We start from the raw sequence: 144179 nt of genomic DNA, 5'->3' as shown, positions 1-144179 counted from the left end.
AGAAGATCCTGTTTTAGAAGAAATTTTAATTTCAAATCGGAAAAAGCCTCCTCCTTATCAACCAGCTTGTTCATGGTCTTCCCCAATGATTCCTCCAGGAATTACCCCAAGTGCACCACCTAGAGAAGTTAGAAATGAAGCATCTCCTAGATTATGTCCGAATAATGCAAATACTCCTGAAAGAGTAGGAACCAGAACTAATTCTAGCATATCTGGTGAAAATAGAAACTATCCTGAAACTGTAGTTCACAGAGATGAAATCCAAAGAAAGGTATTAAGTACAGAAGGTTTTGGGAAAATGCCAAATTCTTCAGAATATTTACGAGCAAAAGAACAATTAATACAACAGTTAACTAAAAGTATGGAAGCAGTAACAGTCCCAGTAACGATTGGTCCTGTTCAACCAGTGTTTCATCAAAGAGAAATTGGACATTCAGCTTTAACTATTCCATTAAATGCAGAAATTCAGAAACTGGCTGAAAAATTTTATTCAGATTTGTCAGAAATTCATCGAGATAGATCAATGATGATGCCTGATTTAACTTTTAATCAAAGTCCAATGTGTAGAACACCAACCGGTGCAGAATCTGATGCTGAGTCACCTGAAAAGAGCATAAATAAAATAGATTTAACGCATACCCCAAAGACTCCAGAAAATAAATCACTTGATGTTGCAAAATTAAAAGCAGATTTGGAGGAATTAATTATTGGCACTATTGGACCTGACAATTTAAAGCATTATCAGGATGAAGAATTGTTGTTTATTTGTAAAAGCGTACAATGGAAAACGAAAACAAAGTATGATCAATTAGAAGAATTAGCTACTGAATTAGAAATTAATTTGAGCAGACAGAAACATTTGGGTAAGCATTACAGAATAGAATTTTCTGAGAAGGACATTGAAAACATGAATTCAAATGGAAGAATGGTACATATAAAAGATTTAATTGTATATTTAAAAAGATTAGGAGATTTAAGTAAATGGAGAGTAAAATGGACCAAGAAAAAGAAAGAAGAAAGGAGAGAAAGAGGTGAAGTGGCAAATCAGTTCCCACAGAGAGAAATAGCAGGAGGTGGATATGTACATGTTCCTTGAGCAAGACAGGACATATTATTATTCACTAATGATTTTTCTCGGCTGAGAGAAAAGCCTGAAAAATGGTATCGTCAGGTGGACAGATTCATTAAGGTCTCAAAAACTCTGTGGATTGATCTTGATGGCTTCTTTGACATTGTCGTCCCATCAGATCTTTGGACAGAATGTAAAGTTTCTGTAAGTTGGCCAAAAGTAGAACCTGCACGACATAAAGTAACTGGTGCTCCATCATCAGAAGTTATGGAATTCGATGATAAAGTAATTTATTGTTTGAAAAACAAGATTCCCCCAAAAGAAGTTGATTGGGTTAAAATAGATAGAACAAATCAAGAGCCGAAAGAATCAGTTCATTCATTTTATGAAAGGTTACTGTTGGTTTTTAAACAGTACAGTGGCTATGAAAATTTAGTGAAAAGGACATGAGCTACTTCATTTACAGGTGTGTTTATGGTTTAAGACCTGAAATTGGTGAAATGATTAGAAATGGAATTGTAGGATGGCAATCTCTTTCAGTTGATGATATTTTGATAAAGGCAAAATACTGTAGTGATGAGATAGATGCCAGACAGCAGAAGCTAAAAGAAAAAGCCATGTGGGCACAAGTAAAAGTAGCAGAACAACAAATTGCAAATTCGGAAAATAAAAATGTTAATCAAAATCAGAACCAAGGTAAATTTAAAGGTAATTATAATAAACCCAAATTTAATGTGAATAGTGAAGAACTTAAGCAGAAGTTACCATGTTTTAATTGTGGCGAAATTGGACACTGGAAGCGTGAATGTAAAAATCCACCCAGAAATTTAAAAAATGCATCAATAAATCCACAGATGCAAAATGACATAAATCTGCAGCAACAGCTACAGCAACAGCTACAGCTACAGCAACAGCGACAGGTAGTGAATCATCAAAGTCAGATTCCACAACCACCTCTTCCAAACTGTGTGAATGTACAGAGATACAATTCTGAGACGGGATTCTGTGGTGGTGGTGATCAGGTAAACAGATCGCAAAGAGTGAATGTGCAGAATGTTTCTCAACAATACTTGTTGAACGATAATGGACGGAGTGATTCAGATGATTACTTATGACGGTGCCTGAGAGAGGGAGAAGAGTGTGTGCTTGGAGCCACTCTTGAGGTAGATCAGTCGGGTCCATTTGTAAATGTTAAAGTGAATGATGTAGAAATCACTTTTCTTGTGGATACTGGTGCTACCCGTTCTACTGTTAGATCAGTGGAAATAGAAAACCTTCCTCTCTCGGGTAAACAAATTCAAGTAGTTGGAGTAGCTAATCAACAAATTAAAACAGATTTAACAGAACCTGTCAAAATTGAAATTGGGAAATTTAAAGACAAACATAGATTTGTGGTTTGTAACAGCAGTCCTGTAAACTTGTTAGGAAGGAACATCCTTTGTAAAATGAATTGCAAAATATATTGCTCACCGGAGGGTATTGAGCTTAAAACATTAGAAGAAGATGGGCTTCACAAATTAACAATGTTAATGGTTGTAGCAGAGAAAAATAAATTATTTCCTGTATTTGATAAAGAAAATCTTCCAGAAGAATGAAAAGAGACAGTCAATGCTAAAATTTGGGATATGACAGGAAGTGAAATGGGTTTGATGAAAAATGTTGATCCAGTCAAAATTACGGTAAAACAAGGAGTGGATTTTCCAAACATTCCACAGCATAAAATGAAAGCAGAAACTATTGAAGGTGTCATACCTGTAATTGAAAAATTCATAAAACAAGGTGTTCTAAAAGAAATTGAGAGTAGCCCATGTAATTCACCTATTATGGGTATCAAAGAGCCAAATGGAACTTACAGGATCGTTCAAGACCTGATAAAAGTTAATCTGAAAGTTGTTCCATGTTGCCCAGTTGTTCCAAACCCTGCAGTAATTCTTTATCAGATTCCGCATAATGCAGAATGGTACACAGTCATTGATCTCTGCAATGTGTTCTTTACTGTTCCATTGCATCCAGATAGCCTGCAAATTTTTGCGTTTAGGTTCCAGGATCGCATCCTAGCATGGTGTCGTATCCCTCAAGGGTATACAGAGAGTCCATCTATATTTAATCAGTTATTAAAGAAATCTTTGGAAAATTTAGATTTGCTGGAAAGTCAACATTGGTTCAATACATTGATGACTTGTTAGTCGCTGGAAAAACACGAGATAACTGTGTAACAGCTACCATTACTCTTTTGAATCATTTGGCAGATGAAGGACATAAGGTGTCTCCTGCAAAATTACAGTTTTGTAAACAAGAAGTGAAATACCTTGGTCATAGAATTGCAAAGGGAATCAGGCAAGTGACAATTGAAAGAATTAGAATGAATCAGGGAATGCAACCTCCAAAAACACAGAGACAGTTCAGAATGTTTCTAGGAATGGTTGGTTATTGTTGTCAATGGATTAGTGGATTTTCAGTAATTGCAAAACCACTTCAGAGACTGACAAAAGCAGATATAAAAGATTCAATTATTCTAACAAAAACTGAGTTAGAAGCTTTTGAAAAGCTAAAAAGAAGCTTGTGTGAAGCTCCAGCTTTAGGTATGCCAGACTACGAAAAGGAATTTGAACTGTATTGCAGTGAAAGGGAAGGTTGTGCATTGTCAGTTCTTATTCGGAGACACGGAAAACTGAGAAAGCCAATTGCATATTTCTCAGCAGTTCTTGATCCTGTTGCAAAAGCATTACCTGGCTGCTTAAAAGCAGTGGCAGCAACAAGTGTGAGCCTTGAACAGAGTGAAGGAATTAAAATGGGATTTCCTGTAAAGGTATATGTACCCCATTCAGTTGAAATTCTCCTTACCAGAAGCAAAACACAGCATTTGACGAGTAACAGATTGACGAAATATGAAAAGACTATTTTGGGATCAGATAATGTCTCTATAGCAAGGTGTGTAAATTTAAATCCTTCCACATTGTTGCCTGATGGTACTGTGACAGAAATCAGAAATGAGAATGATATTGACCATGAATGTCTGGATGTTTTAGAATATTGTACAAAACCCAGGCAGGACATTAAAGATGTTCCTTTGCCAGAATCTGATTTTGTTTACTTTGTTGATGGATCATGCTTGAGAACAAATGAAGGTATTCTGAGAGCAGCATATTCTGTATGCACGGTTGCAGATGTGGTTGAAGCCTCATGTCTCGAAGGAATTAGTTCAGCTCAAGTAGCAGAATTGATTGCTTTGATTCGAGCATGTGAGAGAGCAAAAGATTTGAGAATTATCATAGTGACTGATAGCCAGTATGGGTATGGTGTGGTTCATGATTACGGTCAACTGTGGTCTCAAAGAGGTTATTTAACTTCTGCGGGATCACCAATAAGAAATGCAAAATTGATCAAAAGATTGATTGATGGCATTCAATTACCAGAGAAAATCGCTGTCGTGAAATGTATAGGGCACAAAAGAGGAAATGATTATATAACCAAAGATAATGCCTACGCAGATGAGATTGCAAAACACTGCGCAATAAACAATTATTCAATCAATCGGGAAAAGGATAATGAACATGTTTTGAGTTCACTCATGCTAACATCTGTAGTTGAAACATGGCAAGGAGTTAAAGATTTACAAGATGAGGCAAGTGATGAGGAAAAAGACTCTTGGTTAAAAGCAGGTTGCAGACAGCGTGAGGAAGATGAAATCTGGGTCTACAAAGATGATAGACCAGTTTTAACAAATAGCATGATTGCTGACATGGCTCGAATGTATCATGGTCCAGGTCATATAGGAAGGGATTCGATGATAAGATTATTCAGACAGACGTGGTACAACCCAAAATTCAGAATAATAGCAGAATCTTTTTGTCAGAGATGCTTAGTGTGTCAGCAAATGAACCCAAACAGAAACACAGTTGTGAGCATGGGAACCATAGGACGGGAGGGTGGTCCTTTTACAAGGTTACAGATGGATTTGATTGATATGCCAACCCACAACAAGCTGAGGTATGTTCTTGTGATAGTCTGTTTATTTTCAAGATGGGTGGAAGCATTCCCAACACGTCACAATGATTCAGTTACTGTTGCAAAATTGCTTTTAAGAGAGACCATACCTAGGTACGGATTTCCAGTAACTATTGAAACTGATCGTGGTACTCATTTTGAAAACAGACTATTACAAATGATTTGTGAAGCATTACATATAGAACAGAAGCTGCATTGTGCCTAAAGACCAGAAGCATCAGGTGTTGTTGAGCAAATAAATGGAAAAATCAAGAATAGAATTTCTAAAAATGTGTTGAGCTACAGGAGTTAAGTGGACTGATGCACTTCCACTTGTTTTGATGTCTTTGAGAAGTACTCCTGATAAAAAGACAGGTCTAAGCCCCAATGATATTGTCATGGGTAGGGTCATGAGGCAAGCATTTGTTCCTGTTGGAAAGCTTATGAGCATTAATGATAGTGTCATTATGGAATACTGTAAAAATCTTTCTGATGTAGTGACTTCTGTGTTTCCACCAGGTGGGAACTGATGTAATTGCAAGAGACAAAGAAAAAGCTCATGATCTGTTACCAGGAGACTGGATGAGGACAAAAATACATCGGAGAAGAAATTGTCTAGTACCCACGTGGCAAAAAGCGAGACAGGTGATTCTTGTCACAACAAATGCAGTAAAGTGCAGAGGATTGAAAAGGTGGATATATGCCAGTCACACTATTCGTGTGCCTACACCTGAAAATCCTGACGAAGGTGACACTACAACTGATTCAGATTCAGAAGAAGAACCTGAGAAAAATCCAGATCATGAAGATCGACAAGAAGGTCGACATCTGGAAAATTCAACTGCGAATGAGGCATTGAATGAAGATACTGAAGAAATTGTGATATTAGACTCAGATGAAGATAAAAATATGCTAGAAATAGAAGCAGAAGAGTCTGATCAAGTGAAAATTAAAAATCAGGAGAGTATTGAAAAGCAGATTGGAAGCTCTGAAGGCAGGAACAAAATTACTGAAACTGGGAAGTTATTCCAGAAGAGGAAGACTAAGTTCCGAGTACCAGCTATAAAGATGATGTTCCAAACAGAGTGAAGCTGCAGAATAAAGAAGATCCTAGATTTAGAATTGAAGTTTCTGATTCGGAAACAGAGGATAGTGATGAAGAATCTGAAATAAGAAATTTTAGAAAAAGAACTTGGAAAGCAGAGTGTAATCAATCTGAGCCAAAGAAGAAATTACCAAGAAAAGATGATAATTGGCCTAATGGGAATGAAAACTTAAAATTTAAATTGGTGAACAGATCAAAAGAGCAGATTAATGAAATATCAAGTCGAAAAGGAGAAACAGATAAGAAAATTCAAGCAGGAAAGAAAATAGAAGTAATGACTAGTAAACCAAAAAGAGTTGTAAAGCCAAATCAAAAATACAAGTCCCCTGAGTGGACTTACATCATAATTCCACCAGTTGTGGAAGTGAATAGTAGTAGTCAAGAAGATTTGGATGATACTAGTGGAAATGATTACATTTTGAGGATTCATTTTGGCATAAGGCTGAAGAAATTGTGTTAGGTGACACAAGGTCGAAGAAATTGTCTTAGCTGAAAATACATTAATTTAAGACGCAAGGTCGAAGAAAAGTTGTTAGAAAGAAGGGTTTCCTTTTAAAAAAAAAAAAAAAAGAAAAGTAGGGGGTAACAATTTGTGTGTTAGAATTCTTGTTAGTAATCTTTCTTAAATTTTTGATTTTAGTTTTTCTTGAAAGGCTCTGTAGTTAAAAATGCCTTATACAAATACTAATTCAAGATGTTCTATTCTTAAGAGATGCTGTAAAATGTCTTCAATTTGTGTAGTTTTAATAATCCTGGTCTGGTTAATTTTAGCTGTCATTTTCCCTTTTGGAATTGACAAAGAAGTGTATAAAGCTAATATGTCAAGCAAAGCTGTGGCTAAGCAAGATAATCATGATTCAGCAGGCAAAACTAACATAGTTATTGATCACAAGCCAGAGATCCACCAAGATAGATCTGTTGGTGATTTTTCTAGTAATACTTTTTCAAGATTACTTTCTGAATATGTTAGGGTTATGGATGTTAAGGATTGTTATATTTGTGTGAAACTACCTGCTTCTGTTTCTGAGGGGGTGACGTATAATATGCTTCCCCTTACGTATGGCATCACATGTAGTGTAATAGCTAGTCTGTTTTATCAAACTGGTTGTTTAGAATATTATTATTCAAATTTTGATGAGATTTTTGCAAATCTAAAAGTTGACAAAAGCTTGAACAAACATAAACAAGCGAAACAGATGAGGGAATTTTTCATTGTGACAGATGAATTAACTTATGAGTATGCTTTTAGAAATAATTTAACCTGTAAATTGAGAACTGAGGAAAAGACTTTCTTGAATTTAGTTGAAGAGAGAAGAGCTATTTATGAAAGGAACGAGATGCTGAAACAAACCAAATCTAAGTTTTGGCAAGTTGAGGATGAAAAGCTTAATGGTAGATTATCAGAAAATGTTGCTATTCACATAGATAAACCTGTTAGTGGAAAGCTTTGCATTAGAAGAGAAAATACGCTTTTTGATAATTATTTTGTGGGTGCAAGTCAGTGTGAGGATACTTATCACATTTTGGGTGGATGGGAATTCAAAGGTGGCAAAGATCCAATTTTTCCAGGAATTTATTTTGTATGTGGGAACAAAGCTTACTACAATCTCCCAGACCACTGGTATGGGACATGTTATGTTGGTTTAGTCTTCCCAAAGATCTTTCATGTTGACAGAAATAAAAAGGGTTCATTTGAAATTACTAATCATTTGAGCAGATTCAGAAGAGAAAGTTTTTCTGAAATGATGGGAGATATTTTTGGTGCAGTAATTCGTTTTGTGGGTATAACCCTGAATGCAGTCAAAATCAGAAAATTGTCCACTATCGTTGATAGATTGTCCACTGATACTGCTGGTGGTTTTCAGTTAGTGGATACTGAAATTATTGCCATGAGAACCATGGTTATGCAGAACCGTCTTGCCCTTGACATTCTGCTGGCAAAAGAGGGAGGAGTTTGTGGGATATTACATGTCCAGCATTGCTGCACATATATTCCTGATAAGAACAAAGATATTGAGATGTACATCAAAAATATCACAGAGCTTCATTCAGAAGTTGTTCCTGTAGAAGATGAGGATTTTTCAGAACGTTTGAGCAAAAGATTTGCAGCAATCAAAACCTGGTTTCAAGAGATAGGTAGATCAATCTAAGGTAAAATACTGACTCCTTTACTAGTTATAGTTTTTGCAATACTTTTGTTAAAAGTTAGTTGCATGCTGCACAAAAGAAAGAAATATTTGAGAGAAAAGAAGAGGATTTACAAACTTAGAAAGGCACAAGAAAAAGAAATAGAATTGGAAGAGTTTCGTAGATCACAGTATGAGAGTTTCAAGCAGACAGCAGAAACACATTTTTAGAAATACTAATACAGTGCAAATCAAAACATGTTCTGAAAATTAAAATGTTTGCTAAAACTTTTGTGTGTGGTTTGGTGATTTTGAAATCACCAGATGAGGGAGTTGATGGAGCGAGGTTCAGAGTAAAATTTTATTCTGACTTGCAAAATTAAACCTCCATAATATAATTTTACTAAAAAGTCTGTGAGTGAAAAGTGCAAACCAACTTAGATTAAAATGCACACACAACATGGGGAACTAATACATGTGCTCTTTGTTGCAAATGCATGTTTGTAAAAATAATGAATTAATCTTGTCTATTGTCTTCGTCAGTATTAAATGTGGCTGTTTTTATAATGGCATGTGCATATTTTTGTGCTTATGTTATGTTTTCCGTCTTTTATGTGGCTTAGTTTGTGGAGAGTGATGTGGCTTGCTTCGGCTAGGTAACATTGATTAATGGGTTAAATAATTAGCGAAGGGGGTGGGTAACAGAAGAGTTTTCATTGCTCTAATTAATTGATGTCTTGTGTTTCCTTAATACTAGTTCCTCTTGTGGGAGGCCTAAGGCCTGAGGCCTGCGTTAGATGATAAATAGAATCCTGCCCGGTGTGGAGCCTTGCACCTTTCTGAAGTGGAAAACTTTTACCACATTGACAGTTGTCAAAGGAAAGGACTGATGAATGGCTTTTGTTCAAGATGTGCAGGATGTGTTCTGAGAATGACTAAATCCAAGGACGGGATAAGGCAAAGCAGCCAAGTTAAGGAAGCAGCGAACAGATATTCAATTAATTGTTGCATTTCCAAGGAAGCTGAGGTCCCATGTTTGAGAGGACAATAGCATCTTAGAAAGCGTGACTTTTGGAACAGAAGTGTGATGGGCTAACGTGGTCTGACATCTGTCAGCCAATCCGGACTCTGGATGGTTGAAAAATGAATACTTTTGACAAGACTAGCTAGTTAGAAAGGTATAAAAATTGCCCCTGTGGGTAGGAGGGTGCTGCTCATTTCCCGAATCCAGAAAGGCGTGTCATGCTGTTGGACATTTGCTGCACGTAAGGATAACAGGCCTAAATGATTATTTCTTTACAGGTGTAGTTAGTTTAGTTAGGGAAATAGATTAGAAATTTGAAAACTATTAATTTGCCTTAATACATGTTTATTAGAATGCTTTGAAATGTCAGCCCAATTGTTTATTCCTCATTAAATGCTGCTAATCTGTTTAATAAAATAACATTTTAATAAAGAAGATGTTTTTCCTTGAAGAATAAAATTAATAAAATAGATTTTGAAATGACAAGCTGGTCTTGTTATTTATTAGACTAGTTACCATTAGTTGATCCATTTACCTTAGTGACTTAATTAAAATGTTATTTGCATAAAGCCATGGTAAGAAATGATAAACTGCAGTTGTATATAAAATTGTTAATAGTTTTAGATTAGGTACTGTTTAATTAGGTTACATGATTCAGTGCTCAAAAATTGTCTCGTTAGTTTATGGGCCTTTTAATTGATTTATGATTAATGGTGAGTATTATGAAGATGGGTATTGTTTGTTGAGACAGTTTTTCTATACGGGCGCTGGATCATGGGCTATCAACCTTACTTGACCCAAGTGACTAGAGCATCACATCGGTTTGTACTAATAAGATTAAGGATTGGGATTGCCCACAAATTGGTGGCTTTCCCCTCCCAGAACAACCACCCGGTTGGTCCATGTCCATGTGACTATCTCTCAGCACAAAGCACTATGCACTTTCTTCTGTTGTGTCCAATGTATAGGTATTTACGAATTGTTTACTTAAAACCTATTTTTGTGAAGTTTTGAGTCTGGACTGTAAATGACTCCATGAAATTGCTCTTTAACTTGCATCATCCCCATGTCTGTTTTTTCACGGCTACCTTCCTTCTTAAAGCAATCAATGCAAGGAAAAGTATGAGTTTTTAAATTATTTATTCAATCCCTTGCCCTTATATCTTGTTTTTAATGATGGAAATTGTCAAAAATGTTCTTACTTTTTATGTGCTTTTATGGACTTTGCTCTTTGTTCCGAATAAAGCCTTATGAAATGAAATGAACATAGCACAGCAATAAAAATTAAAGATGAGGGTGTTGGGCATACAGAAAGAAGCATATTCATATTGCAGCAGACGTAGTTGGGTTCCTGCAGCTAAGGAATCGCTATTAGGGAATCACAAATAGGAAATGCCTTACATTTCAGTCTATCAGTGAATTATGAAATGGTTTGTATTTCCTAAATTGCAATTTCCTAATAGGAATTTGTATTTTTAGAAATGCAAAGCCAAGGGTGTCTCTGGGCTTAAGGCCCACCCGGAGGCACTCCAAATTCCTAGTGCACATGTAAGTGAGGGCATATGTGCCCTTCATGTCACAATAAAAAAATGCATTTCAATGCGATTTTTTCGTTTTGCGCATGGTTACCATCGATTTGAAGTCAATAGTAATTGCATTTCCTAAATGACAAGTTTGCATTTAGTAAATGTTTTGTACATGTACTTTAGGCAACATCTGAAGGGACATTTAGCTTATCATAGTGGTCCAAAATAGCAATTCGGCCCTTTAAGAAATGCCAAATGTATTTTAACTTCTGGGACTCATTTCTTTAACCTACTTTTTTCATGCAGGGTATTTTCCCTTCGAGCATTCCCTTTACTGACACTCTTTCCCTCTTAACCTAAGATCTGACAGGTCACCCACAAAAGAGGTTTACAGGCACATGCATCAACAGAAATTGCATTCGCAAATGGTGCGAATGGCAAAATTCGGCCGTTTGCAAATGCAATTTCTTATTTTGGGATGCATCATGTTGAAACGTTTTTTTCGCAAATCTAACAATCGCAAATAGGTTTGCGATTCCTTAAAAATTCGCAAACGTAAGGAATCGCAATTTTTTCTCAAAAATCTGCATGCATCAAAAATCGCTAATTGCGAATTTCTTAGAAATCGCTATTAAGAATTCTTAAATTTAGAAGAAGTGAGAGCAGGTGGTATTTTTTTTCATTTATCTAAACATGTGAAACTAATTGGGAGAGTATTTAAGGGGATCCACAATTGTTCAAAAACTCTTTTAGGATGGCAGCAGTCATTGTCCTGGCACGTAGGTGGAGGTTGAGAGCAGCAGCAAGGAGGAGAAGGATGCTAAATGAAAGAATATTCAGATTGCGCATCACTTTGCTTTGGCAGACACAGGCTGAAATTTATGATAAGTATAGGCTAAATGCTGACTCCATTTTAGACCTGATAGCTGAATTACACCCCATTTTGCATAGACAAACACGTAGGACCCAAGCCATACCCACCTATGTACAGGTATTATGTTCTCTTCACCTTCTAGCCTCGGGGTCCTTCCAGGGTGTCAGAGCCATTGCTGGGGGGGTTTCACAGAGTGCACTATCAAGATTTTTCAATGATTTTCTCAATGCAATGCTGCAAAGGATAAGGCATCACATTATTTTTCCAAGTACACAGCAGGAATTGCTTCAAACAAAGTTAGACTTCTACAACATGGCTCCCACATGTAATAGGCTGTGTAGATGGCACACATGTTCCCATTTGTCCCCCATCTGCAAATTAGTACATTTTCCGCAACAGGAAACGTTAACATTCAAGCAATTTGCAATTCCAAAACAATCATCACTGATTTAGTTGCAAGTTAACCTGGGAGTGCCCATGACTCCTATATTTTCAGACATAGTGCCATCCATGCTCGACTGCTTTCTGGAGAATTTGGAGATGGTTATTTGCTTGGTAAATATAGTCTAAATATATGTTATTTCACTTTGTACCATGCTGTGACATTATATTGATACTTTCTGTCTCCCATTTGCCCACACCATAGGTGATCGTGCATATGCTGTGAGGTCATACATACTCACACCATACCTAACTCCAGCAACCCGCAAAGAACAGCAGTACAACCATGCCCACATAGCAACCCGTAATGTCATAGAGAGGACTTTTGGTGTCATGAAGTCTAGGTTTCGCATACTGCATAAGACTGGTGGAGCATTGCAATATCGTCCTGATGTTTGCTGTAAAATAGTAGCAACATGTGCCATGCTGCACAACCTAGCCACTAGGAGAGGCCTGGAACTGGATTTTGGGGATGTACTACCAAACATTGACAACCAGCCTCAACAACCCCTAGCGAGACTACATGGACCTGACACAGCAGAAGGGAGGAGAAGAAGGGCAGAAATTACTCAACATTACTTTTAAAAGAGGTAAGAAGCATGTCAGTTTTGTTCAAAAGTCACTCATTTTTATTTTTTGTAAATTAAATAAGGATCATGCTACTCAGAACACATTCATGCATGTCAAGTTCAAACATAAAAATAATTTATTTTGACTTTCTTCAGTCACAGCACAGTATTTTGAATTTTTAAATCCTTCAAAAGGCAGACAAGTACTTTACAAAATCATTTTTTTAGACCTCGCACCCCTAAAGCTTTGCTTTTTAAATTACCAACACCCATGGATGTGCAGGTTTTATGTTCTAGATGTTTGGAGCTACGGCGTTCACCTACTTGATTAGGTTTTGCTTGGCTACTGCTTTTTGCACAATCATCAGTAATCCCCCCTTGTACTGACTTTTCAATGGTTACATCAGGTTGCATGTCATCCACAGCTCCTTTGAGTGACATCATTCCTTTGGAAAGCTCACGACAACATTGACTTAAATTCTTCTGCATGCAAACTGTATGTTTAATTAGTTGAGCATTGCTGCTGGTCAAACGATTTAATGCCCTGGTGTAAGTGTGCATGCTTGTCACTGATCTCATGTGCCTATTGCAATTGGCAATGTTCTGTGTCTGTATGGCTTCACACATTGTTTCCATGGCTGTTGCCATACGGTCCAGTTTATCACATGACGCCATATGTGCTCTTTCAGTAACCTTTGTCAATTGACACAGACTGTTATTCATAGCACTGATGTCTTGACTGATATGATTCAGTTTGCCCTTCATTACCCTTGTATCTTTCCAATGCAGGCGTTGTACTTTGAGCAGCTTTAATTCAACAACACTGGCATGGCTGTCATCTTGTGAGGATGATCTTTGGTTTGAAGAACGTGCCCTTCGTCTATAAAATTGTTGAATTCTATTACGACGACTTATCTGTGTATTTTGTGTGGCAGGGATTTCAGCACTCTGCTGCTCATGTACATGTACATTGGACTCTTCTTCAGTATCTGAGTGCTCTAGTTGGCGCACTCTGTTCCTTGGTTTTCTTGTCTGCATAGTGGGTGAGGATGTCACTGAATTTTGTTCTGCTGTGTTCAGCATTTCCATATTAAAAGTGTCTTCAAAATCAATTGTTTCAGTTTCCTTTTCTGCATCTATGAATAAAAGAGTGCATTCAGTGTGTAAAGGTCTAATTTTGATGCTTTTTTTGTTCTGAAACAAAGTACATTTGAATTAGAATAAACATGCATCATTTATGGAATCCTACACTGACATTGCTGATGTGTTACTTTGATTTTGAAAGTTATTTTTCTTAGAAAGAAAATGTTCCTAATTAATTAAACTAAAACTCCCATGATGCATTGCTTCATTCATATAAACTGACTTTCTGACCACCCTCTTTCTATGTAGTAAATGTAAAATGTGGGGGATTGATCATGAGCATCTGTGATATAAATAATGGGCACCTACACTCTCAGTTACATGGTAAAAAAAATCATTAAAAGGAAAACACTTACCTTGTGATGTGGCAGCATGCTCAGAGGTGTATATTTGAATCACTCCAATGACTGCTTCTGTGACAAGGGTCCCCTCAACCATGTCATCAAGGGGGTTATTTGGTCTATCCCTGGGGGTGCCACCACCAGTCTATTTGGCAGTTTTAATCCTGTTAGCAATTCTTTCTTTGGCACGACTGCGTAGGTCATACCAGCGTTTCTGCAGATTGGTGATATCACGGTGGGCAACCCCCACAGCATTCACTTTGGCTTGCATTGCCAACCAAAGTTTTCTTTTCACTCCTTCAAGGACCTTAAGGGATTCCTTTCCAAAATGCTCGTCCTGCCTCAAAGTGACCTCTTCAATCAAAATCTCCAGCTCCTGGTCACTGAACTTTATTTTCCTTTTCCTGGCATGCAGGTCTTCAACAGCACTTTCAGAAGCCATTTCTCATTCAACAGCACACAAAAAAACACTCCTCCAGTTGCTGCAGGCAGAGCTCCAACTGACAACTGCCACTCCTGCTGTTTGAACTATGCTACAGGTGTGTGTAATCAGTCTCCTGGCTTCCTGGGTGTGTCTTCATTGAAATGCATGATTATGCGAATTCGCAATTAAGAATTCGCATTTTTCTGGCGATTCGGTAAAATTTCCGATTTTTACCGAATTGCAAAAAAAATGCGAAAAAAATGATGCATATCATTTTGCGATTCCTTATTTGCGATTCTTTATTTTTCGCAAATAAGGAATTGCAAAACGTAACAACGATGCATGTGCCCGATAATGAACTGTCTCACTCAATCATCAAACATTGATTACGGTATCAAACTGGCTGCTTTCCACTGCTGTTCTCTAACCATCTACCAATCGTCCTTGCCTGGGGGTTCAGATCACCCTCAGCATAATGTAGCTGAGTGCGATAAGTTTCCCCTTTATTGGTACTCCATGAGTCTGCACTTCATTTAAATAGCACGTTTGCACAGGCTTCTACCTCCACTGGCCACACAACTCGCATCGACTCACTCATCACGACGTGGGTGAGTGTTCTGTGGTGAGCTGTTTTGCTTTCCCCACATGATTTAGTTTGACCTGCTGGACCTGTGCCAGATTAAATCCCTCTACTAGTATAGCCAATTAAGGCAGTTAATTCTATTGTAATTCCACAACTATACTCTGCAAATTTATATTTCGATCTTCGAGGCCAAGCGGGAAGACGGCAGTGACAGAACCTAGCCAGGTGGAGTGAGTAGAGCCCTCACTTTATTTCAATGTGAGGTGAACTGACTGTTAATTTAAGAGCAGGCTTTTCAGTGCTCCAAGAAGCCTACAGAGACTGGGCTTTGCAGTCACCCTCTTGCTTTCCTCAATATAGTTGAGTTCTTCAGCCAGCATGAGGAACAGGAAGACTGCTAGTAGCGCCCGAACTGCTCTGAAACACACCACCATTGATTACTTTCTGCAGAATCTTTTTTTGCACAATTAATGAAATTTGTTGCAGTTCACACAAAACAAGATTAAAAACACTGTCCATGTTATGCTTTTTTTTAAAGATATTACTGAAAGCGAAGTAGTTCATAGCTGGTAGTAGACTGTCATTACAAGAGAGTGTACCTGTCAATTATTCCATTTTTTCTGGTATCCTTGTGCTTCTTCTGAGCCCCTCTTAGTATCCACCCCAGTATGCGATAAGCAAGTTTTAGTCTCATTGCCTCATATTGAAACAAAGGATAAGAAGAAATAGAGAGGGGTGTGTACTGCAGGTTTGACAGACAAATGTGTTAACACCGCAGAGTTCCATGTTTCCCTAACTGCTGCTGAGAGACCATTACAGGATCACCATTGTAACAGTCTGGAGTTTGTGTTAAAGACCAACTGCAACCACTGTATGATCACTTGAAGCACACTAAAGTTAAACTGTTAGGAAAGTGACTCTTTTGACATGGCTACCCCCCACTTGATGCCTAATGTGATTTCAAACTATAAGTGCAATGAGTCCCTGCTAACCAGCTTCCCAGTGCTAGATCTCTTTTCCAAAACTATTCCATGATTGGCCCAACCTCACTCCCTCCTGAAACTCCCTAGTAAATGGTACCTCTGGTACCTAGAGCATGGGTACTGAAGAATATCCACTGGGGCTGCCACACAAACTGTGCCACCCCAGAGACCCCTCACCAAGACAATGCATACTGGCATTACAGCCTGTGTGACTTGGTGCAGAGATAACTGAGAAGTCAACCTTGGACATAGCCCTGTGTGCCATGCCCTCATACACTGCATTAGATATAGAGAACTCACCTCTAGTGCAAGCCTTACTACACTAAGGGAGGGTGTGCTATATCCCATACATGGACATAACTGCATGAGCAGATATGACCCTGAAATAATTGGGCCATGCTTGGATATTGTTAGTGAATAGGGAAGCCATAGAGGAAAGATGAGTTGGATACTTGCCGTTACAAGTTCCTAGGTCCATGATGGCTTCACTGTAGCTTAAGATGTTTGTTGCAAAACATCCTATCTTAATAAAGCATCATTGATGCCAGTGTTGGATTTTGTTATTCATTGCACACAGGGGAGCCCTTAGGATGAAAACCTACCGAACACTGGTGTGGTCTCAGACTTGTCATAGCCAGCCTGCCACTGATCCAGCGGTGTACCAACGACAGATACTCTACTGCCATATACTCTTCTGGGCCCATAAAGACACACGATTGAGTAAACCGCTGGAGTCAAAGTTTATGTATATTTTCTAAAATGTCCACAATAAATCAGGATTACCTCAGATCATCTCAAGCTAACCCTTTCACTAATCAAGTAGGTCTTTCCTCTGGTCGATGGACCATTAGTTGAACTAGTTGATGGTGACAATGTACATAACTCGAAATTTTCTATTTTAAAGTAACACAATCACAGACTCAGGATGGTTTAAAATCTAAAATCTCAAATACACAGTGCAATCACCATCATTCTTAGGAGAGGCAATTTAATTAAATAATCAAACAAATATTACATGGACTTACTCAATGAACAATGTTTAAGAACAGGAGAGGATAGAGAGAAAAGAACATCTGCAAATAACGTGAAAATATAGTTCCCAAGAATGGTGTGAAGATCAACCCCCTGGCCAAAGGGCTAGTAAGGGTCCCCCGGGATAGGGCAGGAGGCAAAGACTTCAGGACAGGAATCAGGATAGGATTGATGACCTCTCTAAAATACCCACGATTTTGTTGCACCCCTCTCTGTCACTCTCTTCCTCCTCGAGATTCTTCCACGATCTTCTTATCTAACCCAAATAAATTAGGATAGAAGGTTCTGCTTTTTTGTCTCTTCATCAGTATCTCACAGCATCTCTGCATCGAGGACTCACAGCATCTGGACTAACTAACTAACTAAAGCTATCTCAATTATACCTTTCGTTCTTCATGTTCCACCCAGTAAAGTTTCAATATCGTACAAAATACGAGATCTAATTGGTCAGGTAAGGAGAAATATCATCACACCATGCTTACGTGCCACTTAAAATCAGTTCAACTATTGTTCGCAAGCTCATCCCCTTAAGTTTTTATTCATAAATTTAGTTCACACATGCGTTCACATTTTATTTGCAACATTTTATAACAGTCTGAATGCGAGTCAAAATTGTTGAACTTTTCACCATCCGTTCCCATGGTATAACACTTGCAACCTTGGTTCCCGTTCAACATCTAAATCGTTATTCCGAGTTAACTTTCAGTGGACATGCACAGTCTTCCCTTTATTCAGCTTACTTCATTTATACATGAGAGGCCCAAATGTGCACTTGTAATAAAGTGAGAAAGACAAATATTAATTTCAGACAAAATGGGTTCACTGTATACCACCCATCTCTACTCTATTCCCCTTTACTAATTAATACTTTCCCCCCATTAATGTTAGTAAAATAGCTTGTTTTCATGTCAGCTAAGCAGATGCCATTTACGTAATTCTTCAGGGCTCCATTTTAGTGTCTTCTGCTCTTGCGCAAGAATTTCCCTCCAAGCGATAGCTTGTCATACTGCGTAGATGCCGTTGACACGTGCGCAGTAAAGATTTCCCGTTTAAAGCGGTTTTAGTCCTTTGTTCATGTTATTAACGTTAGTAAACACATAAGCAAGCTTCACTAACCTGTGTATTCATGTGATGCGCATTAGCTTTACACGAAACATTTTTATTATCTTGTTAGTGAGTTAAAGAAGCGGATTGCTTTGGAGCAAGTCTCTTTTCTACGAGTCCTTGCTCCATCATTCCCCTCTCTGATGGTTTTTTGAGCCATCACAAAATTACCCACCCCAACCAGATGCTAACTTTCAGCATTTTTCATTCTCATTTTTCCCCTTTTCTCTCTGAATTTCATCTTTATTTTCTAAATCTTTCATCTTTGTGTACATCCTTCCTTTCATTTCCTCCATTTGTATCTCCTTGTATCCCATTTTCATTTTCTTTCCTTTCCCATCCACTTAATATTTTCTTTCTTTTCCTTTATTTCTGCAACATCTACACCAAATCATTATTGCTAAAACTACTGTTGTTATACCAACTATTGGAAGAATTATTTGACCCAAAATACTTTTCCCTGAATCAGAAAACCAAGTTCCTATTGAAGAAATACTCTGTCTTATTCTCTCCCATACACTGTCAACCTCAGTGGTTTCAAATGTTCATGAAATATTGCCATATTCTTACTATACCCCGTAATGTCCTTAATTTTATTGGGAATGTAAGTACAACAATGTTGAACTTTCAGCATTCCCCAGACTCCGCCCTATTTTGCAAATAAAATATCAAGCACAAGTTGGTTTAATAAAACCATAGACCTAATTACAACCATTTCTGTATTGATCATCAAGAAACCCCCCAACAGTATCAGTCGAGAGAGGATCAACTACTGTCGACAATTTACAAATTCTATGTGAATTCAGAATGACTCCCACTGAAGGTATCAATGCACCAAATATTTCACCTACTATTTCTGAAAAACCTGCTCTCTTTCTCCGGGTTAGTCCATTAGTGTTTTTATTGCTTCCAGTGATTCTTTTTAAATGATACATTTTCTGAAATACTATCCCAAAGTAGCAGCTTCCGTACTACTGTGCAGGCAAATTATATTAAGCATCACTCCCACACACGTAGTAAATCCCACGAAATTCCGGATCGGTTCGCCCTTTTAGTCCTCAACCTCCCAAAATCAGAAAGTTATGTTCACATTCACTGGAACCAATAAATACATTATTATAATTTGTCTTTAACCTATGGAGGCAGGTTTTCCCTTTCTTCACAGAGTCCAGGGACATCAGCATGAGCTTTGCCAGCTGTATAAATTCCCTCTTTCCCATCCCATGGTGGTACATGGGTTTTCTGTTCAGCAGCTTTCTTTTGAAAATCCTGTCTCCTTCCCTCAAATAATTCAAAAACATTTTCTCTTCTTCACATAATATACATGTTAAATTATTCTTGTGTGCTTTTACTATATCTATTGATTTCATTGTTAAGAAACAATCACCCATAAACTGTGCATCTTGGCTACTAAATACTGGATTCATATTCTTTCGAGGAGAAAGCTATGAAAATACTATATCTAAGTTTGAATATTAATACTGAAGACATAACAATCACTAATCTCCATTGTACCTACATATTGAAATAACAATTTTGTAAAAACATTTAAAGATGTGTCATTATCTGATACGATGTGATGAAAATCTGTCACATCGGCTGCTTCTAATTCTACTCTGTCTCCTTTTATTGTAGCTGGTTTCTCATTAGTAACTGTATCATTCTTTTTATTTGTTATCATCAATAAAGTCACTGCAACTGTTAGAAATAACCATACTGAGATTACTAATAAAATTCTATATATGCAAGCTCTACAACAACTTCGTGTTAAACTTTGCTATGGTTGCTCAGCGACTTCATTTTTCGCCATTTTAATCTGAGAAGATATTTTCTCCTCTTTCTTTCTTCACTTGGAAATTCACGCTTGTTTTTAAAGTGGTCTCAATTTTATTTTATCAATCTGTGCAGCATCTACTTTCTCTGATTCCTTACTTAAGTCTAAATTCTCAAACTCTTCTAATATTACATATTTCCACTCAGGGGCCTTCTATTTATTGGCCAATATTCTCAGTCTTGGGCTTCTCCGCGTGTTTCTCACAGTTGACTGTTTAGACTGAGTTTGACTAGTAACCTCATTTCTTGCTCTGGTCTCTCTTTTGTTTTTCTCAGATACTATCTCAATCTTTTCACTCCACCTGGCCAGTTTTCACCTTTTCTGACCCTTTTAACCTGAACTGCTCTATCACCCTCTCCGTCTTTTTCTAGAGTTCTTTCATTTTCAGTATGTCTAGGCACAATCTGTTCTTGTTCTGAATCACTCTCTACCTGTTACTGTTCAGGTCTTATTATTGTTATTTCTTCTGCCCGAACTTGTTCTTCTCCTAACTGGTCCTGTTCAGGTCTTACAATAATTTATTCTTCTGCTGCCTGAATGTGTTCTTCTGTTCCTGCCTGTCCCTGCTCAGGTCTTTTAATAGTTGTGTTTGCCTTTGCCTGAGTATATTCTTCTTTCCCTGTCTGGTCCTGCTCAGTGTCTTAAGTAGCTTTGTTCAATTCCTCCTGAGCGTGTTCTTCTAGACCTATCTGATCCTTACTACTTTCCTGACTCTCTAATCTGGTTATTCTTCTTGTTTGAATAACAATTTCAGGTATGTCAATAACTGGTGTCCATCCCTCCCGACTTGTGCTTGGTTGTTCCTCGTCGATTACTTCAGAATCTATCACTCTAGATTCTTTGACTTCACAACCTTCAGCTGTTTCAACTGGTTCACTCAATTGCTGTTCTTCTCAGTAGGGCCTGGAACTCTTTTAGTATGACTGGAATTAATCCAATTGGATAAACCTGCACACTTCACTGCTGTGGTAGTGACCAGTAGGACTTGATGTGGTTTATCCCACCTGGGTGCTAGGCACGACTTTCTGGTGTGTTTCTTCACTGCCACCCCGTCTCCAGGAGTCAAATCATGCGCCTGTGTTGCTGCCTGGCAACTGCGTCTTCTCCAACCTGATGAGAGACAGAACGCACTAGGTCACCCAATCCTTTGCAATAGTCCAATACAGGTCATCAGTTATATTCATCAATTTATGTCCAGGCATAAATGCTAGTCTCAATGCCCTTCTCATGAGTATCTCATGTGGACTCAATCTTGTTTTTCTGTCAGGAATACTTCGGAGTCCCATCAACATTAGAGGCAATGCATCTGGACATTTCAATGAAGTGGATGCATACACTTTCCCTAACCTTGACCTGAGTGTGCCATTTAGTTGCTCAACCACTCCAGAAGCCTCTGGACAGTATGCACAGTGCAGTTTTTGTTCAATATTGAATGCATCACAGATTAGTCAAATAATTTCATTAATAAAATGAGGTCCTCCATCTGATTCCAAATTGACTGGGTAACCGAAACGAGGAATCAACTCTCTTAACAACAATTTAGCAACTGTTAGACTGTCATTTCTCTCAGTGGGATATGCCTCCACTCATTGTGAAAGCAAACACAATATGACAAGGACGTACTTCATTCCGTTGCTGGGAGGCAACTCTAAGAACTCCAGCTGCAGTCTTGTGAATGGTCCTTCTGCCTTCCAAATTTTTCCCCAAATGACCACTATCTTCCTGCCTGGATTTAACTGCTGACAAATTAAGCATCTTTGGAAAAGGCTCTCTGCGATTACCCTGAACTTTGGATTGTGCCAATTCTACCTAAATAATCTAATCATTGCATCCCTGCAAACATGTGTGTCCCCAGGATACATTCTTGCCATTTGAAAGAGTAAGCAGTCTAGCACCTCATCCCATGTTTCTAGAACTGAGAAAAACATAAGTTGGCAGATGATTTCACTTGTTTCAACTTTTCTGTTAAGTGTCAATGGTATTTCTTGCATAATATTGAGCAATTTGGTCAGCATATCTGTTACCTGCCGCCATATAGTCATTTCCTGACTGGTGAGCAGCATACTTGACCACTACTATTTCTTTTGGCAAATGTATTGCTTCCAATAATTCTTTTACATGTTTGCCATTTCTTATAGAAGATCCAGAAGAAGTCAGAAATCCCCTCTGCATCCAGAGCTGGCCAAAATCAAGCACAACCCCGAAACCATATTGACTGTCCGTGAATATGGTTATCCTCCAATTTGTTCCCAACTTTCCATGCCTTTTTTAAGGCCACGAATTACGGCTACTTGAGCAGATTTGACACCCGGTAATCATGATGCTTCCATGACCCCTGATATTTTACATACAAGTAAGCTGCACTGAGTCCTCCTCCCCCTGTTCTCATGCACGACCCATTTACAATTAGTTTATGATCTGGTTCTTTCAAGGGCACTTCTTTTATATTAAGACAGGGCTTGGTACACATTTCAGTTACATCCAAACCATCATGATCCACCTCATATTTCACTTCTTCACAACATGGGCAATATTGTGGCAGGATTCATTATTGTACATCTTATTACTATCACATTTTCCACTCCCAGAATCACTCTTTCATACTTAGTCATCTGTCTAGGGTAAGGTGCTGCATTCGAGTTCATGTCAAAAGAATCTCAACTGAATGAGGGATGTAAACTTTAACTGGATGTCCCATCACAATCGATCTACTTTGTTCCAGACTCATACATGTAGCAGCTACTGCTTTGAAGCAGCCAGGTAATGCTGAAGACACAGGATCCAGGGTAGCAGAAAATATGCGACTGGACGTCGGCTTAATCCCTGCCTTCGAGTTAAAATTCAAAACGAGCAACTTTCTCTCTCACAACAAAACAGTGAAAATGCTTTCGTATAATCAGGCATGCATAAGGCAGGGGCCTCACATAGACAATTTCACAATTTCACAAATGCTTCCACGCACTCATCATTCCAGACAATCAGATCTTTTGCTCTTTTTCGAGTCAACAGAATCAATGGTTTTGCCAGCAGGGAAAACCCTACTATCCACTACCCAACTACTCCAAGAAACATTCTCATCTCCTTATGTGCCTGAGATAGTTGCATCAGCTTGATTACCTTTATTCTCTCTGGGGTCACTTTTCTAACTCCCCTTTCTATTTTATGGCCTAAATATTAAACTTCACATTGACAAAACTGCAATTTTTCAGGAGACACTTTGTGTCCTCCTACGGCCAAATGGTTCAGTAATGCAATTGTGTCTCTGACACAATCTTCTCATGATTTTGATGCCACCAGTAGGTCATCAATGTACTGAACCATGACTGAATTTCTGGGCATGACTAATGTTTCTAGACACGTTTTTCAGGATTTGATTATAAATTGAGGGGTTTCTCTATACCCTTGAGGAACTCGGCACCATGCACTGACACGGTCTTTGAACCTAAAGGTGAATAAATATTGGCTGACTGGGTGCAAGGGAATAGAGAAAAAGGCTTGGCATGAATGAATTACTGTAAACCAGCCTGCATTCCAGGGTATCTGGTAAAGAATCACTGCTGGAGTTGGCCCTACTGGGCAACAAGGACTACAATTGTGTTGATCTTTCTCAAATCCTGCACTATCCTGTACTTTCCGCCAGGCTTTTTAAGTCCCATTATTGGAGAATTACAAGGACTACCATTTATTTCCTTTAAAATGCCTTGTTTAATTATTCGGTCAATTTCTGGAGCAACTCCTGCTTTCACTTCTGGACTAATTTTGTACTGTTGTGTGTTTGGATAGACTGCACCTACTTTCGTTGTCACTTTTATTGGATCTACATTTGACATAAGCCTAATATATTTTCCTGCAAAATCCCACACTTCTGGATTCACTGTGGTTCTCAACTCTTCAGAAATTTCATGTTCAGTTATCAATGAAAACATCTTGCCTACCTCAGTTCCTTGCTTAGCTAGCCTCATTCTGTATACCACATCTTCATCAGGGGTTTGAAAAGCAACACAATCTGGTGTACAGTAGATCGTGCAATTCATTTTACACAATAGGCATCTTCCCAACAGATTTACTGGACTGGAATTGCAAACTACAAACCAATGCAAATCTAAAAATTTCTGATTTATACCTCCTTTGGTTTTGTCATCGGGATTCTAATCTGTTGATTCGACACTCCTACAACTTGGATAGATTCTCCCGAGACGGGTAGGTTTGGGATGTTTACTGTTCTCACAGTAGACCAGGTAGCACCAGTATCCAACACAAAAGTGATATCACTACCTTCTACTTACCCATCAATAAATGGACCTGACTGATCTATCGGCAACGATGCGCCAAGTATGCACTCCTCTTTCTCCCCTCTCCAGCACCTTCATTGTGCAAAGTCCATCCTGTAATTATCATTCTGTGAAAAATATTGTGTGACCACAGCATTTTTCTTAACACTTTCTCCATAAAATCTGGCATTTGCACTGTATTTTTGGGTGTTCACAAAGTCTGACATAGGAGTTGGTGGTACCTGATACTATGGAGTAACTACCTGCAGCGGCTGATTCATAATCACTTCATTCTGCATCTGTAGATTTAGGTTTTGGTTTGGCCCATTATTATTCTAAATATTCTTACACTCGTTCTTCCAATGTCCAAGCTTTATGCACGCATGACAAGGAAACTTCTTCTTCACTTCCTCTCTATCCATTTGTCCTCTTACTTTACCACCCTTGCGCTGCTTGATCATTCAAATCCTGCTCTTTCATTTGATTATCAGTCTAGGTATTTAATTTATTCTCCTGCTATTCTGCCAATTTTACTTGTGCCCACATCATTTTCTCTTTTAGGTTTCTAAGCCTTGCCTCAATGTCATCTCCGCAACACTTGGCATACTTCAAAATGTCATAGATCATTTTACTTTGCCAGCACAACATGTGCTGCTGAATCATCAGACTAGTCTCCGGTTTCAAACCATACACAAAGCGATACACAAAATGTCCCATATCCTTATCTCCAATGTTTTCAAATCCACTATACTGCTTAAACACTTGCAGTAACCGCTCATAATAAGCATGTACAGACTCATTTAGTTCTTGAGTGGTTCTATCTATCTTTACTCAATCTATTACTTTAGGAGGGATTTTGACTTTCAGAAAAGTAATTACTGATATTTCTTCATCACCTCCTCTTAGGGTGCTCCTGTTTTCGAGTCTCTAGCATACGCCTCACTTGGCCAATCAACTGTAATCTTACACTCTGTCCATAAGTCAGCATGTACCACAATATCAACCAACCCATCCAGATTCTTCAACAGAACCTTTGAAACTTTCACAAGTCGTTCAACCAGTTTGTACTATTCAACAGGCTTCTCTCTCAACCTAGGGAAATCATTTGCAAATGACAAAATATCCAGTCTGCTCGACAGAACATGAACATATCCACCACCAGGAACTTCTCTCATGGGACACAATCTCTCTGCCTTTTCTGATTGTTTTAGCAAGAATGCAGATAATGCCTCCTTTGCTTGTGCTTCCTCCTTATTTCTTGTCCACCTAGTCCTCCACATGTCAATGTCTCACAGTTTCTGCAAAATGTTCATTAACTCTTTTATCTGTAGTCTTTTACCAGACACATTCATATTCTCCAAATCCTTGTCAGTAAACTCCACTCAATATCATTTCTGTAATAATTTTGATCTTCCTATATCTACTCCAATCTCTGATGCAACCTCTGTCAATCTTTCATGAAACAATTTTGCATTGCTGGTTATATTCCTACATATAAACACCAACTCTTCATCATTGTAAAGGTTTAATCTTTATATTCCCACATTTCCAGCTATCATCGCTTCCAATTCCACTTTCAATCTGTAAATATCTAAGATCTTTGGTGTTGAACTTTGCTTTCCTATTCCCTGTGCCCATATTTCTAAATCTTTTGGAGTGACTGCAGTTGAGCCTCTAGTTCCTAAATGTAACATACACCCTCTGTCTTTCGATTTTCCGGGTGTAACTCTTTCGGAGTTTCAGTTAAAGGTTCATCCAATCAATCATTTTTAAAGTGCACTACATACCCGCGAGGGTCACAAGGCGCTGGGGGGCTACTGATCGAACAGCCAGGTCTTGAGTATCCTCCTGAAGGTCAGCAGGTCTTGGGTCTTTCGTAGGCTCAGTGGGAGGGTGTTCCATGTCTCGGCGGTGAGGTGGGAGAAGGATCTCCCACCAGTGGTTGTTCTTTGGATGCATGGGATGGTGGCGAGTGAAAGGTCATCAGAGCTTAGCTGGCGGTTGGGGATGTAGAAGGAGAGCCATCTGTTGAGGTAGGCTGGGCCAGTCTTGTGGAGTGACTTGTGTACATGGGCGAGGAGCTTGAAGGATATCCTCTTGTTGACAGGGAGCCAGTGCAGGTTTCTCAGGTGGGGGTGATGTGGCCGTGGCATGGTACATCGAGGATCAGCCGTGCCGAGGCATTTTGGATGCGTTGTAGTCGTTTGATGAGCTTGGCCGGGGCTCCCGCGTAGAGGGCGTTTCCATAGTTGAGTCTGCTGGTGATGAGGGCTTGGGTGACTGTCTTTCTTGTATCTGTCGGGATCCATCTGTAGATCCTGCAGAGCATGCAGAGAGTGTTGCAAGAGGAGGAGACAGTGTTGACTTGCTTGGTCATTGAGAGCGTTGAGTCGAGGATGATTCCTAGGTTGTGTGCGTGGTCAATGGGTGTCGGGGCTGCCCCCAGTGCCCTCGGCCACCAGGAGTCATCCCAGGCTGAAGGGTTGGAGCCGAGGATGAGGACCTCTGTCTTGTCCGAGTTCAGCTTCAGACGGCTGGTCTTCATCCAGTCGGCGACGGCCTTCATTCCTTCGTGGAGGTTGGCTTTGGCGATGATGGGGTCCTTGGTGAGGGAGAGGATCAGCTGAGTTCCCTTATTGGAAGGTCCATTAATGAAATTACTGAATCGCACTTGCTGGCCTGATCATCAGCTATTATTACCGGTTTTATGGAATTACTGAAAGGAGGTGTTACAGCTTGGGGTTTTGGGCAACTCATTTTATCTACATATAATGGGATGACACTGGCAATTGACTTATTTTCTGTACTACTTCCTCCCTAGTTCTATTCAAGGCTTCTCTGATGTATCATGTAAAATTTGAGGAATTAAGGGTGTTCCCATTACTGGTGCACTTGGGGTGACTCTACTGGGTCCTTCTCGGTACGGTGGAGGATTTTTAGTTAAAATGTCCTCCAATAATTTGTCATCTGATTCGCCATATGCTGTCACATACATGTGTTTTGTTTTTTCTGTACACTTGCCTCACGACTGTTCTTCAGCCATTAATACTGGATAAAAACCTTCTGATACTACAGCTCTTCTCCAACGCTTTATTAACTCACACCAATGTCTAGGAAAAATCCTCTAAATATCTGACTACTTCTGAAATTTTCACGATCATATGCCTCAATCTGACATTCTTTCAAAGCTTCATACTGTATTATTCTAGGATTTGGTCCTAACATATTAATTCTATCTCTCGAATTCTGAAGTATCTTTAAATTAAAAGTACCATGTTCGGGAAAAGCAAAAACAGCATCACCTTTCGTATACCTCACCCAATTCTCCAACCATACACACGTGTGATATCCTTTCTCCATCATCACAAATGAAGCAGGAGTTTTAGGTGGCGGAATAGGAATTCCCTCTCTAGTTATTACAGGTTTACCTTTTTTAAAGAAATTTTTAATTTTCTTCATCAACATAATTTTCTTTGGTCTTCTGAACATTTCAGATGGATGATATAGGAAAGAGTCTTCTGTATATCGTCTAGCTCTATTGACTAAATCTCGTCCTATGTCGTCACGACTCAAATCTGCGGTCAAATCAGGGCTCAACATTCAATTCTTTTTTGACCAATCCTAAGGCAGCTACTATCGGTTAGCCAATCGGACTCAGGCTCACATACGTGGTCTAACCAATGCCAGCACGGCCTTTTGTGTCATCAGTATTGCTACTTACTACTCACCCCGCGTTTATAATCTGCTTCTGTCTCACGCCCACTGTTCCAACCAATCCCAGAGCTGCTCTCTGTGACGTCAGCACAACTCCAGTGACTGACCCTCCCTTCACAAGGTAATATGTAAACTTATTTCTTTACTTTTCCTCAAATAAAATCCGTTAGTAACAACATAAATCATTCACTACTCTGTTCAACTAAAACAAAGGATACATTTTAATTGTGGTCCTACAAGTAAAACTCCCTGTTTACTCTTCATTCAAGCTCGGGAGAACCTGTTACTTCTTCAGTGTTACCCCTATTGGGAAATAAGACCAAAGTTTCACAAGCGAACACTCTGCTATCACTCAGACTCTACTTTTATACAAAATAGTCCCTAGTTTAATACTGCCAGCCCTACGTAGCTTCTCAGTATTATTCCAACAGATGACTAACCTCACTGCAGTGTGGGTTCTGTCACCACCTGCTATTAATTTTTCCGGGACTTCCAGACAACATAAAACCAAGACGCTAATACTTTTGTTAAACATAAATCAATAGTCAATCATCAATATTTATCACCAAACTAGTCAATAATAACCATAACGCTGCTACCAGAAAACTGATCCAGCGGCATAACAACAGATCCTCCACTACCATATACTCACCTGAGCCAATAAACACACATGGTTGAGTAAACTGCTGGAGTCAAAGTTTATATACATTTTCTATCATTTCCACAATAATTCAGGATTAGTTATTTAGTACCTCAGTTCATCTTAAGCTAACCCTTTCACTGAGTTATTTTCTCTGATCGTTGGACCATTAGTTGAACTAGTTGGTGGTGACAATATACATAACTTTAACTTTTCTATTTTAAAGTAAAATAATCACAGACTCAGGATGGTTTAACATCTTTATCTAAAATGTCAAACACATGTGAACCATCTCAAATACACAGTGCATTCTTAGGAGAGAAAATTCAATTAAATCATCAAACAAATATTACATGGACTTACTCAATGAACAATGTCTACGGAAAGGAGAGCATAGAGAGAAAAGAACATCTGCAAATTATGTGAAAATATACTTACCAAGAATGGTGTGAAGACCAACTCCCTGGACAAAGGCCTGGTAAGGGTTCTCCGGGATAGGGCAGGAGACAAAAACTTCCCCACTGGAATCAGGATAGGATAGATGACCTCTCTAAAAAACCGACGATATCACCGCAACCATCTCTGTCACTCACTTCATCCTCGAGATTCTTCCGCGATCTTCTTATCTAACCCAATTAAATTAGGAAAGGAGGTTCTGCGTTTGTCTCTTCGTCAGTATCTATAATAATAATATCCACATTTGTAAAGCGCACAATCACCCCTTAGGGTCTCTAGGCGCCGTCGGGAAGATTAAGCAAGCTATTACCCAGAGTCACATGGTGCTGGGCTAATCTGCCGCCGGTGCCGGGGATCGAACCTTGATCCCCAGTTTCCGGAGTCAGTCGCCCTGGCCGCGGCGCCACACCTCTTCCTCACACACACACTCTGCATTGACGACTCACAGCATCTGGACTAACTAACTAAAGCCATGTAAATTATACCTTTCGTTCTTCATGTTCCACCCACTAAAGTTTCAATATCGTAAAAATACGAGATCTAATTGGTGAGGCAAGGGGAAAGATCATAACACCATGCTTACATGTCACTTAAAATCAGTTCATCTATTGCTCGCAAACCCATCCCCTTAATTTTTATTTATAACTTTGGTTCACACACGCATTCACATGTTATTTACATTTTATAACAGTCTGAATGCGAGACGCCGAAATTCTGAACGATTGAAAATGACTTTTCTTGAGAAACATTTGGATTTGGATTATCATGTCCTATACTTTTGAATTTTTGAAAGACTGACTTTAAGGATGCTATAAATTACTCAAGTCTGCCCTAATTGTGTGGGTAAAATTGATACCTAGTCACTTTGAATAAAAATGTATTTACGTCTCGTCTAACATTTGGAAGAAATATCTAGTTATATGACAACAGGATACCGACATAACTTGAAGGAAATAAGAACGCCCTGAAGAAGTTCTGTTGTACAGAACGAAACGCATCAGCTGGCTGTGGTACATAAACTTAAGGAAAATAAAAGCATTTGAATATACACCAAGATTCAGCACTTCAATAAGGACTCCAAGTGATATGATTTGATTGGACTTATTGTGCAAGTGGTGCTGTGCCAAACTTTGGAATATTCTCCACTACTCTCTACTACTTACTCTCTACTACTCCACTACTCTCTAATACTCACTCTCTACTACTCATTCTCTACTACTCTACTACTCTCAACTACTCTCTCTCTACTACTCACTCTCTACTACTCACTCTCTACTACTCTCTCTCTACTACTCACTCTCTACTACTCACTCTCTACTACTCTCTACTACTCACTCTCTACTACTCTCTCTCTACTACTCACTCTCTACTACTCACTCTCTACTACTCTCTACTACTCACTCTCTACTACTCCCTCCCTACTACTCACTCTGCTACTCACTCTCTACTACTCTCTACTACTCACTCTCTACTGCTCTCTACTACTCACTCTACTACTTACTCTCTACTACTCTCTACTACTCACTCTCTGCTACTCTCTCTATTGCTCTCTACTACTCTACTTCTCACTCTCTACTCTATTACTCACTCTCTTCTCTCTACCTCTCTACCTCTCTCTACTTCTTTCTCTACTAGTCTCTACCTCTCTACCTCTACCTCTCTACCTCTACCTCTCTACCTCTACACCTCTACCTCTCTACCTCTCTCTACACGCACACATATACACATATATATATGAAAATATATGCATATGCATTTATGTATGTGTATATATATATATATATTCACAGAAAAAACCATAGGTTATAGACCATATATAGTTAGGAATTAGCATTTACAAAACCTTGAAAATTCACTGAAAAAACCATAGGTTATAGACCATATATAGTTAGGAATTAGCATTTAGAAAACCTTATTTTACTCACACAAAACCATTGAAATTCCATATATAGTTAGTTGCACTAACTATATATCGCGCACCCGCAATCCACTGCTGATGATGTCACATATTACATCATTCATGACATGGTCAGTGACATCACTGATGACATCACTGATGACATCTCAAATGACATCACTGATGACATCACTGATGACATCTCATTTGACATCATTCTTGTGCTAATACGATGAACCTCTTCAGACTCTAATATAACCTTAGATACACTCAGTGTATACAGACACTCACACACTGTCACTCATCCATGGAGTTACTCACACACCTAGTCAGTCATGCAAAGAAACAATCTCACCTCCATTTCCTCAACTATACAGTTATACACACCTTACTTATTCAAACATATACTAACACATATTTACTCTCTTATACAATCCCTGATACAAGTTCACAATGATCCATACAGCCACTCACACATTCAGTGGCTCTCATGCACAGTTATTTATATATGCCAACTCTCACATGTACTGTGTTTTACATATGTACTTACTATGACATGTAGCATTGAGATATCCATTCACTCATCAATACACTCATGCACACAGTCAACCGCCCATGTAGCTTTTTCCACATGCACTCTTGAACTCATACACCTAGTGAATCAACTGCTCACACATCTATGCACAGAGTCACACACCTCCCAGCCACCCCCACACAAACTCAATCTCCCATAGAAATACTTGGGCAACCAATTAATAACACATATAGCCTCTCGTATAGCTAATGATCAACACATGCAGCAGTTTACATCACAACAGACATAATGATGCACAAATTAAGACAGTTTAGTCACTAACCCATGCATTCAGTGAGACACATTTAATCACTCACTCATACAGTCAGTCACGCACCTACTAAATCCTTCATCCAGACACTTATACATCCACTCATTCTTCAATATCTAAGACATATTTTAACTTTACAGAAACATACAGTCACTGGATGTTGTCATCAGTGATGTCATTTGAGATGTCATCAGTGATGTCATCAGTGATGTCACTGACCATGTCATGAATGATGTAATATGTGACATCATCAGCAGTGGATTGCGGGTGCGCGATATATAGTTAGTGCAACTAACTATATATGGAATTTCAATGGTTTTGTGTGAGTAAAATAAGGTTTTCTAAATGCTAATTCCTAACTATATATGGTCTATAACCTATGGTATTTTCAGTGAATTTTCAAGTTTTTGTAAATGCTAATTCCTAACTATATATGGTCTATAACCTATGGTTTTTTCTGTGAATTTCATTGGTTTTTTAACAGCTAATATCTGTAGCTGTAAAATGTATTCTTCTTTAAATCCAAAAATATATTTTATATGTTTATGAATAATTTTTTTTTTAAATATTTTTTTTTCTTCGTTCCCGCTTCGCGAATCGGGAAGCTTCCCGTTAGCTGACCTTGATGCCGCGAAATAGACCGCGAGCCGGTAAACGTTTCTTTACCGCAAGTGCCGCGTTAGAAAACAACATCGTGACGCCTCCCGTCCGCATGACGTTTCACGTTGTCGCGTGATACGTCATATGACGTGCTACGTTAGCGAACTGGTACGCGAAGCGAGTCGCAAAGCGCAGGTTTCTGGAAGCAAACCGGGAGGCCCTGCAAAGCGCTTAACGTAAACACAGCAAGTCATGTGACTTGGTAATAACACTTTTCATTGGTTCATTTCACTTTTGGTTTCCTAATGATGTAAGACTAGGTCATATAATCTAAAATGAACACTTTTGATTGGTTGAGAACTCTTGTTTTTCCCAAATGATGAAAATCCCTCCTTCTTTCCTCACTCTGACTTTCATCATTGTGAGAGAAAGACCCTTTGTGATCACTGAGCAATGGCTTCTTTAGTAGCTTCAGCTGGTGCTTCCCCACCACCTCCACCACATCCAAGGAAGAGTGGACCACCTGCTCAAGTTGTAATTCAACAAGAAGAAGAAGAAGAGGAACAGGAGGACGAGCACGAAGAGAGACAGTTTTTGCCTGAGCAGCCCAAGACGTCTCACCGGAAAGAAAACTTCATTTGGCAATTTTTTAAAATTCCCAAAGGTCAGAAAAAAGTAAATGCAAGATACGTAACTTGCCTTATATGTCAAGATAGACTGTCCAGAGGGACCGACAAAAAATACAGTTTCGGAAACTACACAATGCATCGCCATATGACTAGGTGGCATCCTAACAACTACAGTGCTGCACAGTTTCGGAACGACCTAGATAATCTCCCTATTATGGCCAGAAGATCTGTTGTACCGGAAGTAACGGGACCAGAGGGCAGGGAGATGGTGCCAAATATACAAATGAGATTTGGTGAAGTAAAACACACCTGCGTATTTTGCGATGGATTCATTTCCTACGGAGAAAGAAGCATCACTCTGATCAACAGAGCTATTGACTATCATATGCAAGTTTGTCCGAAACGCCCAAAATAATAAATACTTCTTTTTTTTGTTTTGTTGCTCCTGTTGAGCCCTTTACAATGAATCGTTTTCATTGCCCCCTCCAAGAAAAACCCAAAAAAATATAAAACTGTTCCGAAAAATTCAAAAACAGTAAAAAAATGTTCAGAAAAATAAAAAAAAAAGTTCTTTTCAGAACTACCTCCCCGTTATTAAAAAATTGGTACAATATTTGGAACTGTGCCAACCTCTATTTCTCTTAGTTCGCTTCCTAGTTCGCTCGCTGGTACGCGAACTGGAAGCGAACCAAAAACAGTAAGTATAAGGGAAGGAAACACACACTTATGTTAAAAGAAAGACAGCTATAGGGGAGTAAACTAGAGATACCATTACCCATAATCCACTGCTGATGATGTCACATATTACATCATTCATGACATGCTCAGTGACATCATCATCAGAGGATTGCGGGTTTTTTGGCAACATGCCTTATCCACGGTTTAATAACGCTGCCTTTTGCTTTATATAAGTTTTCAAATTGTATGAAATATATACCAATAGGTCGTTATGAACCTTTAGGTAGTGCTTTTGTTCATGAGGTCTGGTCGCTTCCATACACATACAGATGTTTCAAAGATGATCAAGAAGTTTATCTGAATGGAGAGGAATGCACTGAGACGCCAGATCATTCACTAATGTGTAGGCACATACAGTTACACGATTCATGCAACAAACACCGACCAAATATGGCTTGCGTGTTGCAAGGCACGCCAGTTCCTGCTATCATCCCCACGTTCAAGTTGTTGGAAAATGGTAGTTATTTGATGCTCAATAATGAAGATTGTTCTGAGTTAATTAAAAGTATTCCTTTTATCGTAACAGTAAGTGAACGGGTTATTTGCTGCAGAAATGTTCTATTTCCTCCCACACATGAACATAGGGAGTTTTCAATCTGGCCACAAATACCAACCTTGGGACACGTTTCAACGGCATGGCAAGAATAAGAGCTCTTTTGTCTCAGAGAGAGGTGGCCTTGAGTTCGGCCCGTGAAACTTTCGTACTTCACATAGCGAACACCCGTACACAGGTTTGCCTTTCAATTTCAGCAACATGTTTCCGACTATCTTTAACGCATCCTCCACAAAATCCCTGGCACACTTTTTTAAAGTTGTTACCAGTGGTCTCGTGACTTCATTTGAGAAAATCTTTGGAGTCATCCCTGCTCCCTTTCATTGTATTTTCTGCACTCTGGTTCGTGGATTGGCATTTTTACTTGCATTACCAGCGGACGCTCTTGTGCTTTTTTACATTTTTAAATATGGATGTCCCTCCTATGCAACCTCCGACCCTGCAGCTGCTGACACTGTTCCGCAATCGCATGCTAGAATATTATGGCACAATGCCGTTGGCGATATTAAGCACGGCATATGGATTATCTTTTCGGTTCTCCTACTTCACCTGTGTCCAGCCTGTATTTCACTGCCTGACCTGTGATTTCGATTGGGCCATTGATTTGTGTCTCTGCGGACCGGTTTCTCCTGACGTCGACTTTAATCAGCTGATGACTCCTATCATTACTCACGAGTTGATTTGTCCTGGCGAAAGGATTATGGCTGTGGCATTGATGCATGGACTACTTGGTCCCTGGAATTTACTGGCGGCAGCACAGTCTTTCTTGGAACAGAGCTTTCTTGAAAACCCACCGAGCTGTCCTCTGATGGTGATAGAGGATCCGGTGCTGGGAGAGCACGTATGTTCTTTTCCGCTTTTAAATTGGATGGCTGAACTGTTTTCGGATGAAGACGGTGACTTCCTATTGGAGGCTGTTGCAGCTTATTTTGCATACACAGTTATGTCATAGACCTTTTTCATGTTTGATATGCTGAGTACTAGCATTTCATTGACAATTCATTGACTTATTTGTCAAGTTTTTATTATTTACCTTGCCTATTGGCTTAAGACTCGATAAAGTACTTGGCTGTTTTATTTTTCTTTAGCATTGAATTTTCCTAGTTTTTAATGCTTTACCTTGCGGACCGTCCACATATAAACTTGCAATCTGCTCTCATGAGATGGCACTTCTATTATCTTATTCAGTTCGTTTCCGGATCATGAGGAGGTGTCATCTAGGTCCTGGATATCTTTACACCGTGTTAAGTTAGCATGGGCTCATTACCGATTTAAACGCCATTTTTCCTTTTTTGCAACTTCTGCACACGACACTTAGTTGTTGCTTTAGCTTTCCACCTAGTAGTTCATCGTGGTTTACATGAGAATAATATGTTATTGGTCTACTATCTGCTTTACTTGTTAAACTATATCTGTACAGCGAGTGCTAAAGTTTCAAGAACAACACGATACAGAATTGTTATGAGGTCTGATCTCCACGACTTCATACTCATAACATAAGTGCAACTTCTGCCAATTCTGGGCATGAGGCGGGTTTTATATTGCTTTGCCGAACACACATACACAACAGTTGATGCGGTTCACATGAAGAGAGAGCTGGTGTATGCTGATGTGATTCCTTCAAATCTAAGACACTAAAGTATGGGCACGCCCTAAACCAACACAAAGAGACCTTCTTAGCAAATAATATAATATGTGTATTAGGGAGGGTGAGATATAAGCAGCCGCGGGCCGTGGAGGGAGTTACGATGGGGCAGGGAGGCGGGGAGGGGGAGAAGCAGGGTGGAGCCCTCTCTACCTTGCCCCTCCCCCTCCCCGCCTCCCTGCCCCACCGTAACTCCCTCCACGGCCCGCGGCTGCTTATAAGTGTTGCTAACTCTTATTCATTTACAGCATGTTAACATACTATCACCATTCACTTTTTATGTACTAGTAACGATGCTGGTAATTTTGCTACTGATAATATGTGTACTTTTATTATCTAAGTTACTACGCCTGAGAAGACGGCATTAGTAAATAAACATTTCAAATACACATCTGTTCTTCTTAACTCCATGTTCTGGTTTCTAAGAAATCTATAACGACCGACTGTTCATGAGTTCCACGTATCCTGAGGTACTATAAGTTCATATTCTGGATTGTCTAAACATTGAGAGTTTGTTATATCCAATGTGACACTGTACCTAGCTTGCTAAATAGTTTTTGATTACTAACATGAGTTTTGGGACACCCTAATTCGCCGAGGTTCCATTCCTCTGTCCACAGTTCTGTGTGAGAACAGAAACCCTGCGACAGGGGCACCCCCGACCCTTGCTGGAGCTTCATCACACTTGCGATACAACTCCAGCAATGCATTCGCCGAGGTTCCAATCCTCTGTCCACAGTTCTGTGTGAGAACAGAAACCCTGCGACAGGGGCACCCCCGACCCTTGCTGGAGCTTCATCACACTTGCGATACAACTCCAGCAATGCGCCACCTTTACGGCACAGATACATCACGCATCTGTGCTGTTTTTGCCCCATGATGCGCCGCATTGTAAATGCAGCACACCATAGGTGACGGAACAGCGGCACAGAATGACTAACACATCCCTGGTGATGCGCCAGTCATCATAAATGTATCCCTATGCTTCTTATCTTGTTAGAGATGAACCGCCATATGTATCATCAAAGTTATTTGCATTTCCTAAATAGCGAACTTTAAGGAATAAATAGCGATTCTTTACCATTCCTAGTTTGCGATGAGCTATTTGCTAATTAGCCGAATGTAGCCCAATGAAGCCCAATGTAGCCCAATGTAGCCCAAAGATGGCCGCCAGACACACAAAAAAACAAATGTAGCCCAAATATCAGCCAGATGTAGCCCAACTATAGCCCAGTGACAGAATGACCAATCAGCTTCGCAAACCTCCGTTACGCGAAGCGGAGCGCTGTTACAGATATATATCTTTTTTTGAACGTTAATTTCTCAAAATCCACTGGAGCACATATATTGAGACCTAGCAAAGGCACATCGGGCTACCAGTCCCTAATATTTTGCCAAGTTTCGTGCAAATCCATTCAGCCGTTCAATTATTATTTTTATTATTTTTTTTTGCCCCGCGGGGCCCTTTTAAAACCTCCACATCAAACCTAGGGGGTCAGCGAGGATCTACTATGCCCCCTTATAGTTATTTCCCCCTTTGTTTTGACCTCCTCTTGTCTCTCGATCCTACCGAGAGACAAGATGGCGGCCGCTACGGACTGTTTGGAATGTTGACAGACGCCGGAGAACCAATCAGCTTCGCTTCACAAAGCTCCGTTGCGCGAAAAGTCCGCGAACCAGAGCGCTGCCTGGTCCGCGCTTACAGATATATATCTTTTTTTAAACGTTAATTTCTCAAAATCCACTGGAGCACATATATTGAGACCTACAAAAGGCACATCGGGCTACCAGTCCCTACAATTTTGCCAAGTTTCGTGCAAATCCATTCAGCCGTTCGGGCTAAAAGTGAGGCCAACCGCCCTATGGAAAACTCAATGTTAAAAACACGTTTTGTGACCCCCCTTTTTTCTCGGCCCCCACTGGACGAACCCCCCCCAAATTTTCAAGGGCTGCTCAGAAACAAAATGTGCCATTTTCCTGAAAATTTCAGCCAATTCCGTCCACAAACGCCAAAGTTATTAGACATAGAATTTTCAAAAAACCCATAGAGAAAAAATCCTAACTATATATACCTACTGGCGACCGCCAGTAGGTAATACATACATATATAAACATATATAATCTGCATATCTATATAAATACAAATATAAATGCATGCATACATATACATATGCATACGTATGCATGTTATTTACAAGAAAGTTTTAAAAACACTAATAAAAGCAAAGCTAAAAAGCCACCTCATTACAAACAGAATGGCTTTAACTTAAACGAGGGCGAGATCTATTGCATTTTCAATGCTTGTTTACTTTGGTTCCATCAAGAATGCATTCAGATGTGTCACACATTTGCCATAAATTCTGAATGTTAGCACTCTAGTTGCTCATTAGATCACTGTAGTAAAGCTACTGCTCACCAGGGAAGTCTGCTGCTTATCATACTTTCTATGGCAAAATGAACCCCCTCATTTTGTTCCTTTTTAAATTAAATGTTTTCAGACTTACCACTTCATTCCAATCAAGATGGTTTCTGGTGTGCCATACTTTTATCATAAGTAAGACTGTTAGCGCTCTAGTTGTTCTTTAGAACACTCTGGGACATTCTGTCATTGGGATATACTTGGGCTACATATGGGTGATATTTGGGCTACATTTGGCTCTTTTGTCTCTGGTGGCCATCTTGGGAGACTGCATGTCAGATTTTTTTAATGAAATAGAAGAGGATTTGGGAAGTCACTCAAAATGTGCCCTAATTTTTCTTTCTGCAGCACTAATCATACTTTCTATGGCAAAATATACCCCCTCATTTTGTTCCTTTTTTAAATTAAATGTTTTACGAGTTACCACTTTATTCCAATCAAGATGGCTTCAGGTGTGCCATACCTTTGTAATAAGTAGGACTGTTAGCGCTCTAGTTGTTCTTTAGAACACTCTAGGAGGCTGCAGTAGAACACAAAGGAATCAACTGACAGTCTCTGTCCTTGTTGGATGTACATGTTTTACTGAGAATGTCAGACTTCATTCTCACATGACTGAGAAAGATAATGTGAATTTACAGAAAATATGCTTTCAGTTTAGCTTATAGATTCCCTTCCAAACCACTGTGGGAAAAGCATGAGATAATAGTTTTCTTTCAAACATGATTCATGATATCCCAGCAGAAGGCTTTTTCACATGGTAAAATCACCTTAAAACACACCACAATTCCTAAAATGAGTATGGTACCATCAACAAATGATTTATAATGTAACTAAAGTCCTAAAACCCTCTATTAACTACAATGCTTTTTAATGAGGTGCTATCATGTATATTGGTCCAAAGATGGCTGCCAACACTTCTTGGATGAAGTGCTGACAGCCAATCAGATCTCACGATGAGATGTGTGGTTAGGCTCCGCCCAGATATATATGTGTTTTTGAAGTTAATTTTCATCAAAACCACTGGAGCAATTTTCACCAAATATAGCAAAGGCACTTCTGCGTACCACTCCCTACAATTTTGCCAAGTTTGGTGTAATTCCGTTTAGCGGTTCGGGCTGTAGCCTTGTCAGAACGTCCTATGGAAATTAACATGGGGAAAACACGTTTTGGGACCAGCCTTTTTTCTCAGCCCCCACTTCACGAAACTACCCAAACCTTACAGGGAAGGAGCGCAGCGGAGCTGGCCAAAATTTTGGAAAATTACACGCAAATTACCCAACCGGCGCCAAAGTTATTCCCAATAGAATGTTGCGGATTTCCTATGGTAGCTAGTTCCTAACTATATATACCTACTGGCGATCGCAGTAGGTAATATATATATATATATATATATTCAAACTATACACTCGGAATTGAGGCCGCTCACCACTCGCAGGTCGGTTTTCAAAACCTTTATTAAAGAAACATGCAGCTTGCAAGTCCTGTGTTGTTTTCCTTTGGCCTTACGCGTTTCGAAGCCTTGTCGCTTCTCATCAGAGGCCGCATCACATGAGTCCAAATTATTGCGGTTACATCTCCCCGTGCTTTATTCTAATTGTAATTGGCCCCAGCTGTGCCTCAATGTCAATTGCAGTGTTCGCTGGGAGATGTAGTCCTTTTGCATATTTGCTACCCTCCAATGGGTCCGATTCATGTGTGCTGATTCAGGATCGATTTTCGCCCTCCAGTTTGCTCCAGGGTTGCAAACGACATGTTCAATTCTGTTGCCTGCCGTGCCATTGCAAAGGAGCTCGCTCTCTCCTCTGCGGTCCTTTTACCTTCTAGGCAGTGCGATCCCTCCACGGCCGGAGCCGCCGTGTTAACATTCAAACTATACACTCGGAATTGAGGCCGCTCACCACTCGCAGGTCGGTTTTCAAAACCTTTATTAAAGAAACATGCAGCTTGCAAGTCCTGTGTTGTTGTCCTTTGGCCTTACGCGTTTCGAAGCCTTGTCGCTTCTCATCAGAGGCCGCATCACATGAGTCCAAATCATTGCGGTTACATCTCCCCGTGCTTTATTCTAATTGTAATTGGCCCCAGCTGTGCCTCAATGTCAATTGCAGTGTTCGCTGCGAGATGTAGTCCTTTTGCATATTTGCTACCCTCCAATGGGTCTGATTCATGTGTGCTGATTCAGGATCGATTTTCGCCCTCCAGTTTGCTCCAGGGTTGCAAACGACATGTTCAATTCTGTTGCCTGCCGTGCCATTGCAAAGGAGCTCGCTCTCTCCTCTGCGGTCCTTTTACCCTCTAGGCAGTGCGATCCCTCCACGGCCGGAGCCGCCGTGTTAACATTCAAACTATACACTCGGAATTGAGGCCGCTCACCACTCGCAGGTCGGTTTTCAAAACCTTTATTAAAGAAACATGCAGCTTGCAAGTCCTGTGTTGTTGTCCTTTGGCCTTACGCGTTTCGAAGCCTTGTCGCTTCTCATCAGAGGCCGCATCACATGAGTCCAAATCATTGCGGTTACATCTCCCCGTGCTTTATTCTAATTGTAATATATATAAACTAGGTCCTAACTATAACTACCTACTGGCGACCGCCAGTAGGTAATATATATATATATATATATTACCTACTGGCGGTCGCCAGCAGGTAGTTATAGTTAGGACCTAGTTTCCATAGGAAATTCGCAACATTCTATTGGAAATAACTTTGGCGCCGGTTGAGGAATTTGCGTGTAATTTTTTTAAATTTTGGCCAGCACTGCTGCGCTCCTTCCCTCGAATTTTCGGGGGGATTCGTTATGCGGGGGCGGAGAAAAAAGGGGGGGTCCCAAAACCTGTTTTCCCCATGTTAACTTCCATAGGACGTTCAGACACGGCTACAGTCCGAACAGCTGAATGGAATTACACCAAACTTTGCAAAATTGTAGGGACTGGTACGCAGAAGTGCCTTTTCTATATTTGGTTAAACTCGCTCCAGTAGTTTTTATGAAAAGTAACTTCAAAAACACATATATATCTAAATGCGCACTTCGAGCGCTTACCGGTACGCGTACCAGGGAGCACACCCGGCGTGCCACGGAAGTGCACGAGCGGAAAGCTGATTGGCTCTCGGGTGTCTGTCAACATTCAAAACAGCCCGGAGAGTCCGCCATCTTGTGTTTTGGTAGAATCGAGACACAAGAGGTGAAAAAAGGGGGAAATGATTAAAAGAGGGCAGGGTAGACACCCCCTGGCCCCCTAGGTATTCTGAGGGGGGCCTAGAAGGACCCTGAAGGGCAAAAAAACTAAAAAAAAAAAATTACATTTTTGCGGGGTAAGCGCTGGGTGCGCTTCCATGTACGCGTACCCTGAGCGTACCACAGGGAAAAAACAGTGAAAGAATATAGTGTAAAATAAGAATTTGGTGTGGTTAGAGGAAGGGTAGCTCTAAAAAGAGCTGTTGTGTTATGTGGGTGATTTAAGTACCTACAAGTAGGTACCGATGCAGAGTCTAAAATTCAAGAGAAAGACTCTGTTCCCCTCATCTGAGAAATGTACACCGTCTCCTCTGTAGATATCTTGCATGTTGTAACACAAGTGATTGTGGTATATGGAACCCATACCATAGTCTCTCAGGAAAGCAGAAACAGATCCTTTAGGGACCCCCTGAGAAGGCCTAGGGGGTCAGAGGCACTCTACCCTGCCCCCTTTTTACGTTCTCAACTATTACATTTCACTCTCTTCTGAAATTACACAAAATGGCGGCGATAGGGTGCATCAGAGACAGACAGTGAGAGAAAGGAGGCAGGAGATGAAGAAGAGATGTCAAATACACATTGGAGAAAATATAGTGGGAGAAGGGAAGTAACTATGAGTAAACTTACTATGTAACACAAAAATGTTGCACTCTATACTATAAGTCTCACTTTATACTACAATCACTTCGCTACTACCTCATAATTTACAAATAAAAATGAATAATGTCTCAAACAATTTTTAATTTCTAAATATACATTTATTCTTCTGAATTTTCATAATTTAAAAGAACTAGTAACATGTCATCATCAGGAATTTCCTCCTCAATCACATCATCAGGAATCTCCTAATCAAAAGTCTGCAAAGATGATTCCTGGAACTCTATGGTCTCCAAACATTCGAGAAATTCGCCGTCCAGAGACTGATCCAAAAAATCCCTCATGTCATCTCCTCCAACAGACACTTCTTCATTGCGTGTAATTTTCCAAAATTTAGGCCAGCTCTGCTCCGCTCCTTCCCTGGAAGTTTCGGGGGGATTAGTTTTGCGGCGGCCGATAAAAAAGGGGGCCCAAAACGTGTTTTCCCCATGTTAATTTCCTTAGGACGTTCAGACACGGCTACAGCCCGAACCGCAGAATTGAATTACACCAAACTTTGCAAAATTGTAGGGACTGGTACGCAGAAGTCCCTCTTCTACATTTGGTTACAATCGCTCCAATGGTTTTTATGAAAAGTAACTTAAAAAAAACATATATATCTATATGCGCGCTTCAAGCGCTTACCGGTACGCGTACCAGGGAGCGCACACGGCGCGCCACAGAAGTGCACGAGCGGAAAGCTGATTGGCTCTCGGGTGTCTGTCAACATTCGAAACAGTCCGGAGAGTCCGCCATCTTGTGTCTCGGTATATTGAGAAGTCAAACACCCTTGCTGGGTTCATTTGCAACATATTATCATGAACTTTTCACCTGTATGCTGAGTTAGGTGGGACTTACCATGGTAACAGGCTGAAAGAGCACTGGGGGATGGGTGAATATTATGTGAGTATGAAAGTGTTGAAATGTAGAACCGTGCAGGGGTTCTTAGATTTTAATACGCTCAAACAAATATATGATCTACCAGAAACCGCAAGATTTAAATATATGCAAATTCATGATTACTTGATTAATAAAAAAAAGATACAAAATGTCTTGGAATGTGATATATGGACATGTTTTTATACAAACAAGAATAAATCAATTATTAGCGAATCCTATCGAATACTTAGCACATTTAAAGTAAATGACAATGATAAATTGGCCATGAAATGGAGCATTCAACTAAATCTAAATGTTACACCTAAGCAGATAGAGAACTCCTTTACTAATATCAACAAACTGGTACGCTCATCTAGTCTTAGGCTACAACAATATAGAACGACCTGTATGCTCTATTATACACCCGAAAGGATAGCTAGATGGTCTCCGAACCCTACCTTTAGCAGTCATACGAAATGTCCTAAATGTTCGACAGTGGCAGCTAATTTAGTTCATATGCTGTACTCTTGCCCCAAAATTAAGAGCTTTTGGGACGACATACTGAGGGTTCTTAGAATAAAAAACATCCCGTGTCCCACCATCACGGCCGCTTCGGTCTTGATAGATCTTAATCTATCCACATCGCCTCTATCTTCCCTAATGACTATACTTTTCTCATGTGCCAAGTTAACTCTAGCTAGAGCTTGGATTGATTTAGATCCCCCGACGGTTTGGAAGTGGTGGATACTGGTAACAGAGGTACATGCAATGGAACTGGCTTTAGCTAACCTTAGGGGAACACGATCATTGGCTAAATTTGATAGAATTTGGGGTAGTTTCATAGAACAAAATTAGAACGTTATTTTTATATTGTTTAAATGTTTAACTTTCATGCATTATAATTACAACAGTAACTCTAACTATGGAGATCACATATTATAACTAATTTGCGTATAACATATTTAATCAAGCTGGTTTTCTTTTTGTAATTACTCATGAATGTCTTATGAATGTCTATCGATTTCTGTTTTTTTTTTTTCCGTCATCCTGTCAACATCAATAAAAATCTTTAAAAAAAAAAAAAAAAAAATGAAATGTAGAACCAAATAAAATGTCAGTTTGGTTTTGAAACAGTGTGGGAAGAATTTTGATTGGTTAAGTAAAGGGATATGTGTGGAGAATTACAGGGAATCACGGCCATTTGTGGTTGCAGTGTTTGAGGTGCATTTCAGAGATTCTGCTTAAGAAAATTAGGTGTGTGTGACTGACACTGTTCTAAATCTTCAAAAGCAATTTTAAGGGTGAGTAATGATTCATTTAATATATATAGAGTGCTGTATGCACTATGGGGAAGATTAAGAAGCATATTGGGCTTGTTTATTCTTGCATTGGGTCTCATGTTTCTATGTAATGCTGCCCAAAAAATGAATGGTGCATATTGGAAATATATTTTGGAAATGAGTCAGGTTTCTGCCTTGTAATGTAGTGGTCATTTAAATGGGCTGTGCTCTGTGTCTAAAACGATTTACTATGCTACATGTTTTTTTGTAAAATGTATGGCTAGGATCACACTGAGTGTTTGTGTCAATTAAGGAATTATATTTTCACCTTTTTCTATAATGTCACCTGTGTCTCCTCACAGTTTGCATCTCTTAGCTTATAAGGTACTGTTTCTTTTGACTGAAAGGAGAGAGATGGCGCAGGCAGAGAGTGAGATGACACATGCTAAGACAAATGGCACAGGCAGAGAGATAGATGACACACACAAAGAGAGATGACACACACAAAGAGAGAGATGGTGCAGGCAGAGAGTGAGATGACACACGCAGAGAGTGAGATGGTGCAGGTAGAGAGTGAGATTAATAATGAAACTGTACTGCACTGTTGCTGTGACACAGTTGCTGTGCTATAAACTTAGTTATGTTGTAAACTAGTGTTTATATCGTTTACTTATTGTAATTGCTATGTAGTATGTTAGTAGTGGTCTATAATATGTTATTTTTTCTTTACCACAGATTGTAACCATCTATAGAAAGATAAAAGAATATGCCGACGAAGGAAAGAAGAAGAAAAAGTTATAAACATGGTTTATTGTCCAAGAAAACACAATTAGAATATTCATCCAAAACACAATCTTCAGTGAAAAAAAGAATGCTCCCGGTAAGCAAACAAAGGAGTTTTTTAGGAAATTAACGCAATGTAAAAAACATCTAGATGTTGTTTCAATGAAAAAAAATCATCTGTAAATACAAAAGAAAAAGCAGAGCCCCCCAAAAATGTTAGACCTGTAGAAAGACATGATATTCTCTATAGTAATAGACGGAGAAATCAATGTATTGACATTTGTAGGCGAATGTTTTGTAAAAGAATTGTTTTAAATGTATTAAAAAAAGGTGAAGAATTATAAAAAAGAAGACTGCTTTTTACAAGAAAAAAGTATAGTGAAGATTGTGGATCAGGCTTTTGAAGCGAAAAACAAATGATACGGTTTAATAATCAATAGAATACGTACACTAGATAAGGTAATCAATGTTTTGAAATCAAAATGTAAGTGGAAAAGAGTAATTAATCGGACTAATTTTTGTGATGTTTTTTCTGGAGAATGGAAGCATAGTTCAAGTTGTGAGACATTTTTTAATGAAGAGAGTTACTTTCGGGATAATGATTTGGTGCATGCAGTTGACACCAGTGGTCGAGTATATGAGGTGAAGGACGGTTGTCCGGTTGAAAAAGAAAAAATTGTGCCTAGAAATGCAGATGAGGTGCTAGCTGATGAAGTTTTAGGGAGATGTCCTAAGGCTCCAGTGTATACTTGGAATTGTAGAAGTATTTGTAGTGTGCGACAGGATTCAATTGATTTGTTTCTCAATTTCTTACGGACATGTACTAAGAAAATTCTAAAACAAAAGATGAAGATGTTGCAAGAGTTAGATCCTTGCAGAGTGAGAGAAAAAACAGGTTTGCATGAGTATTCACTAGCTTGTCTTTCAAGAAAAGTATGTCACAGTGTTTTTCACCATTTTAGGATGTTAGCAGTGCATCATAATAAAGTGAGGAAATTAGCGAGAAGGTTGTTTTATGCAAAAAGTCCAGCACTTAAGTTAAAACAGTTAAACAGTGCTCTTTTGCATGGATCTGAATTAGATGTGAAGAACATTTGTGAAGAAATTGAGTTTTGTTATTTTGGTGAAAAAGAGGACAGCGCAGAAACTCATACAGTAATAGAAGGTAATGTGGAAGAGAATGTACAGATTTCAAGTACAGAAAAATTTGACCATGAAATTACAAAGTTTAAGGTCAATTCAAGTGAAAGGCCTAATTTTTCTTATGTGTGTTGTCGACGAACTCATTATAAGAATCAGACTAGGTTAGTTGATTTATATGTAAAAAGTGAAATGGAAAAAAAAAATGAGTGGAAGGATTTTGCAACTTATTTGTTGGTAGAAAATTGTTTTGATTTGGGTTCTGATCAACGTATTTGTAAATATTGTTATAATAAATTAAATGAAAACAGAATGCCTGCTAGAGCTGTTCATAATATTCTGGAGTTGGTAGACATTCCTTCTGAATTGAAGGATTTAAATACCTATGAGTCTATTCTGATTCAATGTGTGCATCCTTTTCAGGCTATTGTTCGCATGGAGCCTAAGACAGGAAAATTGCCTCCTTCAGAGTTACAGAGAGGAGAGGATTAAAGGGAAGAGTTGTTTATTTGCCTCTAGATTTTAAGAAAAATATTAATACAATTGGTGTAGAAAAAGTAGAAGAGGAACCTCTGGTTATTCTAGTTAATGGTGTTCCAACAAAGAGTAAGAACATCTGGCAAGAATTAGTGGATGTTAGGAAAGTCAAAAAGGCAACGTTGTATTTGGTAAAAAAACAATCACTACTACAAAAATGTATATGTATATGGAGAAAAGGAAACAACTGTAGAAGAGGACATTGATTTCTCAGCTGGCCAAATTGAAAAAGTTGATGTCTCTAGAAGTGAAGAAATTTATGAACACTATAGTATTCATCCTTTGCATTCCAAAGAAGTAATGGGGAATGCTATTGACTTGTTTGAAATGAAAGAAGCAAAAGGAAGTCCCATTAGTGTATGGGAAGAAAGTTTGGAAGCTCGTTGTTTTCCTCAGTTATCTCCAACAGGTCAAAGTGGACGATATGATGACCGACCTGTTCAAATTCCTGCATCTGAATACCAGACTTAAGATTATATGCAGAAGATCCAAGGTTTCGTCAATGCAGTCCATATTTGTTTCACCTACTGTTTGAGAGTGACTTGTCTGGACTTTCTTATGCAGTGAACCATATACTGAAAAGTGGAGTACATCTGAAAAATGTTTCGGCAAGGGACTTTATGGATAAAGTCAAACTGCAAGACAGTATTTTGGAATCTCACCTAATTAATCTCATGGCATGTCAGCGTGGTACTAACGAGTATTGGTACCGTCTCATGGGGAATTGAAATGTATGCTAAGAAACTTAGGAACTCCTACATGGTTCCTCACTCTTAGCTGTGCTGAGTATGCTTGGGAAGACTTACTTCAATTTCTACGAGAGGCAAATGCAAACATTGAAAATATAGAATACAAGACACCTGGAGAACTGTGCTCTTTGGATCCAGTTAATGTATGCAGGTATTTCAATCATAGGTTTGAAGCTATGATGTCTTTTATCACAAACTAAAAAAATCCTCCGCTTGGAGAGGTTTTGGATTTCTTTTGGAGAAAGGAGTATGAAGCAAGAGGTGCTCCTCACATACATATGCTGCTATGGATCAAAGATGCACCCAAATTTGGAACAGATTCGGATGACACAGTGATGAGTTTCATTGAAAAGTATTCTACATGTGCTGTTCCGAAAAGTACAGAAGAAAACAATTTAAGACATCAAGTTTTACGCTTTCTAACCCATCGTTGTGTAAAATACTGTCGTCGAAAGTTCAAAACCAAGGACAAGTTCTACACAAAATGTCGTTTTGGATTTCCACGACCAGTAATATCTAAAGGAAGAGTGAACAATTTTATGTCTTCTCTGCGACATACTGTGACAAGAAAATCACCGAAAAATGCATACAACTTAAGAAGAAATGAAGATTCCAAATACATAAATGACTACAACCCAGTCATTTTGTCCATGTGGAATGCTAACATGGATATTCAAAATGTTGCTGACAACTCAATTGCTGTGGCTCGATATGTGACGTCTTACATCACAAAATCAGAAAAGACGGAACTGAAGGAAATATGGGAGGAAATTTCACATGAAAAGAAATTGTACAGTTACAGTCTGAAGATGTTGTCGCATCGAGAAATTGGAGCATATGAATGTTCTGATCGGTTATCATCAGCAAGTCTATATGCCAAATCTAGAACAATCATTTGGGTGAGTCTAGGTCTTGCTGCAACACGAAACCGAGTTTTGAAATCTGTACAAGAAATTAAGTATTTCGGCGGAGAAAGAACCAAACAGTACAGATATTTTGAAGACAAACATGTTGGATACATACTATCGAAATAGAAGTAGTCATCTTGAGAACGTTTGTCTCTATGAAGTTCTGCAAAGCTATACTTTTAAGAGGAACATCACAGAAGATATCAATAAAGGAGTATATGCTGTAATTGGATGTGAAGGATGTCTGGTGAAACAAAGAAAAGGCCATTTGATTAATCATCGAAAATTGAGTTGCGAATCTCCTGACAAAAGGGAATTTTACTATTTAGCTCTTTTGCAACTCTTTAAGCCATGGCGTACAGAAGAGGAACTACTTGGAGATTTTCTCAGTTATGAAGATTCCTTCAATGGAACCAAGGATACCATAGAATGTCCTGTGATTTCAAAATATCTGCAAATGTTGAATGAGGAAACACAGCAAGAAGGTACAATTATAGCAGAGATTGCTAGAGACAGTTCTCAAGACCACTCTGAAGCATTCAGCTATGGTCGCTCCCCACGCAGCTCCCCGCACTGTCTGCCGTGGTATCGTAGCGCTCTCCCGCATTGCTCCTTCTTTATTTCGCACTGTGCTTGCCTGTCTGCTTGCGCTCACCCGCACTGCTCCTTCCTTATTTTGTACTGTGCTTGCCTGTCTGCTGGTAATTAATCTACCGTAGCGCTTTAGCATTTGTTGAATCTTAGCGCCTCTATTGCTGTTGTGATATTGCAGCGCTTACTAGCATTGCCCCCACTTACAGCTGCCCGGCTGCTTTAATTTTACTCATCATAGCGCTTGAGCTCGTTAAGGCGCATTGGTGCTTGTCTGCTGCCTAGCCAATGAATTATCATTGCGCTACACTCGGAAAGCGCGCAGCCAGTAGGATTGTATCGTGCTTGGCTACATTTGGTGATATTGTTTCAATAGTGCAATTGTGCATAGCATCCATTTCAGGTTGTGCCTCCAATCCAGTTTCGTTTTTGGCCTGCTGTCATTTTGTGCTTTGTTGTTGTCCCTCCCTGCCCGGACCTCCGCCCCGCCCACGCCTCCCAGCTGCTCCTCCCTCCCACTGATACTATAGGCATTACCATCTGGCACACATGCTGTGACCACCCTGAAGCATTCAGCTACGGTCGCTCCCCACGCAGCTCCCCGCACTGTCTGCCGTTGTATCGTAGCGCTCTCCCGCATTGCTCCTTCTTTATTTCGCACTGTGCTTGCCTGTCTGCTTGCGCTCACCCGCACTGCTCCTTCCTTATTTTGTACTGTGCTTGCCTGTCTGCTGGTAATTAATCTACCGTAGCGCTTTAGCATTTGTGGAATCTTAGCGCGCTATTGCTGTTGTGATATCGCAGCGCTTACTAGCATTGCCCCCACTTACAGCTGCCCGGCTGCTTTAATTTTACTCATCATAGCGCTTGAGCTCGTTAAGGCGCATTGGTGCCTGTCTGCTGCCTAGCCAATTAATTATCATCGCGCTACACTCGGAAAGCGTGCAGCCAGTAGGATTGTATCGTGCTTGGCTACATTTGGTGATATTGTTTCAATAGTGCAATTGTGCATAGCGTTCATTTCAGGTTGTGCCTCCAATCCAGTTTTGTTTTTGGCCTGCTGCCATTTTGTGCTTTGTTGTTGTCCCTCCCTGTCCGGACCTCCGCCCCGCCCACGCCTCCCAGCTGCTCCTCCCTCGCCCCTCCCCCCTCCACCATCCACATATGTCAGATGACTTTGCGCGCAGCGGTCGCACCCCATGCGCGCCGAAAGTGCGCCAAAGGTAAGCCCGTTTACGCCCGTCCGCGCCTGGCCCGCGCCCAGCGCCAGAACCCCTGGCCCCCGCAAACGGACCTCCTCCCGCATAACGTATGACGCCGCCACCCTCCTAGCCCTTAACCCCGGACGCACACCACAATGCCACGAAGCTGCCCTAGGACGCACCCACGGTCCCTTCGCCTGCCACTCCTGCAAGTTCGCCTGCATCAAGACCCACACCAAATCCACTATCTAACCACCTGAAGTGTATCCTGCTGAACACCCACTCGGTCCACAGACACACCACTGAACTCTGGGACCTACTCGACACTGCTTAACCGGACATCGCCTTCCTTACAGAAACCTGGATGAACGCATCATCAGCACCCGACATCGCCATAGCCATCCCGGTCGCCCATCCCGGACCCTTACAAGATCATCCGAAAAGACCGCACCAACCAAACAGGAGGAGGCATCACCATCGTCCATAAGAACACCATCAGAATCACGACCAGCTTCGACGATAACCTTTCAACCGCCGAACACCTCTACTTCCAGATCCACACCGACCCCAGGACCACACTTAGAGGCACCCTCATCTACAGACCACCAGGATCCCGCACACAATTCAGCGAAGACATCACTGACTTCATCAGCCCACACGCCATCACCTCCGAGAACTACATTCTACTGGGAGACCTCAACTTCCACCTGGAAAAGAAAAACAACAGCAACACCACCACCCTTCTGGACAACCTGGCCAACCTCGGACTCAAACAACTTGTTGACACCCCCACCCATGTAGCCGGACATACGCTCGACCCAATCTTCACCTCCAGCAAGCACATCTCCTTCGATCACACCACAGCTCTCCATTGGACGGACCACAGCTGTGTTCACTTCAGCTACAAAACTACCTCGACCCACAACCCCCCACAGCCTATTCCACGAAGAAACTGGAACAAAATCACCACCGACCAACTCCTCACATCGCTCAAACAAAACCCTCCCGCCCTCTCATCGGACCCAAACTAAGCTGCCACCAAACTCAAACAATGGATCACTCACAGCGTTGACAAATTAGCACCCTTGAAAAACCACCGAACCAAAGAGGGTAGCAAAAAGGTCCCCTGGTTCAACGATGACCTTAAGAAATCCAAGAAACTATGCCGTACTCTCGAGAAAACATGGAGAAAAAACCCAACGACTGACAACCTGACCACCTTCAAGACAGCCACCCACAAACACCACCAATTGATCCGATCCACCAAGAAATCAGCATTCAAGGATCGACTCGACAACAACGCCCATAACAGCAAGGAACTATTCAATATCGTCAAAGAATTTACCAACCCCACCGCTGCCTCAAACGACATTACTCCCTCCCAAGACCTTTGCGATTCGTTATCCTCTTTCTTCTACAACAAAATAGCCGACATACATAACAGCTTTGAGAACATTTCCAACGAACAGTCCACTCCACCCACCTCCGAACCTAAACCGCCCGCTAACAACCTTAGCGCCTGGAACCCAATCACCACTGGAGACACCATCCGCCTAATGAACTCCATCCATTCAGGTTCGCCAACCGACCCCTGTCCCCACCACATCTTCAACAAAGCAGACTCCATCATCGCACCCCATCTCCGTGATGTAATCAACTGCTCCTTCAACTCAGCTACCTTCCCAGAAAGATGGAAACACGCCGAACTCAGCGCCCTCCAGAAGAAACCCACAGCAGACCCCTCTGAACTTAAGAACTACCGACCCATCTCCCTCCTCCCATTCCCTGCCAAAGTCATTGAGAAAGCCGTCAATAGCCAGCTTGCCGCATTCCTTGAATCCAACAACTCCCTCGACACCTCACCGTCCGGCTTCCGAGCCAAACACAGCACCGAAACCGCCCTCATCGCAGCAACAGACGACATCCGAATGCTTCTGGACAACGGAGAAACAGTTGCCCTCATCCTACTCGACCTCTCCGCCGCCTTCGACACAGTCTGCCATAGCACCCTCATACAACACCTCTGCAACATCGGCATACAAGGAAAAGCCTTGGACTGGATCATCTCTTTCCTCGCCGGGAGAACCCAGAAAGTCCGACTCCCCCCATTCAAATCAGAGGCCACCGAAGTCATCTGTGGAGTACCACAAGGATCATCACTCAGTCCCACCCTCTTCAACGTTTACATGAGTCCCCTCGCATCCATCGCACGACAACACAACCTTAACCTCATCTCTTACGCTGACGACACCCAGCTGATCCTTTCCCTCACCAAAGACCCTAACACTGCCAAAACCAATCTTCACGTAGGCATGAAAGAAGTAGCCGAATGGATGAAAAACAGCCGCCTAAAACTTAACTCAGACAAAATGGAAGTCCTCATCCTAGGATCATCCCCCTCTGCCTGGGACGACTCATGGTGGCCATCGGCCCTGGGCACGGCACCCATACCCACAAACCATGCACGTAACCTAGGCTTCATCCTAGACTCCTCCCTCTCAATGACCAGACAAGTCAACGCCGTCTCATCCTCTTGCTTCAACGTACTTCGTATGCTCAAGAAAATCTTTCGTTGGATCCCCACCGAAACCAGAAAGACTGTCACCCATGCACTGGTCACTAGCCGACTGGACTATGGAAACACCCTCTACGCCGGAACCACAGCCAAATTACAGAAAAAACTCCAACGCATCCAAAACGCATCAGCCAGACTCATATTGGACATCCCTCGCCAAGCTAACATTACCGGTCACCTGAAAGACCTCCACTGGCTTCCCGTCAACAAGAGAATAACGTTCCGTCTCCTCACCCTCGCACACAAGGCCCTTTACAAATTAGGACCCGAATGCCTCAACACACTACTGTCCTTCTACACACCCACCCGCCAACTACGATCCTCCAATCAAGCCCTCGCCGCAGTCCCGCGCATCCACAGATCCACCATGGGAGGAAGATCCTTCTCCTACTTGGCGGCCAAGAGCTGGAATTCTCTCCCCACTCACCTCCGCCTTACACAGAACCACATTTCCGTCAGAAAGGAACTTAAAACCTGGCTATTCGATAAATAATGCACCCCCTCCCCCAAGCGCCTTGAGACCCTCTGGGTGAGTAGTGCGCTATACAAATTCCTGAACTTGAACTTGAACTTGAACTTGAAGACAGTCAGAGTTCTGCTTCATTGAGTCAGGATCCACTAGGAGCAGCAATTATCCAAAATGAAGCTGCCACTGCCATGGATGAAGTGGAAAGAGCCATGGAACAAGCTCAGGAGGATGTAGTTAACTTAGAAGATTTGGAAAAATAACTAAACGTTGAGCAGAAACAAATATATGACGAAGTCACAGAACAGATCGAGCATGGTTTATGTCATAAGAAAAAAGAGTGCTCATGTACGTCATTTATGCCTGTCCGACTGTATGTGAGTGGGGAAGCAGGAACTGGAAAAAGTTTTCTGATTAAAGCAATTGCAACTTATCTGCAGAAAAGAACGGAGTCATCGCTGTCTTGTGTTGTTACCGCTCCAACTGGGTTGGCAGCACATAACATTAAGGGGATTACTTTACATCGTTTATTGATGCTGCCAGTAGAGCATGATAAAAAATTACAATACCACAAGCTATCTTGGGAAGCTTGTTCTGAAGAGTCCTGAAGAAAATGAAACTTCTTATCATTGATGAGGTAAGCATGGTATCAAATGTAATGCTTGCTTTTGTGCATTTAGGAATGCAAGAAATTCTTAAAACAGAGTATGATGTGTTATTTGGAGGCAAACACATCATTGTTTTTGGAGATCTACTGCAGCTAACTCCAGTGAAACGACAACCAGTGTTTAAAATGCTTACGCATAAAGATACCAGGAAGTGCCTAGGAAGCATTGGAAATGTTAATTTATGGTTACATTTCAAATATGCAGAAGTGCTTCAAAATATGCGACAGTCAAAGGGTGAAGATTATAAAAATATTCTACAAGATGTAACAATTGGAAAAGTAAGTGAGCATGGCAAAGAAGCTTTATATGCACGATTAATTTCAAATTTGTTTCCAAACGAAAATATTCTCCCACAGAATATTTTTAAGAAAATTGCTGAAAATAAATCTGTGATATGCTTGATGCCAACTCTGCAAGAATGTTCAATCTTCAACAACAAAATGTTAAAGTTAGAAAATCAAGAGATTGTGAAACTGGAAGCTATTGATAAAATAGAGCATGAAGGAGCAACTATTATTTTGTCAGAAAAGTTGAAATCAAAATTGGATTCTTTAGAGAAGACAATATCTAAAACTGCTGGTTTGGAAAAGACTCTGTATGCATGTTTAAATTGTCGTATAGTTTTACGACGGAATTTACATGTGGAAAGAGGTTCAGTAAATGGAGCAATGGGTAATGTTGTTGATTTTCAGAATTACCGAAATAGAGATGAAATTGAATTTTTAAAAATTTAATTTGATGGAATTGAAGAAGTACAGCAAATCAGTCGTTGTTCTGCTCGATTTTTGCTTGTGAAAGATTTATATGTCCGCCGAAAACAGTTTCCTGTTTCTTTCGCATATGCGGTGACTATTCATAAATCTCAAGGTTTAAGTGTAGATAGTGCTTGGTGAATATTGGAAGTTCTGTGTTCAAGGAGGGTATGGCATATTTTGCTTTATCTCGAGTCAGAACTTTATCTGGATTGTACTTGATTGATTTTGATGAGATAAAGATTAGTGCAGATCTAAATTGTGTAAAAGAATATAATAGGTTAAGAAGAGAGTATGCTCCAAATTTACCTCAATATCCTCTATTGAAAAGCGAAAAGCCGAAAAAGAAGAAATGAGAAAAATTGTAGTGAAGTTGTAGCAAAAAGAAAAAAAGTAGATGAATCAGTAATTGTAAGCAGAAAGGAAAAGGATTCAGTTAAAGATGTTGTTGGATTTCAGTTTGAAAACAGTTCTGGTGTCAACTGCTATGCTATGCTAATGTAGTGGTTAATGTTGTTTTTTTATCCAAACTTTACAAGAACAGATTGTTGAAAATTGGGATCAAAGATTTTGTTGGTTGTTGAATTCTGTGTTTGAGAAATGTAGCAGTGATAGAACAAAAATAGAAAGTGTTTCTGAAATTCGAAATGTTTTAGACATATGTTCTGGTCTAAATCAATTTTCACAGAATATTCAGCAAGATTGTCAGGAATTTCTAATGTATATGCTTGTTGTATTGCAAGATGAAGGTATAGATGTAGAAAATCTTTTTGGCCTTTCTTATAAATGGCAGCATAACTGCGACAATTGTTCCTTTTCAAGTACTACTACAATAGACACTGAAAGATTTATATATTTGACTTTACCAGTCTGCAAATCAGTGTCTTTTAATAATCTAGTTAGAGAAGCAAATCAAAACATGGTCTGTATTCAATGTAATTCTGCAATGCTATCAACATTATGTATACAGAGATATGGACAGTATGTAATTTTAATGTTCCAAAGATGTAGATCTGATGGAACTAAATTGACAACTTTAATTAAAAATGTTGTGGCTTCTCAATTATCAATTTCAGGAAGAACCTTTGCAACTGCAGCAATTATTTTCCATGATGGTCCTTCGACAACATCAGGACATTAGACAGCTTATTTAAAATGTCAAAAAGGCTGGACTAATTGTAATGATACTCAATTGACTTTCAAGCAACGTTTGCCTTCTGACTTACAAAATTCTTACCTAGTGTTCTTACACCCAAAATTTTAGGAAAGGTAATTGGCCTATAAAGATTGGAGCAGTTAAAAAAACTTAGTCTGCTGCTCAAAATTACTTCGTGAGTGAGAGTGATCAAGATAATAAAATACTTGCAGTTGTCATAGAGGTAGTGTAAGTGTATCACATAGTGAGTGATTACAGTATTATAGGAAATGTTGATCATGAGTGAGCCAGAGGTGGAAATATAAGTATTGTTACATGATCAAATAGATGTTGGAGCTTTTCTTTCAGAAAGTCGGGTAAATGCAAGTTTAAGAGTACTATTGAGTAATTTCCAAAGAAAAGGACTTATTTGGCCTCGTGGAAAAGTAAGTGGATCACAAATGAGTTAAGATATGTTTTTTCTAAGTTTTACATTATTTATTGAAACATTGTATGGGTTTTTTAAACACAATATTTTTGATTGTGGTTTTTTTGCCCGCTGTCATATGATGAGTAATATTGAACTCACTGTTTTAAGTGAAATTCAATATATTCTGAGAACAGCCAAAATAAACCATATAACATGTTGTACAAGTTATTTTGTATTTTGTATTGTGAAATATATATTATACTCCCCTTGTCTCACGCTCACTCACCTTTTTCCATCCTCTATCACCCCTCTTTACTCACCCTCACTGCCCTTCTCTCACTCTCCTTCACCCCCGTGCCCTTACTCCACTTCCCTCACTACCCCTCATTCCCCATTTCTTCACTCTCCTTTCCCTCTCTCCCCTCCACCACTTTCCAGCTCTCAGTGACTCTACTTCACTCCCCTTCCCCTTCTTTCCTTCCTTTGCTCCCTCAGTAATTCCCCTTCCCTCAATCACATTACTCTACTTCACTCACTCCTTCTCTCACTCCCTCTGTCCTCTCACATCCTCACTCCCCTTCCCTCACTCTCTCACTCTTACCCTCACTCCCTCCATCCCCTCACTTTGTCACTCCCCCTTCCCTCACACTCACTCCCTTCAAGTCACCAACACTCCCTCATTTACCTTTCTATGCTCCCTCACTTAGTCCCCTTCTCTCACTCCTTCTTTCACTACCTCTATGTCCTTACTCCCTCACTCCCCTTGTATTACGCTCACTCGCCTTTATCCACCTTCTATCACTCCTCTTTCCTCAACCTCATTTCCCTTCTCTCACCCTCCCTCACCCCCGTTCCCTTACTCCACTTCCCTCACTTATCCTCATTCCCCATCCTTAACTGCCCTTCCCCTCACTCTCCTCCCGCAGTCACCTTTTCATAGTCCCTCTGCTTCACTCCCCTTCCCCTTCTTTCCTTCCTTTTCTCCCTCAGTCATTCTCCTTCCCTCAATCACCTTACTCCACTTTACTCACTCCTTCTCTCACTCCCTCTGTCCTCTAACTTCCTCACTCCTCTTCCCTCACTCCCTCTCTGTTACCCTCACTCCCTCTGTCCCCTCACTCTCTCACTCCCCTTCACTCACCCTCACTCACCTTCCATCCCTCATTGTCGTGAATGCACCCTCACTCACTCCCCCTTCCCTGTCACTCACTCCCCTTTCCTTACTCCCTTTTCCTCCTTTAGTTTTGAGAACTCACATTCCTTTAGTATCTTACTCACCTTCAGTTCATTTCTCTCTCCCTCTCTTCCTCTCTGTCACTGAATCTATCTGCCTCATTATCCTCTTAGTAATTTGCTCTCCCTCTATTTCTTTTTCCCTCTCACTGTCCTTCACCATTCCTTTGTTTCCCTTTCTGTGTCCTTCACTCCTACTTTATCTCTTAGTACCCTTTTATGACTTTTAATCTCCTGCCTTGTCTCTTGTATTTTGAAATATATATTATAAAAATTATGAGTAATTTTTTTCCTCTTCCACAGATATTAAATGTATTAGAAATATGTCATTACGTTTACATTACTTATAAGGTAAGTTTGAGAAACAAAATGTACTTTCTCATCACCCTTTTCCTTAACCTCACTACTCTTCTCTCACCCACCCTCACCCCCGTTCCCTTACTCCGCTTCCCTCACTTATTCTCATTCCCCATGTTTACTCCCCTTTCCCTCACTCCCCTCCCACACTCACCTTCTTTCAGACCCCCTGCTTTACTTCCCTTCCCCTCTCTTCCCTTCCTTCGCTCCTTCACTCATTCCCCTTCCGTTACTCACCTTACTCCACTTTACTCACTCCTTCTCTCACTCCCTCTGTCCTCTCACTTCCTCACTCCCCTTCCCTCACTCCCTCTCTCTTAGCCTTACTCTCTCCGTCCCTCCACTTTCTCACTCCTCGTCCGTCACGCTCACTCCCTATAACTCACCCACACTCCCTCACTAACCTGTCTTTGCTCCCTTACTCAGTCTTTTCTCTCACTCTTTCCTTCACTACCTCTATGTCCTCACTTCCTCAGTCCCCTTGTCTTACACTCACTCGCCTTTATCCACCCTCTATCACTCCTCTTTCCTCAAACTCACTGCCCTTCTCTCACGCTCCCTCACCCCCGTTCCCTTACTCCGGTTCCCTCACTTATCCTCATTCCCCATCCTTAACTCCATTCCCCTCACTCTCCTCCCGCAGTCACCTTTTCACAGTCCCTCTGCTTCACTCCCCTTCCTCTTCTTTCCTTCCTTTGCTCCTTAAGTCATTCCCCTTCCCTCACTCACCTTACTCCACTTTACTCACTTTTTCTCTCACTCCCTCTGTTCTCTCACTTCCTCACTCCTCTTCCCTCACTCCCTCTCTGTTATCCTCACTCCCATTGTCCCCTCACTCTCTTACGCCCCTACACTCACCCCCACTCACCTTCCATTCCTCATTGTCGTGAATCCACCCTCACTCACTCCCCCTTCCCTGTCACTCACTCCCCTTTCCTTACTCCCCTTTCCTCCTTTAGTTTTCCTAACTCACATTCCTTTAGTATCTTACTTACCTTCAGTTCATTTCTCTCTCCCTCTCTTCCTCTCTGTCACTGAATGTATCCGCCTCATTATCCTCTTAGTAATTTGCTCTCCCTCTATTTCTGTTTCACTTTCTCTGTCCTTCAGAATTCCTTTGTTTCCCGCTCTGTGTCCTTCACTCCTACTTTATCTCTTAGTATCCTTTTATGACTTTTAATCTCCTGCCTTGTCTCTTGTATTTTGAAATAAATATTATAAAAAATATAAGTAATTTTTTTCCCTCTTCCACAGATATTAAATTTATTAAAAATATGTCATTAAGTTTACATTACTTATAAGGTAAGTTTGACAAACAAAATTTACTTTCTCATCACTCTTTTCCTTAACCTCACTACTCTTCTCTCACCCACCCTCACCCCCGTTCCCTTACTCCGCTTCCGTCACTTATTTTCATTCCCCAGGTTTACTCCCCTTTCCCTCACTCCCCTCCCACACTCACCTTCTTTCAGACCCCCTGCTTTACTTCCCTTCCCCTATCCACCCTTCCTTCGCTCCTTCACTCATTCCCCTTCCCTTACTCAACTTACTCCACTTCACTCACTCCTTCTCTCACTTCCTCACTCCCCTTCCCTCACTCCCTCTCTCTTAGCCTTACTCTCTCTGTCCCTTCACTTTCTTACTTCTCTTCCGTCACGCTCACTCCCTATAACTCACCCACACTCCCTCACTTACCTTTCTTTGCTCCCTTACTCAGTCCTTTTCTCTCACTCTTTCCTTCACTACTTCTATGTCCTCAATCCCTCAGTCCCCTTGTCTTACACTTACTCGCCTTTATCTACCCTCTATCACTCCTCTTTCCTCAACCTCACTGCCCTTCTCTCACCCTCCCTCACCCCCGTTCCCTTACTCCGCTTCCGTCACTTATTTTCATTCCCCAGGTTTACTCCCCTTTCCCTCACTCCCCTCCCACACTCACCTTCTTTCAGACCCCCTGCTTTACTTCCCTTCCCCTATCCACCCTTCCTTCGCTCCTTCACTCATTCCCCTTCCCTTACTCAACTTACTCCACTTCACTCACTCCTTCTCTCACTTCCTCACTCCCCTTCCCTCACTCCCTCTCTCTTAGCCTTACTCTCTCTGTCCCTTCACTTTCTTACTTCTCTTCCGTCACGCTCACTCCCTATAACTCACCCACACTCCCTCACTTACCTTTCTTTGCTCCCTTACTCAGTCCTTTTCTCTCACTCTTTCCTTCACTACTTCTATGTCCTCAATCCCTCAGTCCCCTTGTCTTACACTTACTCGCCTTTATCTACCCTCTATCACTCCTCTTTCCTCAACCTCACTGCCCTTCTCTCACCCTCCCTCACCCCCGTTCCCTTACTCCGGTTCCCTCACTTATCCTCATTCCCCATTCTTAACTCCCCTTCCCCTCACACTCCTCCCGCAGTCACCTTTTCACAGTCCCTCTGCTTCACTCCCCTTCCCCTTCTTTCCTTCCTTTGCTCCCTCAGTCATTCCCCTTCCCTCACTCACCTCACTCCACTTTACTCCCTCCTTCTCTCACTCCCTCTGTTCTCTCACTTCCTCACTCCTCTTCCCTCACTCCCTCTCTGTTACCCTCACTCCCATTGTCCCCTCACTCTCTTACGCCCCTACATTCACTCTCACTCACCTTCCATCCCTCATTGTCATGAATCCACCCTCACTCACTCCCCTTCCCTGTCACTCACTCCCCTTTCCTTACTCCCCTTTCCTCCTTTAGTTTTCCTAACTCACATTCCTTGAGTATCTTACTCACCTTCAGTTCATTTCTCTCTCCCTCTCTTCCTCTCTGTCACTGAATCTATCCGCCTCATTATCATCTTAGTAATTTGCTCTCCCTCTATTTCTGTTTCACTCTCTCTGTCCTTCACAATTCCTTTGTTTCCCTTTATGCGTCCTTCACTCCTACTTTATCTCTTAGTATCCTTTTATGACTTTTAATCTCCTGCCTTGTCTCTTGTATTTTGAAATAAATATTATAAAAATTATAAGTAATTTTTTCCCCTCTTCCACAGATATTAAATTTATTAGAAATATGTCATTAAGTTTACATTACTTATAAGGTAAGTTTGACAAACAAAATGTACTTTCTCATCACTCTTTTCCTTAACCTCACTACTCTTCTCTCACCCACCCTCACCCCCGTTCCCTTACTCCGCTTCCCTCACTTATTCTCATTCCCCATGTTTACTCCACTTTCCCTCACTCCCCTCCCACACTCACCTTCTTTCAGACCCCCTGCTTTACTTACCTCTCTTCCCTTCCTTCGCTCCCTCACTCATTCCCCTTCCCTCACTCACCTTACTCCACTTCACTCACTCCTTCTCTCACTCCCACTGTCCTCTCACATCCTCACTCCCCTTCCCTCACTCTCTCTCTCTTAGCCTCACTCTCTCCGACCTCTCACACTCTCACTCCTCTTCCATCACGCTCACTCCCTATAACTCACCCACACTCCCTCACTTACCTTTCTTTGCTCCCTCACTCAGTCCCTTTCTGTCACTCCTTCCTTCACTACCTCTATCCCCTCACTCCCTCTTTCCCCTTGTCTTACCCCACTCACTTGTATCCACCCTCTTTCACCCCTCTTTACTCATGCTCTCTGCCCTTCTCTCACCCTCCCTCCCCCGTTCCCTTACTCTGGTTCCCTCACTACCCCTCATTCCCCATCCTTCTCTCCCCTTCCCTTCACTTTCATCCCCCACTCACCTTCTCGTAGTACCTATGCTTCAGTCCTCTTCCCCTCTATTTCCTTCCTTCGCTCACTCACTCCTTCTCCTTCCCTCACTCACCTTACTCCACTTCACTCACTCCTTCTCTCACTCCCTCTGTCCTGTCACATCCTCACTCTCCTTCCCTCACTCCCTCTGTCTTAGCCTCACTACCTCCGTCCCCTGACTTTCTCAGTCCCCTTCCGTAATGGTCACTCCCTTTAACTCACCTACACTCCCTCACTTACCTTTCTATGCTCCCTCACTCAGTCCCCTTCTCTCACTCTTTCCTTCACTCCCTCTGTCTCCTCACTCCCCCACTCCCCTTGTCTCATGCTCACTTGCCTTTATCCACCCTCTATCACCACTCTTTCCTCAACCTCACTGCTCTTCTCTTACCCTCCCTCAACCCTGTTCCCTTACTCCGCTTCCCTCACTTATCCTCATTCCCCATGTTCACTCCCCTTCCTCTCACTCCCCTTCCACACTCACCTTATTTCAGTCCCCCTGCTTCACTTCCCTTCCCCTCTCGTCCCTTCCTTTGCTCACTCACTGATTTTCCTGTCCTCTCTCACCGTACTCCACTTCACTCACTCCTTCTCTCAGTCCCTCTGTCCTCTCACTTCCTCACTCCTCTTCCCTCACTCCCTCTATATTACCCTCACTCCCTCCATCCCCTCACTCTGTTACTCCCCTTCACTCACCCTCACTCACCTTCCATCCCTCACTGTCATCAACTCACCCTCACTCACTCCCCTTCTGTCATTTGTTCCCTCAGTCACTTTCTACCCTTAATTCAGTCATTTTATCCATTCATTTATGCAGTGCACATTCATTGAAAAAAAAGAATGAGAGAATATATAAGGAATATAGCTCTTTTTGTAAAATTGGAGATAGTTCTAAAAAGAACTTTTTTTTTCTTCATTTTATATTTTTTTTATACTTTTTCAGAACGATTTTATACTTATTTGGGGGGTTTTTTTGGGGGGGGGAAACAAAACCAGGCAATCCAAAACTGCTCAACAGGAGCAAAAAAAGGGGAAGAATTAGTGGTGGGTGGAGCAGCGGTGGTCTTGTTTTCTGCGAACAATAAGTTTGACGCTCTGCTCCCCATAGCAAATCAATTAATCGCAGTCCTTGCACAGAAATTTCAGACCTGCAAAGACCAGCTGCACGTTGGGAATTAATCTTGCAGCTTGTCTACCAGAAGGTGTTGATCCACCAGTCGAGGTGCTGCCGCCATCTTTTGGGGGATTGCTTGCCAGGTTTCTGACACTCTCCCTCGCATAGTTGTTGGGGTGTCTCCTCTCAACATGCCTGATTAAAGTGGCATTGCCAAAGCTGTATTTTTTGGTTGGGTCACCACGTGACAAGGTGGTGCCACATATTTTGCAGCACACCTTTGCTGCATTCACCTTCTTTTCACCTTCGGGGAAGGTAAAACATTTCCAAATGAAATGTTCTTTTACTTTGCGCCGAGGAGGGTCCTCTGGCACAAATTCTTCATCAGAGTCACTGGAGGTTGTCTGTCTTCCAGCCATTCTTCAGAAAAAGACAAGATGCTGCAGAACAACCAGGGAACAGCTCTTGCTCTCTCCAAGTTCAAAGTGGTAGTGAGGGATATGGGTGGGGGCTTTCAATATTTGGAAAACAAACTGTTATGAACCAATGAAAAAGTGTTAAGGTCACATGGCTTGACGCGCTTACGCTACGCGCTCCGGAGCGCTTCCGGGTGCGCTAACGCGGCACGTACGTAGGTGCTTACGTAGGCGCTTCTGGGGGTGCTTACGCGGCGCGTATGAATGACGTTTTACTTGATTTTCGGAAATGTGTTTAAAGTTAAAATATGGTTATTTAAAATCAAAAATACTACTTTTATGAGTGTGCCACTGAATGTCTTGCATTATTATTTACTTTAAATACATAATTATATATTTTTTCGCTCGCGGGAATAGCACTTACGCTACGTGTACGGGTGCGTTTACGGGTACGCGCACCCTGAGCGCTCCGGAGTTAAAAAATAAAAAAAAACATGGGAAAAAAGCATTGAAAAATGTATATTACAAAAATATAGAATATTTGAATAATTAAAAAAATATATAATAATTAATAGCTATAAAAAATAGCTATTAAAAAAACTTAATAATTCACTTTAAAAACCGTAGGTTTCAAACTCGTTATAGTTACGAATTAGCTTTTAAAAAACTTTTGAAATTCACTGAAAAAAACATAGGTTTCACACCAGTTATAGTTAGCTGAACATTTTACTCATACAAAACCATTGAAATTCCCACGTTATAGTTAGCTGGACTCACTAAAACTCACGTGCCCACAATCCACTGCTGATGATGTCACATATTACATCATTCATGACATGGTCAGACATCACTGATGACATCTCAAATGACATCTCAAATGACATCACTGATGACATCAATGATGACATCTCAAATGACATCACTGATCACAACACTGATGACATCATTCATGTGATTAGACGATGCACCTCCTCAAACTCTAATATAACCTTTGATACACCCAGTGTTAAATACAGACTACCATTCTTGAAACCATTGACACACCAATACCACTTACCACATACGCACTCACTGATTCCTAGGTCTACACACACATCCACTCATTCACCCATACAATCACTCATACATACAGTCACTCATCAATACAACAGTATCATATGCACTCATACACCTATACAGACTCTCACACACTGCCTCTCATCCATGGAGTTACTCACACACCTTGTCAGTTATGCAAAGAATCAATCACACTCCCATTTCCACATCTATACAGTTATACAGTCAAAACCTTAATTATACAAACATATATTAACACATACTTACTCTCTTATACAATCATTGATACAAGTACACATTGATCCATACAGCCACTCGCACAATCACTGGCTCTCATGTATAGTCATTTATATATGCCAACTCTCACATGCACTGTGTTTTACATATGTACTTACTTGGACATGTAGTACTGAGATATCCATTCACTCACCAACACAGCCATGCACACAGTCAAACGCTCATACAGCTGTTTCCTCATGCACTCTTGAACCCATACACCTAGTGAATCAACTGCTCACACATCTATGCACAGAGTTACACACCTCCCAGCCACCCACACACACACACTCAGTCTCCCATAAAAATACTTGGGCAACCAATCAATAACCCATATAGCCACTCATATAGCTACTGATCAACAGATGCAGCAGCTTACACAACAACATCCATACTGATGCACACATTCAGACAGTTTAGTCACTAACCCATGCATTCAGTAAGACACATTTAATCACTCACTCATACAGTCAGTCACGCACCAACTAAATCCTTCATCCAGACACTTATACACCCACTCATTCTTGAATATGTAAAACATATTTCAACTTTACAGAAACACACAGTCACTGGATAATGTCATCAGTGATGTCATTTGAGATGTCATCAGTGATGTCATCAGTGATGTCATTTGAGATGTCATCAGTGATGTCACTGACCATGTCATGAATGATGTAATGTGTGACATCATCAGCAGTGGATTGCGGGCGCACGAGTTATAGTGAGTTCAACTAACTATAACGTGGGAATTTCAATGGTTTTGTATGAGTAAAATGTTCAGCTAACTATAACTGGTGTGAAACCTATGGTTTTTTCAGTGAATATTTATATATATATATATATATATTCAGTGAAAAAAAACATAGGTTTCACACACATTATAGTTAGGAATTAGCATTTGAAAAACCTTTGAAATTCACTGAAAAAACCATAGGTTAGTTGGACATTCCACTCATACAAAACCATTGAAATTCCCCCGTTATAGTTAGTTCAGCTAACTATAACTTGTGCGCCTGCAATGCACATATTACATCACTCATGAAATGGTCAGTGACATCACACATGACATCACTGATGACATCTCAAATGATATCACTGATGACATCACTGAGACATCATCCAGTGAATGTGCGTTTTTCTGAAAATTAAATATGTTTTATATATGTATATCTCAAGGTCGATGGAAGAATAAATGGGTATATAAGTGTCTAAATGGATGATTTTTTTGTGTAAAATTGATTGTATAACTGATTTATTAAGTGTATCTTAGTGAATACATGTATTAATGAGTAATGTTTAAATATTTAAATATCTGTATCAGTGTCTTACTTTGTGTATAAGTGGCTGCATGGGTTGGTGAGTAGCTTCATGAGTGTCTATATAGGTTATTAGTTGGTTTTTTGAGTATCCGTATGAGTGTCTGAGTGTCTGTATGAATCGGTGGGGGATATTACTTAGCGCATAGATGCATGAATGAGTGACTCACTTTTTGAATGTGTTACACCAGCCTCGGCGCATTTCGTGCAGCGCTCGACCAGGGTGCAGCTATTGATGTTTTAAAGCCCCGTTTTTTGTCTATTGGTTTATTTTAGTTCTGACATTTTCCCCTGTTTTTAGATATTTGGCCTCGCTTACCTGCACTGCTGTCCTCCTAACCTGCACACTAATTGGAATATCTCACCGCATTTTCGCGGGTCCCTCGCCCTTGTCACGGTGGCGGCCATCTTGAGTGAGGAGCGATCCATTCTGCGGTCTAGTCCTCATTTAGGAGGCTCGACCTGTATAAATTCCAGGTAAATTCAAGGCGCGTCCCTACACCAGCCTCGGCGCATTTCGTGCAGCGCTCGACCAGGGTGCAGCTATTGATGTTTTAAAGCCCCTTTTTTTGTCTATTGGTTTATTTTAGTTCTGACATTTTCCCCTGTTTTTAGATATTTGGCCTCGCTTACCTGCACTGCTGTCCTCCTAACCTGCACACTAATTGGAATATCTCACCGCATTTTGGCGGGTCCCTCGCCCTTGTCACGGTGGCGGCCATCTTGAGTGAGGAGCGATCCATTCTGCGGTCTAGTCCTCATTTAGGAGGCTCGACCTACATAAATTCCAGTCATGCATTCGCGCAGCGTCATCGCGCAGCGGGATCGCCGGTCTTCCGCCGGAGTTACGCCAGAGTTCAGCCCGACCTGCAGCCCGTCCTCAGCGCGGAGTTATGCCAGAGTTCAGCCCGACCTGCAGCCCGTCCTCAGCGCGGAGTTACGCCACAGTTCAGCCCGTCTGCACCCGTCCGCGCTGAGGACGGGCTGCAGGTTGGGCTGGACCAGGATCTTACACCTCCTTCATCAGTAAAGGTAATTAGGCGATATGCTCCATCGGCGCTATTGGCTCTTAGGCCTCCCGTACGCCCTTGTCTACATCGCTTTACTCCGGTAGGGATACTACAGTCCCGCCGATGTATGACTTGCTCATCCCCATTTCATTCTCCCGTTTTTTGCTCTACTAGTTCCTCCTCAATGTCCACCTCCTCTCTTCGAACTGGTTTTCTTATCAATGCGCGCTCGTTAATTAAACATAACTTAGCCTTCCACGACTTTGTGGATGAAAGACAGCCAGACTGGGTCTTCATTACGGAGACCTGGGCTACTGACTCTTCCGGCCATGACCTTCTTTTAGCCATCCCAGGGGGTTACTCCCTACATAGGCAATACGTAGAGGAGGAGGAATCGCCATTCTTTTCAAATCCTTCCTTTCCTGTACGGTTAAAACGCTATCCTCGCCTCAAGATCGTTTTGAAGCTCTATACTTTTGTATTACATGTGCCCCATCGGTCTCTTTCACGGGGATACTGATATACAGGCCGCCTGGCTACAGAGCTAACTTTGCCTCTGATATTCTGAGAATCCTCGAACCCTATTTTGGAAAGCCTCGTCTCACCATCCTGGGCGACCTCAATTTCCATCTTGATGAGGCCGATTCTAAGGACACTCTATCATTGGTTGAGTCTCTTGGAGCCTGTGACCTTGTTCAGCTTGTTACCAGTCCCACCCATAAGGCAGGTCACATCCTCGATGGGGTATTCTCCAATGATTCGAGACTTTCCAGCGGCTCACCTTTGCCGTTGGTCTGGACTGACCATCTTGCAGTACCTTTATATCTTGCTCTTCCTACTTCCTATTCCACCAAGAAGGCGACATCTTCTCTCGTTCTCAGAAGAAATCTTAGAAACCTCACGGATGAGGCTCTTGCCTCTTTAGTTCCTTCACCTGAGGTTCTTTCCTCTAAAGACGTGGATGAGGCAGCCCAAGATCTGAAGGATTCCATCACTAATGCCGTGGAAAAGCTCGCTCCAGCATCCCTGCGATATGTAGCCCGACGTAAGCCATCAGCTCCATGGTTTTCTGACCATCTTAGATCACTGAGACAGGGCTGCAGAAGCAGTGAGAGGAGATGGAGGAAATCCTGGGATCCTAAGGACCGGGAGGCCTATAAGTCTGCTCTGCGCGAGTACAAGCAGAAAGTGATTATGGAGAAGCAGGAATACTTTTCCAATCTTACTAGCTCACTCACTTCCTCTAGGGAGCTTTTCAAAATTGCTGACTCGCTATGCTCCCTTCAACTTCCTGATCCTGTAGTCAGCTCTCAAGATCTATGTAATGACATTGCAGACTTTTTTCACAACAAAATCCTTGATATCCATATATCATTAGAAGCACAACGTCATTCTCTGGATGAGAATACTCCTCCTGGTATAAGCTCTTTTGAATCTTTGGATACAGCCTCTTCCAGCTCCCTCACGGAATTTCCTTCCCTGTCTCTGGAAGGATTGAATCTTCTACTTGACAGGACGAAATCCTCCTCCCCATTGGACCCACTACCTCTTAAAAAGCTGAAAGAGTGTAGATGCAGTCTTCTTCCCTCCATGTTGGAGGTGATGAATAAGGCGATCGCTCAAGGTTCCTTTCCATCGGTATGGAAGAAGGCAATTGTGAAGCCTCTCCTAAAGAAACCTTCACTTGACCCCGGCCTCCTTAAAAATTTTATGCCCATTTCCCTTCTCCCTGCACCTGCAAAAATACTAGAGGCACATTTGAATCTCCATCTATCTTCTTTTCTTGATGCCTCTGAGTATCTTGACAGCACCCAACATGGATTTCGAAAACAGCATAGCACAGAATCTGCCCTCACTTTTGTAGTCAACAACATCCGACGCAAAGTTGACGCTGGTCAAACTACTATTCTAGTGCTACTGGACCTCACGGCCGCATTCGATACCCTGTCTCCCGCCATCTTAACATCTCGGCTTAGGGAGGCAGGTGTAACTGGGTCGGCCCTGAGCCTCCTCAGTTCCTTTCTCCTTGATAGGGAACAGAGAGTGATGCTCGGAAACCACCTCTCCCCAGCCAAGTCTTTGCAATGTGGGGTGCCACAGGGGTCGGCATTAAGTCCGACCCTGTTCAACATCTACGTGGCCCCCCTTGCTAGGCTGGTAAGATCGCAGGGGATGGAGGTGGTTTCATACGCCGATGACACCCAGATCATGGTGTCATTCACTCATTCCTCTGTCACTACATCTGCCTTCAGCTTCAGGTCATGTATGCAACTTGTAGCAGACTGGATGGTCATCAACTCCCTGAAGCTGAATGGCGATAAGACAGAGGTATTGGTCTTTGGGAAGGACCAAGATGTCTGGTCGAGTGAGTGGTGGCCTTCCTCTCTTGGCACCTGCCCCACTCCCTCTCAATCGGCCAGAAATCTCGGTGTGGTGTTTGATACTTCACTCTCAATGTCTCTTCAGGTGAATCGGACTGTGGCAACCTGCTGGGGCGTTATCAGGATACTCAACAGAATTCGCAGCTATCTGTCTCTGCATGCACGTATGCAGATTGCAGTCACCCTTGTTGGCTCCAGGTTGGATTATTGCAATTCTCTATACATGGAGTCCAACAAGGGCCTCATACATCGGCTGCAAATCGTGCAGAATGCTGCTGCACATTTGGTCCTAGACCTTCCTAAGACATCATCTGCCACCATCGCGAGGAGAGACCGCCATTGGTTGCCTGTCCAGCACAGAATCTATTTTAAAATCCTGTGCTTGACGTACAGAGCTCTCGAGGATGGATCTAAAGGCGCTCTCAGCTCCCTACTTACCCGCTACCATCCCACAAGTTGCCTTCGCTCTGCGGGACTACTCCAGCTTGCTGTCCCTCGCTTCAGGCTTACCAGATGGGGAGCCAGGGCCTTTTCCGTCGTTGCTCCTCAGCTCTGGAACACCGTGCCTATGGAGATTAAAACTCTACCCTCTCTAGACTTGTTTAAAAAGGCCTTAAAAACGTGGTGCTTTTCAAGAGCCTATTCAGGATGAACTGCTTGGTCTGCGTCATGAGCTGGTTTTTTGAATTAGGCGCCTTGACGCCCACTGGGCTAAGTTTGCGCACGATAAGACTCCTATCATTTCATTTCATTTTGAAGACAGCATGTGTACAGGACTGTAAAGGTTGATGAGTGTGTGTATGGGTGTGTTAGTGAGTGAATGACTGTCTCAATAGTGTCTTTATGAGTAAGTACATATGCTTTAATCTAGTATATGTGAGCATTGATGTATGTAAGTGAGTATATGTGAGAGTGACAGATTGGACGAGTTCCTGTATAAATAAGTATGTGTTTCTAAAAGTGATTGTTTAAGAGAGTAAGGATGTGTATGTTTCTGTAAAAGTAAGTGTAGTGGTTTGTGTATAGCTGTATATGCAAGTAAATGGATGTTTGATAGTTTATTTACATGTGTGAGTATGTCTGTGAGTAATTCTATGGATGAGTGTTGATGTGTAACAGCATCTATAGGTGTATGAGTACATAAGAGTGATTACATGTATGAGTGACTATATAGAAGTGTTGGTGAATGAGTGGATGTGTATGTAGATGGTGGAATTACTGGATAGGTTGTTGTAAGTGGTATTGGTATCTCCATTTTTTGAAAAATTTAGGTTCTGTTTTTGAATGTGTGTATCAACGGTTATATTACGGTCAGAGCAGGTCTGCCACTCTGTCACAAGGATGATGTCATCAGTGATATAATTTGAGATGTCATCAGTGATGTCATGAGTGATGTCACTGACCATGTAATGAGTGATGTAATATGTGACGTCATCAGCAGTGCATTGCAGGCATGCGAGTTATAGTTAGCTGAACTAACTATAACGGGGGAATTTCAATGGTTTTTAATGAGTGGAATGTCCAGCTAACTATAACATGGGTGAAACCTATGGTTTATTCAGTGAATATATATATATATATATATATATTATATATATATATATATATATTTTTTTTTTCCGTCAATCCTTGTTTTATCATTACAAATCAGGCACCGACTCCGTGGGGTATAAATCAAAGAAAGTATTTAATCCAAACAACCAGGCGCGTTATGCCTTGTTCACTACATTTGCGTTCACTGAAGTGATCTGCCATGTTACATGTTGCACTCGTGACACACGTAGAAGGAGGGTGAGTTGTCATGACAACCGGTGGGGGAGTGAAGGACATAGAAAAATTTGTGGACAAATTGCAAGTCATGTTCTATAGTTTACATTCCAATTTATAAACATTGAAACAATACTGTTCCTGTGCGTTTAGACATAAAGCTGTCTTACTATTTCTTCAGTTTATATCCACAATTTGCATTATTTCGATAGCACTAAATATATAGTGCTATCGAAATATAATACTGCAGTATACCAGTTCAGACAAAGGGGGTGGCAGAGTAGGCTAAAGAACGGTGATGGAGCAAACCCAGATCTTTTGACTGGGTGTGAGTGTTTGATTGGTTCAGATGCTCCGTCCATCACCACCCCCTTTTGTACCGCTTTGGCCGCCATAAGTGTGGCAGGGTATGCTCAGACGTGAGTCCCTTGCTTACTTTGCCACTGGATTCAAGCAAGCCGGGCTGAAGACAGCTGGAATGCCAGAAACCGGTCCTCGGAAGCTTGTTTCCAGTCCAGGGAAGGCATGGCTTGGCAGTTATGGCTGGACTGTTCCCATGAGGCACAGGGTCAGACTGATTTGCATTTAGCAATGTCTGAACTGGGGTGGCAGAGTGGGCTAAAGAACGGTGATGGATCAAACCCAGATCTTTTGACTGGGTGTGAGTGTTTGATTGGTTCAGATGCTCCGTCCATCACCACCCCCTTTTGTACCGCTTTGGCCGCCACAAGTGTGGCAGGGTATGCTCAGACGTGAGTCCCTTGCTCACTTTGCCACTGGATTCAAGCAAGCCGGGCTGAAGATGGCTGGAATACCAGAAACCGGTCCTCGGAAGCTTGTTTCCGGTCCAGGGAAGGCATGGCTTGCCAGTTCGGGCTGGACTGTTCCCATGAGGCACAGGGTCAGACTGATTTGCATGTAGCCATGTCTGAACTGGGGTGGCAGAGTGGGATAAAGAACAGTGATGGATCAAACCCAGATCTTTTGACTGGGTGTGAGTGTTTGATAGGTTCAGATGCTCCGTCCATCACCATCCCCTTTTGTACCTCTTAAATCATCAGGGCAGCCCAATGATTTTAATGTACTGTCTTCTGCTTGCTGTATGTATTGAATCTGGCAAATGTTCCAAAACTAACCTCTGCTAGAAATGTAGATAGTGGGTAGTGTGCAGTTGAAAAACAAACATATACATGGGTTATCCTCGAACATGGTCTTTAACACCTATGACAGTGATCACATTATTTTTACTAGACGGTTCTGTTGGATCGGTCCATGTAGGGAAACTATGACAGGGGATTGCATAGTGATCGAGTTTTGAAATCCTTATCACATTTACAGTGTCCTAGCATATCCAAAATGTAATGTTGCTAGGAACTGTTGCATGGTTATAATGCACCTTTGCTTTTTTTTTAGACCTCAGATGCTAGGCAGACAGCGGAACCCAATAAGTCATTATAGAGACATGTCTAATATTAGTCATGTGTCACCCAGTCAAGGTCATGATTTGGGTTTGTGAAACTGTTTATAAGCACTACAGAATTTAGCTGAACTAGATTGACATAACAACGAAGCTACTAATGAGTTTAAGCGATCAAACATATTAACTATTGTCGTGGTTAAAATCGTCAACCCAAATTTAGGAGGCAAGCCCTCATTGCCCACTGTTAATTTCATAAAACTGGCACAATGCTCGGTTCCATTCTAAAATGAAGCAATCTGAGAGGCTTTCTTTAAATAAATCACAGTAGCGGTTAGCACAGATAAGAGCGGTGGGTGGTGTAGCAGGGGTGGGCTGGGTGGGGATAAGTCAACAGATGACGTGGTAAGTAACATTACATTAAAAAAATATATACTTATGCTTGCCGCATCACCAATTTAAGCACGGCATTTCGATTACCATGAAGTTGTTTTAGCTCTGTAACAATGACCCTCAGGAAAAGCTCCAGTGCCCAATGGGGAACCAAAGGACCTATTTAAACATAATATAGATTTTTGGACCCCCTGCTTACTAAAGCTTTCAATAACACATGCAACTCTCAAATACTTGAATGCTGTCACTATCCATAATTGTTCCTATTTTTAAAAAAGGGAATAAAACCAAACCAAGATGTCACAGACCGATCTCACTTATTGATTCTATGGTCAAAATAATTGAAAGAGTTGTTTTCAATAGGCTCTGAGGGTGGGCAATCAAGAAAACATTCTATGACCTTGCTAGTATGATGTCAGAAAACGGTTGGGTACCCTGCAGAAATGCTCAAATCTAAAAAATGTAATTGAAAGGGATACCAAAGTTAAGCGTTGCCCACTGTAGCTGACCTTTATGAGATTTTACAGAGCATGTGACAGGTTTAATCATATTGAACTCTGGATTCTCTTCTTGGATATAACAAGGTCTTGATGTAGTACTCGTTATCTTTTCGCTCACATCTCTTACAGCTCAATCTCAGTGTCTGATATGGAAAACTTGAAGCACTTAAATTAGAGCAAGGTGTTTGCAATGGAAACTACAAATTATAAATGTTATTTGCTCCTGGTTATTGTACTCTTATTAGTGTTGTTATATACTGATAACATGGTTCTACTGGTCTGTACCTAAAAGATTCTGAGGAATATGGTGGTTGTTTTTACTAGGCCTGGGTGGTGAACTCCGCTCAGTACGAAGAGTTTGCAGAGTTTTTCGCACTCCGTGCTCCACGGAGCTTGCGGAGTTCTGAAAACGGTAAGTTGGCAAGCGAGAGCAAGGAAAATCCAATGCTAGACCACTTCCCTGTGAGATTTCTCAACGCGGGCGGTTGCGGATGGTCGCTGCCACTTGCATTGAGAAACTTTCCCATCACATTAAGGAAGCTGCCGCTTAAGTAGAATATCTACTCGAGTGGCAGAAAAATCAGCACCCTCTTGCACTGTGTGAGATGCTGTTTGTGCTGATTTTAAAGAGCAGGATAAACAACCAGCACTAAAATTAATTGAGAACTGCGCAAGGTAACCCATTTCCGCCACATGCAGAACTCTGCGTAGCATGCCAGATTGTTTTTGTCACTTTGCAGACTTAACTCTGCGAACGCTGCTAGGCTTAATTTTTACTGATTATATACCTTTTTACTGATTTTATGTCTGCAGCCCAAGCAATTCAAATTTCAGTACTTTCCATTAGTCTTGAAAATCTAGAAGATTTCCCTTATTTGGGGGTAGTTATGTACTCTCATTCTTCTTGCGATAACAATATTATGAACCCATATCAAAAATTCAGCCAAGTAATGGAGGCTTTGTTCAAATTAACACCCTCTCTTGGTAGTGAATCTATTACCCCAATGTTAGAAATATATAAGGCCCAATGTGTCTCTCCTGTGACATATGGAGAAGGAGAATGGTGCTACGCTAACCTATGCACTATACAGATGAAAGAGAATAATTGTTGGCTTCATCTTCGTTTTCATCATACATGTATCACATTTGCCATGTGGACCTTGGACTTATATATAAAAACATATTTAAGCTGTCTGCCATTATGCTGTAGTTTTCTATTTGGTTACATTTGCATGGTTCTCTCTATCAATTGATTAGTAGAGATTGTTTATCTTGTGGCAATGGCTTAAAAATTCCCTGGCTTCCCAATTATTCTCTCATCTGACATAAGAACAGCTCTTAAATTCTGATGCTTGGGAATGGGTAGGCACTGACCTACTACCTCCTCATATCTGCAGAAAACACAAAGAGAGTGGAAGAATGGAGGATGATGTTCTGCCACTGGCTTTGGATACCAATGAAATAAAGGGGACTTCTTTCTGTGCTGCTATAATCTCCTTAAGATTAGCAGCACCCAATTACAGCATGTTCCCCATGGGTGTGAAAGAAGTGCTCACATACACCACCTCCTCATCTCTATTTCTCTCATTCTCATTCTCCCTCTCTCTTTTGCTTTTTGCTTTGTCTCACTCTCTATCCTTGATAGAATAAAGGATAACATTCCTGGCTGGAGGGTGAAGGATGGCCCAGAGTGAGGTGAAGATTGTGGCACCACTCTAGTCGGGCCCACTAGATAACAACTGAGATAACCTGTGCTCACCAGCTGGTAGCTTGGTGCAGAGCAGGCAGGCTTATAAAAGGAGGCAGTGTGTAAAGATGTTGTGCAACACACACATTCACACACACAGTAACACAATGAATACAGCACAAAAAGACTCCATACAGGTTTAGAAATATAGCTTATAATATTCTGAACAAAATAAGACCAAAATAATAAAAATCTGAATGAGCATGTCTCAAGTTATTACATTAAATGCATAACGGATATACAGTGCCTTAAGCGCATTCACAACTAGTTGATCCTTTACGGTAATGCTAGGGCAAATGTAGGTTCAGATATTCTTGATCTAGGCAGTGGATCATTAGGTGTTTATAAACAGAGCCCAACTGGCACTCATCTAGAAATCTACACAGGTCCTTCTGGGACAGGCATGTGCCTAGGAACGTGCAGGGTGGTTCATGTACCTCGCTGCCCCTGGGTTGGAACCTCAGTACCTTTCAGAAGCCGCAGTGGCTTTGCGTCACTCTGGTCAAGACTTCAGAGCTTCCCATGTGGGTGGGTGGCACTGACACGTAGACTCTCGTCATCAAGGCAACCAAACAGGGAAGCACAGAGAGGGCTTTCTTCAGCGCAGTGGCATCACTGGTCACAGCGCTTAAAGCATTAGCACAGCAGTGCACTTGAGCTTTTCCAACAGCCACACTGAGACAGGGCAAAGCGGCAAACACTGGGTTTCTACTACCAACAAGAAACTCAATTTGGAGCAGCACAAGCTGGCGAGCAGGCCGAGATAGTTGAAGAGTAATTGATGAACTCCGGTATGGCAGAGTCCTTCGGTAGGGTTTGAAGTCTTTGATGGCCCTGAGAAAGCAAGCCCTTGGAGAGTGCTTTTAAGTTTAGCACGCAAAAGGTAGCAGACAGCAGTCCAGCACAACAAGGTGGGGGACTAAGTGGCTGTTCCTCCTGCAACATAGCAAGCAACATGCCAACACAGCAGAGCAGCTAGCATAGTGACAGTCCCTCTTGCCAACACAGCAGTCTTTCAATATCTGGCAATGTGCAAATGTAGATCCAGCAGTGTCTGGTAAAAGGTCCAAAGAATGTCTTAGCTGAAGAGGTCAGAGTCCCAGTACTTATACTCAAAAATGTCTTTGATGTAGGGGGGACTTTAACTCTGAAGTGCCCAAGGATCCTGTCTTCCAGGCTATTGGTGGGGGTGAACTGCCATTTCTGTGTGGACAGGATACTAACTATTCAAGTGGGGTGTGAAACCCTCCCATCGCTAATGCTAAGGAAGACCCATCAGCATGCAGATGAATGCATATGCAGTTGAGTGTCCTGTTTTTTGGCTGTCTAAAGGAAATGCTCAAAGGTAGCGGCTACCCAGCCGAGCACAGATGTGTATTGGAGACAGGCTGTCATGCACACAGAGTAAGTGCAGAGAAATGGCCACTTTCTAAAAGTGGCATTTCCAAAACAGTAAGGTTAAATCCAACTTCCCCAGTTGTTGTGAATTCCCTATGAGGCCCACTGTAGTTCCCCTATGTTGGCCTCCTGTCATTGGTAGGTAGCGTTTGCTTTGCACACATTATGAACGAACACATTTGTTTTTGAGCTATATTATTATTTTAGAAATGGGCTGCGCATGACTTTTGTTATTTAGCTCTTCTGCTGGGATTCAGTCTGAACATTTTGTACAAGGTTGAACAACACTGTGTCCTGTTTTTCTCTGTGTTTGGTCACTAACACACCTAACACATAGACATAACAAAGAGACCCGGCTGCTGTCTTCTAGCATTGCATTACTTATCATATTAGCCGAGACTTGCCATTTTGAAAATAGAGAGGAGAATCTCTTGCAGAGGAAAGACCCCGGGATCAACTCGCCAGCCTTGCGCAATCTGAGATACAGACCAGCTAACAACAAATGACAGGTATGGGGCCCCGCAATAATCCCAGCGATCTGTGATATATCATTTTGCTCAAATAGTGAGCGAAAGCTTAGCTATGGTAGGGCTTTTCATTGTGTACAGTCTACTGATAATGCTAATTACGCTGCTCGGTTGCATATGTGTCCTGATTGCAGCACAGTTGCTATCTGATAGAGTCTGATGGTTTCAATAAATATTGTACATGTTGATTGTGTCTTTCATGTGTTTATTATGTTATTATGGACATGTATGAGTGGGAGAACAGATGGTGATGACCTATTACAATGGTTCCCTGAGGGGAGGGACTGAAGTGTAGGTTTCTGGGGTGCCAACTTACCTGTTACTCTGGAATGGTTAGGAGGTTCAAGTGAGGCACTATGAGCTAATCGGGATTCAGCACTATAGTTACAGATGTGGCATGGTCATTCAGTGCCTATATACTGATGTTTTGTGATACCAGGCATCGTTCTGTTTCCAAAACAGAATCTCTTCAATACAGTAAGGAGGATTTATGATTACCATTCCAAAGATATAAAACATGAAACAGCTACCCCCCTCTGATCAGAAATTACCACTTAAAGGGGTATGAGGGAATTTCCAATTCTAACCTATGAGAGGGACAGGCCTCACAGTAGTAAAAAACAAATGTAGCTGTTTGTCACTACCAGGATATGCAAAACACAACAGTACATGTCCTACTTTTTACTTACTTAGAACCCTGCCCATAGGAATACTCATGACCTAAGGGGTGACTTATATGTATAAAGAGGTGAGTTTAGAGCTTGGAAAGTAGTTTTATTTGCTAAGTCAAACTGGCAGTAAACTGCTCACACAGTCACTGCAGGAGCATGCCTGAGACAGGTTTCAAATGTTTCTTCCGTGGGTGGCACAATCAGTGCTGCACCCCAATAGTAGAATTTAAGTCACAGGCCCTCAGTATATGGAACACCGCTTTACAATTGACTTACAAGTAACTTAAATATGTCAATCGAGTATGCACCAATTTCACACAGCTAGAGAAGGAGCACCTGCACTTTAGCAGTGGTTAGCAGTGGAAGTGCTCAGAGTCGTAAGGCCAACAAAAACATACTGCAAAACGTGGAGGTAAAAAAGGAAACAAATTTGGGGAAGACCACCCTAGGGATGCCAGGTCTAAAATAAGCATAGCTGTGTTTGTGTCAACTATAAGAGTATTAAGCATTGGTTAATTTAGTGACTTTTGTGGTTCAACCCAACAAGTATTGGGTTTATTATTTGAGTGGGGCTCTCATTCCACTAAACTAATAACCCAATTTCTAACAGACTTTCTTTTGATAAGAACAGACATAGCCTACATTTATGCTCAGTTGATTGTACAAGGTAATAGACCAAGAAATATGGAGAACAAAATAGTGACAACTATAAATTAGAAGCAGGATTGCTAGTACATGTAGAAAAGGTTTGCAGAATTAGAAGACTGTACCTGGCATGATAAACTTCACTTCTCAGGGATCCGGGAAAAGATGGAAAATTATCATATATTCAATCAATCAGGGATTTGTAGAGTGCACTTCTCACCCGTGAGGATCTCAAGGCGCTGCTCGGTTTCATACCAGAAGTTATCAAAGTGGGATGTGACACACCACTGAAGCTAGAAAGTACCCACGGGATCAGATCTCAATATAATAATGGGAAAGAAAGATCATGACAGGGGACATTTGTTTTCTCCTCCACAAACAGGCACTGCAGATCCTCATAGAAGCAAAACAGCATAGCTCATTTAGGTACAGAAAAGCATAAAATCTTATTTTCCCATGAGGTCTTTCATTAAATAATGCAGAGGTGTAAGTGGTCCCTCACTTTCTGGCCCCATCTAAAAAAGCTGGACCTATGATATGGATGCGGGACCCTGTGAACATGCAACAACGAAGGATTGGTGAACTATAGAATTTAAAAACCCAGGCAAACTAAAGAGTTCCTGGACATGCTGAATGTAACAGACATGGACGACTTTCAAAGGCCCAGCACCATTGATCTGCCTCAGAGATCAACAGATTTGATCCAAACTGGAGCACAATCATGTTGCAAAATAGGACTGGAGGAAGTTACTAGAAAGTGGTTCTTAGCACACAAACGGAAGCATACCAGTCATCATCCTGCTGCAAGAGACAAATCATGATCATTGCTGAAGGCACCTTGACAGATATCCCAATTACCCACTGTGTAAATGAGACTCCCTTGATTATCAATCTAACTTGACATCATTTATTTGTTAGCTATTTGTGAAGTATGTCATTCTAGGGGGAAGGGAAGGGAAAAGGTCTTACTGAGACATGTGGCCCTACCAAAGAAGGCATAGATAAAGGTTTTGCTTTGCTGCTCATGATGACACTTCTAAAGTACACAGGGAGATGGTATTAAATGGTTATTACAATGAAGACAGGAAGTAAAGATAACCCTGACTGGAGAACACTGGAAAAGGATAAGATACACAATGTTTCTCCCTTTAAAAGATGTCACCTAATGAGTAATTAGCTTGTCGGACTCCTTAATACATTTCTTCATTCCCAATATTTTCAAGAGACACCTTAAGTAAGGTGACACCTTATGGAGACAAGGCAACAGATCTTGGAGAACGAAAGCTTGCCTGACTAAGGCACTTGAATACAAAACTCTTTCCTAAATCCCTGGAGGGAAACTTTTCCCATCCTTCACTCCTGCATTAGGGGGTATGGACTTAGGCCAAACCTGTCACTAACAACGTGCGCAGATCAATAACAGGACAATTAACCAGTATTCAGATTGTTCCCAACAGTGCCCACAATCCTAAAACGAACATTCACCCATAAAATGATTTGAGATTACTTGCCGATTTCAAAGAATCAATATCCAACTAAAAATCGCCCAAAGGACAGAAGGCTCTCAGAGGACTTAATGACTGACTATTTCCTCACTGACCAAAGGTGGTGGATGTACCCGACAGTAGGGGACAATTTTGAAAAAGCAGGACGCAGGTAGATTGATGAAATGAAGTATTTATTTCAGTTTACAGGAACAGATCCCTGGGACACAGCTGCTCTCTCCTCCAACTGCCTTGGCTCTGCTCTCAGATCTCACATGAACATCAGAACAGACAGGTTGCTAGGCAGCATAGGAGTTCCAGAGCACTACATAAATATACAAGGATAAATGAACCTCAGAGAAGAATATAACACATCTTCATTCTTTAAGAAAAAAAACAAATTAACATAAACAAAAGCTTTAAGAACAAATGTAATCATCATATTTTTTGGGCATTACCCGTCATCGTCCAGAACCAAATCTGGCAGGAGAAACTGACTTGTTGCTTGTACCTGTAATGATTTTACTAGTACCAACTTCCTGCTGAGATTTAGAAAATGCTGCGAGCTCAGTGTTCGAACATGGCAAAACCTTTCTAGTATTCCCCCAATTACCATCTGCAAGTTTCACACTGTTACCTCTAACAAAAACAACCTCTTTAGGAGAAGACCATTTCGAACAACCCTTCCTGGATTTATCTCCAACAAACACTCTCATAAACATCCCTTGCAAGAACATACGTTTAGGCTTCACAATGTTCTTATTATGGCGATGGTAATAAGCCTTTTGGTACCTTTCCACTCTGTCTTGTACTCCTTCCAGGTCCGCAGCAACACTGTTCATCCACGCTGGTACCACAACAGAACATGGTATTCTTCCCTTGAGTAAAGAAAAAAGTGTTTCTTTTGTTACCGAATGAGGACTGGTACTATAAGACCATAACATGTCCTTGACATGCTGCTTCAAGGACTCGCGATTCATACATGCCATTTGGACACACTCAACCAACACCCTGTTAAAACGTTGAACAATACCATTCCCCTTGGATGATAAACAGGTGAAGTGGTGTGTTTGATGCCCCCCTTAACAAGGAAAGTCTTGAATTCTTCAGAAATAAATTGGGGCCCATTATCCGTAACTATCTCCGCTTGACACCCCTCCCTTCTGAAAATATCTTCGCAGAAAGAAATAACACTTCCCGACCTTACTTCTCTAACAAAAGCAACTTCAGGCCATTTAGAGAAATAATAAACCATAACAATGGCACATTTCTCAGAAACATTCAAAATGTCAAATGGCCCACACATGTCGATGGCCAGTTTATCCCAGGGACCCTTAGGCATGGTTGTAGCCACAATGGTGGTTTCCTGGGAAGAATGGTTCTTGTCACTACAAGCACATGCAATACAATCACAAACATAACGCCCAATTTGAATGTCCATGCCAGGCCACCAAAAATTCTCTCTACATCTTCTTTTCATGGCAGACATTCCTCCATGTCCTTCATGCATGATGCCCAGCAATCTTTCTCTAAGACTCTCAGGCACAACTAACCTGCTCCCTCTTCTGAGAAGATTATCCATAACTTTCAATTCAGACCGTACCAATTTGAAAGACATTAAATCCTTATGAGAACTCCACCCACGCTCATCACTCAAACCACCCATCACCTTGCTCAAAATCTCATCCTCCACAAGAGCTTTTTTCCAATCCTCCTGCATAATGGCACTGCACATATCATTGACTTCAGCCACCATCCATTCAACATCCTCATTTCCCTGAGTGTGATCCAAAGGCAGTCTTGAAACGCAATCAGCATTAACATTCTTAGCACCTGGAATATACTTTATATCAAAAATATATTCCTGAAAGCGATACAACCACTTGGCAATTCTTGGAGTGGCTTTACTCACACCCCTCGTAGAAAAAAGATACACCAAGGGTTTATGGTCTGTACATAATTGAAAAGGGGTTCCCCATACAAAAGAACGAAAATATTGCACACCCCACCAGAATGCCAAGGCTTCCTTCTCGATGGTGGAAAACGTATTCTCTGCCCCTTTTAGAGTACGGGAAGCGAAAGCAACAACCCTTTCGACCCCTTTGTGAAATTGAATGAGAACAGCACCCAAACCATAATTACTGGCATCGGTGGAAATAACAGTCTGATCAAAAGGATCAAAAGGTTTCAAAGTGACTGCATTTGCAATGCAACTTTGGATGGAGTCAACATTTTTTTGACAAATTGAAGACCACTCAAACTTGGCACCTTTCTTCATAAGTCTCCTTAACTCATATACCTTGTCAGAGAAATGGGGCACAAACTTCGAATAGTACTCTGCGAGACCAAGAAAGGATCTTATTTGGTCTCTATCCCTTGGAGCCGGTGCTTTCTCAATAGCATCCACCAGATTCCGTTTAGGTTTAACACCATCATGCGAAAGCGTGTGACCTAAATATTCGACCTCACTAACACAAAATTTACATTTCTCCAATGCAATAGTGAGACCCGCTTCAGACAATCTTGAGGACATTTTCTAAATTATGATCATGTTTGGATTTATCACCACCCCAAACCAAAATATTGTCTTGAAACACTACCACATTCTCCAGACCAGCCAAAACAGACTGCATCACCCTTTGGAAAACAGCAGACGCTGACGCCAAATCAAAAGGCATGCGTACAAATTGAAAAAGCACCCTCTGGTGTAATAAAAGATGTGATGTGCTTAGAATCCTCATGTAACAAAATTTGGTGGTATACATGGGATAAATCCAGGGTAGTAAAATGTGTACCCCCCTTTACAGTAGCTAGCATCTCACTGATGCAAGGAAGAGGATGGGGATCTATCCAAATGTTGTCATTAACATCCCTCAGGTCAATACACATCCTAATATTTCCATTGGATTTTCTGGCCAAAACAATCGGACTTAACCATTCTGATGCCTCAATAGGCTCTATCACCCCTTCCTTGCAAAGCTTGTGTAACTCTTCTTTAAGTTTATCCCTCAATATGATAGGAACATTCCTCACCTTATGCACTTTGGGAACGGCACCAACCTTTAAAATTATTCTATGTTTAAATTTTCTCAAGCAACCTAATTTTTTAGAGAACAACTCGGGAAACTTATTACACCATAGTGAAGAGTTGCTAGGTGACGTTGACAGTACTTGTTGGGGATGGTTCGGATTTAAAACAACATTGAAAGCTCTCTGCTCCTTCCAGTCCAAAAGAGATCTGCCCTTATGTACTACATATAATTTTGCTGTGGTTCTCCAATTCAAGAAAGCCTTTTCGGTTTCAATACACCCAATGACAGGTCATTTCTCACCACAATAACCTTCACGAATGACATCAGTGGGTTGTAACTCCTCCAACTTACCACCCAAACCTTCCCAGATGAATTTATCAATGTTTATAAACGGAGCACAGGAATCTGCCCAAACTTGTACTTCTTTGTCTCTAATCTTGATAGTACATTTGGGGGGGCGATACCCATCTTGTTCATCCTCACCACATTTAAGTACTTCTTTGGATTCAATAACCATAACTTCTACACCATCATCTTCCAAATCACTATCACCTGACAAATTATCACTTCGAGAAGATTTGATTTGATCAACTAAATTCACTGATATGGAAGAAACAACAGATGCAGAGCTTTTGCACCATCTTGCAAAATGCCCCGGTATTTTTACATTTGTGACATCTGCTTTTAATAGCTGGGCAACAATTAGCATCGGCAGCATGCTTTGGACTACCACACCTGAAGAAAAACTTGGGTTTCAATTTAAAATGATCTAGTTTGTTATCAGGAAAAGATGTATCTGTTTCTTTTTTTAAACTCTATTTTAAAATATGCACAGTTTCATCGTCATGTAGAACCTTTTTTGGAACAGTATTGAGTTTTTTGACATATCTAGAAGTGTTTTCCATTCTTTTAGCAACTGACAAAGTTTTATCCAAAGTAGGATCCTTTAAGCCAAGAAGTTTTTCTTGAATCTTAAGATTAGAAATCCTATTAATTAATTGATCTCTATTTAAATCGTCTCTCATATCATTGAACTTGCAAGAAACAGCTAACATTCTTAAATTTGCCACATACTGTTCAATGGTTTCCCCCGATGTTTGAGCACGTGAAAAAAACTTGTGCCTCTCAACTATGACACTTACTTTCTTTCCAAAATTATCTTCCAAAACTTTTAAGGCTAATATATATACATCAACATTAGCATCCCCCGAAGATTCACTGTCCATGTTGATCTCAGTACAAATAGTTTCCATAAGAGGTAAAGTCTTTAATACATTCCTACCCTCCAGACCCAAAAATTGTTTCAAAATAGCCAACTTACTTTTAGAAATATAATCATCACCCCCGATAGCTTCCAGATAAGTCTCGAATGTCTCTTTCCAGTGCTCCCACAACATACATGGCTGACCAGGAGTAGGTAGAAAAAATGGTGGTGCAGGTATAACCTGGGATGACATTCCTTATCAACAACTGAAAAGGAAATTTTGTTAAATATCAACAACAATGTCTCTCCCTAATAAACAAAAGCGCAACTGGCTAAAATACACATTCAATGAAGGCAAAAGAATGTATACAAAATTTGCAGTAGAAACTCCCTCTAAAGCATGTATCGGTGTGCATGTCACCGTCGATGCAGCAAGGTCTGCAAAGGACTCACGTTTTGTAAGGACACGCTAAAAATTGGACTGCGTATCACTGTTGAAATGATGAAAGTAATGTTGTTGGGAATAACGATGAATAGAGTACGTTATAAATGCAAAGCTTAAAAGCAAAAAAAACTGGTGCAGAAACGCGATGAAAATGTGCGCATCAACAAAAAAAAAATACTCGCAAAATGGCGGCACGCATGCAACGAGCGTGGCGTAAACGTGGTGATGCTCCAACAATGCGCTGTAAGCTCCCGTCAGGCTGCTCTGTGATCCCCGGTTTAGCTGCGGTGAACCATTCTGTTGCGGTCAACAATGGTGATGATTCCTTCAAGCACGGGCCATAGACAACGTCAGGACTCGGGATACAACTACATCTTCAAACTTGAAGGTAAACCAAGACGCGTCGGTAGCAGTTAATGCTAATCTTAACTGCCGACATCAAATGATGAGGAAAATTGTTGAAGATTGTATTTGTTGAAAATTACCTTCAAAATGAAAACCCCAGTAACTTACAGATCGTGCACACAGTTCTCACAGTCATGAAAATCAAAAACGATCAGGGGTGCACTACGGGTGAAGGCAAAATTTCAAATATCTCTTCCTTGAATTTCCAAAAACAAACAGCCCACAACTAGCTCTTCAAATGCCAGTGCTTACTAGCTGTGCACCAAAATGTGGAAATACATTAAAGAAAACCACATCCATAGGGAAAGCAAGAGATTCTATTCTTAGAAACAGGAACGAGTACCATGTAACAGTCTGCAGGTATAAGTGAAGACTGAAACGGTTGTGTCACTCAAAGAGTACAAAATGTATCCAGGGGTCACTTACTGTCCAAACTTGTACCAGTGCTTCTCAAGGAGAAAAAATAAATAGATAAGTAAGTCCAAAATGTAGATGACCTTCTTTAAATAGGGTATTCCACCCTCGTCACCAGTTTTGAAGAAGTAGGACGCAGGTAGATTGATGAAATGAAGTATTTATTTCAATTTACAGGAACAGACCCCTGGGACACAGCTGCTCTTTCCTCCAACTGCCTTGGCTCTGCTCTCAGATCCCACATGGACATCAGAACGGACAGGTTGCTAGGCAGCAAAGGAGTTCCAGAGCATTACATAAATATACAAGGATAAATGAACCTCAGAGAAGAATATAACAGACAACACTTTTACCTGAGATACCCCTGGTTTTCCTATTGACTATTTCTTAGCCAATGTCCCTTTGCTAGCCCATAAAAAGATATATGCAGAGTGTTAAATGATTGTTTTATCAGACAAATTGTGTTTACTTCAGATTCTAGTTCAAGCATAAAATGTGCACATGTGCACAGCTGACCCATAATAGTAGTCGCAAAAAGAGAATGACTTCACTGTATGTGCTCGTTTTCATGGCGGTGCACAGTTTTTTGAAGGCAAGCAGCCACATTTGTAAAGGAGAAGACTCCTTTTTAATATCAGTGAAAATGACTGGTTATGATATTGATAGGGACAAAGTAATTTATACAAATTCATCCCAAATCAGATATGAAAACAGTAGCTAAATGCAGTTTTGTCCTCATGCAATGCTTTGTTGCCATGGAGTTCGCTACTTTCTTAAAAAGATTATGACTTATCAATGCCTGCCAATGATCCAGGATCTCTAGGTGACTTGTTGAACCCATAAGAAACTGCATCCATCGATTGACCTTGGCCTGAGAACAAGTTGAGATTTCCTTCCAGATGTAATAACTTTATGGGCCTTATTTGTGAGGCTTTACGCTGCATCACTCTTTGTGACGCTGCAGCAGCGTAAACAAAGCGCCACACTGTACCATATTTACAGAGTGACGCATCTAAGCAGCAAAAGGAAAGGGGGGTGGTGATGAACAGAGTGTCTGAATTAAGCAGACCACTCTTACCCAGTCCAAAGATCAGGGCTTGATCCATCACCGTTATTTAGCTCACTGCCCCATCCCAGCTCAGAACCTGGCTATATGCAAATTAGTCTGTCCCTGGCCCAGTGCATCATGGGAACAGGGCAGACCAAACTACCAAGCCAATTCTTCACCAGAAAGGATACAAGCTTCCGGGGACCGGTTTCTGGCATTTCAGCCTCGTCGGCCCGGCTTGCTTGAATCCTGATGGAGCAGTGAGCAAGGGACTCATGTCTGAGTATACCCTGCCACACCTATAGTGGCCAAAAACGATTCAGAAAAGGGGGTGGTGATGAACAGAGTGTCTGAATTAAGCAGACCACTCTTACCCAGTCCAAAGATCAGGGCTTGATCCATCACCGTTATTTAGCTCACTGCCCCATCCCAGCTCAGAACCTGGCTATATGCAAATTAGTCTGTCCCTGGCCCAGTGCATCATGGGAACAGGGCAGACCAAACTACCAAGCCAATTCTTCACCAGAAAGGGTACAAGCTTCCGGGGACCGGTTTCTGGCATTTCAGCCTCGTCGGCCCGGCTTGCTTGAATCCTGATGGAGCAGTGAGCAAGGGACTCATGTCTGAGTATACCCTGCCACACCTATAGTGGCCAAAAACGATTCAGAAAAGGGGGTGGTGATGAACAGAGTGTCTGAATTAAGCAGACCACTCTTACCCAGTCCAAAGATCAGGGCTTGATCCATCACCGTTATTTAGCTCACTGCCCCATCCCAGCTCAGAACCTGGCTATATGCAAATTAGTCTGTCCCTGGCCCAGTGCATCATGGGAACAGGGCAGACCAAACTACCAAGCCAATTCTTCACCAGAAAGGATACAAGCTTCCGGGGACCGGTTTCTGGCATTTCAGCCTCGTCGGCCCGGCTTGCTTGAATCCTGATGGAGCAGTGAGCAAGGGACTCATGTCTGAGTATACCCTGCCACACCTATAGTGGCCAAAAACGATTCAGAAAAGGGGGTAGTGGTGATGAACAGAGTGTCTGAATTAAGCAGACCACTCTTACCCAGTCCAAAGATCAGGGCTTGATCCATCACCGTTATTTAGCTCACTGCCCCATCCCAGCTCAGAACCTGGCTATATGCAAATTAGTCTGTCCCTGGCCCAGTGCATCATGGGAACAGGGCAGACCAAACTACCAAGCCAATTCTTCACCAGAAAGGATACAAGCTTCCGGGGACCGGTTTCTGGCATTTCAGCCTCGTCGGCCCGGCTTGCTTGAATCCTGATGGAGCAGTGAGCAAGGGACTCATGTCTGAGTATACCCTGCCACACCTATAGTGGCCAAAAACGATTCAGAAAAGGGGGTGGTGATGAACGGAGTGTCTGAATTAAGCAGACCACTCTTACCCAGTCCAAAGATCAGGGCTTGATCCATCACCGTTATTTAGCTCACTGCCCCATCCCAGCTCAGAACCTGGCTATATGCAAATTAGTCTGTCCCTGGCCCAGTGCATCATGGGAACAGGGCAGACCAAACTACCAAGCCAATTCTTCACCAGAAAGGATACAAGCTTCCGGGGACCGGTTTCTGGCATTTCAGCCTCGTCGGCCCGGCTTGCTTGAATCCTGATGGAGCAGTGAGCAAGGGACTCATGTCTGAGTATACCCTGCCACACCTATAGTGGCCAAAAACGATTCAGAAAAGGGGGTGGTGATGAACAGAGTGTCTGAATTAAGCAGACCACTCTTACCCAGTCCAAAGATCAGGGCTTGATCCATCACCGTTATTTAGCTCACTGCCCCATCCCAGCTCAGAACCTGGCTATATGCAAATTAGTCTGTCCCTGGCCCAGTGCATCATGGGAACAGGGCAGACCAAACTACCAAGCCAATTCTTCACCAGAAAGGATACAAGCTTCCGGGGACCGGTTTCTGGCATTTCAGCCTCGTCGGCCCGGCTTGCTTGAATCCTGATGGAGCAGTGAGCAAGGGACTCATGTCTGAGTATACCCTGCCACACCTATAGTGGCCAAAAACGATTCAGAAAAGGGGGTGGTGATGAACAGAGTGTCTGAATTAAGCAGACCACTCTTACCCAGTCCAAAGATCAGGGCTTGATCCATCACCGTTATTTAGCATCATGGGAACAGGGCAGACCAAACTACCAAGCCAATTCTTCACCAGAAAGGATACAAGCTTCCGGGGACCGGTTTCTGGCATTTCAGCCTCGTCGACTGGGATGGTGCAATGAGCTAAAAAACGGTGTTGGATCTAGCCCTGATCTCTTGACTGGGTGAGAGTACTCTGCTTAATTCAGAGACTCTGTCCATCACCACCCCTTGTTGTAAATTATTTTGTCCACCCTAAGCGTGGAAGGGTATACTCAGATGTGAGTCCCTTGCTCATTGCACCATCAGGATTCAAGCAAGCCGGGCCGAAGACGCCTGAAATGGCAGAAACCGGTCCCCGGAAGCTTGTTTCCTTCCCAGTGTAAGAATTGGCTTTTGTAGTCTGGTCTGCCCTGTTCCCATGATGCACTGGGCCAGGGACAGACTAATTTGCATACAGCCAGGTTCTGAAACTGGGATGGTGCAATGAGCTAAAAAACGGTGTTGGATCTAGCCCTGATCTCTTGACTGGGTGAGAGTACTCTGCTTAATTCAGAGACTCTGTCCATCACCACCCCTTGTTGTAAATTATTTTGTCCACCCTAAGCGTGGAAGGGTATACTCAGATGTGAGTCCCTTGCTCATTGCACCATCAGGATTCAAGCAAGCCGGGCCGAAGACGCCTGAAATGGCAGAAACCGGTCCCCGGAAGCTTGTTTCCTTCCCAGTGTAAGAATTGGCTTTTGTAGTCTGGTCTGCCCTGTTCCCATGATGCACTGGGCCAGGGACAGACTAATTTGCATACAGCCAGGTTCTGAAACTGGGATGGTGCAATGAGCTAAAAAACGGTGTTGGATCTAGCCCTGATCTCCTGACTGGGTGAGAGTACTCTGCTTAATTCAGAGACTCTGTCCATCACCACCCCTTGTTGTAAATTATTTTGTCCACCCTAAGCGTGGAAGGGTATACTCAGATGTGAGTCCCTTGCTCATTGCACCATCAGGATTCAAGCAAGCCGGGCCGAAGACGCCTGAAATGGCAGAAACCGGTCCCCGGAAGCTTGTTTCCTTCCCAGTGTAAGAATTGGCTTTTGTAGTCTGGTCTGCCCTGTTCCCATGATGCACTGGGCCAGGGACAGACTAATTTGCATACAGCCAGGTTCTGAAACTGGGATGGTGCAATGAGCTAAAAAACGGTGTTGGATCGAGCCCTGATCTCTTGACTGGGTGAGAGTACTCTGCTTAATTCAGAGACTCTGTCCATCACCACCCCTTGTTGTAAATTATTTTGTCCACCCTAAGCGTGGAAGGGTATACTCAGATGTGAGTCCCTTGCTCATTGCACCATCAGGATTCAAGCAAGCCGGGCCGAAGACGCCTGAAATGGCAGAAACCGGTCCCCGGAAGCTTGTTTCCTTCCCAGTGTAAGAATTGGCTTTTGTAGTCTGGTCTGCCCTGTTCCCATGATGCACTGGGCCAGGGACAGACTAATTTGCATACAGCCAGGTTCTGAAACTGGGATGGTGCAATGAGCTAAAAAACGGTGTTGGATCTAGCCCTGATCTCTTGACTGGGTGAGAGTACTCTGCTTAATTCAGAGACTCTGTCCATCACCACCCCTTGTTGTAAATTAGCATCTAAGCAGCAGCGTCACGTTATAAACCCCTGCGCTACATTATACCTATGTCAAGTATAATGTATGCAGGGTGGGCGTTACCTCGTAAAAAAGGCTTGTAGAAGTGGTACAGTGTAAACTATGAGATTTCACTGCACTACTTCTATGAGTTCACTGCATCAAATCCTTACACCTGCTTCACAGCACGCTTAAGGACTGACCCAGGCCCTTTTACCTGGGACTCGCCCATGTGTAAATACACATTGCTAGAGTTGTGTCTGTTTTCCAACACACTCCAGCAATGCATCATTACTGCACCACCAGATGCATCAGGATTCCTGAAGTGTCTGGTCAATCCTTGCAACATAGAGCGCCGTACTGTAAATACGGTGAATCCAATGTGTCGCAAGGAAGGCACAATGAAAAGCATTGCATCGCTGTTTTCAACCAGCGATGCAACACTTTTCATAAATGAGGCCCCATGTGTTTAGATTTGAGGCCTTTATTTTATGCATTAATTTGACATTAGCCAATTTCCTTATAGTAAGTAGGTTATGAAGACCAAATTCCAGCATTATCTGGCTTTGATCCAAGTACGATTGAAGGAGGAAATTGTTCTATAAATATTTGGTATCAATTTGATCAAAACTGATGCTACTCCGTTTGTTTCTAAAGCAAGGATGTAGATTAGCACAGGCTCCAGTTTACCTTTGATGACTTTCAACAGTGGTTCAAGTGAATTCCCTTGCAAATAGGTATAGGATTTCTTAAACAGCAGTCAAAGAAGTAGCTTTTGCTTGTTGTGTAAGGTTTTATGTTTGTTAAATGATCCCCAGATGTTTGCATGATTTGACAAGTTAAACTTCCCGGCCACGAATTTAAGAGGCAGACACGATTTTTTCCTTTGTCTATGCAGTCCCACTATCCTAATTTTAGTTTTGTCTTTATTGGTTTAGTCATTTTATTTGCCTTTGGATATCCATTGGCATTGAAAGCCTTTGGGGTTTTTACTCATCAGCACTGAGTGGTCCACATACTACATATTGGGCAGATATCATTTGCCTATTTTGGGGGCAGAAACATTTGTAAAAATGAGGACATTTGCTAAATCGGACATACAAAGATTAAAAAGAATGGGGGCCAAGACACAGCCTTATTTGTTCCCCTTAAATGTCTGAATTCTTTAGAGATAGACCCTTTATTGCAGATCTTGACGCTGACCGTTGAATTTGAATATATGTTCTGGATGACTTTCAGCATGTGCGATGGAATTAAATGTTTGGTAAATTGTGGACACCAGCAGACGACTCAACAGCATAGTGTAGGTAATATGAACCTATGGCAGTCAAAATAAAGAAAGATATAACCAAATGGTCTTTAACTTTATTAAGGTAAGAAAGTGCTAGTGATTAAAATAAATGTGGTACCTCGTTTTAATTATGTATTTGCAATGCTACCACTCCGGTCCCCTCAATCAATGATCAATAAATGTGCAAATTGATGAAATTATTTATCGGAGCAGCTCCCAAACTTAGAGATATGGTGGTTGGTTTTTCAAATCGCACAATTGCGGTACCTAGTATGCAACACTTTAGAAACACCAATTTGGGTAAAGATAAAAAAGACTCTTCTGGATAAAGCAGGGGTTCCAATCACTGTACACAAAACGCAACTAGATATCAATTTCTGCCAACCCCACTCTACAGGCAATGACATATGTTTGGCATTCGCACTTAAAATAGAATATCAGAATACACATAGGGGCCAAACTGTGGGGAATTATGACATTCAGATTAAATCAGAACTGGTCTAACCAGAGTCTGAGACCAAAGGCGTCAGCTCCATAGACGAGTTGCTCATAAAGTGCAGGTGAAAACATTTCCAGAAGCGCACATTAAATTTGAAATTTGCCATGACCATCCTAGAATCAGCAAAGGCTGACTCAGTAATGATTAGGTCCGTCTCCAATTGTGTTGGTAAAGTCCTCAATCCTCATGTACTTATGAATCAGAGGGACCGATAAAGGGAGTGGTCGAAGGACTTTATAGTTTTTTGGTGGTTTCTTCTTTCCCAAACCCAATAGATAGGCAACTGAAAGAGTGGTGGGGACTTAAATTAAATGATGATTACGTGGAAGAAGATTGGTGTGACCTAATGCATAACCACAACAAATTCCTGAGAGAGGCAAGACTAGAATTTTCATATTTCAAGGCCTTACATAGTTGGCAGTATTGTGCCAAAATATTTGCAAAGCAGGCATTAGCCCTAAAAGGGCTTCCTCAAGTAGTAATCAGCCAGACAGTGACATATTACACCTATTGTGGGAATATCAAACTTGCAACAGTATTGGGCTGTGGTGTGAAGGTTGATAAACACAGCCCTAGACATGGCAGGCCCACTGGAGAGTTGGACAGTTATGCAATACTGCACCTCTATGTATTCAAAAATTACATTTTAATGGAAGAGATGGTACACGATGGATCTGAAGATTTTCACATTTTTGTGACTGATATATGTTCTACTTAATTATGGATTTGCTGCATTACAAACGTTTTTTCTAACTAGAATATATGAAGGAAATACTTCTAAACAATATGTTGCATAGTTTGCATTTTGCCATATAACTAAGAAAACGTTGTTGCATAATAGGATCTTTCATGCAACATAATTCTAGTAGTGTGTGTGTGTATTTTTATGTATCTATCCTAATATATCCTACATCTAAATTGTTAATCTATCATCCCATTGATTGGAGTAGGATCTATATTATTAAATTCATAAGAACAATGGGGCATATTATCAAGAACGTCAATAAAATTATCGCCGCTTTAGCGGCAGGAAAACCTGGGCTGCTATGGGAATTCACAAGAGCATATTATCAAGCCCATTATCGCCGTTTTAGCGGCAGTTTCCTGCAGCTAAAGCGGTGATAATTTTATCGACGTTCTTGATAATATGCCCCAATATTTTTGTAAACAATTGCTATTAAAAATATTTGAGTCAGGGGGCGTGGCTTGCGCGCCGCTGGGACATGGCGGGTCGCGCTTGAGCTCTCAGGCGAGTGGGGGCCGTCGGAGATTATTTACCGCTTCCTCACTGCCCCTCTTCGCTGAAAAGGCATTTCCTGGTGCCGGAATATGTCAGGAGTCGTCTGACATCCTTTTGGGAGAATTCTGCTGAAGGCTGCATCTTTTCACCGGTCAGCTGCTGCGACGCTCGGTCTCTTCACGGGCGGCCGCCATCTTACCGCTTGTGACGGAGACGGCGCTTTTTCCTCAGAAGTGCCGCTTTTGCTACAATATTGCCGGTGTGGGGATAGCCTGGTCATTTTTCCTCACGGCGCTGAAATGGTAACATCTTTTTTCTCTTTTTTTATGCTCATTGGGCTGCTTGGCTAGATACTATGATGCATGCACTCTCTTTTCTTCAGTAATAATATATATGGATGGAACTGCTTTTGCCTCACGATGTTTTTGGTGTAACCTCTTGATGTCTATGAGGCTCTACCATATATTCTGCTGCCTGCTCACCATATAAGTCCGCCACTGTCACTGATTTTAGCGCTTCTCACGCTTGGTGTGCTGTATTTCTTTTTTTTGGGGGCAACTGCGCAGTTTTTTTTCTCAAGAGGCTGTGTATTTTTCTTTGGGTCTGTCTCTTCATGGCTGCAAGTATGGGCCGTTCCACAACTAATAAAGACCCAAAAGATGCTGGCGCTTCACTCAAACGTCTTAAGTCTGTGTCTCCTACACCTGAGACTGCTCAGTCAGACACCACCTCTACTCTTGATGCAATATTATCGCGCCTTAATGAGGTGCACGATATTGCACATTCTACAAAGACTAATACGGATTTACTACAAGTGGAGGTGTCCGCTATTCGGAATGACTTCAAAGCCCTGTCTCTTCGTGTATCGGCCACGGAGTCACGTATAAGTTCCTCAGAGGATAATATCCAGAAGCAATCCAGGTCTCTCAGCCACTTAGAGCGTTCAATGGCGGCGTTGCGTAAAGATCTCACTGAGCAGGAGGACTGTAATCGTAGATCTAACCTATGCATTTTTGGTCTGCCGGAAGATGCAGAGAAATCTTCTTCCTCTATGATTGATTTTTTGTATCATTGGATTCCTGATACGTTACAAATCTCATTTCAAAGAGACTTGGAGATAGAAAGAGCACATCGTGTTCCAACTTTTCGTTCTAAGTCTGCCACCCAGCCAAGAGCAATAATTTTTAAGCCACTGCGTCATCAACATACTGAACAAATTCTTTCGCACATGCGCAAGACTAAAAATGTCGTTTGGGAAGGTCATCGAATTTCAATATCTCAAGACTTTGCCAGGGACACAGTCATAAGGAGGAAGGGCTTCCTTAATCTTCGGAAACGTCTTTCTGAGATGAACATCCCCTTTTCCTTTGCTGGTCCCTCCAAATTCCGCATTTCTTACAAGGGACGTTCCAGGATTTTCGATGACCCGGCGGATTTAGCTTTCTTCCTGGACAATCAGATGGAGATTCAGATGGAGATTCAAAGGGCGACTTCCCAGGATCCTGGTGCTTCGGGCACTTGAAATGTCTCCTTTAGTCTCCTTTATGGTGGCTTTCTGTATTTTGCTGTTTCCTCTTCTTTTTCTTGCTGATAGCATACTGCTGTATTGACTTTTAACTCCGTTATTGGAGTTTTTTTTCTTTTTTTTTCTGCTTCGTATTTTCTTCCTAGCCATGTTGTATACTATGTTATTTTTCTCTCACTTCTCTTCCTTGCATTCTTTGCTACTATGTATATACTGTTTGCTTCTCAGTCGATCACTATTTTTCCTCTCTTTCTCTCGTGCTCCCCTCTGGGGATATATATTCTACGTTTACTTTCTTTTCATGATAGTTTCTTTGGTTGACGCTTGTTTTTCAATACAAGCTACCTTTCTCTAGTGTGTATCACCTTTTCATTTTCTTTCTTTGCTTTTATTCTCCTATTCTCTTTTCGTTCTTCTCTTACATTTTTTCTAATGTTTATGATTTTTCAAATGTTCTCACATTTCGTACGTTTTACGGTCTTCAGGCCTGTTTATTATGTTACTGTTTTTTAGATTACGCATAGCGATTAGCATGGTCTTTTGGTTTCCTTATTACTTTACCATATTGTATTTTCAATATTGGATTTGTTAGTATTACTATTACTTTGTATATATGGTTTGCGTCTTAGTACATCACTCTTTATGTCTCATTATCTTGGGCTCAGCATTTGGGGTGATTTATGTTATGTCAATATTTACCACATGCTAGTTGCATTGCTTACTGTTTGTCTTTTAAGTCAGCTGCCTTTCTCTAATAGGTATCACCTTAGCTCTTTCTTCTCCGTTTCCTATTCTTTTATTCTTTTCCTTTCTTTTCCTATTTTACCCTTCTACTGCGTTGATCTTTTTTCTGTATTCTCTCCTTCTTTCTGAGTCTTGTTGTTTACGCTTTTTGTCTATGTACTCTCTCCTTCTTGTTCTTTTTACTATTATGTTCTTATTGCTTGCTTCTAAGTTTCTCACTATTTTAGTCTCATTTTCTTCTCCTCAGCCCTCGGGGTTATATTTGGTCGATCAATATTCTTCTCCGGTCAATTTTCATTGTTTGATGTGCTTCTGTTATTAATTGTTATATTTCTCTGATATGTATCGTCTCGTCTCTATCTTTTTCGATGTCTATTCTTCTTTTCTCTTCCTTTCTTTTCTTATACTTTTTCATATGCTCTTGTGTTTTTCGATTTTAATTACATATCGTAAGTTTTTGTCAGTTAATGTTTGTTCTATAAGGATGGTCTATTTTGAGGCTCCACATAGTTACCTTCATAAATTGTGTATTGTGTTTTATTTTACCATACTGTGTGTTTCAATATCATTCTGGCTAATATTATTACGCATGATAGGTATGACACTTGTTCTTAGTTTAGCAATTCGATGTGACTTTACTGAGTTGCTTGTTGTATTGTTCTTATTTATAGTATTATGCTGATCTTTGTTTATATTTTGATGGTTGCCTTATCCTCCTGTATGGTCATTAATTAGGTAATCTATTGGGGCTATTGTCATTAATTATTCTCCCTCCTTGTACGGGTCCCTTGCTCGCCTTTCCACGTTCTCCTTAGTATGAATTTGGCCTTTTTCAGGCCTCCCCTGTTATCTCCTCTCTCCCTTCTCTTTTCTTTTTCTCTATCTTCTTTCTTTCTATTTTCAGATTTCCCACATGGATTATCTCTTTGTGCGCTTTCTGTTTGCTATTTGGTTCCTTGTCTCTGTGCAGTTGGTTATTTCTCTGTCACTGATGGTGTCTTTTTTCCGTTTTTGTATATGTTTACATGCCTAGTTTGAATGTATTATCCCTTAATGTTAAGGGTTTAAATCATCCGGTAAAGCGGTCAAAAGTCTTAGATTATTGTAAAGCTCTTTCTTCGGACCTGATTCTTTTTCAAGAGACCAAGGTATCTACCAGAGAGGCGTTATTTTTGAAAAAAGGATGGTTTGCTGATGTCTGCTGTTCTGATGCCTCGGGCAAACGAAATGGGGTCATTACATTAATTTCCAAGACTTCAGGGTTATCTATCATTTCTTCTGAGCACGATTCTGAAGGTCGTTGGTTGTTAACCGAATTGTCTGATGGGCATAATGTTCTGTATGTGATGAATATATATGCCCCTAACATTGATGACCTGACCTTTTGGAAGGCGATTACCAAAAAATTACATGATACTCCACATGCTGGGAATCCTATTGTTGGAGGTGATTTTAACTTACCGATGGATCCAATTTTGAATAGGAATTCAGCTTTTCAGTTTCGTCCTCCAAAATCCCATAAACAAATGCTTAACATGTGTTCCCTCACTCAGCTTCAGGATATATGGCGGCTTCACAATCCCACTGGTAGCGACTTTTCTTTCTTTTCTTCACCTCACTCTTCCTTTTCTCGGATTGATTATCTACTGGTTCACTCCTCGCTTGTTTCGTCCTCCTCCTCTCCGATTATTCATCCTATTTTGATTTCTGATCATGCGGCGGTTACTTTTTCTTTATCGTCTTTTGCTCCTAAATCTTGTGCTCGCTCTTGGAGATTAAATACGGAAGTTTTACATGACTCTGTTCAGGTTAATGAATTCTCTAATGCAATTGAAACTTTTTTCCATGAAAATGAAGGTTCAGTTTCTTCCCCAGTTGTCCTTTGGGATTCGTTTAAATGCACTTTCCGTGGTCAGGTTATTAAATGTATGTCCAAACGGAATTCTGATATTAAGAAAGAGCTTATTGATTTATCATCACAAATAAAATCTTTGGAATCTGACTTTAGACAATCTAGAAATGCATCCTGCCTGCAATCAATAAAACAATTAAAATACAAGTATAATACTATAGTTACCAAAAGAGCCCATATTGGAGTACAAGCGCAGAAGTCCAAGAGATTGATGTTGAAGAATCGGGCTGGGAAGATTCTTGCAGCTACATTAAAATTTCAAGATTCCTCATTTAAATCCTCTTAAATTTCCTCTATTACGGACCACTTGGGTTCTAAAAAATTTCAAACGGGGGAAATTCTTGGTGTTTTTCGTGATTTTTATAATAACTTATACACTCCTTCTAATCAAACATCTTTTGAGCACTGTCAAGATTTTTTAAAATCTATCCTGGTTAAGATGGTTTCAGAGGAAGCTCGCACTTTTTTAAATGCCCCGATTTCCCCCCGAGGAAATTGTTTCCGCAATTATAGCGACTCGTTCTGGCAAAGCCCCGTGCCCTGATGGTTATCCTATTTTGTTTTATAAAACTTTCCTCCCTGTGCTTCTTCCCAAATTGCAATCTGTCTTTGATTCTTTTGTTAAAGATGGGTCTGTCTCTGGTACTGCAGCTGAAGCCACTATTGTAGTGCTTCCGAAAGAGGGGAAAGATCATTCAGATCCCAAAAATTTTCGACCTATTTCTCTTCTCAACATGGAAGCTAAGATTTTTGCCAAAATCTTAGCCAAACGTTTGGAATCCTATGTTCCCCATCTTGTCCATCAATCTCAAACCGGGTTTGTAAAGGGTCGTCTTGCGCGAGATAATATTCGCACTTTCTGTCATATTCTTGGAGCAGCTAAACGATCTCAACTCCCTGCCGCGGCCTTGGCCCTTGACGCTGAAAAGGCCTTTGATAAGGTTTCTTGGCCGTTCCTTCGTGCTGTCTTGTGTGCTCATAATCTTGGTGACGCCTTTATTAATATGGTAATGTCCTTATATTCTCAACCTAGAGCCAATATCAGAGTTAATGGTGCTACTTCGTCCTTTTTTAATCTTCGTCAGGGCACGAGACAAGGTTGTCCTTTATCTCCGCTTTTGTTTTTACTATCTATTGATCCTCTTCTCAGATTGTTTGAGTTACACCCAGATATTAAAGGTTTTTCTTTTGGATCTCACTGTATAAAAACAGCTGCATATGCGGATGACGTTCTTATTTTCTCCGACGATATTGCCTTGGCAATTCCTGCTATTTCGCCAAAATCTTAGCCAAACGTTTGGAATCCTATGTTCCCCATCTTGTCCATCCCTCTCAAACCGGGTTTGTAAAGGGTCGTCTTGCGCGAGATAATATTCGCACTTTCTGTCATATTCTTGGAGCAGCTAAACGATCTCAACTCCCTGCCGCGGCCTTGGCCCTTGACGCTGAAAAGGCCTTTGATAAGGTTTCTTGGCCGTTCCTTCGTGCTGTCTTGTGTGCTCATAATCTTGATGACGCCTTTATTAATATGGTAATGTCCTTATATTCTCAACCTAGAGCCAATATCAGAGTTAATGGTGCTACTTCGTCCTTTTTTAATCTTCGTCAGGGCACGAGACAAGGTTGTCCTTTATCTCCGCTTTTGTTTTTACTATCTATTGATCCTCTTCTCAGATTGTTTGAGTTACACCCAGATATTAAAGGTTTTTCTTTTGGATCTCACTGTATAAAAACAGCTGCATATGCGGATGACGTTCTTATTTTCTCCGACGATATTGCCTTGGCAATTCCTGCTATTTCCGATACCATCTCCCTCTTCTCAAAGGTTTCAGGGTATACCTTAAACAAAGATAAAACGGAAATGTTCCCTTTGAATGCTTATTGTTTTCCGTCACATATGGGCTCTGCGGGGTTTAAATGGCAGCCTACACACTTAAAATACTTAGGTATTTATTTTTGTTCTACTTTATACGCTACTTCTGCATATAATGAATCTCAGACTCTTCTTAAAGTGCGTCGTCTTTTGGATACATGGTCTCCGAAACACATTTCTTGGTGGGGTCGCCTCCAGACTCTTAAAATGATGATCACACCCATTGTTAATTTCGTATAGTCCATGCTTCCGGTTAAGTTATCAGATTCCTTTTTTCGTGAGCTGGATGTTATGACCTCCAAATTTTTGTGGAATGACAAATGTGCTAGAATTGCTTACAAATTCTTGAGACGTCCTTATGATATGGGAGGTTGCAATTTTCCTGATTGGGGAAAGTACCAGACTGCCTTTTTGGCCTCTCAAGGTGCTCTTTGGTTTTCTCCTTCTCCTCTTCCTGTCCCCTCTTGGCTTTTAATAGAACAAGACTTAGCATCTCCTTTGCCGACTGCCTCTTTTTGCTCCACTTCTACGTTACATATCCGGTTTTCTCGTTCTATCATTCTTGATACAATTGCTGCGGTTCGGAGTGTAGATAAAAAAGTGGCAATCCCCTTACATAAAACTAGGTGGTCGTCTATTTGGCGGAATTCTAAAATTAAACTTAACATTACTCCCACTCTTATGGATTATTGGGCGGCTAAAGGGATTTCTCTTGTTTACCATCTTTATGGTGCTAACAATGAGCCATTACCCTTTTCCACCCTGGCTCAAAAACATTCTTTGACTAACCTAGATTTTTATACTTTTCTTAAAATAAAAGTCGCAATCGCTAAGGTTCATCTGCATCCTTCCTCTTCTACCATTTCTCTTTTTCATATATGGACTACATCTGGTCACGTGGCCTCCAAAATATATAAATTTTTATCATCTGTTAGTCTGCCCACACATACGGTGACTCAACAAAAATGGTTACATAATTTTGATCATGGAGTCACGGATCATATTTCTTCAGACACCTGGCAATTGATTGGTAAATTTTCCCTTCGAAATAAAATTGCCCCATCATTAATACAATCTAAATTTTTCTCTATCAACCTCCTTCATTGGACGCCGGTTCGTCTAAACTCGCTCAATCTCAAGGATGACAATTTATGCTGGAGCTGTGGATTGCTGAAGGGCGCTTTTCAGCATATGTTCTTTGAATGTGCTCTTCTTCAACCTTTTTGGCACCTCATTCATAAACATCTATCTCTCATCTTTGGTATTGAGTTCCAACTCTCATATCCTTTAATCTTACTGGGTCCACTGGCTGCCCCTGTTCCTCTCCCCTTGGCTCCATTGGATTTACAGTTGATGGATCTCCTTTTGACGGTTGCGGTGAAAGTTATACTTATGGAATGGAAATCCTTTTCCTCTGTTTCCTATCATACTTGGTGGGCTTGGGTATCCTTTTTGCGTAGTGCTCACACCTCGGTTGATCAAGCTCACTGTTCTCCTTCTATTTCTAGTAGGGTCTGGGAAGCTTTGGATGTTTATATGGATTTGTCATCAAAGGGGTTGATTGCTCAGTTTCCTTTTGATGTACCTGTTTGAGTGGCGTCTGGTGCTATGCATGTTTGGTTAGTCCATTGGGAATCCTTCTTTCTCTTTTTCTTCTCCCTTTTTCTCTTTTCTGTCCTCTCTCCCCTTTCAGTTCTTCTCTTGTTCTCTCTTTCTTTCTTCTTTCTATAACCTGATACCCCTCCCTGCCCCCGATTCTAATAATTGATAGTGATACAATTGTTTATCGTTCGAAGATTGGCCTTTACCTTATTATTTCATATACCAGGTTACTGTTCTCTTCGAATGCATTCTCTTAACTTACGCTTTTCACTTAGCCTCTGATTGTTTTGTTCTCCTTAGGTCAATTGTATCACTTTTATTATAATATGTACTACCTTTACTTTGTCACTTCTTTATACAATAAAATGCTTTGAAATCAAAAAAAAAAAATATTTGAGTCAGAAGTCATTCTGAAAACAATAAAACCACTCCCGTGGGGATAAGAAAGAGAAAGGGGAGGAGAGATATGTTAGTATGGCATACACCATTCAAAGAAATATATAGATACATTGTTAACAGTATCTATTACAGAACATCAACAAATAAAAAACACAAGTGCGATCAGTAACTGGACGCTCAAGAATGAAAATGCCCTTTCTCTCAAATAGACACTGACAGAGAGGTAGAGGTGTCATCTGTCTGATCAGTATTTAGAATGACAATTTTCTATGACTTTAAGTTTGGTTTTGCTCGCACAAAATGATACAGATTCAACTGAGCAGTGGGGGCAGGTAGTTCAATCTTTATATAGGTCTTTGTGTGATCGTCAGTAACTTATACGGCCATTATTCGTGTGTTAGAGGGTGTGAGACCCATTGATTTTATCGCACTCTTTTTTTACACTTGTTAAATTGCCAAAATGTACAGATATATTTTACGGAGTTAAAACAAAGACACTAGCGAGGTGTCAGTATGGTGTGCTATAGCATAGCAGAAGTCATAGACCATCACCTCCTCATGGAAGGGAAATATAACTGAAATATTAAGCCGCAGAATAAGTGATATACTGAAGGTGTGAACATATTAAAATTCAAGTGGATGATTTGAGAAAGGAAATGCGATTTCCTGTTATCAAAGAACTATACATTTTAATGTTCATATTGTTGTCAAAGTCTACAGCCATGATGTATGTTTAAGAAGTATTTCAGGATGTTACCTGGCAAGGTGAAGAATACGTTTGCAAAACTCCCAAAACTAAATGAGGGAATCCATGGTCAGCAAATGGAAGCCGGTTCTCTACAAAGGACATTTGAAAAATTGGCAATTTTCTTCAAACAACAATGTAAGAAATTGAAAAGATAACTGTTTTAACCCCCAAAACAAAGTTTTTCAGATTGGAGGCAAATGCTTTAGCTTGTAAACAGCCGTCGAAACTGCTGCCAAAATAAAAAAGAATAACAAAACAGAACCACTACATCTGGTAGCATGTTTTAAAGCTTTTTTTATCACCTGTATATCCCTGCTCTGCTGGCATTTTGAAAGCATGGATTTTTTCTTTGTTGAATCATTTGCTTAAACTGTTAGAATCATCCTCCAGTCACACACCTTACCATATGAAATTAAACAGGCATTGGAAACTCTATTCATTAAAATTCGAGTAATTTGTTTTGTATCTACAGTCTCATACCACTGCTTCTTCTGAGTAGTTTAATCATCAGATGTCATTATTATTGTATTTACTGGTGCTTCATTACTACCCTCTGAAAAATTGAAATCTGGGTTCACCTTGCTGGAAATTAAGGTTGTGACCTGCCAATGACTGTGGATGTCCGAGGCCAACATTTAGACCTCCACTTTGCCAGCAAATGTCTGTAAAATTTGACTTGTTAAAGAGAGTAATGTATTTCTAAAATCCCAAGGAGGAAGACATATTTCTCTTCCAAGAGCACGCATATGAACTTATTCTTGTACATTTTCAAAATAGACTGATAAATCTACTATTCTAAGGTTATTTCTATACTTCACATAGACGTCTGACAATGCAGTAAAATCCACTCAACCATTGATTTCCATTTACACTTCTCAATCCCATCTCTTGCTTATCAGGTTTGCTGCATGGCACACCAAATGCAGGCGTTTGTGGTATAAAAATGCCTTCAGTAAGTCGATTTCTTTGCTTACTCCTGCATTGAAAGCCTGTTCCTATACACACTCTTTAAAATGAAGACCAATGGGAAAGTTTCCAACCTACTTATACACCTAGCACAACATCTTTTTCTGCACGTTTCCACATGTGAAGGGGCTGAAAAAACATGGGGCATGCATGAAGACGAGTCTCTAATTTTCTCCCTATTTTTTCGTTTTTGCCAGTTGTTTGAGGGAACCCTACTGACAGAAGTCCCAAACTAAACTGTGGATTGGAGTTACTCAGGGTCTCGCTCTGGTGAGCTCAAGTTGTGTCCACATCCCTGTCTCAAGATGCTTTTGCCCCCCCCCCCAAACATCTTGGATACCTCTGAACGAGCCCTGGAAAGTGGGAAAAGGATCTATCGATTTTGACATGCCCCCTAGCAATCAGCATGTTGGCGTCTCTCTCTAAATGTATGGACATATTTAGAAGATATATCACGCAGTGCAGCACAGCAAGTCCCCTATTGTCCAGAGTCAGATGGTGCTGGGCTAATCTGCCGCCGGTGCCAGTGTAGTGTGTTTATCTAGGTACCTATATTGATACTCCTATTTCTGACCCTTGTCCGGTTATTAATTCACTAATGTCCATACACCGGCACAGAAACCCGTTTTCAGATTAGGTCATAGCGCATGCTGTCACATTAAGCAAGCACTATCCCTTCAGCCCCCTAGAAAGCACACCGAGTTCTAAAAACAAATCAAACCTCCAGCAGACCTGGGAAATCCCCCGCAGCTATTGTTTTGATTTCACTCGAGAACTCCTGCAAAGAATGTAAGAACGACCAGTCCTTATGACATTCTTACTGACGTCCTTATGTCCATCCTTACGTCAAACTCGGCACCTTTCAGGTATAAATATACCGACGCTGCCCTAAGCTAAGACGCGTTGGTGACGAGCTTGGAGCAGCGCTACTTGCCGGAGAGCCCAGCTGATGCAGAAAAGCCCACGGACGCTGCCCCTCCCTTTTGACGCGCTGAGAGAGACGATGCCTTTTCTCCTGCCGAGAAATCCAGCCTCCGGCGTTTCCAGCCGCCCTCGCGGGTAACTGGGATATCGAGTCCTGAGACAGAGATACCAACCCTCCAGCCTTCTAAATCCCAGGTACTGAACTGACTAACCCCTTACAGAGAATTCTTGAGTCAGATTCTTGGCAAAACAAACTTAACTTAAACTGCTACTTACTTACTCCCTCCCAAGTATTAGGCTTAGGTCAGGTACACCGGGGTAGGCGTAGTTAGAAGCACCAGTTGAGAACGATTAGTCAATGTATATATGTATGTATATCTTTTATCCATTTTAAGTATCATATGGCTAAGAAACCATATAAATGCTTTTACAGTATTATTTTATAATCCTGTTTTTACTGTATGCACTTTACTTAACTATAAGTATTGCAATAATAGCGATTCATTTCTCTTGTATGAGAATAGAGACTGATCAATAAATAACATCTTTTTATTGAAGCACGCCCATCTCTTATTTCTCTACAAACTGGTGAAACTAAGAATGCACGTACTGACTGAGTAAAATAGTTGTCTTTTGTTTTCACACGACTCTAGAGATATACTCTTGATTAGGGGAGAGCAAAGTTGTCATGTTCTATGGTTGTCAGAAACTAAATCCCTTCTTGTCTATCCAGGGAGGTTAAACTCCTCCTTGCCTATTCAAGAAAGTTTCTAGTGAACTCTGAGCTAGCTGGCACACATAACTTTAAGTCTAATATCGTCAGCAGAAGACCTAGTTAACCACAGTCCTACGTCTATACTATTGAAGATATTATTCCAATGCGCAGAGACTATTGGGATAATAGGAACTACACTACATGGCGCCCAACGGTTTGGATAGGCGATAAATCTAACGCAAGACATTAGAGTAACTCAGTCGTGCTTTTTCACACAGACCCTTTTTCCCATAAAACTCCAAAGACGTCTGGAGTGGGTGAAAGGTTAAAATCTGCCAAACTTAGTAGGAGGAGACTCCTATGTATGGTTTTGGTTTATTCAACGTTGAAGGATACAGTGTTCCAAAATAGTGTGCATCTAATCTTTGTTTCCGTGGAAACCTGATCTGCAACAAAAACCCTTCTTGACAGTAAAATGTCGGAAACTGAAGAAGAAAGGGAGACAGCTAGAGTAGCAGCTCAACTCCTAGCGGAAGACACAAGTCTCGTACAGCAAGACCCGGATGCAATACTCATCCCGGTCAGCATAAGAAAAACTATAACGTTAAAACTTATAGAAAATGGACTGACACCAAGAGGTGGTACAGTCATATTCGTAATTGAGGCACACGAATATCGGCAGACAGAGGTATTCTATTCATGGATAAATTTTCCAGCAGCAAACGCAGTAACAAAGGAGTTCCATTATTTCAAGATAGAGGAACCTCCGGATGAGTACACCCCTTTCGAGGAGGTGGAAATACCACTCAAATACCAAGAGCACCTGCTCTGGTTTAAAGGCGCCCTAAAACATAATGATCACATCACCAGGCTCGGTCCACTAGGTAGACCAGGAGCAACGTGGCCGGTTCTAGCCAGCTACACACCACATCCAGACATTGAAAAAATGTCAATACCAGAACTTTTAACACAGTTAAAACAACTGATTAAAATATACAGACAACTAGTCCAATATGTAATGCGGACTTCAACAGTCCAACCAGCTATTAAAATTCCACAGCTGACCCCTCATCAGGGGAACACAAATAAAATCACACCACAGAACATACAGTCCTGTCTAGGTAAAGTACCCATTAAAAGGGAACAAATTCCATTCTGGTTAGCACAGAAAATAACTCAAATAGAGGCGGTATTTCCAGAAACCACCCCTGTGGAGAAACACAGAATTCTGACTATCTGTCTCCCAATGGGGATCGCACCACATGTGGAGGACTGTGACACTTGGGGTACAGTCTTTGCTTCCATTTACACAAAAACACATGGTGTTCCGTCCATGGAGGTAATACCAGAGGTGCTAAAACAGATTCAAAATGAATACGGTCCAGAACCTGCTTTAACTCTGGGTATGAAATTACTGAAAGACTTCAAGCAGGTCTCGGCAATATTACTAGCAAACATAAAAGGGGAAGCAGCAAATGTGGCGATCTGCCAAAGATTGAAGGAAACAGATATAGCAGACCAACCATCTGAACTTGCCAGAATCATAGAAAAATCCTATGAAGAACTAGGAAGAGATAGTTTGGGTGGGAAACCAGTGAAACCCCAACTAATAGAAAATCCGGAAAAGGTATTTATTAAAAATAATTTAAACACTTCAAAAAAGAACTGGGATGGAAATAAACAATCCACTCCCAAAGAAAAAAGATTCCAGTCCAGAGGAAGGTCTCCTCGGCGGAGATAAAGATCTCCGGACCAAGGACACAAGTCTCCCCAGAGGGAGCCCTCTGAGAAAAAATACAACCTTAGAAATAGGGATAATTTGAAGAAACCTGATAGATATCAAGATATTGATACCCGTCCCTCTCGATCTTTTCAGACTTCCTCGCAGAAATCGGAAAGAAGAGGACGGTCAGAACACAGGGAAGAGCACGTCAAGTCCAAAGACAAAGAACCTGCTCATCAAAGTAAAAAGTTACAATTTCCAAAGAAGAAGGTAGCCAGCATTAAAATAATCAAACATGCCGAGGATCCCGAGGACTCAGCTGAAAAACGGAGAGTGGGCTCAGACAATGCTAGACAGCGCAGCAGAAGTGAGCATAGCTCGCAAGATCCTGATGAATCATCTGGAGACAGTGGACACGAATGAGTACATTCAGGTGGAAACTGCAGATACCAGAATTAGCAAACCTCATAAAATATATGAAATAACCTTACGTATAGAGGGAGATAGGACTAGGAAAATAAGGGGTCTATTTTGGGATAATCTCTCCAAGGGCTATGACATCCTTCTAGCTGAAAAAGACTGGCCACCAGAGTTTGTCAGGGAGTGCCCTCATGGCGAAGAAATGATTATGCCTGCCTTCTCAAATCATATTCCAATTCATAAAAAATATACACTTGCAAGAAGGTGGGCAGTAGCCCAGGCTCCTGCACTATATAAAAATCATGTGGGATGGGATGAGGACTCTCCTGCTCACAAGATCCAGTTAAAATCTCAACCGACTGCACAGAGGCAGTACCCAATTAAGCAAGAAGCTAAAATACAGGTCAGGGAGATCTTAGATCAACTTGAATACCAGGGGGTGATGGAAACATGCACCTCACAAATGAACAATCCTTTGTTTCCTGTCTCCAAACCAGATGATTCATATCGTCTAGTTTTGGACTACAGATACCTTAACTCATGCTGCAAAACGTTTGCAGTACAAAACTCACACAGTGCGGCACTAATGAATAGCATAGTTCGGAAAAAATACAAAACAACATTAGACATCTCTAATGGATTCTTTTGTCAAAATATAGCACCTGAAAGCAGATATTTGACCGCTTTCTCAATAAATGGCTCGCAGAAAAATTTCTGTTGTTTGCCCCAAGGGTTCAAGAACAGCCCAGGATTATTCTCAGCGAGGGTAACAGAGTTACTACAAATGTATGATGATGAGGCATTATCTTATGTCGATGACATCTATCTAACAGACGATGACTTGGATACTCACTTGAAAAGAGTGAACACCATAATACTTGGGTTCGCAGCAGAGGGTTACAAATTCAACTTCAAGAAGTCAAGAATTGCCCATCTGACTGTCCTATTTTTAGGATATGAATTATCAAGTGAAGGCAAAAGCCTGGCTGACAATTTCCTAGAGAAATGTGCTGTAATTCAAGCACCTAGAACCCTGAGAAACTTGCAATCAATTCTAGGTTTCCTAAATTTCGGAAGAACTTACATTATAAACTATGCAGAGAGGGTTAAACCTCTCTATGATCTAATAAAACCAGATTTTAAAAGAATCAATTGGACTCAAAAACACACAGAAATTTTGAGATCTTTACAAACAGACATGTTAGTTAAAACAAAACTACAAACACGCGATAACACACGCAACCTTGTGATTCGAGTCATCCCAGGAAGATGCGGATTCACATACCTAACCTCAAATGAGGGAGAAAAGGTACCAATAACATACAAATCACATTTGTACACAGAAGCTGAAAAAACATTCAGCATTAAGGAAAACGGTTCAAACAGCTGTAGCAAGAGAAAGATACCATGCTGACGACAGACAGATTACAGTCAGAACAGCAGAATCGGCCTTTGAGGCATTAACAAGCCCATGTAAATTACCTACTATGGCACTAAATCCAAAATGGATACATGGGGAAGATTCTCTTGCTACAGACAGAGTGAAATACTATTTTGATCCAGAAATGACAAAATTAAAAAATCTAGAATATGAAAGAGAATATCCTCTGCCAATCGACATTCTGCCCATACGACAGTACGCCTGTGTGATACATACAGACGGACATGTTCAGCCCTCAGTTTGGGGAGAACAAGCTTATAACGCCACATGCGAGATTACAAAAAACGTGTGGCGCGGAAGTAAATTAAAACCTCTGTTTTCAAAAACACACTCAGTGGAAAATAATTCAGAACAACAAACTGAAATAATAGCATTAAAAATGGCGCTAGATAATGCCGATCGCGAATTCCCGACACTAATAGTGTGCGATTCATATTACTGCGTCAAATCATACAATAACGACTTGCAGAAATGGGTTGAAAACGGGTACAAAGATGACACAGGTGCCACAATAAAGCAAAAATCGCTTTGGGAACAAATAGTTCTTTTAAAGAAAGAACTACCAAAGACTCATGTGATACACTCACTGAGTCATCAGCGTGATGGCGTTCACGTTGCAGGGAATTCATTGGCTGAGACAGCCACAGCGAAAACAACTAAATCGGCTTCCGTAGCTACAAAAAAGCGTTCAGTAAAATTCATTGACGGGGAAACAATGCTGGCGGTAAAAACATCATCAAAAGGCGACTATTCAGCGCTACCCCTCATGTATCCACTCAATTATACATACATAATCGATGCAAACTCCGTTCCTTTTGCTCGAATCCCTGGAGTGGGGGATAGAGTGATCCCAAACATGGACAGGAGAGGCTTGTTAATAGCAGACGCACATATGGGTGAGGGTCTTAGACACCTTACAATTAAGGATTCTCTAGAAGAATTACAATCAACATACTGGTGGCCAGGAATGAGCCTGCAACATCACATATTTGCAAAAAACTGTCCAGACTGCAACAGAGACCGCAGTGGTGACAGAGACGGTGTATTGCCATGGCGTTTCACACAATAAGGATTAGGCTATCGACATAAAATACCCAGTATGAATAATGCGTAATATTAACATATAGAGACTATTTTCACTTATAATGTAGACCCCAGCTCTCGGCTGACGTCTGAACTGTTATAAAAGATTTGCGAGTCTATAATGGCATATACGCAATTGGCATGCTACATTCTGACCAGGGTCCTGCTTTTAGCTCTCGAGCTTATAAGGCGGACATGGCCGGCATGGGCATAGCATTGCGGTACTCTTGTCACCTCCTTCCTGAGGGAAACGGGATGGTGTAAAGAAAAAGCCAGGGCACAGAGCAATCTATAACAGCAAAGGTATTAGGTTCGGGAGCTGGGTGGGTCAAACATTTAATAAGTGTCCAACGTAGTCTTAACAATCTGCCAAGAAATTCTCTGAGAAGTCTCAGTCCGTACGAACTATTGTTTGGGACTAGAATGTTAATCCAGGACCTTGATAGTCAAACTTCAGTGGTTAAAGAAAAATGCTTTGATATCAAAGATCGTTTGGCTATTTTACAGGACTTAAACGAAACAAGAAAAGACCTGAGCAACATAAAGTTGAAACAGCAGCCAATAACCACTGAAGAGAAACCACCTGTCCCAGCAAGGCCTGTCTGGATTCCAAAAATCGGGGATCTGGTCAGAGAAAAGATCGCGGTGAAGAAGGAATTTGGGCCTTCTTACAGAAAAGCAGTTCCTGTCTTGTCTGTCAACGGGACAAGATCAGTAGTACTACCGCCCCTTGCTGGTAAATAGGAGAACCGAGTTGTATCAATCGACCTGGTTAAACCACAATCATGTGGCCGATAACAAGTAGTAGGCCAAGTGGACTCCCAAGAAGTAGTAGAACACCAACGTTTGCTACAAACACAGAGGTTCAAACTAAAAGACTAATCACACCTACAGTGATTAAACAAGGACTATGCAACAAAGCAATGGAACTTAAACCTCTTGAAACCCAAATCAAAATTTTACATCAAGAAACTCCATTATACAATGATGTAACCACAGACTATGCTAATGAAACAAAGAAAATTCCAAAAACGAAAAGGAATCCAGAAGCAATTGAAACAATTGACAGAACAGCATCAGGCTACTTCATCAACTTCGATGATTTTTCTGAAGATCTAAGTGAACCTGAAGAACAGCGGACAACAAAAACTTTTAGAGATAAAGCAAAGGAACTCTTTCATCAACTAAAAGAAACATATCTGATTTCTCCATGGATTGCACTTTGGGTGGCACTAGGATTATTCATCCACTTACTTTAGCACATCATGGTACTATGCTTGGGACATTTCATTGAGGGAAAATATGCTACAATGGACACAGCAAGTCAGAACATCAACTTGGTCCTGAAACCACACAAGTCTTCACACATAGAGAAAAGAGAACTTTCTTCAGTAAACTTCACAGCCAATCCTATACCCGGTGGGGTAGCATGGGACAAAACTGATTACGAAATCTATGGTCCGGTTGAGCTCCTGAAGTATCCTCATCAATTCAAGATTTCATTGAGTGACTTTGTAAAACCAAGCACATTCGCTGATGATTGGGACTTTGAAAGTATTAATGATATGATGTCTGATCTAGTAATGTCAGCTAAATTTACAGAACATGATTATTGGCAAGGTTCATCCAATTACGATCAAATGCTTTGTTACAACCATTATGGTAACCATTATCTGCATAAATCTACTCAACCTAGAAATGTTTTAAAATTTAACCAATGGGATCATTGTGCGACTCCACCAAAAGGCAGTTCAAAGACATTTTTTGATAAATATTCATACTTTTCAGGGTTCAACACAAGTAATGCAGAATCATTTTATTTCAAATTGTTAAATAAGACAGGAGTGAAAAGCATGCTTACAAACACAAAATTTATATATTCAGACTCATTTTTTGAAAAAATGAATACATTCGGTTTTGATTTCTGGAACAATAACATTGAAACGAAAACGATCTGGGGCACAAAAGATTGGCAAGTGCAAGGTATAGAATCATTACTTAGAGCCTGCATGATCCCAGAACAAATTATATTTTTGAATGATACAATTCAACAGACATCCTGTCTTGGCCTAGCCAAAATTAAAGACTTAAATAAACCGTCTATTCCAAAACCAACACCTAACGATAATAGCACTACGGATGTTGAGATAGACGTATCCCATATTTTAAACCAAAACAGAACACATGCTGATTGGGAACAATGGTTGATCTGGCCCACAGACACAAATAACTGTCAAGACAGATTCCTGAACAAAATACAGGGGTTCACATTGACCAGGCCAGACCCAAGATACTCCCAGAGTCAACATCCAGGGATTGTAACTACTTAAAGTGTGGGGAAACTCTGCCTTCAATGGCTACATACATCCACACTGTCAGAAATTAAGCAACGCTTAACTTTACTTAAAGAAGGTGCTGACTTGCGTGATTTCATCATGGGACCACGCAAACAGCGTCAAAAACGTTTCATAGCGGCCTCTATATATGCAGCTTACAATGAAGCTTGGAAAGTAACTCAAATTGAGACAGTAGAAAAAATACGGGAAATTGACCGTGTTAATTTGGAAAAATCACTTTCTGTTGTGGACAATGGGTTAATGACTCTGTCTTCCAGAATATATTCACTGGACAGTATTGTATCTTCTGCAATCGATATAATAGAACAAGATTTACTGATGTTGCAACACGGTCAGTCTCAATTGCGTTCTATTGTACAGCTTGGCTGGACGTTACAAAATCTGCGTTCAGGCTATGTGCCTTGGCGTTTAATCAACACAACGTCACTATTTCATATCTTTAACCTTACTGATAAACAAATCAGTTTGGCACAAAAGGGTGCTGACTATACAATTCTGAGCATTGAAAAACTTGAGAGATTACCATTGACAATGTCAGAACGACCTGTCATTGAAGGGATAATACATGGGATAATAAATATACCGATAACAACTTTCCAGTTTCAATACTGCCAAAAATATATACAGGCAGGCCAGTATGAAAGGTTGGGTAAAGGATACATTAAGTCCACATGGAACTTGCCCTATACACACACATGTGTCAGTAATAACGGACAGAGTGTATTTCTTAGTGGTAATAATTGTGAAAAATCACTAAGTGGCATACTTCTGTGTCAGGGCATTAGTTTGCATGGGGCCTGTGAAGGGACTTCAAATAACCTTTCATGTCACCAGTTAGGCACACCTGCAACACACATAGAACCATTCTTTAGAAGACTTTCGAACTGGAGTTACATTCTAATTGTAGATCACAGATGTTGTGGCTTGCTGCCAGGAAAACCTTATCTTGTAAGCGTGACTTCCAGGGTCATGTGCTGTGAAAGAGTATTGTTCCCGAATGATGCTCCAGACAGGGAGGGAAGGTTATGGCCCAGTTTAAAAATCTCTTCAATTCGAATTGATACTTTAAGCAGAATGAAGACTGTGCTCCTACAGACGCCAACCCAGTTGACGTCATCAAAAGAAACGTATGATCTCCAAGTTGCAAGGACAATGGCAGAGATTCATTCAATGTTATCAACAAATTGCCCCCTACACTTCGCAGAAATGCTGAACGAAATCTTAAATATTTCTGATACAAATGGTATCGCAAGTGTATTTAAGACAGTTTTTTCAGGCGCTTTAACCCCATTCAAAGCGATCCTGGGTATCTTTCCAAATTTCGTCCATTCCATCTTCGGCGGACTTCCACTCCTGTTGGGACTCGTAGCAGGCATTTTATTCTTGCTACTCTTGCTTTGTTATGGCAAGCCATGTCACAGACAAGACTCCAGCAACAATGGAAGAAACAATCCTAGCTATCCGCTACCGGGACTAAAGTCCTTGGCTTAGCCCGGCTACGAGATCTAAATATGACCTGGTTTCTTTCATTCAGACCCATCGGGCAGAATTGTGTTATGCCTGTATTAAGGTGCATGCTATGCGGCGAAGAATGCGTGTTGGACACCTGTCTTACACTACAATCAGACGTACCATTGGATGCAGATACTTTGTTGGGTCCAGTAAAGGCTCATGCATTGTGCTGTCCCCAGCGGCTACCTATCCTGATGACGGCATTCGTGGAGACTTCACCACTACGATTGAAGGGTAGTGAAGTACAAGATGAAAGCAGCATCAACCAGGTACGACCTTCTTATTTTTATTTTTATTTCTTGTATCGCGCTGGAATCAATCCCATGGGGTATCTCCGCGCTTTGCTAGCGAGGGAAAGATCGTAATCTTCAAGGTGCGTTAGAGGGACTGAAATGCTTCCTGAAAGAGGAATGTTTTCAACGCCTTCCTGAAGGCCAAATGATTGATGTTTACCCTCATTTCTGTAGGAAGTTTGTTCCATAGGGCAGGGCCCACTGATGAAAATGCTCGGTCTCCCTGCCTAGCTCTTTTTGTTGCAGGGCGTTTCAAAAGGGCTTGATTGAAGCGAACGGCAGGGTTGGTACAGTTCAACAGATTGGGAAAGATATTTGGGGCTATTCCCATATACACATTTGTGAACCGTGCAGCATATTTTAAAACTGATGCGCTGTCGTATCGGGAGCCAATGTAGCTCCATCAACAAAGGCTTAGAGGGGGTCCTAGCCTGCACACCCATGACCAGCCTAGCCGCCGTATTCTGGACCACCTGCAAACGACCTACTGCATCAGCGTTTGCTAGCGTCAGCAGGCCGTTGCAGTAGTCTAGGCGGCTAGTAACCAAAGTCTGCACGAGTGTCTTCCTATAGGTATCAGGAAGATAAGGAAATACTCGCCGTAGGAGACCAATGGTGTAGAAGCATAGTCCTGCAATGTAATTGACATGCTCCTTAAGGGTCAGTTTTTGGTCAATCTTGACCCCTAGATTTTTTACATGGGGCTTTGATGTGGGAACTGGGCCCAGATCCAGCGGCCACCATTCAGGAGACCATAGAAGGCTCGCCCTGCCGAAGAGCATAACCTCAGTTTTTGCAACGTTACATTGGAGGCAGTTTGCGGCCATCCAATGTGACACTGCCCTCATACCCTCAGCAAAATTTTCCTTGACTGTAGGACCAAGGGAGCTGAAAGGGTAGAGGAGCTGGGTGTCATCAGCGTAGGAAACTGGTATGAACCCATACTTCCGCACAATCTCAGCAAGGGGGGCCACATATACATTGAACAATGTAGGGCTGAGGCATGAGCCTTGTGGCACCCCCTTCGTGAGCGCCTTCGAGGTGGAGCGATAGGGGCCCAGGCTGACAGATTGCGATCTCCCTGAGAGGAAACTCTCCAGCCAAGATAGAACTAAGCCTCCAATCCCCACTCCCTGCAAGCGGCTGAGAAGGATGTTGTGAGACACGGTATCAAAGGCCGCAGACAGGTCCAACAGCACTAGCATCATGGACCCTCCTCTATCCTGTGACATTTTGATCTTATCAGTCACAGATAGGAGGGCTGATTCAGTGCTGTGGTTGGGCCTGAACCCAGATTGAGATTGGTCCAGGCCCCCTGTCGCCTCAATGAAGTTGGAAAGGATGGTATTAACGTGTTTCTCAGCCAGCTTGCTAATAAAAGGGAGAAGGGAAATAGGGCGAAGGTTGGAGAGCTCTGACCAGGGAAGGGTGGAATTTTTCCTTATAGGGTTCACAACCGCTTCTTTCCAAGGTTGTGGAAGTTGTCCTTCGGCAAAGGAAAGATTCATAAGCTTCTGAATGGTGGGGCCTAATGATTCCACCAGAGGAGAAACCAGTTTTGCAGGGATCAGATCAGTGGGGGAGCCAGTTTTCATGTTACCAATAAGGGTGGTCAGATCTATTAAGGTAACTTCTGGGATTGCATGGAGCATTTTATCAGGGGTCGTTGAGGGGAGGGTCTCGGGAGCCATATTCTCCAGAGGACCTCTAACTTTCGTAATTTTCTTATATATCCCCTCAATTTTTTCCTCAAAGAACTGGGAGATGTTGTTGCAGAGATCTTGAGAAAAGACATCCGGGCTCTCACATATTACAGGGTTGGTAAAGGTCTGTACGATTTTAAATAACTCTCGAGTGGAGTTACCTGCCTCTGTTATTTGGGAGGTAAGACTGACTTTCCTTGCTTTTTTTATGTTTTTATAGTAGGTAGTCATAGATGTTAAGTAGCGATCTTTGTCTTCCTCCTTATGTGATCGTCTCCATAGTTTTTCCAATTTCCTGCACCCCTGTTTTTCAATTTTGAGGGCCTCAGTGTACCATGCTTCCCTTTTGGCTGTAGTAGGTTGTTTGACTACTTTCTGAGGAGCCAGAACGTTAATGGCTTCCATCAGTGAGGAGTCAAATTTTGAGAGAGCTGTCTCAATGTCGTCCAAGTTTGTGAAGACTGGCTCTTTCCAGACTTGGGTAAACCTATCTGGAGTGACTTTATGCCATGGCCTACGTTTGGTCATTTGCATGGTGGATCGGTTGATGTGTTCAGGTAGGTGGAGAAAGGAGAAATCTAACATTTTGTGGTCCGACCAGTAAATATATTTGGGAGGGTGGCAATAAACATTAGGCAGGGTGGTAAAAATTAGGTCCAGAGTGTGGTCACCAGAATGAGTGGGGCCACTACTTCGGAGATGAAGGCCCAACAAAGCCAGATCTGTCAGAAGTGCAACAGTGTCAGGGTGGTCTACAATATCGATAAAAAAGGGGATGATGGACGGAGTGTTTGGAAAACTCAAACACTCACCCCCAGTCAACTGATCTGGGTTTAATCCATCACCATTCTTTAGTTCACTCAGCCACCCCAGTTCAGACATGGCTATATGCAAATCAATCTGACCCTGTGCCTTATGGGAACAGTCCAGCCCGAACTGCCAAGCCATGTCTTCCCTGGACCGGAAACAAGCATCCTGGGACCGGTTTCGGATTCATAATCCTCATCAGCCAGGCTAAGACGTGAGTCCCTTGTTCACTTGGCCACTGGATTCAAGATAGCCTGGCTGATGAGGATTATGAATCCGAAACCGGTCCCAGGATGTTTGTTTCCGGTCCAAGGAAGACATGGCTTGGCAGTTCGGGCTGGACTATTCCCGTAAGGCACAGGGTCAGACTGATTTGCATATAGCCATGTCTGAACTGGGGTGGCTGAGTGAACTAAAGAATGGTGATGGATTAAACCCAGATCAGTTGACTGGGGGTGAGTGTTTGATGTGTTCAAACGCTCCGTCCATTATCCCCTTTTATATCGCTTTGTTCGCCCTAAGTGTGGCAGGGTATGCTCAGACGTGAGTCCCTTGTTCACTTGGCCACTGGGTTCAAGATAGCCTGGCTGATGAGGATTATGAATCCGAAACCGGTCCCAGGATGTTTGTTTCCGGTCCAAGGAAGACATGGCTTGGCAGTTCGGGCTGGACTATTCCCGTAAGGCACAGGGTCAGACTGATTTGCATATAGCCATGTCTGAACTGGGGTGGCTGAGTGAACTAAAGAATGGTGATGGATTAAACCCAGATCAGTTGACTGGGGGTGAGTGTTTGATTTGTTCAAAAGCTCCGTCCATTATCCCCTTTTATATCGCTTTGTTCGCCCTAAGTGTGGCAGGGTATGCTCAGACGTGAGTCCCTTGTTCACTTGGCCACTGGATTCAAGATAGCCTGGCTGATGAGGATTATGAATCCGAAACCGGTCCCAGGATGTTTGTTTCCGGTCCAAGGAAGACATGGCTTGGCAGTTCGGGCTGGACTATTCCCGTAAGGCACAGGGTCAGACTGATTTGCATATAGCCATGTCTGAACTGGGGTGGCTGAGTGAACTAAAGAATGGTGATGGATTAAACCCAGATCAGTTGACTGGGGGTGAGTGTTTGATTTGTTCAAACGCTCCGTCCATTATCCCCTTTTATATCGCTTTGTTCGCCCTAAGTGTGGCAGGGTATGCTCAGACGTGACTCCCTTGTTCACTTGGCCACTGGATTCAAGATAGCCTGGCTGATGAGGATTATGAATCCGAAACCGGACCCAGGATGTTTGTTTCCGGTCCAAGGAAGACATGGCTTGGCAGTTCGGGCTGGACTATTCCCGTAAGGCACAGGGTCAGACTGATTTGCATATAGCCATGTCTGAACTGGGGTGGCTGAGTGAACTAAAGAATGGTGATGGATTAAACCCAGATCAGTTGACTGGGGGTGAGTGTTTGATGTGTTCAAACGCTCCGTCCATTATCCCCTTTTATATCGCGTTGTTCGCCCTAAGTGTGGCAGGGTATGCTCAGACGTGAGTCCCTTGTTCACTTGGCCACTGGATTCAAGATAGCCTGGCTGATGAGGATTATGAATCCGAAACCGGTCCCAGGATGTTTGTTTCCGGTCCAAGGAAGACATGGCTTGGCAGTTCGGGCTGGACTATTCCCGTAAAGCACAGGGTCAGACTGATTTGCATATAGCCATGTCTGAACTGGGGTGGCTGAGTGAACTAAAGAATGGTGATGGATTAAACCCAGATCAGTTGACTGGGGGTGAGTGTTTGATTTGTTCAAACGCTCCGTCCATTATCCCCTTTTATATCGCTTTGTTCGCCCTAAGTGTGGCAGGGTATGCTCAGACGTGAGTCCCTTGTTCACTTGGCCTCTGGATTCAAGATAGCCTGGCTGATGAGGATTATGAATCCGAAACCGGTCCCAGGATGTTTGTTTCCGGTCCAAGGAAGACATGGCTTGGCAGTTCGGGCTGGACTATTCCCGTAAGGCACAGGGTCAGACTGATTTGCATATAGCCATGTCTGAACTGGGGTGGCTGAGTGAACTAAAGAATGGTGATGGATTAAACCCAGATCAGTTGACTGGGGGTGAGTGTTTGATTTGTTCAAACGCTCCGTCCATTATCCCCTTTTATATCGCTTTGTTCGCCCTAAGTGTGGCAGGGTATGCTCAGACGTGAGTCCCTTGTTCACTTGGCCACTGGATTCAAGATAGCCTGGCTGATGAGGATTATGAATCCGAAACCGGTCCCAGGATGTTTGTTTCCGGTCCAAGGAAGACATGGCTTGGCAGTTCGGGCTGGACTATTCCCGTAAGGCACAGGGTCAGACTGATTTGCATATAGCCATGTCTGAACTGGGGTGGCTGAGTGAACTAAAGAATGGTGATGGATTAAACCCAGATCAGTTGACTGGGGGTGAGTGTTTGATTTGTTCAAACGCTCCGTCCATTATCCCCTTTTATATCGCTTTGTTCGCCCTAAGTGTGGCAGGGTATGCTCAGACGTGAGTCCCTTGTTCACTTGGCCACTGGATTCAAGATAGCCTGGCTGACGAGGATTATGAATCCGAAACCGGTCCCAGGATGTTTGTTTCCGGTCCAAGGAAGACATGGCTTGGCAGTTCGGGCTGGACTATTCCCGTAAGGCACAGGGTCAGACTGATTTGCATATAGCCATGTCTGAACTGGGGTGGCTGAGTGAACTAAAGAATGGTGATGGATTAAACCCAGATCAGTTGACTGGGGGTGAGTGTTTGATTTGTTCAAACGCTCCGTCCATTATCCCCTTTTATATCGCTTTGGTCTACAATATCAACATGAAAATTAAAATCTCCTAGTAGAATGAAGTTTTCATTCGTTTTCATATGTGGAGCGAAGAGTTCTGTCAAAGCTAGAGAGAACCCAGCATTAGGTCCGGGCGGGCGATACACTAGGGCTCCTTTCCAGTGAATCTTAGGGCTGACTTTCAAATGAAAAATAATTAGTTCCATAGTGGGTAGCAGTATTTGTTCTAGGACCCTAATATTCAGATTATCCTTATAAACAATGGCGATCCCGCCTCCTACTTACCCCAGTCGATCTTGGCGGAGAATTTTATACCCCATAGGCATTCCCAAGGTGATAGTTGGAATAGTGTGGGGTTTGAGCCATGTTTCAGTTATGAAACAGATCTCAGGCTTAATGCTATGTATAGAGTCCCAGAGTTGCATGTGATGCTTTGGGAGGGACCTCACATTAAGTAAGAAGCTTTTCCAGCCATTTGGAGTGACTGTGTCATTATTAGGGTGACCAACTATTATATTATGATGAGTAGCTTGGAAACCACATTTTAAGCATGAAAAAGGCCCTCCATGGCTGACTAGCGGTTTGTTGGTACATCTGTGTGTTACCTGGGGTTGCAGAGCAAGAAGAGGAGATGCCGAATATCTTAGGATAGGAACATCCATGACCATAAAGTGCTGAGCAAAGAGGGGAGTCCCTAGCCCCGTCCTGTCGCGGACGGGCGCAGACGGGCAGCTCTTTGGCTGGTCTTCGGCTGGGATGAGGCTGCGCGCAACCGCTGCGCGCTTCCGGTGAGGCGAAGGCTAAATAGCCCCTGTAAACCACTAGAGCGCTAACCGCTCCCGGAAGTGCCTGGCCCTCACCTGTCCGCCCTCCGCACAACGGTAACGAATTACCGAGTCGGAACGAGGCGGGCAGGAAGCAGGATCGGGACCAGCACTCCGGTAAGTTACAAGAGAGTTAAAAAAGTATTAAACAGTGCGCAAATTGCTAAAAGTGCACGAGTCTTATTAAAAGCACAGAAATTTAAAATGCGGCTAGAAATGCAGCTCTACAGTGTCAATATCAGTCAATTCAATTACTTTGCAGCTCGTATTCCCGGCAGCTAGCTAGCGGTATGGAGACACTGCCACCGTCTCCCACCGCAGCTGCGCTTTAAAGAGGCTCTGCCTAAATAGCCCCTGTAAACCACTAGAGCGCTAACCGCTCCCGGAAGTGCCTGGCCCTCACCTGTCCGCCCTCCGCACAACGGTAACGAATTACCGAGTCGGAACGAGGCGGGCAGGAAGCAGGATCGAGACCAGCACTCCGGTAAGTTACAAGAGAGTTAAAAAAGTATTAAACAGTGCGCAAATTGCTAAAAGTGCACGAGTCTTATTAAAAGCACAGAAATTTAAAATGCGGCTAGAAATGCAGCTCTACAGTGTCAATATCAGTCAATTCAATTACTTTGCAGCTCGTATTCCCGGCAGCTAGCTAGTGGTATGGAGACACTGCCACCGTCTCCCACCCACCTTCTGTAAGCAGTTCTGATCAAACCATCATTGAAGGCAATCATGCGCATGACTGCATGGTAGCGACATTTTCGAACCTAGTCGAACTTTCACCACAAGCTGTAGACTGTTTTTTCGAGAATCTGTCTGAAATTATGTTTTCACCGGAACAGAGAGAATGATTTTAAACAAACTTGCACACGGCGTTCCCTGAACTCTGAATTTGGCCTTCAGTCTTTTGAAAACAAAGTGACTGTGAACTATTTTTTCTCTTCTCCCCTGAATAGCGAAAACTTTTTTCCAATTCCAAAATATTTACCGTTTTGGCACTTATCTTCTGCTTAAAGTAAAACTATTCTTAGAGAACAGAACTTCTATTCTTAGGAATACTAGAGACATTACATTACCTCAACCTCTAGTTTATATGCAATTAATTGTGTTTATATGTGATAAGATGGTCTCGCAATTTTTTTCTGTATCAAGACTCATTTCATGTGTAATTTCGCAAATCATTCATGCTGATATAAAATGTGCATCTCCTTTTTGAATGATTATACTGCTTGAATGCATACAGTACCTATACTCATTTCGTGCATTTCGCATACACCATTTTTCAAATAAAAAAAAATAAATGTTTTTGGGGTGGTTCGGTATACACATGCACTGTTAGTTATGTTTACTATTGCTTAGGTTAGTAAATATGTACATACATTTGTGGAGTGGGTGTAGTGTGTTTATCTAGGTACCTATATTGATACTCCTATTTCTGACCCTTGTCCGGTTATTAATTCACTAATGTCCATACACCGGCACAGAAACCCGTTTTCAGATTAGGTCATAGCGCATGCTGTCACATTAAGCAAGCACTATCCCTTCAGCCCCCTAGAAAGCACACCGAGTTCTAAAAACAAATCATACCTCCAGCAGACCTGGGAAATCCCCCGCAGCTATTGTTTTGATTTCGCTCGAGAACTCCTGCAAAGAATGTAAGAACGACCAGTCCTTATGACATTCTTACTGACGTCCTTATGTCCATCCTTACCTCAAACTCGGCACCTTTCAGGTATAAATATACTGACGCTGCCCTAAGCTAAGACGCGGTGGTGACGAGCTTGGAGAGCCCAGCTGATGCAGAAAAGCCCACGGACGCTGCCCCTCCCTTTTGACGCGCTGAGAGAGACGCTGCCTTTTCTCCTGCCGAGAAATCCAGCCTCCGGCGTTTCCAGCCGCCCTCGCGGGTAACTGGGATATCGAGTCCTGAGACAGAGATACCAACCCTCCAGCCTTCTAAATCCCAGGTACTGAACTGACTAACCCCTTACAGAGAATTCTTGAGTCAGATTCTTGGCAAAACAAACTTAACTTAAACTGCTACTTACTTACTCCCTCCCAAGTATTAGGCTTAGGTCAGGTACACCGGGGTAGGCGTAGTTAGAAGCACCAGTTGACAACGATTAGTCAATGTATATATGTATGTATATCTTTTATCCATTTTAAGTATCATATGGCTAAGAATCCATATAAATGCTTTTACAGTATTATTTTATAATCCTGTTTTTACTGTATGCACTTTACTTAACTATAAGTATTGCAATAATAGCGATTCATTTCTCTTGTATGAGAAAAGAGACTGATCAATAAATAACATCTTTTTATTGAAGCACGCCCATCTCTTATTTCTCTACAAACTGGTGAAACTAAGAATGCACGTACTGACTGAGTAAAATAGTTGTCTTTTGTTTTCACACGACTCTAGAGATATACTCTTGATTAGGGGAGAGCAAAGTTGTCATGTTCTATGGTTGTCAGAAACTAAATCCCTTCTTGTCTATCCAGGGAGGTTAAACTCCTCCTTGCCTATTCGAGAAAGTTTCTAGTGAACTCTGAGCTAGCTGGCACACATAACTTTAAGCCTAATATCGTCAGTAGAAGACCTAGTTAACCACAGTCCTACGTCTATACTATTGAAGATATTATTCCAATGCGCAGAGCCTATTGGGATAATAGGAACTACACTACACCAGGGATCGAACCGTGATCCCCAGATTCCGGAGTCAGTCGCCCTAGCCGCGGTGCCACATGTAATGTAAAATTACACATGTAATTATTAGAGCCCCAAAGAAGGTCAAGGTGGTGTTAGAAAATACAATGACAAATTTATTGCAATTATGTTATGCTTTTGCTTGTCATGTAGGCCATTTTCCGAACCTATTTCCCATTTCATGCTTCTCTTTTCTGTTCTTGTTAGGCAGCTTGAGCTCATTTTTGGGAATACCTCTTGGATGTGCCTTGACATTTATAGCACAAGATATGCATTCCCACTGAATAACTGACTTTCATCAGTATCAAGATCGAATTGCTGTTGTTTAAGTAGCAATTTTGCATGCATTTCTGTAATATTGATTAACTAATCTCACATTCCAGAGATGTGCCACGGCATTTCCACAGAGACCTAGCCACCTTTCAGGAATTCTATCTTCACTTAATTATTAATACACACATATAATGATCTGTTCATAGTGTTAGTATAATACTTACTGATACCGCCTCTACTCTAACAGGAAGCAATTCAGCCTACTGAAAGTACTGTATCGAGGACTTGTATAAGTCTTTTGCCTAGCGCCTATGCGTAACTTTTGTCAAACATCACTAAGGTTGTAGGTTTGTATAGTTGTATTAAGATAGGGGTTTCTCCTCTTTTGGTCCACTGTTGTGTTCATGAAGAGTCTAATAGTCTTAGGGCCATACTGAAATAGCCTCCCAATATTATCGTGTTTGGGTAGGTTAATAATACAATTTCAGGTGTTACACAAAACGTATAGGTAATTTCAAGTCATAGTACATAATCTTTCTTGCCCCTGTAAACATGCACTTGGCCACTAACCTTTCGTATCAACCTCAATCATTCCATTTTGCAAGCCTTGAATCAGGACAGAAGGGTGTAACTATCTGTTGAAAGATTGGAAGTGTCCCTTGAAGGAGCGGAAGGTAACTTTCCCTTTTTTCTGCTACCCTTCATGAAGTGAGTGGCATGCATGATGGTAAAGAGGATAGTGAGATGATATTGAGATGATCACTGGGGCTGGCAGTGTATGTTAGGGAATGCACAGAGGAAGATGTTCGGTGTGCTGCCTTTAGAGTGAGTTTTTTTGATGATGTGGTTTTATTTCAAGAATGTCAAAGAGACATTTGAGGGCTCCCTTCATGAATTTGGAGTCAGAGTCACCTGGCAGAATTAAGACTCCAAAGAAGGCTGGGTGGAATTATTGGACGGATCAGAGGTGATGAAGTTTGATATTTCTTTTATTAAGTCCATGTAGGTTCCAGGTGGTCTGTAGATAACAGAAAGAAGGCTGTTTTGTAGACTGAGAGAGGAAACTGGCAGGAAAGGAGTTAAAAAGAGCTAGTTGTGGCCATGTTGACGATGGAGCAGGGCCTTGTTGCATCCTGGCACTTTGAGTATGGTTAATCATACTACAAGGATCTCACCTAATTTCAACTTTATCACCTAGGGACAGGCCCCACCACTGCTTCACAATACTGTCTATCAATTATGTGGTTTTCTCATAAAGATGCGTATCAGTGTAATTTACTAACCAATGTTAGAAAGATTAGCATAAGGGTTCTAGACTCACCCACTCTAGTAATTAAATGTATTTATCCTTCCCATACTCTTTGACTATTTCTTATTTTAAAAAAGTCAGACTAGTCAACACAAATGTGCATATCACTCTTAGAGATAGTGTTTAAAAATATATATTTTTTTATCATGCAGTTGTTCATTGTCAACAAATCACAAACAACACCTTGTAAAGGCAGTGTTGGCCACACGCAGGGGGCCATGTGTTGACGATTACTCATTGCCCCTCCCTCCCTCCTGTCTCGTAAGGAGTCTACCATCCTCTTGGAGGATGAATTACCACCTCTCGCTGGGTCAGACTACCACTCATCTCCCTTTTCATCCTACCCCATTGGAACCCCTGTGCTTTATCCACGACCCCCAGATCTTTTCGTATTTACTGGGGCTACCCCAGGCCTGGTATGTTTCTCGCTCTGCCAACTGACACCAGTCCAGGTTGTCTGTCCACTTTTTACCATCGGGGATCTAGTTGTCTCCGATAGACCGGCCAAGTTACATTACGCTACCCCTGCCCATTTGCTGGGGTATTCAAACCATTTCTCATCCCCTATAATGCCCAGGTGGAGACATTTTGCTTCCATTTGGATATCTAGCCTTGTCACTTCCTTCATTACCTCTATAAACTTGCTCCAAAAGTGTGGAATTGAGGGGCATTCTCAGAGTATGCAGTAGAAGGTGCCTACCTCACCACATCCCGTCACACACTCAGCCGCATCAGAGAAGCCCATCCTGTGCACCCTGGACCTGGAGAGATATGATCTATGTAGCACTTGGAGCTACACCAGGCAGAACTGGGTTTGAATGGCTATCTCTCCAGGACTCTGAACTGCCTCCTCCCACTCATCGTTGTCTAGTGGGCCCAGGTATTCCGACCATGCTTTTTTCAAGTGGGTGAGGGGGTCACGAGAATTGCTCATAATCTTTTTATATATTAAAGAGACTGCCATCGTTGGCATAGGGTCAAGAAGCAATGGGTCCATAGTCCGGTAGTTGTTCGCCTTTGGGTAAGTGGTAGTGCAGTGCGTGCTTTAGCTGCAGATATCAGAACTTCTCCCCGTGGGATAGGTCATACTCCTTTTGTAGTTCTCCAAAGGTTAGTAGTGAACCCCATCTCCTTATGTCCCCCAGCTTGCCTATGCCTATTATGTGCCACTTTAGGTGGCTACACAGCTTTTTAACTTCTCTCAATCTATCGCTCTCTTATAATGGGGTTTCTGCTGTAAGCTTGTTATGTCATCACAAGTGAAGGTTGGAAGCTTCCCGTGCCTGTTGCACTTCTTGTGTGTGGAATGGAAGAGTTCCCTTCTTTGCCACACCATAGAGGAGTTACGGGTACCCCCTCTACCCATGGCCCAGTGATCCAAGTTGTAGGCTGGGTAGTCCCTCCCACCAAACTCCCAATCCTTCACCACTACTAATAGGGATGCCCAGTGGTAAGCTCGGAGAACCAGTCCTGCCAGCCCTCCATTAAAGACTCCCCGCTGTCATTTTACCAGTGATGTGCACGCTGCTCCTCTGTCCCACAGCAGTGCCGTCAGTGTAGTGTTGACTTTATTAAAGTAAACATCTGGGACCTTGTATGGGGTGCTGGAATCTGGAATATGAAACTATAGAGGGAGAAGCTAGTGCGATGTTTGTTAAAAGGGGTCAAGTAACAGAGTGAAGGTGCGCCATCTGGTTTACGTTTGTTTATGTAAAGACTCTTTCCGTATCGTGGGTCGAGGGTTGGAGAGCTTAACACAAAAGCGGTGATTTACTAGTTAACACGCAGGGGGTGTTAGAGGCATAAAGAATGGAACAGACAAGCACGCATAATGTGCTTTAGGTTTTGTGAGCACAGGGAGGGGAACCAAGGATTAGCATGATTGAATAGCCAGAGAGACATGACATTTATCGTTAGTTCACAGTGCAGATATTACTAGGCTTGTTCATACCTCCATATGAATAAAAATTCATTTGCATTGTATTATATGAAGAAATAATGTAAGAATGGATGAGTAATCTGGTACATGTTTGATTATTTTCTAGTGACCCCCGAAGAAGGGCGCTGCGTCGCCCGAAATGCATTGGGTTTTTATGGAATAAACACTGCCTATGATGAGCCAGGCATTAATCGTATTTATTGAATTAGTCCGGATGGACATACAATGAGTATCAGAAACCTGAAAATAATGGCCAAAAAGTTCTACACGTGGACATTCACAATGGAAAAAGAGTACAACAGATTAATATTGGAGAAATGAGCAATTTTTTGTAAATGAACATTGGATAAATAATGGTATACATTTTGAATGCCGCAAGGGCGGTGTATAGCTGTGCATTTGGCTGGGGCATGAACATGTCCCATTTGCATACACTTAGGTCGTACCCGGTGGCAATAGGGCATGCCACATACCAATCTGCACGCTAGCAGGAATCTAAGGACGATGAAAAACAAGAAGAAAAAAAATGGTTAAAATTTGGTGTGCATCCCTTAACCTTCAAAAACTCATCATAACTTTGCCCGCCCAGGGTTTGCACCCACAAAGAATCAAGAGTAAAAGAACGAATAATTAGAAAAACGGATTTGCACCCACGTGATTGACATTACATCCAAGGGCTCGTCATAAGCATCAGAAAAACACATGTATCAAGAGACAATGACTCCAGCTGATTCAAAAGCGGCGGAATGTTTTAAATGCAATGAATAATCAGGGATATTTGGACTCATACTGTTTAGGCTGAGTGTGATATTGCATTGTGGGAAGTTGAGTTCACTCGTGGGTATTGAACTAGAAGGGGGCAGGACAATTAGATCTTTGGGCTAATCAGAAGTTAGGTCACTTGAGGCCAATAACAACACGAAGTGGGTGGTTCCGTAGGTGTTTAAATATGCAGGTGAAGGGGTTGCTTTTAGCGCGGACACCATTAGCGGAAGGGCGAAGCTTTTCATTTAACTCGGTAGGTACGTAAATGTTTGGAAACACTTGACAAGCAAGAGCAGTGAAATGAGTAATGGGAGCAAAGATAGGAATCTGGAATATGAAACTATAGAGGGAGAAGCTAGTGCGATGTTTGTTAAAAGGGGTCAAGTAACAGAGTGAAGGTGCGCCATCTGGTTTACGTTTGTTTATGTAAAGACTCTTTCCGTATCGTGGGTCGAGGGTTGGAGAGCTTAACACAAAAGCGGTGATTTACTAGTTAACACGCAGGGGGTGTTAGAGGCATAAAGAATGGAACAGACAAGCACGCATAATGTGCTTTAGGTTTTATGAGCACAGGGAGGGGAACCAAGGATTAGCATGATTGAATAGCCAGAGAGACATGACGTTTATCGTTAGTTCACAGTGCAGATATTACTAGGCTTGTTCATACCTCCATATGAATAAAAATTCATTTGCATTGTATTATATGAAGAAATAATGTAAGAATGGATGAGTAATCTGGTACATGTTTGATTATTTTCTAGTGACCCCCGAAGAAGGGCGCTGCGTCGCCCGAAATGCATTGGGTTTTTATGGAATAAACACTGCCTATGATGAGCCAGGCATTAATCGTATTTATTGAATTAGTCCGGATGGACATACAATGAGTATCAGAAACCTGAAAATAATGGCCAAAAAGTTCTACACGTGGACATTCACAATGGAAAAAGAGTACAACAGATTAATATTGGAGAAATGAGCAATTTTTTGTAAATGAACATTGGATAAATAATGGTATAAATTTTGAATGCCGCAAGGGCGGTGTATAGCTGTGCATTTGGCTGGGGCATGAACATGTCCCATTTGCATACACTCAGGTCGTACCCGGTGGCAATAGGGCATGCCACATACCAATCTGCACGCTAGCAGGAATCTAAGGACGATGAAAAACAAGAAGAAAAAAAATGGTTAAAATTTGGTGTGCATCCCTTAACCTTCAAAAACTCATCATAACTTTGCCCGCCCAGGGTTTGCACCCACAAAGAATCAAGAGTAAAAGAACGAATAATTGGAAAAACGGATTTGCACCCACGTGATTGACATTACATCCAAGGGCTCGTCATAAGCATCAGAAAAACACATGTATCAAGAGACAATGACTCCAGCTGATTCGAAAGCGGCGGAATGTTTTAAATGCAATGAATAATCAGGGATATTTGGACTCATACTGTTTAGGCTGAGTGTGATATTGCATTGTGGGAAGTTGAGTTCACTCGTGGGTATTGAACTAGAAGGGGGCAGGACAATTAGATCTTTGGGCTAATCAGAAGTTAGATCACTTGAGGCCAATAACAACACGAAGTGGGTGGTTCCGTAGGTGTTTAAATATGCAGGTGAAGGGGTTGCTTTTAGCGCGGACACCATTAGCGGAAGGGCGAAGCTTTTCATTTAACTCGGCAGGTACGTAAATGTTTGGAAACACTTGACAAGCAAGAGCAGTGAAATGAGTAATGGGAGCAAAGATAGGAATCTGGAATATGAAACTATAGAGGGAGAAGCTAGTGCGATGTTTGTTAAAAGGGGTCAAGTAACAGAGTGAAGGTGCGCCATCTGGTTTACGTTTGTTTATGTAAAGACTCTTTCCGTATCGTGGGTCGAGGGTTGGAGAGCTTAACACAAAAGCGGTGATTTACTAGTTAACACGCAGGGGGTGTTAGAGGCATAAAGAATGGAACAGACAAGCACGCATAATGTGCTTTAGGTTTTATGAGCACAGGGAGGGGAACCAAGGATTAGCATGATTGAATAGCCAGAGAGACATGACGTTTATCGTTAGTTCACAGTGCAGATATTACTAGGCTTGTTCATACCTCCATATGAATAAAAATTCATTTGCATTGTATTATATGAAGAAATAATGTAAGAATGGATGAGTAATCTGGTACATGTTTGATTATTTTCTAGTGACCCCCGAAGAAGGGCGCTGCGTCGCCCGAAATGCATTGGGTTTTTATGGAATAAACACTGCCTATGATGAGCCAGGCATTAATCGTATTTATTGAATTAGTCCGGATGGACATACAATGAGTATCAGAAACCTGAAAATAATGGCCAAAAAGTTCTACACGTGGACATTCACAATGGAAAAAGAGTACAACAGATTAATATTGGAGAAATGAGCAATTTTTTGTAAATGAACATTGGATAAATAATGGTATAAATTTTGAATGCCGCAAGGGCGGTGTATAGCTGTGCATTTGGCTGGGGCATGAACATGTCCCATTTGCATACACTTTGTACATGTTGTACCCGGTGGCAATAGGGCATGCCACATACCAATCTGCACGCTAGCAGGAATCTAAGGACGATGAAAAACAAGAAGAAAAAAAATGGTTAAAATTTGGTGTGCATCCCTTAACCTTCAAAAACATGTAGAGTAGGCATGGGAGGGTCATCATTTTGAAAAGAGTAACTCTTCCCATTAGGGAAATGAGTAGCGATCGCCAGTGGGCTGCATCTGTTTGAAGGTGTTCCATATGGGGGTACGGGTGTTTTGAAAGACGTAGTGTAGGCATGGGAGGGTCATCATTTTAAAAAGAGTGGCTCGTCCCATTAGGGAAATGGGTAGCGAGTGCCAGTGGGCCACATCTGGTTCAAGGTGTTCTATATGGGGGAGCAAATTGTGGAGCAAGAAATCCTTCTCACCTCTACATATGTGGACCTCCAAATAGCGGAATCCCTCCCTCATCAACCGTACCAGACAACAGATAGGCAAGTCCAAATCCCCCAACGAGAGCAAGTAAATTACTGACTTGTCCTAGTTGATCTGGTAGCCCGAATAGGTCCCAAAGAGGTCGAAGATGTGGAGTATTCTCAGTATCAAGGAGTAGATCCTGGTCACAAAAAGCAGGATATCATCTGCATATAGAGAAATTTCTTCTTCCCATTCACCTCCTCCCATAATTCCTCTGATCAAGGGATCCCCTGTATCCAAGTTGTCAGGGGTTCCATGGCCAGGGCACATATCATAGGAGACAGGGGGCATCCACGGCAAGTGCCCCTTCCCAGCCTGAACACCCGGGAGTTGTTGCTGTTTAACCACACCCTGGCGAGTGGCTCAGTATAGTGTAGGCGAAGGAGCAAAACTTGGTGCTGAAACTCATTCTGGGCAGGACTGCAAAAATAAAGTGTCACTCAACACTGTCAAATGCCATTCTTGCCTCTAATGAGGAAAAAAACCCTCATTATTAAGGCATCTATCTTGCAACGTTTCAGTGATGATCTCCCTTCTATTTATTATAGTGGATGCAAGTGATCTGGAGATTGGTGCTGTGTTAAGTCAGTTGGTGGATGGAAAAGAGAATATGGTGGTGTTCGCTTCCAGAAGGTTATCTGTAGCTGAGCACAATTACTGCATGATGGAAAGGGAGGCATTGGCATGTGTCTATGGAGTGCGTCATTTTGTGACATACTTGTGGGGAAGAGAATTCATCTTGGCCACATAGCACAGTCCTCTAGTTTATTTATTTAATTACAAGGGTCTGAGGTGTGCCAGTCCATGATTGGTCCGTGTGCTCTCCAAAATGTATAAGTTCAATGTTAGAGTAAAGCCTATTGCGGGTGGGTAAACAAAGCTAAGATGATTTTCTCTCTTGGTGCCCACAAGACCTGCTATTGAGAATGAAGTATTTGATGAAGAAGAGTGTGTGATTGGAATGGTGGATGGAGTAATAATGTTAGAAGACGTGATCCCACTCCAGGGGTGGACAGGAAATAGGGAAAGAGATAATTGTCAAAATCAGCTCAAAAAGATAATTTGTCAGCGCTGGTCCAGAGTAGATTTCTTATAGCTTCTTGAGAGACCCTAACACGCACAATGCCATTGCCTTTCCCAAAGAGTTTTTTCACAATGAATGGGTTCCAGGATTTTTGGTTACTGACAATGGGCTGCAGTTTACTTCTTATCTCATGGAGAGTGCTATAAGGAAGTTGGGCCTTAGGCACCTCACTACTGATCTCTATAGCCCACAGGGGAACGGGATGGTTGAGTGTGTGAAATGTAAGTTTAAGGATACTATCCAATTGGCGAGCATGGTGGGGAAGGGTGTCCAAGAGGCGATGGCTGATATGATTTGGTGTTATCACAACACTCTGCACTTCACTACAGGATTAATATCTTTTGTGATGTTGAGGGGGAGACATTCCACAAATTATGTGTCTTTACATTGGCTTCTGGATGAGAGAATACTAGATAGAAATATTCCCGAAGTTGATCAAATAAAGAGGCGAGGCGAGAAGACTCAGAAAAGGAGTAAGAGCAGGTCTGATGACCTAAAGAAGGTGAAGATGGCTGATTTTTGTGTGGGTGAGCATGTAAGGATAAGAAGGGCTTTATGAGCAGGAAAGGCTTGTTCCAAAGTTTACCCCAAGATGACAATCATTCAAGTGGCCAACCATTCAGTTCAAATGGAAACTGAGACATGGTGGAGCAAAAGGAGTATGACCAAGGTGAGAGATGAACTTGAAATGCCTTTTTCTGATAGTGGGGTCTCTCCAGTAGGTACTTGTGGTGGTGAGTTGATGGCAGAGAGGTCGAGAGTTAGCACTGGAGGTCCTGGAAGTAGCAGTAGAGGATGTAAGTAGTGGTATACAGCCTGTGACATCCGGGATGATGCCTCATCCTGAGAGAAGTCCAAATTGGACATGCGACAAGGAGGTCAGGGTTCGCAGGTGACTGGCAGGATATACTCCAATATGAATGTACATTCCAGTGAGACTGAAGGGCTTGTGAGTAATTGAGTCAGAAGTGGGAGAAGGGTATGTTTGCCAAAATATTCGAATGATTGTTTCTCTCATGAGAATGTGTTGGTTCTTTAAATATGGAATTTGTTTAATTTATTATAGGTGGTGGTGTTTTTTCTGTTGTGGGTTGTCAAGTTAGTCGTCTTTCTTTTGTTAGGTGCTGTCTTCCTCCAGTGGTCATTTTGCCATTGTTAAGAGTTGTAAGTTTGTTTTGTGATTGTTCGTTGAGGGAGGGGTGGTATGTTATGGGCTAGTTGTCTTTTGTTCATTTCTTGTCATACCTGTGATGCTCAGATAATGTGTCCCATTGCCCTGGAGTCGTGCGGCTGTGAGTTCCACACGGTCTGTACTCTGCTGGTCTGTAGCGAACGACGGAGATGCAGAGTGCTGGTTTCTGTTTTATACAATACATTTTTAATTTATCAAGACGTGCCTCTTTACTTTTATGGAGCATACAACACATATGTATACTGTAGGTTTCTCTTGAACTATTTAATAATAACCAATGAATTTGGAACTGCTTTTATCCTAATAAGTACTGTTGGTTCTAAGCAATAGAAATATACCAGCATACTGCTACTATTGTCAATGGTAATATTGAAAGAAGTGCTTGTGAATCCAAAGAGGGTTCCACATCCCGTGCTGTTTATTAAAATGGCCCAATGCATTTCGGAAAGTACATTCCTTCTTCAGGGGCATCTACGAGTAAAAACCAAATTTTAGCTAAACAAGTCTATAACGTGCTTTCTCAAAAACATCATTCATTTTATAACGATATGCTAAATACCGAACAATTTCAACAAGTTATTACTCCCGAGTTTAAAAACCTTCCCTCTTTACTTTCCTCTTTGGTATTCAGCGCTAAGTGATCCTGTAATTTAACCCCGCTATGTGCTACACTTCATTGTATACTGCTTTACGCTTACCATGATGAATGGATCCCCAAGGTACTTAAAATCACGCATTGCTTTACATTTTCATAGCATGAACAAACACTTCTACTGCTAATAAATTTCATGACTTTGAAGCTCCTTACGTAAAGTTGTCCCGCCCATACTCATTGTTAACAGATTATACATTTCTTACATGTGTGCACCTCCCGTGTTTCTATGTAAACATTAACAACGGACTAATTAGACGATCACTCGTTGTAGCATTAAGCCACTACATTTCCCAGAATACCACAAATCTTAATGTGTTATTTTGTACACATTACTCCAAATACAATTTCTTTTGGGGAAGTTTAGTATGTTACATTGTCTGGATAATAGTCTGGTGTCCCAAAAGCGACTTACAACAATGAAAACACTTTGTTTAGATCCATGTATCAGCATGGGGGGGGAACCCCAGTCCCGTGCACTTCGTTCTTGATGATGCTCCTTCAATTTTTCTTTCATATCAATTTCATCATGTGTTATGTTCTCACTTGTAGTTTTGGGTGCAATCTCAATTTGAGACGAAAGTTAATTATGCTAATCCATTCCGGGAAAGAGATGCACATCTAGTCATCTATATTTCATCTTATTCATTGTCTGTTAGCTTTTCTTCAGCGTGCATACACCTGCTTTGCGCTTCGTCTCGGTGCGCTGTTTCAAAATGTTTTTCGCAAGGAAGGAATCTCTCTGTCTGATTCCATCATCAAACGAACAATTTCAACAACTTCCTGTTGTTGAAATTGTTCGGTATTTAGCATATCGTTATAAAATGAATGATGTTTTTGAGAAAGCACGTTATAGACTTGTTTAGCTAAAATTTGGTTTTTACTCGTAGATGCCCCTGAAGAAGGAATGTACTTTCCGAAATCCTTGCGAAAAACATTTTGAAACAGCGCACCAAGACGAAGCGTAAAGCAGGTGTATGCACGCTGAAGAAAAGCTAACAGACAACGAATAAGATGAAATATAGATGACTAGGTGTGCATCTCTTTCCCGGAATGGATTAGCATAATTAACTTTCGTCTCAAATTGAGATTGCACCCAAAACTACAAGTGAGAACATAACACATGATGAAATTGATATGAAAGAAAAATTGAAGGAGCATCATCAAGAACGAAGTGCACAGGACTGGGCTTCCCCCCCCATGCTGATACATAGATCTAAACAAAGTGTTTTCATTGTTGTAAGTCGCTTTTGGGACACCAGACTATTATCCAGACAATGTAACATACTAAACTTCCCCAAAAGAAATTGTAATTGGAGTAATGTGTACAAAATAACACATTAAGATTTGTGGTATTCTGGGAAATGTAGTGGATTAATGCTACAACGAGTGATCGTCTAATTAGTCCGTTGTTAATGTTTACATAGAAACTCAGGAGGTGCACACATGTAAGAAATGTATAATCTGTTAACGCTGAGTATGGGCGGGACAACTTTACGTAAGGAGCTTCAAAGTCATGAAATTTATTAGCAGTAGAAGCGTTTGTTCATGCTATGAAAATGTAAAGCAGTGCGTGATTTTAAGTACCTTGGGGATCCATTCATCATGGTAAGCGTAAAGCAGTATACAATGAAGTGTAGCACATAGCGGGGTTAAATTACATGGTCACTTAGCGCTGAATACCAAAGAGGAAAGTAAAGAGGGAAGGTTTTTAAACAAGGGAGTAATACGTTGTTGAAATTGTTCGGTATTTAGCATATCGTTATAAAATGAATGATGTTTTTGAGAAAGCACGTTATAGACTTGTTTAGCTAAAATTTGGTTTTTACTCGTAGATGCCCCTGAAGAAGGAATGTACTTTCCGAAATGCATTGGGCCATTTTAATAAACAGCACGGGATGTGGAACCCTCTTTGGATTCACAAGCATTTTTTGAAATCGTTTCGTTCAAAGTAACCATTGAGTAAAATGAATCGATTATACAAGAGACAAAATGAATTTAAACAGATGAAATTACGTTGAAAAAGTAAGAGAAAAGCGGAGAAAATATTGATTCACTTGATTCAATTAAGCATGGGGCTGTGCAACCTGATGGAATCAGACAGAGATTCCTTCCTTGCGAAAAACATTTTGAAACAGCGCACCGAGACGAAGTGCAAAGCAGGTGTATGCACGCTGAAGAAAAGCTAACAGACAACGAATAAGATGAAATATAGATGACTAGGTGTGCATCTCTTTCCCGGAATGGATTAATATTGAAAGAAGGGTCATAATTCTATGGGCCATGTTATCATGTAATTGCGATAATGATCCAAAGCGTGCTTAGCGCGTTTTGTCTATCGCGTCTATCGCTGAATTACATCACCGTGTTAGGGGCGTGTTAGCAACGCTTTGCTAACAGGCGATGTTCAAACCAGCAATAGATGGCGATAAACATTAATAGCGTCTGAAATCAAGCGATGATTTCACAGCGCTAATGAACATCTTGTAAATTTGGGAGTGTGGACTTAATCTGTCAATCCACCTCCCATTAAAAAGATAGCTAAATCAGGATTTTTCCTGACGTTAGATTCCGGGGATAACCGCGGTTAGCGCAGCTATTTTCTATCGCATTGCATGTCCGGGTTTGGCTAGTTAATAGCGCAATGTTGTCTTTGCAACTATTTTGCTGTTGTTCTGTGAAGGAACGCCTACTTTGCATCTAATTAACGATGCGAGGCAAGGCGTTAGTAAAACTGCTGCTAACATGCGCTAAGTCATGTTAGCGGCGCATTTATGATATGAAGATAAATATATTGCCGCCTTTCGGCCGAAAACGGCATCTAAAGCGGCGATGTTGGGCTTGATTATATGCCCCTATACCTCTTATCAAGACTGGAAACAAGATCACCAGCTCGTCATGTGCCTCGGGGCACGAGTGTAGCCCTTGGCCCTTCCTGTTGGCCCTGTCCCATCATGGAATTCATTAGTGGTGCAAACCTCCGTGTCAAGAATTAGGTCTCCATAGCAAAAGAATAGTTATCTACAGGTTAACGCACTGAATCAATTAGCACATTGCGCTCGGGGTGAAGAATGCAACAAAGGAGGTATGGTGACCTCATCAAGGCCAAGGGATGCTTCGTACATGGAGAAATGCTACATTGATGAACTGGGTGCAGCGCCCGACAAGGATGCTCAGTTACAATGGGCTTTTTTAAACAGTGATAGCCCAAGCTCCGAAGCTATTAGAGTATTGTATGAAAAGTGCCCATCAAGGATACCACCGTACCCTTGATTAAACTACAATTCACAGAGGATAATGAATTTAGCATTTATCTTAGATTTCATTATTCAGGCAGGTTAACTTAATGAGAGCGAATGAGGCTAATCTATTGCTGAAGACCGTTAATATTTACTCATTTTAAAATTCATGCAACGGTACAAGTTAAACGTTCTTCTTTTGTTTCTCCTTTCTGAGATGGTGGAACGGTATTATTAATATGAATAATGTTGACAACAATCAAAAACAATGCTATGAAACTTTAAGTGAATATGATGCGAATAGCAAGGACACAACAATATATTTTGTACATACGTCTTTGGGTAGTTGAAATACGAGAATGAAACTGAGTTCACTTCAGTCCCCATCTTGTCAGCTTCTTCCACGTGACTGCATGCCTCTGACATGTAATGATCTCTAGTTCTAGCATATTTGTCTACACCTGCGCCGTCTCCCTGAAGGGTCTGCTGTGCACGCTTTAATCAAACTCGCTTTACCCCAGATCTTCCTTACGCTCGCTGATCAACGCCACGAGGCTGCACGATTCCCCAGGCGTCCCATTAAAATGGCCGCATTGGATCCTACAGGGAAAAGTGTCATTATAAGTGCCAGTTCTGTTTAAACTGTAGCACAGATTGTACACGAAAAGGGAGTGGGATAATCTCTAGTGGCCTGCAGGCGGCATAGAATCCTTAAGGTTGAGAACAAATCCACGAAGAAAGGAGCTGTCATACAACTGTTCTCAAATTAGGGATATGTATTTCATTGCATGTCCGGTGTTTCGAGAATTCACTGCTTTATCCTCAGAATGTTTGAGCTAACTTGTTAGAATTCCCGCAGCATAGACTCACAATTACTCAAACCTCAGTTCACTTCACCTTCTTTTTTCTCCACTTTCCATGAAATCACTCGCAATGTGATAAGGAGTGGAAAGAAAATGTACAGTCTTGGTCTGGCTTGTGTCCTCGTGTTACTGGTCATTCACACCACCAGGTTGCGTATTGTCTCTCCTTGTTGACCCAGTTCAGGTTATACCTTTCCAAATACATGTTCCCACCTGCCCTCTCTAATTTCACCTTTTCATGAAGCCAATTCTGGCTATAATTCTGCGCCTTATTTGCTCTACTTCCAAACCTCACCACCTTGATGATCTCAACTTTCACTTATTCTGCAAATTTTTCATGTCGTTTCTTCCTATCCTTTCCTACTGTGACCCTACCATCTTATGTTTTCACACTGCTCTGATCTCTTTCATTTATATACTACATAACCTTGCAATAGTTGTTGCTATATATTAACCTTAGGTCATTGAGTTCAGATCATTGGCTTTCCCCTCTTGTCCATTTAATCTACGGACGGCCACCTTGCTTCCTCTCTTCCCCTAATACTTCTCGTTTTCCTGATGTCATCAGCTCCTATTACTCATCAACGTTTTGTCTCATCACCTCTTAAACTTAGCAACTTGGTCACTTTAACCTGTATATATGCTTATACAGGCTCTCCCAGCTTTGTTACTGTCAATGTTCACCATTTTTGTATAACCTTCTTGTCTATACTTACTTTCAAACATGAATACATAAAGAAATCTCCCTGAATTAAATGAAAGACAAAATTAAAATATTTGAATATATAGTTTTGTGCTTCTGTATGTCCGATGGGTATTTTGTGAATAAAACAAAATAAAATGTGCATTTTGGTAAAGCCTGAACAAATATCTTCACTTGCAAATAAAGGCAAATTATCATGAGCTAATTAGATAGACCCAGGAGGACATATACTCACTCCTGGTGAATGAGAAGTAGATTTTTTAGCATGCGACCGTGCGGAGACAATTTAGGGTATATTTTCAACAGTAGCTTACTATTTAAAATATACTAATATTTAGAGGCAGAGAAGCAATCTAGCTAATGTAAACACGTGATCTTTTTGCAGGGGCTGCTCCTCTATGTGGGTGGGGGAATGTCGCCCCACTGCTTTCTCACAGTACGAGAAGCAGAAGCATAAAGTTGTATTGAAAACCAGCAGACCGTCCCGACGTTGTCCAGGAGCAACAGGCTTCCCCGACCCCCGCCCGCCCCGACATTGTCCAGCAGCCCGGCCCCCGCCCGGCCCGTCCCCCACCTGCCCCGACCCCCGCCTGCCCCGACCCCCGCCTGCCCCGACATGGGTCCCCTTACCTCAGCCTCCGCTCAACCCGCCTGTCCGCTGCTCGCACCGCCGCTGGCCTGTCCGCTGCTCCTCACATCACCGCTCCTCCCCGCGTCATTCCGCCGCTCCTCGTCGCGCTCCTGGACGCCGCTCCTCCCCGTGCTCCTGACGTGAGCACGCACGTCGCGGCCGGCGCTACTTCGGAGGGACTACTTTTTTTTACTGTCAATTTTTTAAATAACGTTTTTTTTTAAAATTTATATAGCCTATAACCATCTACACACCCTGACGATTCCAACGGTGTAACGGGTGTGTGGATTGGCGCTGTGATTCCCGAGTTTACCTGCCTCAAAGGCTGAAAGTTCTTCCTTTATTATAGTAGTACAGATACCATTTTATGTTTCTGCATCTCACACAGCGTGAAAGCAGAAGGGTCTGGTTGGGGGCGGGGGTCTGCTTGATGGCAGAGGAGGAGTGGCTAGCCCAGTGGTGTGGTCCCTGACTGTTTGGTCGGCCCTCTGGGGCCGATAAACCAGTCATGCATACTCTCTCTTGTCTCAATGTATTGGCTTGGTGAGTCCCAGGGTGATGTTCACTATAAGATGGACCACATAAACTCACCAGGTTTTTGGAGTTGCAGAAATGAATCAACACACCGTCCACCTTCAATGATATGAAATGAAGCATCATCACAATGCCATTAAACATGTCCGCACCACAGTAAGTGGTCAATCAGCATTTCACACAGGTGTCACTAGAGTGTGAGATTAATAAAATATCAAACATTTTAGTGTAGATGGTAATTATGTTAAGCATTTTGCTGCAGTGATATATTTCCGAGCTGTTGCTCTAATAATCAAAGACTACATCCGTTACAGGCCAGGTAGAGCTACTACATACATAGTGGAGGCATTATAGAACTCATAAGTCCTGCTAAAGCCTCTTAGATTCAATTACAGTTTTGCATGCCTATATACAACCTATTGTTCTAAGACACTTGTCATTTATGACCAGGTATAGCATATAGCTCAAATTATAGCCTCATATGTAATGGTGTTGAAAGCAGCTGAGCGGTCCAGGAGGATGAGAGTTGAAGTATCACCTCCGTCAAGGATGGTGCAGATGTCATCTGTAGTGGCAAGGAGAGCAGTCTCACCTTGCCACTACAGACGACCCTGCCATAAGTGTGGCAGGGTATGCTCAAATGTGAGTCCCTTGCTCACTTTGCCACTGGATTCAAGCAAGCTGGGCTGAAGACGGCTGGAATGCCAGAAACCGGTCCTTGGAAGCTTGTTTCCGGTCCAGGGAAGGCATGGCTTGGCAGTTCGGGCTGGACTGTTCCCATGAGGCACAGGGTCAGACTGATTTGCATATAGCCATGTCTGAACTGGGGTGGCAGAGTGGGCTAAAGAACGGTGATGGATCAAACCCAGATCTTTTGACTGGGTGTGAGTGTTTGATTGGTTTAGATGCTCCGTCCATCACCACCCCCTTTTGTACCGCTTTGGCGCCATAAGTGTGGCAGGGTATGCTCAGACGTGAGTCCCTTGCTCACTTTGCCACTGGATTCAAGCAAGCCGGGCTGAAGACGGCTGGAATACCAGAAACCGGTCCTCGGAAGCTTGTTTCCGGTCCAGGTAAGGCATGGCTTGGCAGTTCGGGCTGGACTGTTCCCATGAGGCACAGGGTCAGACTGATATGCATATAGCCATGTCTGAACTGGGGTGGCAGAGTGGGCTAAAGAACGGTGATGGATCAAACCCAGATCTTTTGACTGGGTCTGAGTGTTTGATTGGTTCAGATGCTCCGTCCATCACCACCCCCTTTTGTACCGCTTTGGCCGCCATAAGTGTGGCAGGGTATGCTCAGACGTGAGTCCCTTGCTTACTTTGCCACTGGATTCAAGCAAGCCGGGCTGAACACGGCTGGAATGCCAGAAACCGGTCTTCGGAACCTTGTTTCCAGTCCAGGGAAGGCATGGCTTGGCAGTTCGGGCTGGACTGTTCCCATGAGGCACAGGGTCAGACTGATTTGCATATAGCCATGTCTGAACTGGGGTGGCAGAGTGGGCTAAAGAATGGTGATGGATCAAACCCAGATCTTTTGACTGGGTGTGAGTGTTTGATTGGTTCAGATGCTCCGTCCATCACCACCCCCTTTTGTACCGCTTTGGCCGCCATAAGTGTGGCAGGGTATGCTCAGACGTGAGTCCCTTGCTCACTTTGCCACTGGATTCAAGCAAACTGGGCTGAAGACGGCTGGAATGCCAAAACCAGTCCTCGGAAGCTTGTTTCCGGTCCAGGGAAGGCATGGCTTGGCAGTTCAGGCTGGACTGTTCCCATGAGGCACAGGGTCAGACTGATTTGCATATAGCCATGTCTGAACTGGGGTGGCAGAGTGGGCTAAACAACGGTGATGGATCAAACCCAGATCTTTTGACTGGGTGTGAGTGTTTGATTGGTTCAGATGCTCCGTCCATCACCACCCCCTTTTGTACTGCTTTGGCGCCATAAGTGTGGCAGGGTATGCTCAGACGTGAGTCCCTTGCTTACTTTGCCACTGGATTCAAGCAAGCCGGGCTGAAGACGGCCGGAATGCCAGAAACCGGTCCTCGGAACCTAGTTTCCGGTCCTGGGAAGGCATGGCTTGGCAGTTCGGGCTGGACTGTTCCCATGAGGCACAGGGTCAGACTGATTTGCATATAGCCATGTCTGAACTGGGGTGGCAGAGTGGGCTAAAGAACGGTGATGGATCAAACCCAGATCTTTTGACTGGGTGTGAGTGTTTGATTGGTTCAGATGCTCCGTCCATCACCACCCCCTTTTGTACCGCTTTGGCCGCCATAAGTGTGGCAGGGTATGGTCAGACGTGAGTCCCTTGCTCACTTTGCCACTGGATTCAAGCAAGCTGGGCTGAAGACGGCTGGAATGCCAAAACCAGTCCTTGGAAGCTTGTTTCCGGTCCAGGGAAGGCATGGCTTGGCAGTTCAGGCTGGACTGTTCCCATGAGGCACAGGGTCAGACTTATTTGCATATAGCCATGTCTGAACTGGGGTGGCAGAGTGGGCTAAACAACGGTGATGGATCAAACCCAGATCTTTTGACTGGGTTTGAGTGTTTGATTGGTTCAGATGCTCCATCCATCACCACCCCCTTTTGTACCGCTTTGGCCACCATAAGTGTGGCAGAGTATGCTCAGACGTGAGTCCCTTGCTCACTTTGCCACTGGATTCAAGCAAGCTGGGCTGAAGACGGCTGGAATGCCAGAAACCGGTCCTCGGGAGCTTGTTTCCGGTCCAGGGAAGGCATGGCTTGGCAGTTCGGGCTGGACTGTTCCCATGAGGCACAGGGTCAGACTGATTTGCATATAGCCATGTCTGAACTGGGGTGGCAGAGTGGGCTAAAGAACGGGGATGGATCAAACCCAGATCTTTTGACTGGGTGTGAGTGTTTGATTGGTTCAGATGCTCCGTTCATCACCACCCCCTTTTGTACCGCTTTGGCCGCCATAAGTGTGGCCGGGTATGCTCAGACGTGAGTCCCTTGCTCACTTTGCCACTGGATTCAAGCAAGCCGGGCTGAAGACAGCTGGAATGCCAGAAACCGGTCCTCGGAAGCTTGTTTCTGGTCCAGGGAAGGCATGGCTTGGCAGTTCAGGATGGACTGTTCCCATGAGGCACAGGGTCAGACTGATTTGCATTTAGCCATGTCTGAACAGGGGTGGCAGAGTGGGCTAAAGAACGGTGATGGATCAAACCCAGATCTTTTGACTGGGTGTGAGTATTTGATTGGTTCAGATGCTCCGTCCATCACCACCCCCTTTTGTACAGCTTTGACCGCCATAAGTGTGGCAGGGTATGCCCAGACGTGAGTCCCTTGCTCACTTTGCCACTGGATTCAAGCAAGCCGGGCTGAAGACGGCTGGAATGCCAGAAATCGGTCCTCAGAAGCTTGTTTCCGGTCCAGGGAAGGCATGGCTTGGCAGTTTGGGCTGGACTGTTCCCATGAGGCACAGGGTCAGACTGATATGCATATAGCCATGTCTGAACTGGGGTGGCAGAGTGGGCTAAAGAACGGTGATGGATCAAACCCAGATCTTTTGACTGGGTGTGAGTGTTTGATTGGTTCAGATGCTCCGTCCATCACCACCACCTTTTGTCTCACCATTACAAAACAATGGAGAAACCCAGTAGACCATAGGACCCGGGTAAAATATGGTACAAAGCACAGTTGGTCCCAAAGGGAATTATTCAAGTCACATAATACATTGTACCCAATATCACAAATGACATACACCTTAATGAATTGAATTCAAAATTATTTGTGTTGAATATCAAGCAAATACATTATATCATATAATAAAGTTGCTCCACGATGAGTTGAAAGTAAGTGCTAATAAGAGTGTTTGTGAATAGATAAGAAGAGAATAAGATTTCAAGTGCTAATATATATACAGTGTATACAAACAATTCAACTTGAGCCTGTCTGGAAATGCTTTATATAAAGGTAATCAACAGTTGTAAGACACAGCATGTGAATTCTGTGTTATCTGGATGTGGATGATTATGCCAGTTCAGGTTGGCATAATTGGAAATGTCGATGTTTCGACCCCTAAGAGGCGGAGGGGCCAATTAACCCTTGGGAGGGGAAAGGAGCAACTTAAATAGTGGGCAGGTTATAAAAATCAATAAATAAATAGACCCATCAGTAAATTTCTCAACACCGTGGGCGATAAGGGTACAATACCTAATGGCGCCATTTCTCACCAGGAACCAGTTATGTTATGTTATGTTATGTTAACTGGTGTTTTGTAGAGCGCTCAGCTACTCAAGCAGAGTGTCCTGGCGCTATCAGACCCAGCAAGGCACGGAAAGGGAGTATCTGACAATTATTGGCAAAACAGCCACGTCTTAAGCTCTTTTCTAAATGACAGCAGGTTCTCCATCTTCCTCAAGGACAATGGCAGTGCATTCCACGCTCGGGCGCAAGATGTTTAAAGGAGCGACCCCCGATCCGAGCACGTCTGATTACCGGGATCGTGGCCAGTGACAGTGATGCTGAGCGTAAGGCTCTGGCCGGATAGTGGAAGCCAATCCTATTTCTAAGATAACGGGCGCCGGTGCCGTGAAGGGTTATTGCGTGGGAAGGTGTAGAAATTGGGCTGGTGGCCCCAATTAAGAGGAAAATCTGGAACTCTTTAGTGGTCTAAACGTGATGCAGAGCCTAGAGGTGCTGTGGATTAAATTGCACATCCAATTAATAAAATAGACTAAAAAGGCCAGAAGGGAGCCAATTGTGTATACATTAGGAACATACCCAAAAACTTCTGTGTACCTCATGAATGGACAATAAGGAAGAGCATTTTCTAGTAGAATCGTATAATTCAATATTCAGTGTTCTGATTGAATTGAGTGATTGATCTGCAAAATAGAAGGATGACTGTAAGTCAGGGTATCGTGAATGTAAATAAAAAGTACCACTTGGGAGGGAGGATAATTACCTCGATTAGTACAAACGTCTCCTGGAAGCGTCTCAGGTCTCTGCGAGCACTTCGAAGACTGTGTCCGGAAATAGACACGAGTAGAAGTGCACGCGGTCACGTCGGAGGCACAGCGACTAGCTGCTGCCAGCCTCGGTCTGTGACCATAAGGAAAGTGTTTGATTGCTCCACAGTTTATTGAGGACACTCATAATTAAAATGACAATATGATCATTAAAACATGGCAAACACAATTAAATCTAAACAGAAAATGGAGAACATATTTTGAAAAAAGGAAAGAAAAGAAATGGAAGAAATCCTATGGTCTTTGTTATTAACAATTATATGTATATGTTTAATCGGACACCATACAGCATGTGGGCATCCTTACATAGTAGACAACAAATTACATTAAGTGTCACTGCAACATATTCAGAGAGCAAAATTTCACAAGACAAGGAAGAAAGATTACAATACGTATTCATATAAATGAAGATGCAACTATTTATTTATATCCATTAACTTTCAGTCAGAAATAGTTGGAAAAATAATTATTGTTCCACCCAATGTGGATGCAGCCATTGATGGGATGGAAATGAAACCATGTAAACTTACAACTACCAGAGAAGGGAATTAATGAGTTCATAATGTCAAATGGGACAGTGTTCAATCAGTAGTGAGGAGGGACAGCTGTCTTGTAATTAACTCATATTTATTTAGTCCCCGATTGACAGTATCCAAGATATG

This window comes from Lissotriton helveticus, chromosome 5_1 (genome assembly GCF_964261635.1).
Source record: "Lissotriton helveticus chromosome 5_1, aLisHel1.1, whole genome shotgun sequence".
In the NCBI taxonomy this organism is placed as follows: Eukaryota; Metazoa; Chordata; class Amphibia; order Caudata; family Salamandridae; genus Lissotriton; species Lissotriton helveticus.
This window is presented reverse-complemented; position numbering follows the sequence as displayed.